The following is a 144179-nucleotide window of genomic DNA, read 5'->3' on the forward strand; positions in this document are numbered from 1 at the left end:
TAGGATTATAACATGTAGTAATCTAACTGCCCATTCTGGCCTATGGAGAACAGGTAGCCTTGCAATAGTGAAAAACGAAAATGGCTGTAATTCACTATTAGGACATGCTACAAACACCAGAGCATGTCCTACCTTATACTTACAATGCACCCTGCCCTTGGGCCTAGCATAGGGGTGTCTAATGTGAAGCAAAGGGAATGTTTAGGGACTGGCAAGTGGGTGAACTTGCCAAAACGACATGGCAGTCACAGACTGCACAGAGGCCTTGCAATGGCAGGCCTGAGACACACTTTACAAGCTGCTTCTGTGGGTGGCACAACCAGTGCTGCAAGCCCACCAACATCATTTGATTTACAAGTCCTGGGCACACATGGTGCACTGTACTAGGGTCTGACAAGTAAATCAAATAACCCAATCATGGAATCACTAATCAATACATCAATTTAACATAGGGAGCACTTGCACTGTGGCACTGAATAGCAGTGGCACAGTGCCCAAAGCATATAACCAGCAACAAAATATCAAAACAGAGGAGGCAATCGGTAACAAATGGAAGGGAGACTCACGCCAATTATGCCAGGTCTGACAGGTACAATACAGGGATAATGCAGGACTGGGCAGTGCATGTATGGTGAATGCATGTGCTGCGGGTACATGTGCCTATATACATGTGCCTATGAGTGGTACAATACATGGAAGATTTAGTGCTGTGCAGCGAGTGCATGTTAAATGCATGTGTTGAATGTGTGTTTGTCTATGAGCGATACAGTACATGAGGAATACAGTGCTGTGCAGTGTCTGTACGCTAAATGTATGATCTCAATGTATGCGTATGTATGAGTGGTACCAGACATGAAGGATGCAATGCTGTGCAGTTTGTGGAGATTGTATACATGCACTGGGTGTATGTGTGCCTGTGGATGGCACAATATATGGAGGGCCCTGGATTCCCTTTTAAGACCCATATTCGCACAGTGAAACATGGAGTAGAGGTAGAAAGATCTCCCCAGACAGATCTGTGAATTGCTCCATTCCTGTAAGCTGGATGGGACACATACTGGGGAGGGGAGAGCCAGACTTCCCCTGCACACTTCAAAGAAGGCTCTTTGATTCAGTGAGAGGTCACAAGGAAGGGCCATGGGCACATCTCAGGAAGGAGATTGGGCTGATAAGAAAATCATAAAGAGTAGGGCTGGGGCCTTTGGATAACCTTTTGATACACATATCACTGTGGCTGGCATCCAAGTGTGAACCCTAGTCACTCCCATGGCCTCTGTTCTGGGGCTATCATCTTTCAATCAATCAATCAATCAATCAGGTAATTTGTAAAGCGCACTACTTACCCGTGAGAGTCTAAAGGCGCTGAGGGGAGGGGGTGCTGCTACTGCTCGAAGAGCCAGGTCATGAGGAGCTTCCTGAATGTGAGCAGGTCCTGGGTCTGCCGCAGATGAGTGGGGAGGGTGTTCCAGGTCTTAGCGGCGAGGAAGGAGAAGGATCTGCCGCCAGAGGTTGTTTGTTGGATGCGGGTACGGCGGCGAGGGCCAGGCTGGAGGAGGGGAGCTGGCGGGCGGGGGTGTGGAAGTTGAGTCTGTTGTTCAGGTAGGCTGGCCCGGTGTTGTGGAGTGCTTTGTGAGCGTGGGTGAGGAGCTTGAAGGTGATCCTCTTGTTGACAGGGAGCCAGTGCAGGTCTCTTAGGTGGGAGGTGATGCGGCTGCGTTGAGGGATGTTGAGGATCAGGCAGGCGGAGGAGTTCTGGATGTGCTGCAGCCGTTGTAGGTGTTTGGTCAGGATTCATGCATAGAGTGCGTTGCCGTAGTCCAGCCTGCTGCTGACGAGGGCTTGGGTCATCGTTCTTCTGGTTTCGGTCGGTATCCATTTGTAGATCCTGCGAAGCATGCGGAGGGTGTTGTAGCAGGAGGAGGAGACGGCGTTGACCTGCTTCGACATGGAGAGGGAGGAGTCGAGGATAAATCCTAGGTTGCGTGCGTGGTCCGTGGGTGTCGGTGCTGTTCCTAGTGTGGTCGGCCACCAGGAGTCGTCCCAGGCAGAAGGGGTGGGGCCGAGGATGAGGACTTCCGTTTTGTCCGAGTTCAGTTTCAGTCGGCTGCTCCTCATCCACTCGGCGACGGCCTTCATTCCCTTGTGGAGGTTGGTTTTGGCGGTGTGTGGGTCCTTGGTGAGGGAGAGGAAGAGCTGGGTGTCGTCGGCGTAGGGGATGATGTTCAGGTCATGCTGTCAGGCCGCTTGTGCTAGGGGGGCCATGTAGATTTTGAACAGGGTCGAGCTGAGGGATGAGCCCTGGGGTACGCCGCAGATGATGTCAGTGGCTTCGGATCGGAAGGGTGGGAGGCAGACTCTCTGGGTTCAGTCCATGGCCTTTTTCTGGATTCCGGCTTCTTGGAGGCGTGTTCTTAGTGTCCAAAGGCAGACTGTGTCGAAGGCAGCTGACAGGTCCAGGAGAATGAGGGCTGAAGTTTCGCCGTTGTCTAGTTGGCGCCTGAAGTCGTCTGTGGTGGCGATGAGGGCTGTCTCTGTGCTGTGGTTTTGTCTGAATCCGGACTGGGATGGGTCTAAGATGTTGTTGTCCTCGAGGTGGCGGGTCAGCTGTATGTTGGCAATTTTCTCGATGACCTTCGCCGGGAAGGGGAGCAGGGAGATTGGTCGGAAGTTCTTGAAGTCTTTGGGGTCCGCCTTGGGTTTCTTGAGGAGGGCGTTAATTTCGGCGTTCTTCCAGCTTTAGGGGAATGTCGCTGTGTCGAAGGAGATGTTGATGACCTTCCGTAGTTGGGGTGCGATGGTTGCGCCTGCTTTATTGAAGACATGGTGCGGGCATGGGTCAGACAGAGATCCTGAGTGGATGGAGTTCATGACCTTGCGTGTCTCGTCGTCGTTGACGTGGGACCAGGAGGTCAGCTGGTTGGTGCAGGTGGCGTTCGTGGTGGGGTCTATCGTGGTCGGAGCGGACGGGGTGTTGAAACTGTTGTAGATGTCGGCGATCTTGCGATGGAAGAAGGTGGCCAGTGAGTCGCACAGATCTTGCGAGGGTGGGATGTCGTTGGTGATGGCGCTGGGGTTGGAGAGTTCCTTCACTATGTTGAAAAGCTCTTTGCTGTTGTGTGCGTTGTTATCCAGGCAGGCTTTGAAGGAAGATCTCTTGGCTGTTCTGATGAGGTGGTGATGTCTGCGGATGGCGTCCTTGTGGGCTGCGTGGCTGTCTGGTGTGTGGTCATGGAGCCATTTCTTCTCCAGCTTCCGGCATGTACGTTTGGAGGTCTGGAGTTCTTCTGTGAACCAGGCAGCTTTCTTGCTGGGGTGGTTGATGGAAGGTTTCTTGAGCGGGCGAGAGTGTTGGCGCAGTTGTAGATCCATTGTCTGCGGTTAAGGGCAGTGGCTTCTGGGTCGGTGGGGTCGGTGGGTGGGTTCTGGGCGAGGTGGAGGTCAGCTGGTCCTCGGTGACTTTGCTCCAGCAGCGGCGGGGCAGTTGTTGGGTGCGGTGGTGCGTGGTTGGTTTCTTGAAGGTGAAGTGGATGCAGCGGTGATCGGTCCAGTGGAGTTTGGTGGTGTTGCTGAATGCGATGTGGGTGCTTGTGGAGAAGATGGGGTCGAGCGTGTGGCCGGCGGTGTGGGTGGGTTCGGTGACGAGCTGTCTGAGGCCGAGGTTGGCGAGGTTGTCGATAAGGGTGGCGGAGTTGGCGTCGTCGTTGTTCTCGAGGTGGAAGTTCAGGTCCCCGAGGAGGATGTAGTCCATGGAGGCGAGTATGTGGGTGCTGCCGAGGTCGGTGATGGAGTCGCTGAACAGGGCCCATGGTCCGGGGGTCTGTAGACGAGTGTTCCTCTGAGGGTGTTGTTGGGGTCGGTGTGGATCCGGAAGTGGAGGTGTTCCGTGGAGTTGAGGGAGTCGTCTGCGAGAGTGTGGACCTGGAGGGTGGACTTGTGGATGATGGCTATTCCTCCTCCGACTCCGTTGGTGCGGTCTCTGCGGGAGATCTTGTAGCCATCTGGGATGGCTATGGCGATGTCAGGTGCTGAGGAGTCGTTCCACCAGGTCTCGGTCAGGAAGGCAATGTCTGAGGCGGAGGTGTCGAGCAGGGACCAGAGCTCGACGGCGTGTTTGCGTGCGGAGCGGGTGTTGCGGAGAATGCATCGAAGGTGGTTGGGTCCGGTCCTTGGAGGCTTGGTGGTTCTGTTGCAGGTGAAGTTGCAGGTGTGGCAGGAGAAGGGTCTGTGGGTGCGTTTCGGGGCGGCCTGGAAGCAGCGGTGGACTCAACCGGTGTTGAGAGAGTGAAGGGTGTTGGCGTCGTATCGGAGTCTGGCGTTGTGGAGGGCGCGAGGTCCAGGGGTCCTGGCGCTGGGCGTGGTCCTGGCGCAGACGGGCGCAGACGGGCTTGCCTTTGGTGGGCAATCGGCGTGTCCGCTGCGCGCGTCCGCTGCGCATCTGAGTGCCGGCCGCAATTTAAGGAGTGGAGGGAGGGAGGGCCAGCTGGGAGGCGGGAGCGGGGCGGCGAGGGGGCGTGGCCTCAGGGGCAGTGACGAAAAAAGGAGCAGGAAGAAGAGCGAAAAAAGGGGGTTGGGGGTTACTAGAGCGAAGAGGGCAGAAAATAAGTCACAGTAAATACAGAAAGAGGGGAAAATAAGTTACAAGAATCCAAAAATGCAGAAAAGCCAGAATACAGAAGCCAAGAATCAGGCTAAGCGCAGGGTCTGACCCGGGTCACGGAGGTGATCCGAGGCAGGCAGCGGGCGTGATCACCCGCAGCAAGGAGCAGGCACTTGGCAGTGGAGCTGTCCGGCAGCAGGAGGGATGACCTAAACTGCAAGCAGGGTCAGTGGTCACTCCTGTTGCTGGGCGGCGGCCGCCATTTAAGGAGTGGAGGGAGGGAGGGGCAGCTGAGTGGCAGGAGCGGGGCAGCGAGGGGGCGTGGCCTCAGGGACAGTGACGAAAAAATAGGAGCGGGAAGAAGAGCGGAAAAGGGGGGGTGGAGGGGTTACTAGAGCGAAGAGGGAAGAAAATAAGTCACAGAAAATACAGAAAGAGGGGAAAATAAGTTACAAGAATGCAAAAATGCAGAAGAGCCAGAATACAGAAGCCAAGAATCAGGCAGAGCGCAGGGTCTGACCAGAGTCACAGAGGTGATCCGAGGCAGGCAGCGGGCACGATCACGCGCAGCAAGGAGCAGGCACTTGGCAGTGGAGCTGTCCGGCAGCAGGGGGGTAACCTGACCTGCAAGCAGGGTCAGAGGTCACTCCTGTTGCCGGGCTGCGGCCGCTATTTAAGGAGTAGCGGGAGGGAGGGGCAGCTGGGAGGCGTGAGCGGGGCGGGGAGGGGGCGTGGCCTTAGGGCCAGTGACAAAAAAAAGGAGCGGGAAGAAGAGCGAAAAAGGGGGTTGGGGGAGTTACTAGAGCGAAGAGGGAAGAAAATAAGTCACAGAAAATACAAAAAGAGGGGAAAATAAGTTACAAGAATGCAAAAATGCAGAAGAGCCAGAATACAGAAGCCAAGAATCAGGCAGAGCGCAGGGTCTGACCCGGGTCACGGAGGTGATCCGAGGCAGGCAGCGGGCGCGATCACGTGAAGCAAGGAGCAGGCACTTGGCGGTGGAGCTGTCCGGCAGCAGGGGGGGTGACCTGACCTGCAAGCAGGGTCAGTGGTCACTCCTGTTGCCGGGCGGCGGCCGCCATTTAAGGAATGGAGGGAGGGAGGGGCAGCTGGGAGGCGGGAGTGGGGTGGCGAGGGGGCGTGGCCTCAGGGGCAGCGACGAAAAAAAGGAGTGGGAAGAAGAGCGAAAAAGGGGTGGTGGGGGGGCGGGTTACTAGAGCGAAGAGGAAAGAAAATAAGTCACAGAAAATACAGAAAGAGGGGAAAATAAGTTACAAGAATTCAAAAATGCAGAAGAGCCAGAATACAGAAGCCAAGAATCAGGCAGAGCGCAGGGTCTGACCCGGGTCACAGAGGTGATCCGAGGCAGGCCGCGGGCGCGATCACGCCCAGCAAGGAGCAGGCACATGGCGTTGGAGCTGTCCGGCAGCAGGGGTAATGACCAGACCTGCAAGCAGGTTCAGAGGTCACCTCGCAGTGACAGGTTGCTTTTAAGAGGAAGAAGAGGGCAGAGGAGTGGGCACTTCAAAAGAAGCTGACTCTTGACATAAACTTCAAAGATTCAGACTCTAAATCACATTTGGTGTCTGGAAATGGAATATAAGAAGGGGAGCTTGAGAACACAAAAATTGTCATCTGGCTGGAAGCATTATGGGCTGTGTGAGCAGGGGAAGATCTGCAAGACTTCTGCATGTGACCATGACTGGGGGCCAAGGCCTGCTAGTCTCTCTGCTCAGTGAGGGGACTTCACCCAGTGATCGCCTTCTCTGGAGCTTGGATGCCTGCCTGCTTGCCAAGACCAGTGTGCCCTAAGAGGAAAGAGGAGAGCATTGGAGGGAGCGAGGTTCAGTGGGGAATCCCATCCAGTGGATTTCTATTACAATGTGTGAGGAAACTGCTGATGCACGGATCGGCTTGTTGCCCTTAAGCCAGAGGAGGGCTCCTGTGAAGTGAGTTGTGGTGAACGTTATGCCGATCAGGCCAAAGCATATGTGCAACTGAGGATCGGCAACCCCACATACCAGAAGGGCTGCCGTGCAGATACCTGCTGTGTCACGAGCTGATTAGTGTCCGTCTACAGAAGGGATGAGTTGACTTCGTATGCCAGAGGATGTCACCAGACCTAGGCAGAAGTGTGTACTATCCCAGAGCATCACCGGAGTTAGCCTGCCATGGGAATCGCGCCCACATATCTACCCCCGGATGAGGGATCAGCATTTAGACTTTATCATCATCTTCTCTCATTGAGGGAGAGACTAAAAAGACTTGCCTGCAACAAGGAATTAAGGGGAACCTCAAGTTGCCGCAGGAGCGCAACCGCTTGTGAAGGAGATCAGGAATCTATGAGTGCAGCCTGCCTGGCCCACCAGCAAGGAACTCACCAAAATCAGCCACTCGGATGTTGGCAGAAGGGGGTGCACTAAGAACTCTAAACCCTCCAATCCTGCAGATGCGGGATAGACTGAATTCGGGTCAATCGACCTCAGGGGAACTTACTGGCTACATAGCACGTCAGTGCTGGAACACGTTTGACTTTAGAACAGAATCAGAGTGGTCTCTTGAGACTCACAGTACTAGTGGGGTAAACCCTGGATGTTGCAAGTAGTGAATGGGGAATAACCACGATCAATAAAGTAATGGGAAGTGTGACAGGGAGCCTCCAAGGAAACACTAGAACCTGACCTCAGGGGATTGTGTAGTTTGTTTTTGTTGGATTTTTCCTTTGTGTTGTTAGTAGTAGAAATAAAAAAACTTCTGTTTTTTCATTCAAGTGATTATGTGGATGGGCAATGATTTATTGTTACTGCTGTTCGCATTTTGAGTTGTAAACCTATATTCACTCACCTGTATCCACCTCCCCCCAGGGGAAGCCTTGGACTGCTCAGACCACACTATTCCCGAAAGCCAAGTGCTGAAGTGGTACTTTGCCCAGTTGCTTAGGTTTCATAGTAGATGGGGCCCTGGAACATCACAAGTAAAAGGGCTGAACTCCCACAGTTGGACCCAGTAACCCCTGCTTTCCCGAGGCCCTCTAAAAGGGGTTATGACATTCCTTTTATACTTTAGTATGAATATGCAGGCCTCACTCTAGTACCTTTCAAGTTATAGAAGTTCCTGAGCCCTCTCCAGCTGTTCTTTCTGAGGTAATATGCCATTTACCTCAAACACAAGTTTCCTTGATAAAATGCCTCAACCATTGTTTCTGTTCTGGAATCAGTCTTTACACCTCATTATGGAGAAGCACTGAAAGAAAAGTAGCTGGCAGGCTAAACAAATAAGCCCACTGGAGGTTCAGGCTGACAAAGTCTAAGTATTTAAAAGTAACTTTCCCTAAATCTTTATTGAAAATACAACTTCACTGCTAAATTGGAATTTTTAATAAAAATTAAAAATGCTGTTTGAATATTCTCTAACTTTTCTAAACCAAAGACAGCATAGCAATGATTTTATTCTGAATTTTTATTTTTTCATAGGACAGCTACAGCCCTTTAGAATGAACATAGCATTTAGGGGCTAATCACTGTAGGTACATTCCAGCACCAAATTCTTGCATGCATCACTTTTAAATGCCAGGTACCCTACCTTGTGATCTATAAGGCCTAATTCGAAGTGATTATATGATATTTAAAAGTAGGCTTATTTCCTGTCAAAAAGGGTTATTTTGACAGGTTTGCCTGCAGGTGTAAAAACTGCACGACTCGGGCCAAGGTAGACCTGAAGCTATGTTTCATTTGTCAGCCTAGTGGATAAGACAACATGAGCTGCAGTCCGCAAGTGAAATGTAACTTTTCCATGTCATTGGTGTATTTCTGCACCATGTACTATGGCTTTACTGGGAAATAAAGTATGCAAATTGGGGTTAGGTAATTTCCCCACATTTTAAGGATCAGCGAACATACACTGGGACCTCAACAGCAGTGCCTCAGTGTGTAGTGTTTAAGACCCAGCAATACTAGACAGCAAATCATAGGGCGACCGTGCAAAAACAGCCACTTTTTCACGGCAACATAATCTGGTAATTGGGCAACAGCTGCCCATTCCAAGAGTTTATCTGAGAAAGATATTAGGAATAAGGGTCTTAATCAGGGGTTAGCGTAACTCGCGTGATTTTCTGTAGTGTGATTACGTGAAATTACAGCTGAATTATGTGCTATTACGTGGAAATATAGTAGGAGAATAACCCAACATTTAGGGCCTTTTTCATAGCACAAAATGCACCCTTATGCTCAAAATGGACCCTCAGATGAATTTTGCGCCAACAAAATAGCCCTAAATGAAACAGAACATGAACAGCTCGCTAAATTTGTTTTTCCTGTGCTCATTTGGTAGGATTGTGGTGCCAAATTACTCATAATTTCACAAACAAGCTAAATCATGTAATTTTCATTAATTTCACATGAAGAGAGTAATGCAAAATTACCAAATTTATCCAGATTACTGGAGCGTAATTAACGTTTTACCCAGGCCTAGTCTTAAACTAGTGAGGTCCAATGAAACCAAAGGGGTACAGCTGTACACTGCAAATGAATGCTCTTCGGGCTGCAAACCTGATTTCAATGAGTGCTTTATCTGTTTGAGTAGGAGAGAGGCTACAAGATCTCTGACTTACATGACTAGAGAGTTGGCACAAGAGTCCTGGAGCGAGACAGAATCTTTATTATTAGCGAACTCATAACCATGAAGGATTCCAAGAGTCAATGGAAGACCAGCTGATGAGAGTGCTAGCTAGTGATGGGTGGTCTGTGAGAGGAGAGGAGGTTTGTTGGAAATGTGCAGTTTTAAATAGTCTCATTTTACTAATCCATTTGATCTTGTGAAAAAAAATATACTCAAACATTGTATAGTGTGAACCTAGCTAAAAAGCAATGGAGCTCTGTGGGAATAGGGAAGTACAAGCTGGAAAGGTTAGGTAGGGGAGGCTGAAGCTTATGATGTTCAAGGAGCAAGCAAGCAAGAGGAGGAGGGAAGCAGGATGGCAAACTTATTTTATGTTTCTTGTATGTTTGACTAGAAATTCAGCTTTTTCTCTTTTACATCCTGAGTTGGATGAAACCGTTTTTGCACATTTGTCATGGCACAAATTGGGTTGGCTGTGTCAAGTGTGCACAGAGGACTTGGTCTCAGTGATAAAGCAGATTTATAAGGGCTTATTTTTGATGCTTCAAACCCCCTTTCTGTTTCTGTTTGGGAACCATAAGCAGAGCTGACTTCTCCTTCCACTCCGAAGCTGCCCTTGGCTAAGGAAGGAGCTTTCACATTGTAAGGACCCGAATATCGTAATTGGTGTGCTCCTCTTCCTTTGTGCAGGCATTGTGATATCTCAAATTGGGGAACTAATCCATATGGTGGAGTCACATCCTTTTTTGAAAACGTGCATAAAAAAAAGACTTACATGCTGCTCCGCTCCAGCTGCAGCGGCGCCGCTTCTCTCTTTGCCGTCGGGCCAGAGGGAATGGGCCCTCAGGGCACAGGCTCCACACCCAATTCACATGCTGGTCTCACATAAGAGCAGCATAAGGACTGGTCTGTGCGGCCTCGTTTGCTGCTCAGATGGTGCATTGGAGCCTGTGCCTTTTCTCCAACCCTGTTGTGTAACACAGCAAAGTTGGAGAAACAAATGTACGCAAGTGTGTTTGGCTAGCCTAGGACGGCCGGCTAGCACACATGCGCACTTATGAGTGCCCAATACTCCTCCCTGCCTTGTCCCGGCCATGCCCTATAAGTATTGTATTGCGGGGCTCAGACAGTATAAATATGATAATAACATTGTATTATTATCATTTTCTTTATTGTCTGCTTGCACGGGCAGTGGGGCGATGCTCCTACGCCATTACGGAGGAGTCGTCCCTGTACTAAACTGTTGATGTTTGCACCCTAATGTAAATTTGTATCCTAATTTTATACTTGCAAGAAATTAGGTTATTAGTTTAGAGGGGCGAGAGCCCCACTGTAGTAATAACCAAAGTCCTGTCAGAGTGAATCACAAAAGTCATGAAATAAATCTGTGTTTAACCCTCTGGAAGCTTGGCATAAAAGCAGTCAGGATTAATTTATAGGCAATGTATTTAGAGGCAATGTACGCTTCTGCGACCCCTTCTGCAATATTGATAGTGCTGGCGCATATGTAGCGCCAGCGATATCATGAGAAGGCATTTCCATTGGAGCGTGGCTCCATGCAAGTGAGAGAATAATTTTGCCTCTGCGCCTGTGCAATAATAGGGGGGAACATCCTTTTCAACGCAACTTTTACCACGCAGAGCCTTTACGACGCAACTATTACAACGCATGTCATTACAACGCATAACGCTGGGGGGCGCTCTAGGATAGGCAATAGATTTAATTTACTATCCAACACCTTCCCTACTATCCACGGGGACTGGAGTTGGAATAGTAAATTAAACTATTCACTATCCAGCACCCCTTAACGCTATGCGTTGTAACAGCATGCGTTGTAAAAACTGCGATGTAAAGGCATGCGTGGTAAAAGCATGCGTTGCAATGTCATACATCCAATAATAGGGACATGGGCTCAGAGGCAAGCATACCCTTATGAGACACACTGAAAGTGAGCCACAAAAAAGTGTCACACTTTCAGTGCGTCTCCTAAAGGCAGCCTTCTGGAGGGGAGCAAATCTTTCTTTCTGCATCCTGCTCTTCTAAAATCCTATGTTATGTCTGCAATCAATATTGATTCATCCAGATGGGCAATTTAAAGCTCCAGAGAGTACCAGTTACTTGCTTAGGGTTTCTACTGGGATTTACATTCTTTTTCTTGAAATACCCTTCATGTTCAGCTTTTATATGTCCCCCTTCGTAGCCATACACATGGAGCGCACTATTAAAATCCATTAACATTGACATGACATTCAACTCTGGTAGTCAGTCACTCCCATCTATTGTTTAAAGTATTTCACAAGGTGCTACAATATTCATTGTGTATGGCACTATTATTTTGAAAGGAGCGTTGCAGGCTGTGTTGTCCAAGGGACAAGGTTAAGGAACCTAGGTTTTGTGAGTGTTTGCTCACTCGCAGTTTGAACCTTACCCCACTGAAAATCATTTAGAGTGCTTCCACATCACCAATTCTATTTTGCCTAACTCTGAAGTTAGGAAACTACATTATGGATACATTAAACTACCCCCACCCTATGTAATGAGGATATAGCAAGTCAGTGAAGAGTTCTGTGGTCAGATAGAGGAATGAGGCCGAAGGCCGAGAAACTTTGTAGGGTCATGGAACTCCAAGGCGACTTGCAATATCCTTATCATGTACAGTAGGGGATACTTTATTCCTTATAATACACAGCCACACCTTCACCTTTCCCACAAAAACCACTTAAATCTTTGGTGCAGAGTGCTTTCATATGAAAGAGAGAGCGTTTGTATACATGAAGAATAAAAATCTAATTTTTAGTGCTTAATTAAACCCATCTAAAAAGCTGTTAGATATTTGCTGCAAAAAGATATTACAATCGGTTTGAAAACGAGGTTACTCATAATGTGTAGATATACTCAGGCATTCTATTTTTTCTGTAATGACCTTAGTGTGCCAACAAAAAACATGTTCCTATAAATCGCTACTTTTTGCACATCACTGTTCCTGATCAAATATCAGAATAATGAAAAGCCAGTTTTCCTTTCCGCTGCTTTGTTTAAACTGCAACTGTAATGATAATCTGTGAACTGCCCGTCACATTGACTGCTGTCTGTGGCAGCAGGTATTACGAGATGACAACTGGACTGTTATGACACATTACCAGTGCTTAATTTGTGAAAGAAAGAGTGCCGGTTCTTGAAGGCCTGCTCAAAAGCTACTGGCCGGTGTAATTAAACATTGCACGCCAAATACCAAGGTCAGTATTCTTTAATCCTCTATCAGACATTCCCTGCACCTTTCTCTACCTTTTGTAGGCTACTGCTTTCTGTTTGTGATGGGTTTTCCCTCTTTGCTTCCTCTGTCTTTCCGATCTGCATGTTTTTCCTTCTCTTGTACTCAGTAAATACCCGATACGGAAAAATGAATGCAAAAATAAGTGCCAGTGACCCCGACTGGCAACGACTGGCTCAAATTAAGCACTGCTTATTATAGTTGAGCAGCTATGTAATTTTGTTGTTACTGATCGCAGCTGGGAATTTATACAGGGATTGCAGACTTCATGTATTATAATTATCTACCTACATTCAGGCTGGTACCTTAGTGGTTAGACTATGTTCCATTTAAATTTTACAAACCATTTAAAATGACTTGCGTGTCTCTAGTTTGTAAAAGCAAATCCTTAAATGGTCTTATTCTACACAAATTGTAGAAAGGGTGAACCTGATTAAGTTCTCTTAATGTCCTTACCCCATTTCGAGCTATTCTGATGTTGTTTGTACTCCTAGAAGTGACACATTGAAATCTAAAGAATTTCAGTGCACCACTTCTAGGACGCCATTGCATCAAAACCTTACGCCTGCCTCATGACAGATGCAAGGGTGACATAAGGATAGGCCTCCCCATGCATTGCTGGAGTTGTGTCATGCTTGCAACACACTCCAGCAATGCTGGACTTCTACAGTGACAGATACGTCAGGAATTCTGTCTTTCGTTGTGACATGAAGCGCCGTAAATTAATTACGGCACATCCATTGTGTCGCAAGGACGGCGCACTGAAAACTGTTGCATCGCTGTTTTGTCACAGCAATGCAACACTTTTCATAAATGAGGGCCTTAGAATATATTTTAAGGGGTTTGTAAAGAACATCAGGATCAAGACGTCCACTAATGACATATATTATCTTCTGCACTATTGACAGGCTGTGCCCAAGCATTTAAGAGGGAATGACCACCTTCTACAACCTGTGAGGGAGAAGTTGAAACAATATAATTGGCACATATCTCAGGCAACTCCAGAGCACAGAGTAGTTGCCACTGCCAGATGAAGTATATGATTATAGAAACACATGCTTAACAGGGCCCTCTTTTACCCATGAGACCACAAATGCTTTGCCAATAGGATCACACAATTCTGTCATCTAGTGATGCCACAATCCTGTCACAAAGAGCAGCAATGCAGTCTATGTTAGTTGTCATAACCTCCTCTTCAATAAGGCAACGCAGTGTCGGCCATTGTTGCAGAATCTCATCTTTAGTAAGGGCAATGAAATGTAAGTGATATCAAGAGGTCATCTCCAATAGGGCTATGAGGTATCTGCTAGTGATGCTAGAAGCTCATCCAATAAAGGGCAATGTACTCGCAGATACCTATGTGAGAAATTATTCACCAATAGGGGCAATGCAATCTTTCTTAGTGATGCCAAAAGCTCATCACTAATAAGGGTAATGAAGCTTTTGCAAGTATTGACAGAACCTCATCTGAAATCAGGGCAATGCAATGTTGATACAGGTGAAAGAAGCCCATCATCAATAGGGAAACACATTCTCTGCTTGTGATGTGAGAACACATATCCAGTAGGGAAAAAGTAGTCTAGTGATGTCAGGAGAGAATACCAGATGTTAAAAATGCATGATGTTTACAATGCCTGCATGTTCCATGGATATTTACGGTTCCCTGACAAAATATTGATGTGAAACATATAGGGCCCGATTCCGGTCTCGCATGGAAGGGCTCTTGACAGCATCCGTCAGCAGCGAGTCCGAGTCGCGTGTGCGATTTCCGACCGACTCTTCCCGCCGTACGAGCAATCAAGTTTGATGCGAATATCACCTTATGCTCTGAGCGACTGGTACCCATCAGCGAAAAAATATTGATGTTAAAAATATTGATTTATATATATACCGCCTTTTTCTTTTCTCTGTCCTCTACTAAGTGTATCCTGAGATAAGGACACTTTGTCAGTTGCAAACTGTGTATATATGATGAAATATGTAGTGATTTAATCATGCCATATCTCCGATCAATTAGACTTGTGCCTATACACGTACTGGTTTGGGTCTTCTCTACAATGTATACAGTATTATGTATCACTAGTATAAATGTGTAGTTGATCTATGAGATACCCATAAGGACAGAATTGAGTGAGGAAGAAATTGAGGGGCATATTAGCAAGAACCTCGTTAAAATTATCGCCGTCCTGCACATCTAACATGGGCTTCTATTAGAATTCTATAATGCATATTAGCAAGCCCATTATCGCCGTTTTAGCAGCAGTTTCCTGCCGCTAAAACGGCGATAATTTTAACGGGGTTCTTGCTAATATGCCCCTGAGTCTTTTCTCATGTTATGTTCTAACTTAGCCCGAGCGGGCAGCAATGTAACTGTGAGTATTCCCTCGCTGTGTTTTTAAATTTTTATAATTTAGTTTGAATAATCATTTTCGTTTCATTATTGTTGTGCTGATATAGTCTCTGCCTATACCAATGATAATTAGTTAATAAGAAAACGCACAGTCACTTCTGTTATGGTATATAGAAACTTATATGTCCATTAACCAGAATGGTTGCTGTAACAACCAACTCAAAGCCTCACTATATATTGTGAAAATCCATGGTGCCCTACGTAGTGATCAAGGCGGTTCGCCGCCGAAACGCGTCTAGGTCATTTGATGGACTAAAACTTTTTGTGTCATATCCCCACGGAGTCAGCGCCTGTTATTTGCAGGTGGCAGGATTGATAAATATATATATATATATATATATATATATATATATATATATATATATATATATTTATATATATTTCTATAATTATAGTAACTATTAAGTATATTGAATAACATTAATTAAGAAAATAAAGTGAATTTAATATACATTTTAACATATATAACAAATAAACTTCATTAAAGAAACCATGCATGCGCAATAATCAATATATATATATATATATATATATATATATATATATATATATATATATATATATATATATATATATATATAAATCCAGGGTTGCCTCAAAGCAATGAATTGCGCACTCAGGAATCCGTTTCAAAGGTGATTTTATTATTCACAGTTCACACGCTACGCGTTTCGACACAACTTGTGTCTTGGTCACACGTGGACCAAGACACAAGTTGTGTCGAAACGCGTAGCGTGTGAACTGTGAATAATAAAATCACCTTTGAAACGGATTCCTGAGTGCGCAATTCATTGCTTTGAGGCAACCCTGGATTTAATACTTGATTCGGCTCTTGTGGTCCGCCGAATTACTTGCGCCACCTGACATGGGAGGGAGGATCCCAGCAGGACCCTGCTTTGTTTCTTCATATATATATATATTTATATATATTTATATAATTATAATAACTATTAAATAAATTGAATAACAATAATTAAGAAAATAAAGTGAATTTAATATACATTTTAACATATATAACAAATAAACTTCATTAAAGAAACCATGCATACACAATAATCAATATATATATATATATATATATATATATATATATATATATATATATATATATGCATAACAATTAATAAACTATTAATTTTAATTTATTTTATCATTTTAAAATTATATAAAAATATAGACACATATATATTAAATATATACTGTTACTCATCCTCCTTGTAAATATGGCGTAATTTTTACTTAAGTGCGGATTTCGCAATTTTATTGCAGATCGTAAAATCACGATATGCTGGGGAGACTGAATAAACTATTTCTGAAAGAGGGGATTGAGTAAACAGAATAGTAGTTGCTATTAAGGATTGTCTTGAGTATATGTAGCGACTGTGTTGGATATATCTTTGTTTGAATACACTCAAGTATACTCATTTATGAAGGCATGCACAATTGCTCATTAACCTTCACGCCTACATGCTAAAGTTTAGCTCTGATTCCGCCTTTTGTGACTTAATACATGCTCCTGTAAATCATGTAGCATTTCTATTGTCTGAATTATTTTGCAGAGCTCCCTTGACTGCTTTATCTCCCATTTCATTTCCTTTAATACCTCTACAAGCTGGGATCCACACAAAGATGACTTTGTTGCCTTGACATATTACCATGTTATAGCCATCAATAATTCCCAAAGCCATTGCTGCACTGGTGATTGAAATTTCCAGGGTGATACCAAATGGCACATAAAAGATTTGAAAAAACTGACAGATTGTAAAGGTTGCACTTCAAAAATCTAATACAGCACCGCCAGGTCGTCAAATAACTCAGCAATTTAACACAATATGTAATCTTGCAATCTGACTCCTTTAATCCAAATATGTGAATGCCATGCTGCTGGGTGCTTCAGAACAGCGTTAAAATGCGACCTTCGCAATGTGTACTTATTCTCAGCAAGAACATTTAATTCAAATAAAATGTTTAGCTTATGACGTTTCTTTATCTCTGAAACTATCCTTTTTTCATTTCCTTGAAGAGCATGGCTAGATCAAATTTATGACTAGGATGATCAGATGTGCAAATTCCATGATGCAAAGGTGCCTGTCTGTTTTATGCAGGAAAAGATTTCTCGGGGATGCAGGGCAGCACATGCCGGGACCTCTCAACGCAAAAGTGCTTAAGCGTGTCACTTGTTCTAAAAGTTATTATAAGGCCATCAGCAGCAGTAGGTACTCGCTGCTTCACATCCATCGAAGCGAGAGCCTTGATCTTCATCCTTCCAACAATGTTTATGCTCCATCTTCCTTACCCTACCATTCACTTGTAAACAGCATACAATTAGAGTGATTTAGTCTATTTAGTCAGGCAGAAGGTCTGTTGCCAGAGAGTTAAATCTCTGTGCACTGCCACACTCGTGGTGAACAATTCACATATAGAAACATCAGTCAAGAAAGCACAAGATAGACGGCGCACAATACCAACACTCAATCCTTGTTAAGGGGTTAACAGGCTGCTTAATAGAACAGGTCTGTAAAATGTATTATGAAACCTCAGCAAGAGCTTTAAAAAACCTAAGCAACCTCACTAACACATTAAAACAAACAGAACACCCAACCCACCCCTGTAAGAAAACTTACACCCCAGGTGACCCTGTCCATCCCAACCTTGTACCTCAAATCCTGTACCGCTCTGAAATGTTTTCCACTGTCCAGTGTTACCCTTGCCCCTCCATCCCTTTGGTCTTTGGTCAATATCCCTGACCTCTCATTGCCCTGCCTTTCCGACCCCCTCCTATTCAACAAATGCCTTCTAGCCCATCAATAAGGAAAATCCACTGGTGTTTTCCTGCACCCCCTAAAGAACCATGAGTGCTATGCTCTAAAACTGAACCCCACAACCTTTCTCCTAATAGATCTGTAATTTTCAAACGTAAGCTCATGATGTAAAATTCGTTGCCCAAGGGAGACAAATGTACTATATCCGGCCTAAAAAGCGACCCATCTTCCTGCACACTGTCTACATGCCTCTCAGCTCCCTGTTTATCTTCTTCCTCTACTTCTCAATAGCCGCCTGATTCCTTACACCTCTCCAAAATCTCCTGGGCACTAATTTTGCCCATAGAATGTGTGTACCAGCCCACTTCGAATGAATCCTCTCTAAATTCATCTTCATGACTTTCAAAGAACCAATCCCCAATAAAGCAACCAAATCAATCTCCCCAAGAGGTAAAACTAACAAATCGGGACAAAAACCTCCTGACATTTTCTTAGAGTGTGTACCCAATAGCTCACCCCATCTCATCCCACTTTTTTCCAACCATCAAACCACTACTCGAGTTCTATCCAACCCAAGCTGCTGTCCAAAATGCCGTGACTCCGCCTGCTTTGTCACCCAACGCACCAAGGAATGACCCACAATCCACATAGTGGAAACACCGTTGCATGGCCCGGCAACATATTCCGCAAATGAAAAGACAACATTAACAACTTCCAATTAAAACAATGCATAAAAAACCCATAAAAGCTACTACAATATGTAATGCCTCAAACCAGGCCAGAATGAACATTACATTTAGTGCATTTAGACCTCCATTTGCCTATGTTCATTATCATGAACTCCGATAGACCTCTCTGTTTTGCCTCAGTAGCTATACAGGATCCGAAAAGAATGCATGCCATACTCTTTTGGGAGATACCCAACCCACCTAGAGCCAACCTCAGAATGGCTGAAAGCTTAGACCCATCTCATGGATGAAAACATGGCGTGCTTCGTTACTTAGAAAACAACAAAAGGAAAACCAAAATGCCATAGGACACACTGGTGAAGACTTTAGGGGGATAATGAGTGTGTTAACAACAGTTCTTTCATATCATTAGGCTGAATCCTTGCTCATATGGATTAAGTCAAAAGCCCATTTTATGTAGAAAAAGGCTCTTTATTGATTTTAGTAAAAGCATGAACAGCCGACACGTGTTTCGCCCCCTATGGCGATTCGCGCCAGGGCTTTTTCAAGGCTGTAAAAGATCAAAATTACATGTATGTATTTAATACAAGTTATCTGAAGACTGACCTTTGACCCCAATACCAGTGAATGAAGTGTTAAGGAGAAAGAAAAAGTGATTGGAATGAGGCAGAAGGACTGCAATTTCATTAGTCCATTACTTTCATGCAGAATGTGATATGCAGAAAGAAAGAAGGTGCTCTTTTAGAGATTTGTGATAGCACTTCTAAATTGAAGTTTCTGGCTGTTGATCAGTATAGGGAAGAGCCGTGATAACAAGCTTAGAGCATAAGAGAGGAGGTCAATACCAAAAAAGAAGAGACATTCACCTATGTGATTTTGATACTATAGTATTTTGAGGATTGTCTATAAGGCAAATGGGTGTAATTAAGTTTGCTATTAACCAGGTGAAATTCAGGAAATCAAGTAAGATAGAGCAAACCAATATGATTCCAAGTGATCAAATTCTCATGCCAGGAAAAGATAAAACAGAAAAGAAAAGAAAACTCGCAGGTGGTACTGCATACCTATTTACAATTCAGTTTGCTCATTGCAATTCTTCATCATTGTTTGTACTGTTTTCCAACAAAACATCCGGTTTTTCAAAGTATAGATCTGTTAATACAACATTTACATTTAAATAGAGTTTTATCCACTATATTCATGGGTTTGTATTCAAAAGCTTTTATAACAGAACCAAGTTCAATTTATACAATGTGAGCTATTGCTAAGTGGATTATTGTTTTATCTCTACGAAGATTAATAATAATAAAAACATTGTCTACATTGTAGCCTATTTACTATATTTAAGACAGATCAAATTAAGGGACAGAGCACAATGATGCTTGTAATTTGGTCAGTTTGAATTAGATTTCGGTGGCTTATGTCATCTTTGTTTTACACTTGAGAGTGTGGCATTTCAAAAAAAGGCGAGCACTGTTTTTTTAGACTAGTTCAATAAACATAGGTTAACAGTTGTGAATAGTCTTGGTTTCCTGACATGTAGGTCCCAGTATCTGGTCTCGGGAGAGTAAAAATGGCAGCAGAAATTGTTTGCTATCGGCGTGTTGCACAAATGCAGAAAGCAGGAAGGTCCGATATTTAGGCAGCGATACGGTCGCCCGGACACCGAGAAAGTCTTTCTAAGAGGAAGCCTGTCCATAAGAACCAGAGACTGCACTTACTTATGAGGGAAAATCCCTGAGTATCGTAGTCGGGGAGCCTGCAGGTCATTCCTTCCGCTTTCGCGTGTATGTTTTTGTGTGGTTGCGGTCTGCCTCTTTTGAACCGGAAGGAAAGAAGTGACCCGGAAAGCAAAGCCAATACGGTTTTACGGGAAAAGAATTGTTTACTTTATTTCTAGTAATTCGAATGGGCCGTGCAGGGTGTACGTTATAGGTTAAGCAGGCTCGATAGTTACTATTGTCTAGTCATATTGTTTTATTTATTTTCATTAGTGGTTCATCGATATTGTCTCCGGTTGACCTGGAGAAATATGACAGTATGGCATATTTAGTGTAGATCGACAACAGACTTATTCAGAAAGTTGGGTAGTGTTTTAAGTCTCCGCCATTTTTAGAACGGCGTTATTAAAGTTAGTTCAATATGTGAAAGTTTACAGTGGATAACACGGGTATTCGTGGGACAACGTATTATTACCGGGGTGGCAGTGGGAACAGTAACCATCGCTTCAATGTTATTGTCTTTTCGGGGGAAGTAAGCAAAGTTGCACCAAATAGTCTATAGCACTGCTGTGCAGGGCAAAGGTTCCCCGTATTCGGGTATACATATATGAACGCCAGTATCGGTATCAGTGTACATCAGATTTATGGATTGGGCAGTCCCATCACTTACTCTTTTATTGTACCTAGGATCAGTATATAACAAGGACATACGCAGGATTTTTAGCTAACATGTATTGGAAAGATGATATAATCATTTTAATGAGTCCAGTGCTTTCAATGTCTTTCAGTGGTTTTAAAGGGTATTTTGCTCATGATAGGATTCAATTCACAATCATAAAGTCCTTATATCAGAGTCCAGTTCACAGGCACAGTTTACTCCAGCCAATGGTGCCATTCGCGTTCTTGGTTTAGGCCCTTTTCAACTGTCTCCATCTCTATGATTAGTGAACTCTCTTCTCTTCGTAGGAGGCGGTCCAAATCACCACCACGTTTCGGAGTTTTTAATCTTTTTTTACCTGTAAAGGAAAATGTTAGGTGATGTCTGTGGTATTTCAAGAAATGTTCCACTAGGGATTGTCTGATGTCTGTTTTATGAATGTTCCGATAGTGTTCTTGAATACGAATTTTGAGAGGTCTCCTTGAGCTCCCAATATAATGTTGGCCACACGGACATGTTGCTGGGGGTCGCGTAACTAGTAAGCATGGAGGAGTCTCGTTCGTTATCGGAATTAACCAGACAAATCGCTCCACCAACTAAGAACGGCCATGCACCACCACCCACAGAATCGAGAAAGAGCTATCAATCTGTCAATCCTCTCCGCGTCCGGGCCGGGTGAGGTTTCCCGTGTCTTAGTTGGTGGAGCGATTTGTATGGTCCGTGTGGCCAACATTATATTGTTGTCCCACGAATACCCGTGTTATCCACTGTAAACTTTCACATATTGAACTAACTTTAATAACGCCGTTCTAAAAATGGCGGAGACTTAAAACACTACCCAACGTTCTGAATAAGTCCGTTGTCGATCTCCACTAAATACGCCATACTGTCATATTTCTCCAGGTCAACCGGAGACAATATCGATGAACCACTAATGAAAATAAATAAAACAATATGACTAGACAATAGTAACTATCGAGCCTGCTTAACCTATAACGTACACCCTGCACGGCCCATTCGAATTACTAGAAATAAAGTAAACAATTCTTTTCCCGTAAAACCGTATTGGCTTTGCTTTCCGGGTCACTTCTTTCCTTCCGGTTCAAAAGAGGCAGACCGCAACCACACAAAAACATACACGCGAAAGCGGAAGGAATGACCTGCAGGCTCCCCGACTACGATACTCAGGGATTTTCCCTCATAAGTAAGTGCATTCTCTGGTTCTTATGGACAGGCTTCCTCTTAGAAAGACTTTCTCGGTGTCCGGGCGACCGTATCGCTGCCTAAATATCGGACCTTCCTGCTTTCTGCATTTGTGCAACACGCCGATAGCAAACAATTTCTGCTGGCGTTTTTACTCTCCCAAGACCAGATACTGGGACCTACATGTCAGGAAACCAAGACTATTCACAACTGTTAACCTATGTTTATTGAACTAGTCTAAAAAAACAGTGCTCACCTTTTTTTGAAATGCCACACTCTCAAGTGCAAAACAAAGATGACATAAGCCACCGAAATCTAATTCAAACTGACCAAATTACAAGCATCATTGTGCTCTGTCCCTTAATTTGATCTGTCTTAAATATAGTAAATAGGCTACAATGTAGACAATGTTTTTATTATTATTAATCTTCGTAGAGATAAAACAATAATCCACTTAGCAATAGCTCACATTGTATAAATTGAATTTGGTTCTGTTATAAAAGCTTTTGAATACAAACCCATGAATATAGTGGATAAAACTCTATTTAAATGTAAATGTTGTATTAACAGATCTATACTTTGAAAAACCGGATGTTTTGTTGGAAAACAGTACAAACAATGATGAAGAATTGCAATGAGCAAACTGAATTGTAAATAGGTATGCAGTACCACCTGTGAGTTTTCTTTTCTTTTCTGTTTTATCTTTTCCTGGCATGAGAATTTGATCACTTGGAATCATATTGGTTTGCTCTATCTGACTTGATTTCCTGAATTTCACCTGGTTAATAGCAAACTTAATTACACCCATTTGCCTTATAGACAATCCTCAAAATACTATAGTATCAAAATCACATAGGTGAATGTCTCTTCTTTTTTGGTTGACCTCCTCTCTTATGCTCTAAGCTTGTTATCACGGCTCTTCCCTATACTGATCAACAGCCAGAAACTTCAATTTAGAAGTGCTATCACAAATCTCTAAAAGAGCACCTTCTTTCTTTCTGCATATCACATTCTGCATGAAAGTAATGGACTAATGAAATTGCAGTCCTTCTGCCTCATTCCAATCACTTTTTCTTTCTCCTTAATACTTCATTCACTGGTATTGGGGTCAAAGGTCAGTCTTCAGATAACTTGTATTAAATACATACATGTCATTTTGATCTTTTACAGCCTTGAAAAAGCCCTGGCGCGAATCGCCATAGGGGGCGAAACACGTGTCGGCTGTTCATGTTTTTACTAAAATCAATAAAGAGCCTTTTTCTACATAAAATGGACTTTTGACTTAATCCATATGAGCAAGGATTCAGCCTAATGATATGAAAGAACTGTTGTTAACACACTCATTATCCCCCTAAAGACCTTACTGTTTAAAACTCAAGAGGTCCAGAGTTTTTTTGAGTGTGCTTCTCTTATAAAAACTACGTGAAGACTGATATTGCCTTGGATTCTCCTTTGGACCACGCTTCCTTTCTAGACACACTGGTGAAGAGTTGATCTAACTTCCTGCCCTCCACCCAACTGCTCTTTTTTTGACTGAACCACCATATCTTAATTGCTTCCTTACATGCTATGACATTGGAACAAAGCAAACCCTCCCTGCCCCTTGTCCCCACCAATCCAGAAACCCAAAACGATGCAGCGAGTGCGAGGTAATTAGTTTTATTTATTTATTTGCTTACCTTACTCCTGCCGGTCATATATCCGACTCCAGTATCCCCCCACCCTGACCCTCCCCCGCCCCACCGTCCGCAGAACTCCCTCTGCGAGCCGCCACTGGAGTGTCCTCACATGTAGTGTTTGTAGTGTGACAGCTATCATCATATAGGAAGAAATAATGGCAGCAACAGCAGCAGTTTGCACTGTTGCTTTTACAGCTTCATCAGCCATGGAATTCTCTGTGATGTGTATTCCTTCATGCTGGTGACTCAAAGTGTGAATCACATGAGTCCATGGCAAGCATTCTTTTAGCTTGGGCACTTCTGACTCCAGTAGTTAAGATACTCATTCAAAGACTGGACACAATCATACAAATTACACACAATGAGTTTGGGGAACCCAGGATTCTGTATTCTCAAGTGTCAAAATTAGGGCTTTGAGTTGTGCAATCACCTAGTGACTACCTGTAGGTTTTTTCAGGGTGGAATTCTACCTTTAACATCGGTGCACGCTGCTGAGTACTGGTGTTTTGTCCCTACGGCCGGCTGTGTAGAACAGAACCATCAGTATAAATGATGTAATCATACTGATCAAGAGGCATGAATTAATTAGGCAAAGGGTATTCAAATCTGTATGCGTATGTTTCTAGTGTAGAGTCAAATAAGTAGTCTACATCTATTGCGGTGAGAGAGTTGGACCACTGTATCCATCTTGGTTATAATGCTTTTGCATTAGGAAAGCAGGCTTTTGTGACAGCCTTCAAGGCCAGCACTGGAGTCAAAGCAATTATTCATTTCCCCTGAGCCAATGCTCTCTCTCGCACCACAGCAGTCTATACCACTATCAGAATCTTTTCTGTCAGTGTAAAACACATTTCTGCATTGTTGTATTAATTTGATTTTTATGCAAATGGTACAGTGTCACCTTCATCAAATGTAATCTAAGTATACCGTGATGATCCAGCAATTATACGGATCACCAGGTTTGTTGTGTTTACTCATGTGTGTAAGTGTTTCGAAGCTAGCATGTCAGCTTGTACTGAACTTAACACCTGTGTGTATTTAGTTGTCCAGTGTGTACTTGAAAAGTCTGGATGAATCAAGTTGTAGAATGGTTCAACCCATTCTGTGTAATCTGGAATGTAAATTCTGCCAAAATTTAGGAATCCAAATATCGATTGAAGTTTCTTCAATGTGTTTGGTGGTTGTAAGAGCGCACACTTCTTTAAGAAGTGTGTTCCAAGGCTTTTACCTTCACTTGACAGCTCATACCCCAAGAATGGGACATTGAGGTGGGCCATTTTCAATTTCTTAAAATTAATTTTATAGCCCATGTGAGCAAATCCTAGAACTATATGATAAACTCACTCTTCTCAAGTGTGCAAACATTTCATCATCTGTCAAATATATGTAATCAATACAGGACAATGCCTCTTTGTCAAATTATTTTAGAAGTTCTGTGACCCATGTTGAGAACAACCTCTGGCTATTCTTATACCCTTGACAGAACTGTTTTTGAGAACCAAGTGCACTGAATACTGTCAAATACCTGCTTTCAGATGTTATCATTTGGCAGAAAAATTCATTTGGGATGTTTAATGTGGTTTTCTATTTTTTATGCACTATGTTGTACTCTAGTCACACGCTATGCGTGTTTTGAACAGTAAATGTACGTGATGCTGTGTTCAGATATCTGTAATCTAACACTAAACAATATGAATGGTCAGGTTTCTTTACTGGAAACAAAGGATTATTCAAAGGGGAGGTGCAACTTTCTATCTCACCTTCGTATTCAAGGTATGTGAGTATCTCTCTGACTTGTTTTTAGCTTACTTTTTAATGGGTATTGTCTTTACAGTTGTGGGGTCGAACTCACAGGTATCACGTGATAAAGAAATCCATCATCCCACCTCACATGTATGCAATATAAAGCAGGAGCTAGCACTAATGCCCACTCCTTGCCATATGAATGTTTTACTGGGTCTTGAACGAGATCGGAAGAGGCAGGTAAAATGACTGTTTCTCCTTCTGGGCAATCCATCACAAATTCAAGTGGCCAACCCTTATCAGCCAAGAGCATATTGTAGCCAATTGCCAAAATCCCCCAAAAGAGAACAATAATGTACCTTTGTAGGCCCACCTCCAATTGAAGGTGCATTTCATATAATCAATGTGGGATGCTCACTCTCATGTCCTGTGTTTCCATCTGGATATAGTCACTCAACGCTACTGTCACTAGACATTCCATCAGATTCTGGCAAACTATCATGAGGTCTGCCATGCTATCCAGCATGGTCAGAGCCTACTCCCTCTCAGAAGCTGTATCCTTGATATCCGCAGCATGCTAAACTTTTATGCCAGCCTTTTTCTTCTTTTTGAATTGAGGCTTTGACTGTTTATGCTTGTCTTCCATTTTTATCATGTTGTTAGAAGAGCGTTGTGAGTCCTTCTTTATTTTCATATACTCTGATCTGACCGTCCACTTATCTCCGAGCATTTTTCAGATAAATCTTGAAATTAATGAGAGGAATGTGTATCAGTATTGTGATACTGTTAGGCATCCTAACATTATCACAGTTACGCAAATTATAGCATTTTTCATTGGACTCCTGTTGAGGAGATCCACCCTGTGGTTTAATTATTTCTTTTATTTTCTTACTATACCACTTCTTCTTAGAAGATTCAGGCATTTGATTGATTTAACCTTTTCAGAATTACTCTTAATTTGTGGTTTGCTAGGTCTAGCTCCCAAATTATCTCTACAGGTTTCCTCAATAATTTTTGGTAATTCGCGCTCCTGGTCTCCCAGAGCCAAATTCATGAGTCACTGGCATTTGCTGCTTCCCCTTCAATCAATCAATCAATCATTTGCAAAGCGTCCTACATACCCTTGAGGGTCTCAAGGCACTGGGGTGGGGGGGTGCTACTGATTGAACAGCCAGGTCTTGAGTATCCTCCTGAAGGTCAGCAGGTCTTGGGTCTGTCGTAGGCTCAGTGGGAGGGTGTTCCATGTCTTGGCTGCGAGGTGGGAGAAGGATCTCCCACCGGTGGTTGTTCTTCAGATGCGCGGGATGGTGGCGAGTGAGAGGTCGGCGGAGCGTAGCTGGCAGTTGGGGATGTAGAAGGGGAGCCGTCTGTTGAGGCAGACTGGGCCAGTCTTGTGGAGTGCCTTCGTGTGCGTGGGTGAGGAGCTTGAAGGATATACTCTTGTTGATGGGGAGCCAGTGCAGGTTTCTCAGGTGGGGGGTGATGTGGCCGTGGCATGGTACATCGAGGATCAGTGGTGCCGAGGCGTTTTTGATGCGTTGTAGTCATTTGATGAGCTTAGTTGGGGCTCCCGTGTAGAGGGCGTTTCCGTAGTCGAGTCTGCTGCTGACAAGGGCCCGGGTGACTGTCTTTCTTGTATCTGTTGGGATCCATCTGTGGATCTTGCGGAGCATGCGGAGGGTGTTGAAGCAGGAAGAGGAGACGGCGTTGGCTTGCTTGGTCATTGAGAGCGTTGAGTCGAGGATGATTCCCAGGTTGCGTGCGTAGTCGGTGGGTGTCGGGGCTGCCCATAGTGCCGTCGGCCACCAGGAGTCGTCCCAGGCTGAAGGGTTGGAGCCGAGGATGAGGACCTCCGTCTTGTCCGAGTTCAGCTTCAGACGGCTGGTCTTCATCCAGTCGGCGATGGCCTTCATTCCTTTGTGGAGGTTGGCTTTGGCTGTGATGGGGTCCTTGGTGAGGAAGAGGATCGGCTGAGTGTTGTTGGTGTAGGAGATTATGTTGAGGTCATGCAGTCGGGCTACGTGTGTGAGCGGGGCCATGTAAATGTTAAACAGCGTCGGGCTGAGGGAGGATCCCTGGGGTACGCCGCAGATGATCTTGGAGGCATTGGAATGGAATGGGGGAGGTGGACGCTCTGGGTTCTGCCAGAGAGGAAGGAGGTGGTCTAATCCAGAGCCTTGTCTCGGATCCCTGCAGCGTGGAGGGGTGCGCGTAGTGTGCAGTGGCAGACGGTGTCAAAGGCGGCAGAGAGGTCTAGGAGGATGAGTGCTGCGGTCTTGCTGTTGTCCAGCAGGATCCTGATGTCGTCGGTGGCGGCGACGAGGGCAGTCTCGGTGCTGTGCTTGCTGCGGAACCCTGACTGGGAAGGTTCCAGGATTCTGTTTTCTTTGAGGTATTGAGTTAGCTGTCTGTTGACGGTTTTCTCGATGACCTTGGCCGGGAAGGGGAGCAGAGAGATGGGCCGGAAGTTCTTGAGGTCTCTTGGGTCTGCCTTAAGTTTTTTGAGTAGGGCGTTGTTCTCGGCGTGTTTCCAGATCTTTGGGAAGGTCGCGGTCTCGAGGGAGGGATTGATGACGTTGTGCAGGTGGGTTGCGATGGTGCTGCTTGCTCTGTTGAAGACGTGGTGCGGTAATGGGCCCAACGGAGAGCCGGAGTGGATTGAGTGCATGGTCTTTTTTTTTTTCTTTTTTTTTTGCAGAGTTTTATAAAGCGCGAACTAGACCCGAACCTAATCAGGTATCAGAGCGCTTTACATAGCACCAGTTACGTTACATGAGGACGGACACACATTCATTTTAGGCACGGGGAGATTAAGTGATTTGCCCAGAATCACAGGAGGTTTTTGGCGTCGTTACCGAGACTCGAACCCAGATCCCCAGGTCCGAGATCGAGCGCCCTAGCCGTTAGGCCAAATCCTCTCCCCCAAGAGGTCTTGATGGTGTCATCGATGCTCACGCTGGCCCAGGCTAGCAGGAGGTCTTGATCGATGGTGTACGGAGGGTCTGTTGAGTTGCTGTCTATTGGGGCTGTCTGGGTGTTGAAGCTGTCATGGATGTCTGCTATCTTGCGGTGGAAGAAGGTGGCGAGGGAGTCACACAGGGCTTGTGATGGCGGGATGTCGTTGATGTTGGAGCTGGGTTTGGAGAGTTCCTTCACAATGTTGAAGAGCTCCTTGCTATTGTGTGCGTTGTTGTCAAGGTGGTCTTTGAAGGAGGTCCACTTGGCCGCCCTGATGAGGTGGTGGTGGTTGCGGATGGCGTCCTTGTGTGCTGCGTGGCTGTCCGGAGTTTGTTCACTGTGCCATTTCTTCTCTAGTTTCCGGTAGGCTTGCTTGGAGGCTAGGAGTTCTGGGGTGAACCAGCTGGCCCTCTTGCTGGTGTCCCTGCGGGGGGTTTCTTCAGCGGGGCAAGGGTGTTGGCGCAGTCCTCAATCCAGCGTCTGAGGCTCTGGGCAGCGTCATCGGTGTTGGAGTGTGCAGTGGGTGGGCTGAGAGCGACGTTTGCGTGTAGTTGGTCTTCCGTGATTTTGCTCCAGCAGCGGCGGGGATCTGTTGGGTGCAGTGGTGTGTGGTGGGTTTCTGGAAGGCGAAGTGGATGCAGCGGTGGTCGGTCCAGAGGAGTTCGGTGGTGTGGCTGATGGAGACGTACGGGCCTGAGGAGAAGACTGGGTCGAGCGCGTGGCCGGCGGAGTGGGTGGGTGTTGTGACGAGTTGCTTCAGTCCGAGGTTGGCGAGATTATCAATCAGGGTTGTGAAGTTGTTGTCGTTTTTGTTCTCAAGGTGAAAGTTCAGGTCTCCGAGGAGGATGTAGTCGGTGGAGGTCAGGGCGTGCATGCTGATCAAGTCGGCGATGAAGTCGCTGAACTGGGGGTGGGGTCCGGGGGGTCGGTAGATGAGGGTGCCTCTGAGGGTGGAATTAGGGTCTGTGTGGATCTGGAAATGCATGTGGTGCTGAGCGCGTCGACGGTGCTAGTCGAGACCCTGATGCTGTTCTTGTGGATGATGGCGATTCCTCCTCTGACTCCGTTGGTGTGGTCTCTGAGGGTGATCTTGTAGTCGTCTGGGATGGCTATGGCGATGTTGGGTTACGAGGAGTCATTAAACCAGGTCTCTGTCAGGAAGGCAACGTCCGGGGATGTTGTGTCGAGGGGGTCCTAGGGCTCGACGGCATGCTTGCATACGGAGCGGGTGTTCAGTAGGATGCATCGGAGGTGGTTGGTGTCTTTCTTGGCGGGTGGTTTGTCGGCTCTGAGGCTGGTGTAGCTGCAGTTCCGGCAGGTGAAGGGGCAGTGTGTGTGTTTCGGGGCGGCCTTGAAGCAGGTGTGGCCCCGTCTGGAATTGAGAGCGTGCAGAGTGCTGTGTCGTAGTGGCGGCGGTCGCCGTGGCGGGTGCGGGGGCCAGGGGTCCTGGGGCTGGACACTGTCCAGGCACGGTTGGACGCAGACAGACTCACCTTAGGCTCGCCTTAGGCACGCCTTCTGCGCGCCAGCGGCTGGCATATATGGGGAGGTGGGAGGTAGGAGCAGCTGGGAGGCGGGAGGCGGGGACAGCGAATGGGCAGTGGGCAGTCAGGGGGCCGGGCCGCAGGGGAGGCAGCGGTGAGGGCGGTGAGGGACAATGAAGGTAACAGGAGGAAAACGGGGCACAAAAATCGAGGGGAAAACGAGTGACACAGAGGGCAGAAGGGCACAAAAAAATGAGTGGAATGGAGGGCACAAAAAACAAGGGAAAAACGAGTGGAAGGGGGCAGGAAGGCACAAAAACCGAGGGAAAAACGAGTGGAACAGAGGTCAGAAAGGCAAAAAAACTTGGGGAAAAACAAGTGGAACAGAGGGCAGAAAGGCACAAAAAAACTCGGGAAAAACGAGTGGAACAGAGGGCAGAAAGGCACAAAAAACGAGTGGAACAGAGGGCAGAAGGGCACAAAAACAAGGGAAAAACGAATGGAACAGAGGGCAGAAAGACACCAAAAATGAGGGGAAAACGAGTGGCACAGAGGGCAGAATGGCACAAAAAATGAGGGAAAAACGAATGGAACAGAGAGCAGAGAGTCACATAAAACGAGGGAAAAATAAGTGGAACAGAGGGCAGAACGGGCAGAGAGGCACGGGGCAGCGAGGGGAACAGAAGGGAAAACCTGGCAGAGACACGGGGGCAGCGAGGGGTACAGAAGGAAATACCGGGCTGAGAGAGCACGGGGACAGCGAGGGGAACAGAAGGAAGACAAAGGGGCACAGACCACGTACAGGCAGCGGGGGAAGACAGACAACAGCAGTCACAGACACAACAATGAAATACAGGCGATACAATAAAAGCAATAAAGCGGAAGATGAACAAACCTACGGCCTACCACTGGCCACCAGGGATGAGGGGCAGGTGGTAGCCGCGGGTGGTGGAGAGCCTTGAATGTCCTCAGCAGCTGCAGCTGGGGTAGTGAGGCACAGGCAATGCTGTGCAGGGAGGGAGCAACCTACCTGGTGGGGTCAAGGGTCGCTCTTTAATGTTACCTAAAATTACGGTGAATACTGTGACAAAAGTGCTGATCAATTTCACCCCAATACCAGGACAGGGGCTGCCCCATACTCATTTTGAATCTGTTTAGACACCTCTGGCAAAAGAACTAATGAGGGTGTATCATGTATTGTGGTATATACTCCAGCAAATACTGGGTCCCAAAGTGGTGCAGTCCTCTAACTGGGTACCCATGCCCAGTTATAGGACTAAGTAATATTGCAAGAATTCCATGCTTTTCCTGGGGACCCGTATGGGGAAACACTGCTTCAAGCTGACTTGTTTTTTGTGGAATCCAGAACAGAATTTCCTCTTGTCTGATGGGAACTTTACCCATAACTGCATTGATCATTTGTAGGCTTATGACTGTCATGTTTGCTATGTTTGGATGTCATGTGTAACTGACTACAATTGGCCACGTTCCTCCCTCAGTCCTAAGGGGACCTGGTCTAACTTTTTCTCTAGAGTGTGGCAGGGCGCCTTCAAACCAATGTTCATGTTCTTGGTAAGTTAATGGTATTTCTAAAGCTTCATAAGCTATATAGTTGTTTGGAATCTCAGTTGCAGTATGAATGTGAAACAGCCCTGATCGGTTGTTTGCTGCTGGGAATGGAACCCATGAATAGAATACCTCTGTCCTAAATGCTTTGTGAGCCTCAACCACAAAGGTAACCTCGTCACCTATGAGTGTAAGGTTGTGTTGGAGCAACTTCAAAGTAACTGCATGTCTGCAGTTTTCAGGTATGCTTAGGGCTGCTGGGTCAGCCATAAGAATATGTTGAATTCAGACACGGTTCAACTATGGGGAAATACTTTGAAAGGTTAAAGTTTGAACTACCTAGAGCTGATACCTAGGGTTTATCTACTCAACTGAGGAGGATTTTTTCCTAACACCAACGATGTCTCCTGTTAATAGGTGAGTAGCGGTCTTCGGGTATACAAAGGAAACCACTCTGGCGATGTGGCCTAATGGCTAGAGTGGTCAACCTTGGAGCTGGGGAACTGGCTTCGAGCCTCAGCAGGGACGCTCAACATCCTGTGGTTCTGGGCAAATCTCTGTATCTCCCTGTGCCTAACAAAAATGAATGTGTCCATCTGTAACACAACTGGTGCTCATTTAAAGTGCTCTGATACATTCGGGTCTAGTTCACGCTCTATAACTCTCCCCCCAAAAAATAAGAACCCAAGCTAGAACATTGGCTGCCCTATGCCATATGGCTTATACCTCCCCGGTAAAACTGTGCGTTTATTGGACAACATAGATGTCAGGTTTGTTTCAGACTGGTTCCGTGCACACCCTCAGGATATGTTGGCCTTTGGCCCTGCTAGCTCACAGTGCATCATCTGCACCTCTTACAGGGTAACAACTGTATGTTGTACCTCATAACATGACAACCCTGAATCCCCAAGGAAATCGTGGGAACAAATCAAGAACCCTTTTGTTTGGTTACTCTTCCATACCCAAAGAAAAACACAAGACATACTCAGCAATGCATTTTAATATTTATTGAAGAAATGTACTTCTTGTATAAATTTCACATGCTGTGTTGATCAGTAGAATGAAACAGATTAGCGTATTTGCATTACGAGAACAGTGAACAAAATGAAAAAGATTAACCATTGTGCTAGAGTAGTGAATATATGCTGTCATATACACACTGTGTTTTAAGGTACTCCTCCTAGCATTTCCTAACCTAGGTGCCTAGAGTGGGTGATCTGCCCAATCCCTGTTGGGTGGACTAACTCCCCATTACCTGTAGGTAAGTGCCATCAGGGTGCCTGTCTTGGTCGTAAGCTGGACATGCCTCTTCAAAGCGTTAAACATAAATAACTTGGCTCAAATGCCTTCATACAGCAACCTCTCAGTATCAATTAAATGCTCCTCTCTCTTTAACAAGGAAGCAATGCTGTGTATATAATAACAACACCCATGCTGCAATGCCGAAGCCTCAGCGAGGCTGTAATTGTTTAATCTATTGTGACAACTTTGTTGCCTACCAGACAACAATATGAAACAACATTTGTGAAAATGTACGTTATCCCTTATACAGAATGTTCAAGGTGTCGTGATAGTGTGCCTACAAAGTGGAATTGTAAGCAATGCAGTTTCAGAGAATATTATCCTGCACAGACACGTAAACAAATCTATGTCAAAAGTTACTGTGTAAAAAGAAGGCAACTTAGGAAAAAATGAGCATGTAAAATGATGGTGTTTCTAACCAGGCCTATCCTAACCATGTGCCACGTTTGTAGTACTGCAAAATGTACTGCAAAGTGTAAGCTTTGCCTATAATTATAAGTGCAGAGTTGTGTGGATGTTAGTAGTAAATGTGGGGGCGACACAGGAGCGTGGGAGGGGCAGACTCACTAATAAAGGGGATGAGATTAAGGAGGAGTAAGAGGACCATGGAGGAGTTTAGGGAGGGACATCACACACCCATACAAGAGTAAGCCAATTGCTTTATTCTGGGGTGAAGACATGTAACTTACACTTTTGTAGTAAGTTTGCATTTGGAGATTGTGATTACAGAAATTAGTAAACTTACTACTACGTGTAAACTTACTTAAAAGATAACTTACCTTTGTCAATCAGGCCCCTTATGTTTAATATGTTCGATTTTTGACTTTAAAGCATAATGATATTATTTATAGACATGTATTTAAGTGAATTCACTCACAGTGGTGTGCATAGCAAGGCTTTAATCACAACAGTAGGGTATTACACCGTCAATTTGACTTTATTTGAGATATTCTGTAATGAGTTATCGGTACAAGTGGTGTTGGGTAACAGTGCACAAATTCTGAACATGTTTTGTTTTGTTAAGACTGATGGTATTGCGGTAATTTAACTTGGAGTTGAAACGTTTTATCTGGGATGTATTGTAAGTAAATGAAATCCTAAGAATGAAGGAAGTTGAATAAACTGTGCATTGAATAGAAAGTATGGAGCATTTTCTTTGGATGCAGGAAAACATCCATCAAAACATGTATAAGGAACTTTATTTGAAAAACTGGATCAGATTCATATACGTGCTTGCAGGAATTAGACAGACTCCCCCAGTATTTTGTTACATTGGTGGTGAAGTGTAACTGATGATGACACTGGAACTAAAAGCACATAACGCTAAATCATTTTTTAAAATTAAGCTCTGATCCTCATCTTGAGGTAAACAAACATTATTTTTCTATAATATACGTGGTCATGTGTCCTTTCAAAATGCCCTTGACAAGTGTCCTTGGGCCAGATGTATCAAAGGGTTTTATCCATACGGTGTCTATGGGAAAATGTGTTTATACATATGCCCCCTAGATCTCATATAGATCAGTGTCACTTATTATCATGAACAAAAAAAAGCCTAGCGTAAATACCATATCAGCCAATGTCACATTTTAAGCAAATGTATTCATGAGATTTTGTAGGAATATAATGTAGCTCCTCACATGGAACAGCTGGTTACAGTGAGACTCAGTGAGGGGTTGCTCGCAGTCACAACAGGCAGGCTGGGCCTATATACTGCTGCCGGCGTGATCATTGTTTATCAACTCACTTAATCTGCATAATCTGATTATTTACTCTGTCAACATGCATACTATTCCAGATTTGGTCACCCATTCTTTCTTTAGAAAAACACAATCAAGAATGAATCAGGTGTGTGCAAAGCACAATATCTTTGGCAAAGAGGTGTCATTGCCTGTAAAACAGATTGTGACTGTACCTTCAGTGTGGTAAGATATGCTGTACACTTGTGGACAATGTATAAAAGGAATGTTGCTAAAAACAACAACAAAAAAATGTGTTGAAAAAAATGCCGGACTTCAAGGAATTCCATATGTGCATGAGGCATGACTTTGCATGGACGCTGATACAACAGAATGCCTGGGGTAGCATTATGCATCCTTGGCCTGAATGACATCACAGTAAATATGTCCTTTGACCATTAATCTTCTAGGAAGTGATGTCACATGATCTTAATCATGGTGACATCACAATGAATAATATTGCTGGAGTTCCATAATAACTGCATAATAACTATAACATCACAACACGGACAAATGTCTGTTTGAGATACCACCTGTATTATAGTAGTAGCATGATAAGCCAGAGAAACGGTACTTTGTTCTCTTTGTCTTTTATGAAAATATATGTGTTAATAGTCAGTCTAGGGCAGGGGTCTTCAAAATGTTGGATGCCGAGACCCCCCGTAAACATTTTCAGGTGTAAGGACCCCTCTTGACAAATATTTCCAAACCCATAGGCAGAATCTACATATTTATCAAACTCCAGCCCTGGTCCAGGCAGCACAAGTTTTGGTCCCAGAGCAGAAGTGGGCAAAAAGCCTGGATCCATGTCTCTGCCACTGCCACAGGTTAACAAACGGTTTCCTAAGCCTACATACTCAGTGCTTTAAATTGTTTACAACTCCAGCACATCCACTTGACCAAATTCTCACGAGTAGGAGTGCCGAGCTGCAATGGGACTTGTATATAGTGTTTTATAAATAAATTATTCTATTATAGAAATTGGCAAAAGTGAAAAACATTTTGGGGCAGATTTACAAGCCTGTTGCGCCACTTTTGCGTCACTTTTAACATGGGAAAAGTGATGCAAAAGTGGTGCACGGGGCTTGCAAATCTGCCCCTCCATGTACGAATGTTTTTTCTGTTCTTGGTAAATTTAATTTGTTGTTGAACTGTGACATTCTTAACTTCCTGGAGTTTTATTCACAGCTGCACTTGATAGAACTATTTAAATGTAAGGAATAGACAGAGTGGGGACCAAGGGGGTACTGGAACCTGAAAAAAAACTAAGCCTCAGTAACCAGTTTACAAAGACATGTAAGTATGCAAATGGTCTTTAACGACCTATCAAAAACTCGGGTATGGCGGACATAAGACTCCAGACACTGCCCAGCCGAATACACAACAGCTCGAGCTGCATTGCAGCAGCCCGGGCTGAGACACAGACAGGGAGGAGGGGGGCTGAAGCCCTTGTAGTTGTATGGGCCTGGGCAGAAGTGTGACTGGGAATGCTCGACCCCCTTTGTATCACTCCATGCCCCCATGGGGGTCGCGCCCCACAGCTGGAAGACCCCTGGTCTAGGGTATATTGCAATGAGAAATGTATTGATGAATCAAATGGGAGAAACACGAGTGGTTACGTCTAAATGTATTAATTGATATAGGAAAACTCAGTCTGTGGAAGAATCCATCTGGAAACAATGGATTGAGTTGCTCAAGGTTCTCCAGAGTTATGTTTTAATATTGGTTGTTTAGTCAATACCTTTTTTAGTATGTATAACAGAATTATAAAGACAATGGTCCTGCCTAAAGACTGCACCTACTGACTCTTTTTGATATCTATTGGATAACCATACAATAAACTAAGCACATACTCATGATAAAATCTAGATTGAACCTATTGTGCATAAAGCTGGAAGATCCAAAGAGTATCTAAAGAGAGAAAAGGTGTGGAAACAAACTTTGAAAGCTGTAAGTTAATGTCATATAACTTTGATTTAACATTATGCAGGAAGGATGCTAGATATGTTTATGTGCATTATCCAGATGAAAATAGTTTACCTTGTTGTTAGTTAAGAAAAAAAATAATAAAGTGAGAAGATGGATGTTAAAATTAAGAATGGGACAGATAACTAGTCAGATAAAATGGAGTCTTATAACATTAAAATTAAGGTACTTGCTAAGTGTCCATTGTGTAATAAGAAACCTTTATCCTTACAGCACCTTATCTTTATTTACATGATGTTGTACTTTGAAGGGGGAAACCTTGTTATTACCTATTATTGGGATGTTAAACACTTGTCAAATGTAATTGATGTTAGAATGCATAATGACATGCAAGAATATAACACTCTGTAAATAATTATGATCATTCTCTGGAACAATATTCCAGAAACTAAATGTTAAAATGGATATTGCATAAATATGAGGTATATATTCGGATACATATGTTTTACTTAATAGACTATTATTACATTTCAGAGTTAAAAAAAAATGCTTTTATATCTATTGTTTAGAAAAAAATTAGCTGCTAATGGAAATAATACATTTGTTTTTAAGAATTATGAAAGTGTGAAGGAATGGGAATGATTGTAAGTATTTTATTACTTTTTATGTTTGTTTTCCACTACTGAGATAATTCAAACCGTAAAAGAATAAACCCAAAACTTGATATCAAGAGTATATTGACTATGAACTATGTTATAGGTCGAAATGAACCCGTATTATTAATAATAGTAATGTATATAAATCAATTCTGATTTAAGATAATTTGAAAGGCACTATTACTCTAGTGAAGCTCAAAGATGAAGGTTTTATTTAAACATTACATTTTTCATGCACTTACAATAATGGAACATTTAACAGCTTGTTTAAAAATGTTAGATTTTTTAGTGAATGTTTTATTTATTAAGCAGAGTGAACATTGCACTGGTGATTTCTTTTTTTTTATATATATAATTTAATTAGTAATGTCCTATCCCGAGGGAAGCTACAGAAAGTAAACAGTGGTCATCAAGACTCTGTTTACCATCTGTTCTTGCAGTGACAGAATTCAATTTTTGAAAGTGGTGGACTGTAATCCTGCCTGTGATTTGTAGTGAGTAAAGTGACTAAGCCCACCCTCTTCTAGGGGGCTCTGGGAGCTTTCCCCCGAGGCCCAAGAAACCTGATGTTCCCCGAGAGTTTAGCACAGTTTTTCTAAATTATGCCATGGATGCCCTCCTTTATGCCACGGCCAGCATGTTGTCATGGTTGTTCCCCATGGATGCCCCTTTAAAACCACATGACATACAATATGCAAGCTCCAGAATTTTACCATTAGTGCCCTGCATATACAGTGGGAGATGCTTAGCTAAAAAAAAGTCCTTTAGTATCTTTGTACCAGCATTTTGCCATGGTTGCCCCTCTCCCATATGCCACAATCGCCCTCCTTTATGCCAAGAATAACCTTTAATGGCTAGCATTTTGCCCTGAGAGGCCGTGCCAAGAATTTCTTCTAATATGCCAGCATCAGCGGTTTTCCATGGATGCCCCTCTGCCAAGGTTTAGCTCAGTATGCTAGTGTCAGCATTTGCCTTGGGTGTTCCCAAATGCCAAATATAAGCTATTGTGTGCCCTAGTTTGCCCGTATTTTGTCACAAGGTACTGTATTGCTAAGAACTGACTTCAGTTTGCCAGCACCAGCATTTTACCATGGGCACCTCTTTATGGTACACATTATCTTATATATTTCAGGGCCAAAGGCAGACTCACAAGCATAATACCACACTCTCACTGACTTACATTCACTCATTAACTTATTCTCACTCACTTGCACTCACTCATTCATTCTAACTCACTCGCTTGTATTTACTCTAACTCTGACACACACTTGCACTCACTCTTACTCTCACTCATTCTCACTGGTCCTCGGTTACTCTGACTCACTCTCTTTGACTCTTACCGTCTCTTGTAATTTATCACTTACTCACACTTATTTGCACTCATTCTTACTTTAAGTAGCTCACTGTCATTTATGGTCACTCTTTCTGACTTACTCATTCACACTCACAGTTATGCAGGGATTTGCATTAAAACATGGGTTGTAGATTGGGAACTCCCCAGTAACACCCATGGTACAAGCCTTTATTTACAGGAGCACAAAGCAGCACAAAGTGCTGTTTGAACTACTTTGAGCCTACTACTTTTCAGTGTTAAAGCATTCTGCAGTGGAAAGCAGATAGTTTAACAAGACGTTATGCTACTTTGTGGGACTATGCACCAATGAAAAGTCTTAATAAATCTGCCTCTGAGTCTCACTCATTCTCACTCACTACCTGTCCCTAATTCTCACTCACTTTCATGAACACACACGTACACATGCTCACACTCACACAAACACACTGTCACCCTCATGCACTCAACATATATTTAAAATCATTTTATTTTATTCATCACAGCTGCCAGCGGAGGGTTCGTTCCAGATCACGGTGCTTCATTTTTATACACTAATTGTGAATAAAACATTATTGCTCAGAATTAGCAAAATAAATGTGAAGAAAAGGAGAGTGGGGCCTGACACTTCCAAGTGCAAGCTGCCTGTGTGGTCATGACACTCTTCAACACAGGGTTGCAAATGCAGTACCAGAGGGGGCAACCAGGAGTCAGAGCTTCGACCCTTGGCGACCCATAAATCATATCAATGGAGCTTTGAAACATGGCTTGCCCAGCAAATGTCACCACAGGGTCTAGATACATCACATCATTCATTTATAGTGCAACATGGGAGCACAACATAGGGGCATATTCACAAGGAGCTATCGCGGAATTAACTGCACTTTATCGCAGCCATATTCGTGATAAATTTACCCCACCATTCACAAGCTGGTGATAACAGCAGCGCCAGTTTACCAGCGATAGCAGCTGCAAAAAACATCGCCACAGAGGACCCCCGCAACTATCGCTAATGAGATGCAGAGTAGGTGTTCCCTTGACAAAAGCCGCAACAACACCACACCTCAACATTTACAACGACCAGACAGATCGGCGATGAGAACACAAAACACACAATAAGGTGCGTTAGCAGCAGGAATTTTACACCTGCTCTGACCTGGTGTAAAGTTGGATGGCAGCCTGCACCACAATAGGGAGTCCTGCCCAGTGGGTATTCGGAAGGGCAACAGATGCCATGGAGCAACTGAACATGCAGCATGGACACCCAAGAGGGCCACAACACCCACCCAGCACATCCCACCAGACCCCCACAGGGGCAGCTCAGACAATTCCAGCGGCCCCCTAGGAAACGCACCTGCCTCACAGGCACAACATCTGACAATGTCACTATCCACCACAGGCTGAATGGGACAACCACCCCACGCATCCTGGCCATTATCGCCTAAAAGGCCTACAGCACCAACACAGCGGACAACCAACATCCCACCTCACACCAAGCTGCTGGCCATGCCCCACCTGTTGGCCCTGGCACACTCCAAACAACACTCGCCAGAGTCAGCGAAGTCTCACAGCCAGCCACATCCAAGACCCCCACGCCTGTCCTGGACATCCCCATCTTCCTGGCACCCCAGTCACCAAACAACAAACACAATGTGCAGGAACCGCTGGAGACCAAGCAAGGACCACACGCCACAGCTGGATGCACGTACGTGTAGGGGGCAATCCACTGCAATGCACACGTCACAAGTTAACCACCAAGGTGCACAACAACATGCCCACCCACAAGACACGATAGAACAACTCACAATGGTAACCTGGGCAAGCCGTGAACATGAATAGTCTACGGCATGGCACCTTAGCCACACAACAGACGAACAATGAGAGAGTTGGCAACCAGGCATGTGTGAAGGATGCAATAGAACCATGATTGGGAGAGTACACAATGCCAAGAGTGGTGGTGAAGTACTGAACACACCCATATCCACAGCAACATACACCTCTGGTGAATGGAGTGCAGTGGACAGTGGATGCAACCATGTCACCCCTGCCAGTGGGGGTCCTTGCAAGAAGGTTGCCTGTTACGCCCCATCCATAAGCATGAGCAGAGTGGGTTGGGCTGGCGTACGCCAGGCCAGCGTAGGGGTGTGAATAAAAAGCACATAGTCCTGGGTGTAGTCCTCTTCCGGAAAGCCCAACATCTCTGCCGGGGCGGGGCTTCACTCCCAGCTACGAGGCCGATGCCGTCCTGATAAGCGGAGTTGCCTGAGATCCTGTCCGCCTGCCATTCCCCGGCCCACTGGACCACGAACCCATCAGGCCTGACCCTACGCAGCCAGGCCAAACTGATCAGCATCCGACACCGACGTGTGTCATGGAGGGTCCACCACATGCCAGTGTAAGCTCCAAGCTTACAGACCACCGCTGTCCCCCTGGCGCTGGCCCACATTACTCCTTTCTCGTTATCATATTCTACCAGCGTCCTCTGCGATCCAGTGGGTCCCATATGTGAGACTGTGTCCTAGTTCCTTAATGGCCCCAAATCCGGTAAGGCCAAGCCTTGAACAAATAACAAACTTACCAAATGCCAATACTGCTTCCTTATTTGCACTCTTTCTTCTGGCATGTCCTATTGAAAATACAACAACATGGACTGCAGACTCCTTTTTCTGTCAAAAATTAATCTTATCTTTTATTTAATTTTTTCAAACATATCAAATTTTAGTCATTACTTTTTTAATCCTAGTCTAACATCACACTCCTAAATTTCCCTCATAACACATCTTTTGCATTCATTCCATTTTCTATCATTCTGTTATGGTCCGAATCGCGCCTCACTGTGAAGCTGCCGGGGAATGAAACTACATTGCCCAGAATGCTTAGCGGCAGGAGGCGGGGTATATAGGCAACCACTTCCTAGGCCCGGTGTCGGATATCCTGAATCTTGACCCGGATGTTTCTTGTTCGATCAGGTTTCTGCTGAGGAGTCAGGCCATCCCGTTGTTCGTTGTCCATATCCTGGTACCCCGGAGGAGTTGCAGAGGCGTTCGGAGCGCTAACTGAGCAGGCGGTGAGGTAACCGCTACTCCGTGGAGCTTATTTCTTTGCAAGCAGTCAAGCGCATCATTCCCGTTTCCTCCGTTGGCGAGCCTCTTTCCTCGGCTCTTGCGGAGGGAAATTGTTACCTAAGTGTGCGCGAGGGGAGTATTCCGTTTCCGTTGGCGAGCCTTATTTCCTCGGCTCATGCGGAAACGGGGTTTGTCACTTCCCGGTTCCATTACCATATTCCGTTGGCGAGCCTTCTTTCTACGGCTATTGCGGAAGTGGTTCCTTGTTTGTTATCCTTTATAATTTATCAAATCCTCTGTTGGCGAGCCTTCTTTCCACGGCTATTGTAGAGGGTTTGCATCGTCCGTTTCCATATGGGGAATTGATCTTGGTGAGGTTAACCAGGCGCCCTCCTTCATCTCTCGGAGGTTTCTGGCAAGAGTCTCCATACGAAAAGGTACTCGTTTTCTTTACATTATTTGGGTGACGTAACCCCCAGCTTTCTTGGACAACTGTTAAGGCATTGTTCCTAGAACCCCACTTTGAGACTTGAAGGGAAGGAAAGAAAGGTAGGTGTGTTACCGTCCTAGACTTCCTTATTGCAGATGGTAGGGTTCATTGCGCATGTGTATTTACTTTTCGAATCATATTTTGTGTTGCAAAGGGGAGGATCCCGTTAGGCTGCCAAGGCCAGATCTCAGTAGAAGAGAGGTATCTTCTGAGTATAGCAGCCATTCCTTATTTTCAAGGTAGGGGGAGTATAAAACGACCTTACCTGATAGAGCAGATTATTCATACAAGAAACGTTTCCAACCTCTTGTTCTTTGTCTTACAGCTCTCCCTCCCCGCTGTCCCCTTCCTTCCCTTCCCGTTTTTTCCTTCAGCCCTCATCTGATCCTTCCTTAGCCCAAGGCTGTTATAGCACGCTGGGTTTGGATAGATCTGGAGGGGGCCTTTATATCTACACGCTGATCCCGAGGAAGAAGAAGATAACACATTCATTCATTCATATCCTATCTCCACACACCCTTCTCGTTCATTAATTTGCTGCACATCTCCCATACACCCTATATTTTAGTAAAACTATTTAATCCCTATCTCTATACAAAGCCATAGTTGACACTATAAACACAAAAATTCAAGTACTAACAATGAATCAAACTTTGTTTAAAAAGTCTTATGGCTAACAACATAAAGTAGTCTACCCGTTTCGAACTCTTGCCCTTTCTAGAGTTCTCTTCAGGACCACGCAGCTGAACCACAAAACACAAACAAAGCTTGGATTACCTCTTGGAACCCCACGGTCTCTTTTGGTCACAAGTAACTTCTTGTCTACTAAATCTCACCTTTTCTTATGCTTGCTTGGTTCAATCAAATTCTTTCAATAGAAGACCAATTACCTGAATTGAATAAGCATATAAGTCTTAGAAGATGTCCTTCTTGGCATGTCTGGAGAGTGCTCGTATAAATGTAGAACACAGACTTACATTAATTGTCCGAACTTCAGCCTGCTTGTCTCGTAGAAAGCGGAGTGTGGAAATCAGGCGTCTGTAAAAATCTTAAATATATATACAGGTCTGTTAGGAGTACGTTTACGTCCTGCTAATAGGATTGAGGTTAACTGCACATGTTTGAATACATTCCAAAACGTATTGTCAGAAAATGCTTACTTGGGCTGAAAATGATGCTACACACAGTACGAGGGTGAATAATTCTTTGTTTCTGTCAAATCAATGCTTGCCGAGAATTTGCCTACAATTCAAACAGGCGTATTATTCCATTGCATCCTTATAAATACAAAATCTACTTTGGGATTGTCCCAGTGTGTGCGATTCTTACCTCCTGTTTTCGTCAGACTTTTTGGCCGATGTTACATGGAACCGTGCGGACGTCTGCAGCCGCGGCGTTTATTCTTTCCCGTGGTTTGTGCCCGGGTGGTAAACTTGCCTCCGGCTTAGTGTGCTTAGATCGAATCTGTAGTGATACAAAATTGATTGTGACTCTCCCTCAGTGAAAATCCTGAGTTTGGCAAGAGCGGCATGTCCAATCTTTTACAATTACCTGGTTTATAGATCCTGTTCCTAGTCAACGCTCTTGGGATGCTGTTTTCCCGTACCTGCTCACTGCAAAGAGGCGTTTCTGAGGCGGTGCCTCGTCACGTATTTAACATGGCAGCCTGGGAGTTGTAGTTAATGAGCCCGTTTTACGATTATAGTGCCAAGAGCTTCAATACTTTTATGGAGTGTACAAAACACTTCTTTTGGTCTGTGACATTGTTTGATGTATACATCACGGATTTAGATTTTATCAGAAAATTATTCATCGTGATTTTTTGAGCAGCCATCTTAAATAAAATGTATTGATGTGTGTTTGCATGAACATATCTTGAAATTTTCAGATTAATGGACTCCCAGAGAAAGAGGGCGGTTTCATAAATGTTGGTGTTAGCCCTTCATTATTTTATTACCTCAGTTTTTTTTGGGGTGTAGTTGTCCGAGGGCGGAATGTAGTGTTTTATACCATTAAAACCAGTTATCAATGTGCCTATCTCTGGTGTTTAGTGAACATCAATCTTCTGTAGCTGTTCCATCTTGGACGTTCTCTATGCTCTGCGATTTCCTTTCTTCTTGTCCGTAGGCTCTTGTAGTAGTGGCCTATCATCCTAGTTTATAAATTCCTGAAATTTCATTGAGCCCATGTACCGCAGTATTATACTTGACAATCAGCATTGCCTCTCTCCTTGACAATTTTTCTTCGACATCTCCTCCCTTGCATCCTGTTCTACTTTGGAGATCACTGTCCACATTAGGTCATTTTCTGTATGGTTATTCAGTTTCCAATGATTAACTAATGGCGCTGTTTGAATGTTCCTTCTTATTTTGGATTTATGTTGTGTGATTCTTGTTCGTACTTCCTGACTGGTTTTTCCAATGTACAACATTTTGCAAGGACATCTAAAATCCATATATCACATTTCGTGACTTACAGTTTGTAAATGTCTCATGTCTCCAGTATATTGCATTATGTTCAAATAGAATCCCTTTCTCTGTATTTGTGCAGCAGATGCACGACCCACATCTGTGATGTCCTTGTACTGGTGGAAGCCCCACGAAAGATCTCACTGTGATTTGATTTCTGGGGGGTATTGCTGCCCTCAGAATCTGATTAGCGAGACTTTGATCCTTTTTAAAGGCAAATAGAGGTTGATTGTGTAGAGTTTCATTCAAATTTTTTACCAAGTGCCAATTCTGATTGACAACTTTTTTTAGGAGATTCGAATTTGGACAGAATGTTGACAGACATACCATTCTTTCTGGTTGATCTTTCTTCCTTTTTTCAAGAAGTACTTCCCTGGGTGTCCACCACGCACGTTTATTGACCTTTTTAGGAGGTTTTTTGGGTATTCTCTATCTTTCAGATTTTCGGTCATTTTCGCTGCGTGATACATATATTCATCTTTGAAATGGCAATTTCTTCTTATTCGAAGATACTGCCCAAAGGGCAGATTTTCTTTAAGATTTCTGGGGTAGTTACTTCGGAAATGCAGTGCCTTGTTGTGATCTGTTTGTTTCTTATAGAGAGTGGTCACTAGACCTCCTTCTGGCGGATATACCTCAATGTCTAGATATGCCATTCTTGTTTTTGAAAAATTGATAGTTAATTTGATGTCCTTAGTTCGATTATTCAACCATTCATTAAATTGTCTCAGTTTGTCTTCATTTTCAGACCATACCATGAAAACATCGTCGATGTAACAACTCCATGTTTCGATGTATTCAGAAAAGGGGTTATTCCGGTAGATAAATCTTTCCTCATATCTGGCCATAAACAAAACGGCTAGCTCTGGGGCAAAAGGGCACCCCATTGCCACTCCCCGTACTTGATAGTAATAGTCCCCATTAAAATTGAAGTCAGTTTCTTTTAGGGCGAATTTTGCCAGCTACATAATGAAATCTGTTGTAACTTGCATCGGTCTTTCTCGATTTTCGAGAAAAGACTCAATCACCTCTAGGCCTTCTTGTTGTGGGATCTGGGTATATAAAGATACCACATCTAGTGTAACTAAATAGTTTACATTCTCTTCAAAAGTTGGCGTGGTTACTTTATTGATGAAGTCTGTTGTGTCTCCTAAAAAAGATTTTACCTCTGACATGAATGGCTTCAGAAAAAAGTCAACAAACTTGGAAATTGGCTCCATGAGTGACTCACAGCCTGAAACAATAGGCTGGCCAGGCGGAGTTGTTTCACTTTTATGTATCTTTGGAAGTACATAAAATAGAGGGGTCCTCAGATTTTTGTTTTTTAGATATTCATATTCCTTTTTCCCAATTAAGCTTTGAGTGAACCCCTATTCCAAAATTACTTGGAGGGTATTTTTCAAATCTGAAGTTGGGTCTTTATTGATCTTACGGTAACATTCTGTGTCATCTAATTGTCTCATCACCTCAGAGGTGTAGTTCTCTCTGTCCCATATAACAATTGATCCCCCTTTATCTGCCTGTTTTATTATCACTGACGTGTCATTCCTCAGATTCTTCAGAGCTTCCATTTCCAGTTTTGATGTATTATATTAAGTCCAGCTACGTTTTTTCTACATTTCTGTTAGAGCCGAGAGGATCGTTTTTTCGAATGTTAAAACTTCCTTGTAGATGGTGGGCAGAAAGTTGATTTTTTTCGTAGTCCTGTAATCTCTGGTATTTGTGTCAAAAGATTGTCCGCAAAGAAGGTTTTTAATCTTATTTTGCGGCAAAATTCATTTGCCTCTGTTTTTAGTCTTACAAAATCTGTTTTTCTAGAAGGGACAAATGATAGTCCTTTATTCAATATACTCTCCTCTTCGAATGTTAGAACCTTTATGGACAAGTTATATATTGGTGATAGCGTAAATTTTTGTAGTTCTGGCAGTGGGTAGGCATTACCCATGGCTGTTGGTTGTATCTCAAGCGCCCTCGCGCTCTTTGTTGGCCTCTCCCTAAAAAAGGGACTTGTTGCTGCTGGAAATATCCTCTTCTATCTGTATTTCTCTGTATGTCTGCCTTTTCAGTACGGGAGTGGCAATGGGGTGTCCTTTTGCCCCAGAGCTAGCCTTTTTTTTCATGGCCAGATATGAGGAAAGATTTATCTACTGGAATAACCCCTTTTCTGAATACATCGAAACATGGAGTTGTTACATTGATGATGTTTTCATGGTATGGTCTGGAAATGAAGACAAACTGAAACAATTTCATGAATGGTTGAATAATCGAACTAAGGACATCAAATTCACTATCAATTATTCAAAAACAAGAATGGCATATCTAGACGTTGAAGTATATCCGGCAGGAGGCCTTGTGACCACTCTCTATTAGAAACAAACAGATCGCAACAAGGCACTGCATTTCCAAAGTAACCACCCCAGAAATCTTGAAGAAAATCTGCCCTTTGGGCAGCATCTTCGAATAAGAAGAAATTGCCATTTCAAAGATGAATATATGTATCACGCAACAAACCTGACCGAAAATCTGAAAGATAGAGGATACCCAAAAAAACTTGAAGAGAGGAAGAAAGATCAACCACAAAGAATGGTATGTGTGTCTACGTTCTGTCCAAATTCGAACGCCCTAAAAAAAGTTGTCAATCAGAGTTGGCACTTGGTAAAAAATTTGAATGAAACTCTACACAATCAACCTCTATTTACCTTTAAAAAGGATCAAAGTGTCGCTAATTAGATTGTGAGGGCAGCAATGCCCCCCAGAAATCAAATCACAGTGAGATCTTTTGTGGGTCTTCCACCAGTCAGCCGCGGCCCATGGAGGGAGTTACGGTGGGGCAGGGAGGCGGGGAGGGGGAGGGGCAGGGTGGAGGGTGCTAAAAACTGGCATATGGATGATTGCAGGTAAGTACACAATTTAATTAATAAAACGAATTTCGTAGCGCACTCTGCATCGCAAAATGCGATGCTGTGCTCGCTACGAATTTCGTTTTATTAATTAAATTGTGTACTTACCTGCTATTATCCATATGCTGGTTTTTAGCACCCTCCACCCTGACTCTCCCCCTCCCCGCCTCCCTGCCCCACCGTAACTCCCTCCACGGGCTGCGGCTGCCACCAGTACAAGGACATCACAGATGTGGGCCGTGCATCTGCTGCACAAATACAGAGAAAGGGATTCTATTTGAACATAATGCAATATACTGGAGACGTGAGACATTTACAAACTGTAAGTCACAAAATGTGATATATGGAATTAGATGTCCTTGCAAAATGTTGTACATTGGAAAAACCAGTCAGAAAGTACGAACAAGAATCACACAACATAAATCCAGAATAAGAAGTAACATTCAAACAGCGCCATTAGTTAATCATTGGAAACTGAATAACCATACAGAAAATTACCTAATGTGGACAGTGATCTCCAAAGTAGTGCAGGATGCAAGGGGAGGAGATGTCGAAGAAAAATTATAAAGTAGAGAGGCAATGCTGATTGTCAAGTATAATACTGCGGTACATGGGCTCAATGAAATTTCAGAAATGTATAAACTAGGATGATAGGCCACTACTACAAGAGCCTATGGACAGGAAGAAAGGAAATTGCAGAGCATAGAGAACGTCCAAGATGGAACAGCTACAGAAGGTTGATGTTCAATAAACACCAGAGATAGGCACATTGATAACTGCTTTTAATGGTATAAAAGACTACATTCCGCCCTCGGACAAATATACCCCAAACAAAACAGAGGAAATAAAATAAGGAAGGGCTAACACCAACATTTATGAAACCGCCCTCTTTCTCCGGGAGTCCATTAATCTGAAAATGTCAGGATATGTTCATGCAAACACATACCAATAAAGTTTATTTAAGATGGCTGCTCAAAAAATCAACATGAATAATTTGCTGATAAAATCCAAATCCGTGATTTACACATCAAACAATGTCACATACCAAAAGAAGTGTTTTGTACACTCCATAAAAGTATTGAAGCTCTTGGTACTATAATCGTAAAATGGGCTCATTAACTACAACTCCCTGGCTGCCATGTTAAATACATAACGAGGCAGCGCCTCAGAGACGCCTCATTGCAGTGAGCCGGCACGGGAAAACAGCATCCCGAGAACGTCGACTAGAAACTGGGGGGCATATTATCAAGGGGGTTTATCTCCGCTTTTTTGGCTTTAAAAGCCAAGAAAGCGGAGATAAAATTATCTCCCTATTACCAAGCTGTCGCTAACACCAGTTAGCGACAGCTAATAGGAGATAGCGACCATCTTGGGCCCCGCTTTGCATGTCAGTGATATTTATCACTAATGACATGCAAAGTGGGCGTGCCATGATGTTAGTGACTGGAAACAGTCGCTAACATCGCTATCTCCTATTACCAACTTTTGGAGATATTCGCGCTAAGCGCGAATATCTCCAAAAGCTAACACCTGCCCTGAGCAGTTCTTAGCCATGTTATCCAATGGGAGGTGGATAACATGGCTAAGAGCATTTGCTCGATAATGCATGAATATCGCTGACTTTTCAGCGATATTCATGCATTGCGGCCGTTTTTTATCGCATTTGCGATAAACCTTGCTAATAGCAAGGTTTATCTGCGATAAAAATCGCCGATTTGCGGCGATAATTTTTGTCTCTAAACAAGATAGAGACAAAAATTATCTCTGTTGGTTGGTAATATGCCCCTGGATCTTTAAACCAGGTAATTGTAAAAGATTGGACATACCGCTCTTGCCAAACTCAGGATTTCCACCAAGGGGAGAGTCACAATCGATTTTGTATCACTACAGATTCAATCTAAGCACACTAAGCCGGAAGCAAGTTTACCGCCCGGGTGCAAACCACGCGGAAGAATAAACGCCGCGGCTGCGGACGTCCACACGGTTCCATGTAACATCGGCCAAAACGTCTGACGAAAACAGGAGGTGAGAATCGCACACACTGGGATAATCCCAAAGTAGATTGTGTATTCATAAAGATGCAATGGAATAATACGCCTGTTTGAATTGTAGGTGAAAATGTCAGCAAGCATTGATTTGACAGAAACAAAGAATTATTCACCCTCGTACTGTGTGTAGCATCATTTTCAGCTAAAGTAAGCATTTTCTGACAATACATTTTGGAATTTATTCAAACATGTGCAGTTAACCTCAATCCTATTAGCAGGAAGTACTCCTAACAGACCTGCATATATATTTAGGATTTTTACAGACACCTGACGTCCACACTCCACTTTCTACGAGACAAGCAGGCAGAAGTTCGGAAAATTAATGTAAATCTGTGTTCTACATTTAGACCACTCTTCAGACATGCAAGGACATCTTCTAAGACGTATTTGCTTGTTCAATTCATGTACTTGGTCTGCTATTGTAAGATTTTGATGAACCAAGCAAGCATAAGAAAAGGTGAGATTTAGTAGACAAGAAGTTACTTGTGACCAAAAGATACCGTGGGGTTCCAAGAGGTAATCCAAGCTTTGTTTGTGTTTTGTGTTTTGTGTTTCAGCTGCGTGGTGCTGAAGAGAACTCTAGAAAGGGCAAGAGTTTGAAACGCGTCGACTACTTTATGTTGTTAGCCATAAGTCTTTTTAAACAAAGTTTGATTTATTGTAATACTTGAATTTTTGTTTCCATGGGGGTCGATTCCGATTCGTGAAAAAAACTGTCCGTACGATTTGTATCCGGAGCCCTCTCCGTACGAATCGTACCAGTCCGTCCGAGTTGCGAAGTACGATCCGTATTCTGTGAATCCGTCCGAATCGTCGCGATCCCTACGTATTGCAAGGCTGAAACCGTGAACCGTACGACTCGTACACATACCGTACGACTCGTACACATGCCGTACGACCCGACGAGTACGATCCGGGCCGGGGTATGAGGACTCGATTCGTACGGTCCACGTCAGGTAAGGGCGAGTCGTACGGAAAAGCACACAAACACATACACACCGTACGGTCCGTACCCCCCATAATCGAAGGGGTACGCACCGTACCCCTGCGATCATGGGGTATACGAGCCATACCCCCATTGTACGATCAGTGTACGAGCCGTACCCCATGTACGATCGGTGTAGGAGCCGTACACCCATCGTACAATGGGGTACGGCTCGTACACCGATCGTACAATGGGGGTACGGCTTGTACACCGATCGTACAATGGGGGTACGGCGCGTACACAGATCATACAATGGGGGTACGGCTCGTACACCCCATGATCGCAGGGGTACGGTACATACCCCTGCGATCATGGAGGGTACGCACCGTACCGGGGGGGCCGTTCCGTACCTGTTTCGGCGCGAACTCTGCTTTTACGGCTGTTTTCAGCTCCCGTAGAAAAAGGGTCGTACGGTGCGTAGCCGACACGTATCATACTTGCTGGGTCGTAAAAACCAGCCGCGAACCGTACAGATGTCGCGTACAACGGGTTCCGAGGGAGAATCGTACGGAGATTAGAGTCGTACGGTGTCTTGTACGACTCGTACGGAGTACGGCTCCTGGTACGAATCGTACTTCGTCGTACGTACGGGACGTTTACAGGTAAGATACGTATGGGGAAAAAATGCTCCATACGACGATTCGGAGCGCTTTTTACCGGATCGGAATCGACCCCATAGTGTCAACTACGGCTTTGTATAGAGATAGGGACTAAAATGTTTTACGAAAATATAGGGTGTATGGGAGGGATCACTGACATAATATCGACTGACAAAATATCGACCACCAAAAATATAGAGGAAAAAATATCTACAGACAAAATATCGAGTTTGTATGTATAAACAGGTAAGTACAAAAATATCGAGTACAGAATATTGTTTACAAAAATATAGTTCTAAAAAATATCGACTTTATTAAAAACAGTGTTAAATTAAATTAAAATTTTAAATAAATTACTAAAATATACTTAAAAATACTTACATTAAATTATAATATTTAAATATTTAATAAAAGTTATAAAAAAATGTAACAATCATATTTGTTAAAACATATATATATATTAACATAATATAATTAAATAATATCCAATATTATTAACGTAGAATAGCAAAATGTAAAAAATACTATTCCCACTCCAGTGGGTGCAACAGTGAGGAAAGCGTTGGATAGCGTAGGGGTAAAAAATACTATTACCACTCCAGTGGGTGCAACAGTAGGGAAAGCGTTGGATAGCGTAGGGGTTTAAATTACTATTCCCACTCCAAAGAGTGCAACAGTAGGGAAAGCGTTGGATAGCGTAGGGGTTTAAATTACTATTCCCACTCCAGTGGGTGCAACAGTAGCGAAAGCGTAGGATAGCGCAGGGGTTAAAATAACTATTCCCACTCCAAAGAGTGCAACAGTAGGGAAAGCGTTGGATAGCGTAGGGGTTTAAATTACTATTCCCACTCCAAAGAGTGCAGCAGTAGGGAAAGCATTGGATAGCGTAGAGGAAAAAATTACTATTCCCACTCCAGTGGGTGCAACAGTAGGGAAAGCGTTGGATAACGTAGGGGTTTAAATTACTATTCCCACTCCAAAGAGTGCAACAGTAGGGAAAGTGTTGGATAGCGTAGGGGTTTAAATTACTATTCCCACTCCAGTGGGTGCAACAGTAGGGAAAACGTTGGAGAGCGTAGGGGTTAAAATTACTATTCCCACTCCAGTGAGTGCAACAGTAGGGAAAGTGTTGGATAGCGTAGGGGTAAAAATTACTATTCCCACTCCAGTGAGTGCAACAGTAGGGAAAGTGTTGGATAGCGTAGTGGTAAAAATTACTATTCCCACTCCAGTGGGTGCAACAGTAGGGAAAGTGTTGGATAGCGTAGGGGTAAAAATTACTATTCCCACTCCAGTGGGTGCAACAGTAGGGAAAGCGTTGGATAGCGTAGGGGTAAAAATTACTATTCCCACTCAAAAGAGTGCAACAGTATGGAAAGCGTTGGACAGCGTAGGGGTAAAAATTACTATTCCCACTCCAGAGAGTGCAACAGTAGGGAAATTAAATACTTCATATATTATTTCAATAAATATAAATTAATATCGATCAAAAATTTATTAAAAGTAATTACGAATTTAATATAATATAATAATTAATCAATTAAAATTACAAATTAAATTTAAATATTACAATTATTTAACTATTAATACAAATTAATTACAAATTAACGATTAATAATTTAACATTTAAAAATTAATTTACAATAAATTCAAATTAAATACAATAAAATAAATTGATTTATTTAATTAATTATAAATACATTACTTCCCATCCTATTCCCCTATAAACCCACAACCCCCTACAAAAATAAATTATTAAATTGACATAATTAGCAATTATTCAATTAAATAAAATTAATTAGCAATTCTAATTTAATTAACTAGCCATAAAAAATTAATTAACAATTAATTCTACAACAATACCAATAAATATGTTTGCATATTTAATTAATTATAAATAAATTACTTCCCACCCAATTCCCTAAAAAACCCACAACCCGCTACAGAAAATAAATTAGAAAAATTAACATAATTAACAATTAATCAATTATTTTAAATTAATTGGCAATTAAAATGTAATTAATTACCAAATATAAATTAATTAACACATAATTAAAAATTAATAACAATAAATACATTTACATATTTAATTAATTATAATTAAATTACTTCCCACCCTATTCCCCTATAAACCCACAACCCGCGACAGAATTAAATAACGCAAAAATAAAAAAAAAATCATTAATTATTAATATTTATAACATAAATACACACTTTTCACACATATAATAACATAAAAAACACTATAAAAAATTCTATATTATTAAAAAATCGATAATTTTATTAACCTATATTATATACTTCGATATTTTAACTGTCTATATTTTTAACAGTCGATATTACTTTACTTACCTTAAAAACGATATTTTTGATGTCTATATTCTGTCCAGTCGATATTTTGTCCAGTCGATATTTAAAACTCAATATTATGTCCAGTCGATATTTTGGAGTCGATATTTTGACAGTTCACCGTATGGGAGATGTGCAGCAAATGAATGAAAGAGAAGGGTGTGTGGAGATAGGATATGAATGAATGATAGAAAACGGAATGATTGCAAAAGATGTGTTATGAGTGAAAATTAGGAGTGTGATGTTAGAATAGGATTAAAAAAGTAATGACTAAAATTTTATATGTTTTGAAAAAAATTAAATAAAAGATAAGACAGAAAAAGGAGTCTGCAATCCATGTTGTTGTATTTTCAATACGACTTGCCAGAAGAAAGAGTGCAAATAAGGAAGCAGTATTGGCATTTGGTAAGTTTGTTATCCCAAATCTGGGACAGCAGCCACAGCACCAAACTCCCTTCGATCCATGAGGCATACTTCCATTAGCGCATCTTGCGACACATCCTGCCACAAACCCTGTTCAATGCCATCCGGCGAGTCGTGCTGCCACAAACCCTGTCCAACGCCATCCAGCGAGCCGTGGATGAGGGACCAGGACAACCTTGCGACCAGTAGGTCTCACATCTGAACTACGCAGGCAGGTAGGGCCACCAACCTATGCCAGCGACACTCAGTGAACACCCTGTGCTGTCCGCTGCCTCCGGCCTACACTACTCTCGGCCTAGGTTAGTGCTCGAGTAGGCCACAGATTTGGAACTGTACATCGATAATGCAAAGGCAGATGCCACATCATTGCACACAAGGAGAGTCCTAAGAGGATGTCGCCTTGCTACTTGGTGTAGAGAAAAGGATAATTGTTACGGGGGTGTTCGTACACCACCAACAACTGCCCTGGTGTCACTAGTGCTGTGCATCGCAAGCCAAACATATGTGGCTGGAGGCCGCTGCTGACCGCTACCTACGGCCTACACTGCGATCCAATAGGTTACAGAGTCCTGAATTTGCAATGGCGGAGTCCATATCAGTGTACCGGCATCATCGCAGTCTGCATCCTCACTCAGCCCTGGTGCCACTAAGTCTGTTCCCCGACATTCATGGACACTCTCTGGTCGGACAGTGGTGGCGTCTGAGCCAATGGATCATGGGGCATTTTGAACCCCCATGTAGCTGATACGGACTTGGTGGTGGCAACAGGCTGTCGCATTCCACTCCTCCATTTGCTGCTTACTGATAAAATCAAACCTTCCGGTGTCTTGCCCTGGAGGACACCTTCCACTGTCCCACGAAACATACACCTCGGACAATGATGGTTACCCGCCCAGGTCGCATGGCCCATCTGACTGCACCAAAGTCCTCGTCCCGTGGCTGGGTGCCTGTGCCAGCTGTGGTGCATCCGGGGCCACTAACTCTGTGCTGGTCAGCCATAGGCTGGACCCTGAGTTGTGGGCCTTGGGCTCATCAACATCATGTGGCCTTGTGCTGTACACAGCTTCTGGGCCCACATGCATCCCTCCAGGGCTCACACACTAAAGCGAGTCCAACCCGGCTCGGATGAAGCATCACCGCAGGAGGCACATGCCACCACCGCAAGGACCACCTCCAAACGCCATTTGCAAGAGTTGAAGCAGTGGTCCAGACTGACTTCGTGGTTGCTGTCGTGGATTCCATCCTCGGCCTGTTTGCATGTTGGCTGTCCTCTGGACTTTATCCAGATCACCCCATGTTGCTCATCAGTTGGTTCTGTATTGCATGTGTTTTCTGTTTGCGTTGCACTAGTGTCCAATGTCCAAGTGGTTGCCAACACCAGACATTCTGTGCGGAATGGCTTACACTCACCCCACACACATCCAACACAGGAGTGACTGTACATGTGGCCCTGCCAATAAAGGGGCCGGGCACACGTGCCTGTAGCCAGTTCTACATGATCTCTGCGTGTGTCCCTGTGGTCTGGTAGTATGCATGTTGTCCCTGGGCCCTACGACTTTACATTGTGAGGTGTACCACGGATGCAGACATGTCACAGGAGGCAGCGGGTTAAGGCTTGGACATGTAGCTTTGTCGTCACGCACTCCATTTGTGAGGGGAGTGGCCATGGCCGTCATATGCACAGCCAACATGGGTGTGTGACTGCTAATAGCACTCCCCTAGCAGTGGTTCTGGGCTGTGCATGTGCATGTGTCTCTATGGTACTGTGGGTCTCCTTGGTGGGGTGTGGCTGGGCCCTGTAGGGTGATGGATCCCTATGTATGTGTCCTGGTTCGTATTCCATAGGTTCGATCCCCTCCAACACATGTTGGGCCACCTCCTTTTGGCGTGCTGACACATGCCATTGGGGTGCCATGTGTGGGTGGGTAAAGTGTTGTGAGCCAGCTGGGCCTGTGGGTGCTTCCTTCTGTGTGGTCTGTTGCAGGCTCGGCGGTCTCCTTTGAGTTGCTTGGCTGTCCGGGTCCTGGGGAGAGTTGCGTGGGATATCCATGGGCTGTTGTGGGGCATCGGTGTCGACAGTGTGGTGGCCCTCTCCGGCATCACTGATGCGTTTTGTTATATGCTCTGCTTCAGGTGTTGTGTGCCCTTCTGCGATATGAAGGGGAGGTGCCTGTTACCTTTGTGTTGGCATATATGTTGGCGCATTGTGCTAGTTTGCATGCAGAATTTATGGCAGTGTACATTGTGACTGATTGGAGGGTGCTGGATTCCTCTGCTTGTGGGTCAGTTGCTGGTAGTGTTCTGTCACTTCCATGACACTGGTCTTGTTTTCCTGCAGTCTGCACCCCATCTTCCTCTCCCTCTTATCCTTGGCCTTCCCAGACCCTGTTGTTCCTTGCTGGTAGTCTCTGGGGGTTGTGGGGTTCGAGTTGGGTTCTGCGCTGGGTGTATTTTTGCCAGGTTTTTATGGTGCATTGTCCCACCAGACGCATGGGATTTGCAGGCCTGTGGCCGTTTTTTGGTACTTTTTGTACCGCGGTTGGCCACATCGCATGTTTTTTTGCTTTCGCGTATTGCGTTTTTGCTGCGTGGCGTTGATTTTCACGCGGACATTTGCCACGTTGTCTGGTGTCTATCGCATGCTACCGGCTTGTTGTGAATTCCACGTTGTCACAGGGTTATTATACCACAATGGGCTGCGATGCAGGAAGTTGCGTTACGCTACTCTTGCGGTAGTTATCACACGTTCTTGTGAATATATCCCATAGTTTTTTTGTATAACGTTTGCACATTAGGATTAGAAAAATATGCCTAATGTTTCTCAGATAGAGTAACACGTCAGCAGATATAGATAAAACATAGAGAGCCTAAAACACTGAGGCCAATAACTCAGGGGTCCTGTTTCACTAACGTTTTTTTACTCTGCTAGGGCCCATTTGGGTGTGTGAATAAAACCATTTACTAGAATACATTGTACATGCCCATTTGCAGGATCATAACTCTTGTAATTTCACTCTCACAAGGAGTACATAGAAATGTCCAAAATACACCAGTATGGTGCATGTTCCACAAACTTACATTTAGGGATCGAGATGGGAGCACAGGCATTCTTGAAGGGCTGCCTTGCATATAGCATTGATCACTTGTGTTTTTTAACACGTGTTTTTATGTTTTTTAACAATTTGTAGATGGTTTTTCAACCTAGAAACACGTGTACAATTATTTCTGTGAAAAGCAGGAGTAAATGCCTTTCCAGGGTAGAGAATATGCTTTCAGGGGTAAGGGTTTTTTGCTCAGGGAGTAAATCGCCTACCTAATTAAAAGAAATCAGATATGTAAATTCATATTTTAGGATCATTTACCAATACAGAATTTTCCACCTGGTGGAAAATCCACGAGTACATTTTTCACATTATGTACTAGAAATCTACGACTGTTAAATAATATCCAGAAATACTCCTGGGATTCTTTGTGAATCTGTAAAAAAAAGATGGAATTACCCGAAAAGTAGGAGTCATTTTTCGGGAAAAGCCGTACAACTAGTTCACCAAGGACATTTCAAGCCAGGCCCCAGGTTCTGTGTTATCCTATTCTTTTAAAAGTTATAGTTAAAAAAAAAGTACAGCAAGGTTTCATATGTAATATGTCTTTTTCTTTTTACTTAAGAAGACACACATTGCTAAATTACAAAACGAAGGGTTATGACCTGACCATTGCGCATTATGCAGTCTTACTCCTAAATATTTAAATTCGGCAGTAAATGTCATTCTTCTCTTTATTATTAGAGATCTGAAGGTAATGAATTACCGGTGGGCTGAAAGTAGTCATGGATAATTCAAGTTACCACTGGATTGAATATCTAACCTGGAAATTAGCCTCTTCAACTTTTAAATTAAAATTTCACATACAATCAGATTGAAATAAAGCGTTCCTTTTACATAGCGACATGCTCCTCTATATATAGGTCCAACGTTTTGGGAAGCTGGTCAGTTTTTTTAAGGTTCACAGGGTACCGACTCTTCAAACTTTTTTGTGCCCCTGAGTGAAACGTGCATGAATGGCAGCATCTGTCCAGGCAAATCAAGGAGGATTTGCAGGGCTTTCCAGGCCCAGCGGATAGTGACTCTGATGGTATTTTAGATAAACAGTTTCAAGTGTGGGTTCTAGACTGCTAAAGGCTCCTATGGCGGTCCCGTGGGAGATGGCTTTGCTAGTGTGGTGAACACCCACTAAGTAATGATCCTCTGGCTGTGCATTTTCACAAACTTCGTCAGTGCATTTTCTCAAATTTCTTGCATTATTTATCCCGCACCTACTTCAAGTAGGTATTCGTGATGCAATGACTACAGAAAATCTATCCATTTGTTGCAGTGCTTAATTTGTAAATGAGTGAGTGCCGGTGCCCAAAGCTCTGCTCAGAAGTCCATGGCCAGTGTAATTAAATGTTGGACCACCTCAGTGGCCAGGATCTGAGGGGCATGAGGTGCATCACTTGTTTAATTTAAGAAAACCAGTTTGCATACTTTTTAGGAAGAGGCAACCCTTCCTGGACAGTTTATTGCAAGAGTTGAAATGCTTCAGCTAAAGTGTACGGCAGGGTATTTCCTGTGCTGTGAAACCAGGGGTGGGGCAGAGAGGTAAATAAGCCTTCTTGCCAGGTTGCCTGCTTGCCTGAAAGAAATGTAAATGTGCACAACTGGCTAATTGCAAATGTATAGGGTGCTTGGAAACCAGTACTGGCTTTAATTGAGGGAATCACTTAAAGCTACCTAATAATGAACAGAACCAAAATGTTACATTTAGGGCCCGATTACGATGTCGTTAGGAAAGGCCCTGGATGGGATTCGGTATTGCAGAATCCGATTAGGAATCCCTGTTCCCGAACGAATCATACAGATTTCCCAATAACCGATTACGATGCCTGGAAACTGTTCAAGCAGTCTGAATTGGTTTAGAAAGGCACCCAGATAGCTCGAGTCTTTCAGAGCCGATTTGCACAGCCCTATCGACTTGGTTTCCGTACGAGTGATTACGAAGACTGATTTGGACAGCCGTTCCGATTTGGTTTGCCCGAGATGAAACGGCTGCCAGAATCTGTCTTTGGGGCCTTGTCGCAGGCCCCCTTCGACTGGAGATGTATGAAAGTAGCCCATGGGGGTACCCAAGGGACCCTTCTTCCCAACCATGCACAATGTGGCATGCATCATGGGGTGCTCGCCACAGGGTACTAGGTTTTCTGGAACCACCTCCTTTTTTCAATGGGAGCCTGTGTTCTTGTTTGGAACAAAGGCTCCCATTTAGGTCATTGCGAGTCTGACCAAACGGCATTGGGAAGCACCGTAATCCGTCGTCCAGTACCCAATTAGTTTGGAAACTAGCCCAGAACCGATTCGTGTGGGACAGTAGTTTCCTAACAACGTAATCGGGCCCTTAGTATTTAGATCTGTGCTTCAAAACAAAGTGCCACAACACTGTTTTCTCCAGGCCATTTCATAAAGTAAAGTTGGCTGAAAATTTAAAAAATATATAATATTAAATAAAGCATTAGCTTGAATCATCATCTCTTTGCAACAAACTACAATCATTTATGTTTTTGAGCCATAATATAGCCCTTCATGAATTTGGACTGGAAACAGCATTGGCAAACTGGCCCAGATTGGTTATTTATTTCATCATGCATTTTCACCTCTGGCTTGAGCCATTGGATGCTGGTTTTTTAAGGTCAATGATCGAGTGCATAATTTGTAAAAAAAAAAAAAAAAGTAGCTGGCCCTTGCCAGTAAGGCACTGCAGCTTACATCACACATTGCCCTTGTAAGTGCTGCAAATGACAGTCCCAACACAAGTAATAACCATCACACTCCAAGCAGTGTGAGTACTAAGACAATTCCAGGTCCCAAATCTATGAGAATGGCTTGGGTAACAGGTATTGGCCATTATAAGGCATATTGAATTAACACACATCTGTTCTTGGGCTTGTCTCTAAATTAGACAAACAGCTACACTATGTGGTGGACTGTCATAAGTGCTGGTGTTGACAATTAAGTGCAGGTGCCAGGAACTGGAAGCTACCGGCTCAAATTAAGCACTGCAAAGGCCACTGTCTCTACCTCTGACTCCTGGGATTGTAGTCACAGGCACAAGGGGGAGTGGGTGAGAGAAAGAGTGAGACGATCTTTGCTCAGTTCCGTACTAGAATATAGAAGATAACCCTAATATTGAAGCTCCAAATTGTTCAAAACAGGGATGCATTTCATCAAACCGGTTATTTTCTTTATGTCTGGCTGACTTCCCTGAATGGATCACTATGCTCAACTAATATCTTCCTAAGTTTGTCTTTAAGCCAATTTCGATTTTTGAAGTGTCTTATGCCAGTCGGTCTCCAAAGACAGCTAGATGCTCTAGCATTTTATTCAGTAAACCCATAATTTAAGGAATAAAGGAAAGACAAAAACTGTGGTCATGGTGGGTTCTGGCCTGAAATCTCAAAACAGATGGTTTTATGAGGGGTCTAGATTAGAAGCGTTACAGGTGTATGACTACCTATGGACTACCTAGGGAAGCTTATATCGCATAATCTTTCCTGGTTTAAACATGTCAAGAAGCAGATTTCTAAGGCCTCCACAAATGGGTTCGGTCTGAAGGTCAGCAGTATTATATGCAGCATAAACCCACTCAATAGCTACAATGAACAATTATGCCAACATTGAGCCAAAACTTTGGAATTTGTTTTTAGGATTTAGGCAGTCATCCCCAATAGAAATGTTTAATTTAGAACTGGCATTAATAAGTGTCAAATACAGGGCAATTGGGCAAATCCTATAGTATGTGTACAGTCTCTTATCTAGTAGTAAAGATGTTATTAAAAAACTCATTTTTGAGGGGGCATTTATGCTGATTCTGAAAAGATTTTTACCTTTACTAAATAGTTCTGTTATTTCTCATCTAAACTGACATAAGAGATAAAATTCAGCAGCTTTCAAAGTGATTTAGCATATTGTAAGCAGATTTCAAGACTGCAATTGAACTGTCTGTTACTCATGGTGCAATATAATTGTATCTAAAAGCAAATTTAAGACCTCCGGTGAGGTCTATTTTTATGAAGTTCAAATTTGGCCAGCTATTACTTAGTGTTAGCCAATGGTCAAAAGTCAGAGGCGTCCAAGAACCACATAGTTTTTAATTTTGTGACACCATAATACAAGCTGTAGTTCATGTGTCATCACTGACACAATATTGAGGTAAACCACATTCTTTGAAACAAATATTGTGTCAAAAATATTGTTTACCAAAATATTGTGTCCCTATACTTATAATGATAAGTAGAAAAATATTGTAAAAAAATATTGTTGACACTAATATTGTCCATACATTTACACAAATATCAATTTTTCATATATAAATGAAGTTTAAAGTAGTAAATGTTAAATATTTTAACATAACAATGTAATGTAAATTTAAAAAAATCCACTAATATTTAATACATATATAATTATATAATTATATAAACATACAAACACATGTGTGTTTATATTATATGGCTCTGACCTGCAGGAGAGCAGAGCACACAGTAGGTCCCAGACAGGGATGGACCTTTGATATGTGTGTGACTACAAGGCCTCCCTCTCATTCCTCTGTTGGGAGCCGAAGCTCTGTTAATGCGGGGTAATTCCTCTTGAGAACAGCGGCAAGTATTAGACTTATTTAAAAAATATTCCCTTTTACTAACACACATGCAAGTTGCATGCTCACGTCACTCATGTCTTCGGGGGAAGTGACTTCATTGCATCCCACCCTGACGAAAGCCCAGGACCTTTTTTAGGCCACTAGGAATGGCTGAAACATGTTGGTGTTCTAGTCTACGGTCATAGGACCATTACATCCCATCCTTTAGCCCTAATATTTCTTTTCACCTTCCCTCCCACTCTGCGAATGAAGGATACTTTAGAAGTGGGGGAGGAATTTTATTTTTAAAGTTACGCCCCCATACACCAAGTCTTTACAAGTGCTCCCTGGAAATAGTTGAGCCCACCTTGACCTTTAGGAGTTGGGGTGAACCAATGTTGAAGCATGCCACTACTAGAGTGAGTAAGGGTTATATTAAGAAAAGGGTCTCTCTTCCTTCCCACCCACAAATGGGGTTTGGCAAATGACAGGCATGAAAACCCTTGGTGTTCCTTCCCCCTAAATGTTTCCTACAGGAACCCGTCTGGTTCCAGAAGGGATACTTGTTTGTTTTTGGTTGTGTATACAATAAGGGGGACGTATCCCTTCCAACCTCTTCAGTGAGGACCTCTCTACCCTCCCACAGCCCCATTCTGGGTTTCCATACTTACTTAAAAATGATTAGTTAATAAATAATCAGTTATTACTTAATTAGCTATTCCGACCCACTGCAAACCCAACAACCCGCTACAACACTATAAATTACTATTAGCTATTAAGTAAAAAAATTGAAATCACTTAAAATTACAAATTATATTCAAATAAATTAGTAACATTGATACAAACAATAACAAATAAAATAAATATGTAAATTCAAACACATTAAAATAGTTAAGCAATATTTTTTACAATTATATTATTGAAAACGATATCAACAAAAACAATGATATTAGTTACCTAAAAAACGATTTTCTCGACAATGATGTTTCTGCATCACAATATTTTTGTATCACAATATTCTTTCCCAAAAATTTCTGTCACCGGATATAAAAAAAACGTAATATTTTGTCACAAAACCGTTCCTGGGATTTGTTTTGGCCGTGAGTTAGAAGCTATATATATTGTTCCAATATGGACTGCACCAACGAACAAGGCAGAGGCATCACTTTCATCTTCTAGGTAACTTTCAGATGCACCATCACCAACGGCGACTCCACGTCCCTCATGGAACACCTCAACTTCCTACTACAAACTGATGCACAGACCACGATAAGAGGCACCCGCGCCTATAGACCCCTGGAATCCTGAGCAACATTCTGCGAAGCAATCCTCAACCTCATCGCCCCCTAGCAATCAACTCTCACCACTAGGTCCTACTCTGCGATCTCAATTTCCACATTGACGACCACACTGAAGCCAACTCCATCGCCCTCCTGGAGAACCAGAACAACATCGGCCTCACCCAATTGATCACCAAACCCACGTACAAAGCCGGACACACACTCAACCACATTTTCACCTCCAGTGACAGAATCAAATCCAGCCACAACACAGAACTCTACTGGCCTGACCACACCATCGTACACTTCACCATCACCGACACCAAGCACATCATCACCAGGCATCAGACCTCCTCCCACCACAGCTGGAGGAAGGTCACCAAAACTCAGTGGTCACAGGCCCTCACCACCTCCCAACATGAGGCCTCAACAGACCTTGACTAGTCCATCCAGAACTTTGCCGCCTGGATAACCAACAGTGCCAACAGAGTCGCCCCACTGAAACCTAAAATCCAACAAGATCTATAAACATGCCAGCTGGTATACACCAGAATTCCTGTCCACCAGGTGTAACTGCCACCAAGTGGAGAAACTATGGCGCACCACCTAGATTCCCACCGACAGAGCAGCTCACAAAACAGCCCTCAGCAACTATCAAACGCACATCAAAGAAGCCAACAAAGCAGCCATCACCATCTGCTTTCATTCCTCTGCCAACCACACAAAGGAACTCTTCAAATTAGTCAAAGAATTCTCTAACCCAACAGGCATAGAGAACACTATCCACCCATCCCAAGAACTCTGCGACACCCTCTCAGACTACTTCCACAGCAAGATAACCAACATCTACTACAATTTCAGTGTCTGACCCTTCACCCTCGACCCCCAACAACCTCAACCAACCAGCGAACATCAGCCAAACAATTACCACCTGGTCTCTGCTCAACACTCTGACCACCTCAGCCATCATGTCTTCCATCCACTCCAGGGAACCCACCAACCCCTGATCCCACCACCTCTACGACCTCACCACTAACCCATTCAGCATGCAACTCGGATGTATGACGTTACAACGCATGCTTTTACCACGCATGCTGTTACAACACAGTTTTTACAACGCATACCATTACAACGCATAGCGCTTTGGGGTGCTGGATAGTGAATAGTTTAATTTACTATTCCAACTCCAGTCCCCGTGGACACTAGGGAAGGTGTTGGATAGTAAATTAAATCTATTCCCTATCCTAGAGCGCCCCCAGCGCAATGCGTTGTAATGGTTTTCGTTGTAAAACCTGCGTTGTAATAGCACTGCGTGGTAAAAGTTGCGTTGTAAAGGATGTTTCCCATGCAACTCACCAGCATTCTCAACACCTCCATCTCCACAGCAACCTTCCTAGAAACATGCAGATGTCAGACCCCATCTAAAGTAAGCCTTCTCCTATCCTCAGCAATCTAAAAAAATTATTGTCTGATCTCCCTGCTCCCCTACCTGGCCAAAGTACTTGAGAAAGCCATAAACCAGCAGCTCAACAGATTCCTGGAACAAATCCATGACTACTGGATGCCTCACTATCAGGATTCTGTGCCAACGACAGCACTGAGACTGCTCTGATCACCGCCACAGATGACATCAGAACACTCCTCGACCATGGAGCAACTGTGGCCCTGATCCTCATTGACCTCTCCTTAGTGTTCTACACCGTCTCCCACAAAACCCTCATCAAGAGACTCTACAACATAGGCATACAGCAGGATGCCCTCAAGTGGATTGCATCTTTCCTTACAGGACGCATACAGAGCATCCGACTGCCTCCCTTCACCTCCTCACCCAAAGACATAATTTGCGGGGTTCCACAAGGATCATCTCTCAGCCCCACCTTATTCAACATCAACATGACCCCCCTCTCAGACATCATCAGATCCCATGGACTCAGCAGGCAAATTAGACAATTATGGATTTTATCATTTCCACGGGCTGATGCAAATGAATAAATACTCTAGCACCTGCTGTAAGATGTTCTTTTGAGCTTTGTTACTATAGAGATAGGCCAGTTACATACTTGGCATGTTTCAGTTTAAAACATTATTGACCTAAGCCTTGGGAGCTCCGAGGCACATTTTTATAAGTGACTTATTTTATATTTGACATAGGCTTCTGAACATGCCAAAACATCTTTTCTGACATGCGGCCTGCAGCTTGTCCTGCAGCAGTTCAGCTCTGCTATGTTTGTAAGTATCATATGTGTGTGAGATGCAACACAGAACTGTTGCATACATCTGACTTTTGAATTGTATGTGCATGATAAGGGGACTCGTCTTCTGCCTTCCTTGCTGCTCGCCCCCACTCACTGCAGCCTAAACTCACCTCGGTGGGACAGGGGTCCCGAGGTCTCCAGAACCAGCGCTCCGCCACCAGGTTGCTCCGCTAGGGGGACTACAAGCCCCAGAAGCCCCGGCTGCCCAGCTGCTGCTGCTTGTGAGGGGGAGGCGCCACCATCGCGCTATTTAGCGCTGCCTCTCCCCCCGCAGCGCGGGACTCGTCTTCTGCCTTTCTTTCTGCTCGCCCCCACTCACTGCAGCCTAAACTCACCTGGGTAGGACAGGGGTCTCGAGGTCTCCAGAACCAGCGCTCTGCCACCAGGTTGCTCTGCTAGGGGGACTACAAGCCCCAGAAGCCCCGGCTGCCCAGCTGCTGCTGCTTGTGAGGGGGAGGCACCACCATTGCGCTATTTAGCGCTGCCTCTCCCCCCGCAGCGCGGGACCCACGCGGGCGAAGGGCGGGCCCGTCCTAGCCCATCATAGCCCGGAGGAGGCTGGGCTGGAACATCTCTCTGACGTCTGCACCAAGAATACAGGCTCCTCTTAACCTACAGTGTGGCAAAGGTACTTTTACCCGCTATAGGGGAAGCTTCTGTGATTTATCATGTAATTGGAACTCTCCCACTGACTTTGCCTTGAATAGAACACAGTTGCGAATGACTAGGGGGGGGGGCGCTTGCTTTGCACTGTTTTAAGGGGGTTTGTTTTATCGAATAGCATATATGGGTAAAAGGAAACTCCTGGATCCTGTGGCACGAATGGGGGGTGGTGGTCAAAAGGAAAAAGGCTAGGAAAGCATCCAAAAATCCTTGTATCCTCTAGACCCTCGATAGAATTGAGACCCTAGTCAAAAATTGTGAGGGAATCCTGTCACAAGATCCTTTATTGCCCCCTGCCCCCACAAGCAACCTTATTACATGTAGCCCCCAAATTGCAAGCACCATTCGACCAACGATCGTACCATTGATGTTTAAAAACCCCCCAGCTAAACAAGTTGATACCAGGCCTGAGCCCACTTCTCCTATAACCATCCCTAATCATATTCCACTGGAGCCTATAGTGATTACTTGCACCAATCACTATTCTGTATTAGCTGATGCTATAGACACACTGGAAGAAACTGGGATGGAAGGAGCTACAAGAACTATTATGCCAGATGGGACTCTGGGGGGAACTACCAACATGGGGAATTGACATGAAGTTGTTCAATCTATTGCCGCCCTCAGAGCAGAATTGGGCGAGATAAGGCTGTTAATGTTAGAATTAATAAGTGTTGGCAAGAATCCACCCAGTTACCCCTTACCTACGGGCACTGGTAACAGAGTCCGTAGAGAAATGTCCCGGGATCAAAAACAGCTAGCTTCTAATAGTAAAAAAGTTGAGTCAAATTTAGATAGTAATCACAAACAGCTAAGTGGACAGGTGGACCGCAACACAAAGAAATCAACACAGCAGCTCTTAGCCAAGAACCTTCACCATCCTTCAAGTCATAGTCCTGTTCCTCACCTAGTACATACCAACCCTGGCCTTGATCAACAATCCTTATTCCCACATAACACTCGAAATAGGCCCGAGACCAGCCACCCAAGAGTCTATATGGTCAACGTCCCTAAAATTTGTTCTCGAGAAGATGAGGGTTCGCTGATCAACAAGGCGACACACTGGATTCGCCACGTAAGGGGGTGCCGGTCTTTAATTAGGGAGGACATAATAAGGGCCCAAAGAAGAAGCTCAGGGGACAATTATACAGATATCATAGAGTTGACAGTTACCAACCATGTCCTTGCTAATGGCCTATTATCACTTGACTTTAGAACCTTCCCCCAGTTCGATCTGCTATACAGTTCAGACGGTTTCCTACTATGGAAACCATTAGGACATCTACTCCTGTTTATGCTCCAGTTATCGTGGGTTACTCCTCACTTGATGCAAACAATTGACTACCTACTAGCCCTAATTCTGCTAGCATTTCAGGTGAAGGCTTTAACACAAATATAATACCTTTCAACCTGATTGACCAACTAAAAGACAAATCCATGCAATTTAATAAGATCAACCTAGATGATCTGGCTGGAGAAGGGGCTCTCTCCCCCCCTCTATTGGTCCCTAGCAGTAGTGTAATCTCTCTAATGGCGATCCCAGTAGATCTTAAAATAATCTCATGGAACATTGCTGGTCTTCTAAACAAACTTTCATTACCAGACTGGAATAGTTTCATAGATGGTTATGATTTATGTATTTTTCAAGAGACATGGAGTGTTCTGCCATTATACAAATCTGGTTACTCGTGTTTCTTCATACCTGCAACTACTGTAGGGCGTGGCCGCCCGTCAGGGGGGCTCATGGTCTGGGTTAACATAGCTCTTAACTGCAGGGTTACCCATCACCCTTGTCCCATTCCGGATCTTATGAGAATAACCTTGAGGGGGGCTATCGGAGGTATGACCATTGAACTATTCTGTCAGGGTTCGAACTGTGCCTACCTAGTATTAGTACGTATGCCTAGACTACATCTTCCAGAAGGCCATCCTTCTGGGAGGAATGCGGAAGTGCATTTAACACGTGAGACGCGGTGGAGCATCGTACGTGATTCTTGTCGTTTTGGCAGTTCTAGGGAGAGAGGCGGACGACCTGTTCCCGCGGAGTTGCCGGTGTGTTTCTGGACCACGGCTGCGGTCAGTAATCTTTTGCACGTATTGGAAGACAGCGGCCGCTGTCTTCATTATCCCTGGAGGTTACCTTGCGTTCCATTCGGCTGAACGGGAACATGCCTGGTAATTCCACAGTAATTCCGGCGAGTACGGAGACGTCAGATTTGCCCCCTCCTTCTTTGCCGAGTTCTGTTTTCTTTGTAGGGAGAGTCAGGAGATGCTGGATTTGCCCCCTCCTTTCTTTTTCCCTGCGGAACCCGAGACGGTGCTGGCTGACAGGTAAGGAGACGCCGGATCTCCCCCTCCTTCCCGGCTGGTATCGTTTGTTGGCCTTGTTCGTTAAAACCTCTCGGCTGAGAGGTTTTCTTCTTTCTTGCTACTGCATTCCCGGCTGGGTATGGTGGGGCAACTTTTCTAAAAACTCCTGTTGGAGATCAAAGTATTCATTGAAGATCTGTTGATATTTAAGCAGATACTTTGGGGATCATTACTATCGTTTTCTTAGCCTATGTTGTTTTCAGCATCTGAACCAAAGTGATAGCGTCTAGTATCATTCCGCGAGATATCTTCGGTTGGTGCTATCCTCTATTGATTGGTTCTTGGAGTTCTCGCTACCATCTGGGATGATGCTGCCACATGCTTTCTTTTAACAACTCGGGGTGGATAAAGAACGGTATGTATGTATTGTATGGGGCTGAGTGTTAGCACACATAGGGGGAGCACTAGATTCATAACTGTTTTTTGCATCATAGGTGAGTCCTACCTGTGGTTACACAACCTCCTTCGACATCTAGAGATACCCCTTCCGAGCCTAGGGAGGTTGGAGCGGTTAGGTCTCCTTTATCCAGGGCAGAGAGGGAAAGTCGCAGAACTCAAGGTCTCTGCATGAATTGCGAAAAAAAGGACACTATGTGAAAGATTGTACCCTTAAGCCCAAGAGACCAAAACCTTTCTACGCCAGTAAAATGTAGCACTCACTGTGGTAGAACCTACCTATAGCCCCAGGTATTGAAGTAGCAGGTGAGGGTCCTGGTGGGACGGAATGGAGTTTGCCATCTTTGCCGGCCATCGATTCCACAAGCCCCGTGGCACACCTAGTTTTGTCTATGCTGCTGAGAACTAGAGGCCAGCAGTTCCCGGTACAGAGCATGATTGATTCCGGGGCCACCGGAAACTTTATAGATGACGGGTTGGTTCGTCGACTAGGACTAGTAAAAGTAGCCAGTGACAAACCCGAAATGGTATTGGCAGTGGATGGTACCCCGCTCAAATCAGGTCCCATAACAGAACATACTGAAGCGGTGGATTTGATCCTCTCCGGATATCCACAAGATCATGTAGAATCCATAGTTCTGAGCATTATCGAGGCCCCACAATACGAGGTCATTTTGGGGATGCCATGGTTGGGGCATCACAATCCCACCATGGATTGGGGGCTCAAGACCATTACTTTTCTCTCCGACGTATGCAAGAACAGCTGCATGAAAGACACCGATTCCCCTACCTTAGCTTTAGCCCACATACTTCAGGTAGCCACGGCCGCTGAAAAAAACATAGAGTTGCCCTCAGAGTATGAGGAATACAGGGAAGTGTTTAGCAAAATCAAGGCAGACACCCTACCGCCCCATCGCGAATATGACTGTCGCGTTGATTTGATTGAAGGTGCTGTAGTACCATCCTGTAGAGTATATGCTCTATCCGAGCCAGAGACACGATATTTACAGGAGTACCTGGAGCATTTTAGTTCTATAGGTTTCATTTGCCCTTCACGATCCCCAGCGGCCTCCCCTCTTTTTTTTACAGCAAAAGCTAAAGGGGATCTCAGAACTTGCATTGACTACAGGCTTTTGAATAAGAACACTGTGAGAAACAGATACCATCTTCCGCTCATCCCCGTCTTGCTGGATCAAGTCATGGAGGCCAACATTTACACCTGGTTGGACCTTCGAGGGGCCAATCACTTAGTAAGGATTTGTGAGGGCGATGAGTGGAAGACGGCATTCAAAACCAGGTATGGGTTGTTTGAATATCTGGTTATGCCGTTCGGGCTGTGTAATGCCCCCGCGGCTTTCCAATATTTTCTCAACGACGTTCTGAAAGACTATGTAGACCAGTTTGTCGTTGTTTACATCGACAACATTCTGCTCTATTCGGTGTCTAGGGCCCAGCAGGTGAGTCATGTCATACTCATCCTCCGAAGGCTACTAGACAACAGCCTTTACTGCAAACTCAGTAAATGTGAGTTTAGCGTTTCATAGGTAGAATTCCTGGGAGTTATATTGAGTCCCTGAGGGTTCCGAATGGCGGAGAGGAAGGTAGAGGCAGTACAGCACTGGCCTGTGCCTACATCAGTGAGAGATGTGCAATGTTTCATGGGGTTCTCAAACTATTATCGGAGATTTATCTCACAGTTCTCGCAGATGGCCTCTCCAGTGACTAGGTTGTTAAGGAAAGGAGCGCCGTTTGTATGGACCGACAAGGCCATGGGGGCGTTTGAACAACTGAAAAGGGCATTCAGTACAGCTCCCATTCTGAGACATCCTCAACTGGATTTACCGTTCGTGGTAGAAGCGGATTCTTCTGATCAGGCGGCAGGGGCAGTTTTGTCCCAGAGAAACAGACATACAGGACAATTACATCCAGTGGCCTTTTTGTCTAAAAAGTTGAGTCCAGCCGAAATCAACTACACTGTGGCAGAAAAAGAATTGTTGGCCATTAAAAGAGCGTTTCAAGAGTGGAGGCAATATCTTTTGGGGGCTCAACATCCCATAACGGTCTACTCCGATCATAGGAACTTACAGTTCATGAAGACCGCACGTCATCTCTCCCATCGACAAATGCAGTGGATGTTGTTCTTCGCAGAATATAACTTTGTTATTACTTTCCGCCCTGGGGCGGATAACCGAAAGGCTGATTCGCTTTCCAGACAAGGAGAAAACAATACTCCTCAACGGGAGTTGCAAAGGGCGATCATTCCTCCTGAAAAGGTTCTGTGGGCAGTTACCGTGAAACATTTCCTGGATCAAGTGTCCCAGCACAAGACTCCGGCACAATGGCAGCTATGGGCAGGACGGAACCGGTTCCGGACCCTTAAGCACGGGATACCCTTGTATGAAGGAAAACTATACATACCCACACATCCAATACGTCAGAAGGCCTTTAATTGGTGTCACGATGCAGTGCTGGCAGGGCATCCAGGAAACAAAAAACACTGCATCTAATGAAACGCCACTTCAGGTGGGAAGGAATGGCAAAGGATGTGGAGTTGTGTATCAGCCAATGTGATACATGTGCCCGTGCCAAAGGAACGCAGACCAAGAGCCGGGGAAAACTCATGCCTCTACCCACGCCATCACAGCCATGGCACACGATCAGTCTTGACTACATCGTAGGCTTACCGTCTGATCAGGGATGCAATGCGATCCTGGTGGTAGTAGATAGCTTAACCAAAATGGGACACTTCATTCCTTCAAATGAAATTTGGATAGATGCACTGCGAGTTGAGAAATTATTTTTTGATCAGGGTATTGCTGTTTGAGTGGTTTTAAGGTGCTCCGCCAGGTGACGTCGAGTGCCCAACGGCGTCAATAAGTACACATTGAAAAAGTGAAACTAGAGGGTCTCTAGTTTCATCCCTTAGCAGGCACACATTTGATTGTCTTGTGAAGAAAAGACTTCCAATCAATAAGTTTCTTTGAGTGTCTTTATTTTTCACTTCATTTTTAACTTGGGTGTTCCAAGATTTGTAGTATTATGTATTCAGGTACATAATGTGCTATTTTCACTTAGGCAATGTCTGTACAACGTGTAATATGCATTTCGGGCATTAACATCATGCGCCTTCGTCAGGGAATAGACACTATGAAACAATAAAATAATCAACTATTAGTGTGACTCCTAACAGTATCATTGAGTATTGGCAACAGTGCAAACAAAACAATGTGCTTAACCGAAAAAGTGACTCATAATTTATACTATGCATTTAAATGTGAACTGTCATCAATAGTTGGTAATGTAGAACAGTAAACGTGATGATATACGCGTAAGGACAATTAAATGGAAACGGGTGATAAATGATAAGGTGCCGTGTCACTTACATGCCTGTCATGAAGGGTAAATCAGTTCTGTAAAGAAATGATAAACAAACGTGGTCAAAGCGTGCTGCTAGAATGAGAGGGTGTAATGCTCCAGGTTCGGGGCTAACAAGTATCAGTAACTCACCTGAAAGTTGGTAAAAGGGTGTTGCAGTTGGTTTGTTCGTCTTCAAAAAACGCCGGTACAGGGGATACTGCCCGCGTTTGGATATTTTAAAAGTGACTGATCACGTGACGTGTCACGTGAGAAACACTGAAGAAAGACTATGCAGTTCCGTCATAACGTCGGGGAAAATGTGAACCGAGATGTGAAATGGAAAATCCATAAATTAAATGGTGAAATAATTCAAAGTGTGGAGTGAATAAAAATGCTATTTAAACCAGATCTGGTAACCGTAAAAAAATAGATAAATACATTTTTTAGTATTAATGCGAGTATCAATCTGTGATCGAACTGGGATAGTGTGGAAAGAAATGGTCTGAAGCTAACGTGTTGGCTAATGTGAGGGCTGTGGAAACTGGATAGAGATGTGGAGATTAAGTGCTGATGTGGTGGAATAGTGTCAAGATGGGTGATAAACACATACAGTATTCACAAGTTACAGTACGCGGAGCAAAACTTCAAAGGTAACATGACAGTTCGGTTCTTTCATTAAGACCCAACGGTTTTTGGGTCGACAACTTATGGATCCAAAAGTTCTCTCTTCTTAAGAGGTATTTATTGTTATCTATACCCTCCATTTTTTGAACAGTTTCCAGGACGATGTATTTGATTTGTGAAACATTGTGGTTTTCTTCAACATAATGTGAGGATAGTGCTGACTTCAAATTTTTAAGTCGGATGTTCGACTTGTGTTCCGTGAGACGCACTTTGATGCGTCGTTCTGTCTTTCCGACGTACATTTTGCCACAGGGACATTTTATCCCGTAAATTAGATTGCTGGTATCGCAGGTGGCGTTTACTCGTAGTTTTATTGCGTTTCCTTTCATCGGGTGATGAATAGTATTCCCTTTAATTATGCTATTGCAATTTCCGCAATTGAGACAAGGTTTGGTTCCAAGAAATGTTGCAGGCTTCGTGGATTTGTATTGTAAAATTTCTCCCAAGTTCTTCGCCCTTGTAAACGCAAATAGGGGTGGTTGCCTGAAAGATTGTTTGAAATCAGGTTCAATGTTTAGAATAGACCAATGTCTTAAAATGGCTTGTTTGTATTTATTGCTGGCAGTTGAATATTTTGAAACAACCACTGTCCGTGTTTGCTCAGGTTTTATTTTGGGAGTTAAGAGCTCCTGCCTGTCCAGGTGGACAATTCTTGCTTTAGTTTCATCAACTAGTGTTTGTGGATAACCTCTATTGATGAACTTATTGGACACTTCATTCAGGCTTGCATTGAGGGTTGCAACATCTGAGGTGATTCTTTTTACTCTGGCCATCTGTGAGAATGGCAGATTCCTTATCAAGTTGGGTTCATGGAAACTCGAGTGTAAGAGCATATTGTTTCTATCAGTCGGTTTGACATAGAGTTCAGTTGTGAAGCCATGTTGGGTTAATGATATTTTCACATCCCAAAAATTCACTGAGATGTCTGATATATTCCAGGTTAGTTGAATTCGTGGATCGATTTCGTTGAATTTCATGAGTTCTGTGCGTAGTGATTCCTCTGAGTTGTTCCAAATCATGAAATAATCATCGATATATCGAATTATCAATCTCAGATTATTGGTCCAGGCTGTTTTTGTCAAAATGTGTTGATTTTCATACCACTGCATGAAGATATTCGCATACACGGGTGCGGCCGAATTGCCCATTGCCATCCCGGTAAGTTGTTGGTACCATTTATCTTTGACTTTGAAATAGCTGTGGTGTAAGATGAAACACATCAATTCCATTAGGAATACCTGTATGTCTTGGTCCAGTTCAGTATTTACAAGGGCTGATTCCATAGCTTCAATCCCCATGTTGTGGGGAATGCTCGTGTATAGGCTGCATACGTCGGCTGTACATAAGATCACTTTTTCATCTGGATTGAATGGTTGTTGTTGTATTTTTAATAGAAATTGTGAGGTGTCCTTGATATAGGTTTGCATGGCTTGCACTGATGGTTGTAGATATTTGTCAATCAGCTGTCCGATCGGTTCATGTAGGCTGCCTCGTGTAGAGACAATGGGCCTCATTGGTGGGTCCCTGATGTTTTTATGAATTTTCGGCACCATTCGCAGTGATGGGCTTCTCGGATTAGAAGTTGTTAGAAAGTTTTTTGTTCTTTCAGTGATGACCGCGTTTGTTTATCATTTCTTTACAGAACTGATTTACCCTTCATGACAGGCATGTAAGTGACACGGCACCTTATCATTTATCACCCGTTTGCATTTAATTGTCCTTACGCGTATATCATCACGTTTACTGTTCTACATTACCAACTATTGATGACAGTTCACATTTAAATGCATAGTATAAATTATGAGTCACTGTTTCGGTTAAGCACATTGTTTTGTTTGCACTGTTGCCAATACTCAATGATACTGTTAGGAGTCACACTAATAGTTGATTATTTTATTGTTTCATAGTGTCTATTCCCTGACGAAGGGCATGATGTTAATGCCCGAAATGCATTGGACACGTTGTAAAGACATTGCCTAAGTGAAAATAGCACATTATGTACCTGAATACATAATACTACAAATCTTGGAACACCCAAGTTAAAAATGAAGTGAAAAATAAAGACACTCAAAGAAACTTATTGATTGGAAGTCTTTTCTTCACAAGACACTTCATTCCTTGTCATAATTTACCTTTTGCAAGCCAGACCGCCCAGCTATTGTTGACTCATGTGGTAAAGTTGCATGGTATACCAAGAGTCATCGTGTCCGACGGAGGACCTCAGTTTGTGGCACGGTTCTGGCACATGTGGTGTAAAGCCCTCCGTGTGGAAGATGCCTTATCCACCAGCTTCCACCCTCAGACGGATGGCCAGACCGAGAGACTTAATCAGAACCTCAAGAAGTATCTGAGATGGTATGCTGAGGAGGCCAAGCTTTCCTGGGTATCACTGTTATGGTTGGCTGAACTGTCATACAATAATGCCTGGCACAGCTCGATAAGGGACAAACCGTTCAGAGCAAATACCGGCTTTCATGATAACACTTTGCCATTGGTGATACCCAGCGATGTACAAAATCATCCTACGGTTGCAGCTCATGTGAAAACCCTACTAGAAACCCACCAACAGATAAAGAAATCATTGGATAAAGCCAAGACCTCCTACAAGAAATGGGCGGACATACGCCGGCAGGATGGTCCTCAGTATCAGGTTGGTGACAAAGTATGGCTTTCTAGTAGGAACATTCATTTCCGTTACCGCAGTATTTCCACCCTTGATACATTGGCCCGTATGCTATTCTTCGTCAAATAAACCCCATAGCCTACAAACTTAAACTGCCTGTGTCCTTGAGAATACATCCGGTGTTCTACTGCTGTTTGCTGAAGCCGGCTAGGGGTGCCACTCGGAAAGCGGTGCCTCCAGTGTTGAGGGATGGTCAACTGGAATCTGAGGTGCGGCGGATCCTGGGTTCTAAATACTGTCAAGGAAAGTTGTGGTGTCTGATCTCCTGGAAGGGGTACCATTCTGAGGATGATTCGTGGGAACCTTGCTCCGAGGTGCATGCCCCTCGGGAGATCCGTCTGTTCTATTCCCGCCACCCGGGAAAACTGGGTGCTAGGAGGCACTTTGGGGGAGGGCGTACTGTCAGCGTTCAAACTGTGCCTACCTAGTATTAGTACGTATGCCTGGACTACATCTCCCAGAAGACCATCCTTCTGGGAGGAATGCGGAAGTGCATTTAACACATGAGACGCAGTGGAGGGTCGCACATGATTCTTGTCGTTTTGGCAGTTCTAGGTAGAGAGGCAGACGCCCTGTTCCCGCGGAGTTGCCGGTGTGTTTCTGGACCGCAGCTGCGGTCAGTAATCTTTTGCACGTATCGGAAGACAGCGGCCGCTGTCTTCAATATCCCTGGAGATTACCTTGCGTTCCATTTGGCTGAACGGGAACGTCCCTGGTAATTCCACAGTATTTCCGGCGAGTACGGAGACGCCGGATTTGCTCCCTCCTTCTTTGCCGAGTTCTGTTTTCTTTGTAGGGAGGGTCAGGAGACGCTGGATTTGCCCCCTCCTTTCTTTTTCCATGCGGAACCCAAGACGGTGCTGGCTGACAGGTAAGGAGATGCCGGATTTACCCCTCTTTCCCGGCTGGTATCGTTTGTTGGCCTTGTTCGTTAAAACCTCTCGGCTGAGAGGTTTTCTTCTTTCTTGCTACTGCATTCCTGGCTGGGTATGGCGGGGCAACTTTTCTAAAAACTCCTGTTGGAGATCAAAGTATTCATTGAAGATCTGTTGATATTTAAGCAGATACTATCGTTTTCTTAACCTATGTTGTTTTTAGCATCTGAACCAAAGTGATAGCTTCTAGTATCATTCCTTGAGATATCTTCGGTTGGTGCTATCCTCTATTGATTGGTTCTTGGAGTTCTCGCTACCATCTGGGATGATGCTGCCACATCCTTTCTTTTAACAACTAGGGGTGGATAAAGAACGGTATGTATGTATTGTATGGGGCTGAGTGTGAGCACACATAGGGGGAGCACTAGATGCATAACTGTTTTTTGCATCATAGGTGAGTCCTACCTCTGGGGAGAGAATGTATATTGTCGCAGGGAAAGGAAGAGAGGTTCAGGTTCCAGTATTTGGATTACAGGTACAGAACCGCGTCCAGTGAGAATTATATGAGAGTAGTCAGGAAATGGCATGAGTTAATGTTTGGTTTCTTCAGTGCTCTGTATACTATAGTGTTACCAGAGTGCGGGGAAATCTGGAGGTGGATCCCTTTAAGAATCTTCCTGATCCTGAGGAGACTGTTGACAGTGTCATATTCAATATTTATGCTAGGGGCACAAGAGGAGCTAAATCCCAAATCATTTCCACACTATCTAATGAACTCCTCTCCTGTCCCGCCAGTGCCCACGTCATGGTGGCTGGTGACTTGAATTGTACATTCGAGCCACTGACCTCTGACGATCCCATAGGAATGGAAGATGAGGACGCCAGATGGGGTATACCACCATTGTCATTACCACCGGTCAAGAAATGGTCACCTTTGGTTATTCAATTAAACACTCTAGCATTAGAATTTGGACTAAGGGCTGTCAACGGACGCACCACTTCGGACACCATAGGAGCGAACAAATTTAATAGAATTTCATCCCCTTCCAGAATCGACTATATATTAGTCGACAAAAGACTCTGGAGACAGGTGGTTGATATGATCACTGTCCCGTCAACTGATAGTGATCACAATCCACTTTCCCTCTCTATGACAGACGTATGACCCAGTGAGGCATGCAGCTCTAATATTAGCCCCTTAATGACAACTAAAGAGGTCTTACCATCAAATTGCAAGCGATTCCTCAAATGGCCAAAAATTGCTATCAATGAGAGGAAAATGCTGGCCCTTGGGGAAATCTTGAGTGCTCAGACCCCCAAACTGTTCAAAGCGTCCACAAAAAAGGAAGGGGCCCCAGCTGTCGGGGATGTTTATGTCAACACTACAGACCAGTTGAGCTCCCTTTTCCTGGAATCTTCTCCTTCTAATAGGAAACCTATGGCTCGCAAATTATCAGAAGTATGGTACAATGGTGAGTGTAGACAGAAAAAGTCATCTCTGATATCCGCACTTAAGAACCACAACACTAGCGAGGTTCAACGGGCTGGAAAGGATTACAGATGTGCTATGGCCGAGGCCAAGAGGGCATGGGAGCAATCCTATTGGGCAGACTTGAAGGCGGCTAGCCTGTCAAAAAATGGCAACTTGTTTTGGAGCCTGGTCAGGAGAACTAATAGTCGGGACCCTGACCAGATCCCAAACCATATTACCAATCAGGAGTGGTATGATCATTTAAAAAAAATTATATGAGGGAGCCGCTGACTTGGAGTATCAATAGACCATTAGCTGCCCACCCCTTATAGTTCCCCCCGAACCATTTCAGCCAATTGTGGCGAGAGAGGTAGAGACAGCCATAGGAAAGATCGTCCCAGCGAAGGCCCCGGGCCAAGATGGCCTACCAGGCGACCTTTACCGAGCAAACTCTAAAGAATGGGCCATATATTTTGCCCTGCTGATCAATGCCCTCTTGGAGGGGGCCCCTGTCCCTGCTTTGTGGAAGGGGGCGGAGGTAATCCCCATCTATAAGAAGGGTCCCAGGGGAGACCACGCCAACTACCGCCCCATCAGCCTTATAGATGCTGGCCAGAAGGTGGTTGGCCGGGTCTTACTGGGGAGGATTCCCTCCTGGGCCGGGGAGAACAACATTCTTTCGGATTATCAGGCAGGGTTCAGGGCCTGCACAGACACGATCGATCAGGCCTTTAGGCTGGCCCTCCTATACTGGAAAGTGGTGACCATTGGAAAGGGCAGTCTTTACCTCGCTTTTATCGATCTAAAGACTGCCTTTGACCTGGTCCCCCGAGACCGCCTATGGCTGGTCCTACAGGAGATGGGGATCCCCTCGGCCATCCTGAATCTTTTGGTTCGTATGCACGAGGGCAACTATGCCTGAGTTAGGTGGGGTATGCAGGACCAGAAAACTGAGAAAATCCCAGTAGAGAGAGGAGTACGCCAGGGTTGTGTTATGGCCCCAACCCTCTTTTCTCTTTTTGTGAACGGGGTGATCTCTTATCTATTAGAAATAAATGCAGATGTCCCAGTCCTGGCCGCCTTACTTTTCGCGGATGACTCCTTACTAATCTCCAAAACACCTGCTGGTCTGCAAAAATTGCTAAATAGGTTTTATTCTTTCTGTAGCTTGAGGGGCCTGGCAATTAATACCTCGAAGACCAAGTTCCTGTTTTTTAACCCCAGTTGGCAGGTCAAGACCACTCTCACACTCGACGGGGTGCCCTTAGAGCGCGTCGAAACATTTGATTACTTGGGTATCAGAATCTCAGATAAATTGACCTGGAAACCACATATCGACAAAATGGCCCTGAACCATAAGTGGGTTGTGGGTGCCATAGGTAGAGAGCATCGCTCATCAAGATCCAGGCCAATTGCCCCAGCCCTCGTGATTTACGCAGCCAAGGCCGCAGGCTCGGCACTATATGGAGCTGAGCTTTGGGGCTTTGAAAAAATCGATGACATGGTAAAGGCTGAAAACAAGTTCTTTAGAGAGTTGGTCTCATTACCACAGGGAACCCCAAACAAGCCACTATTGAGCGATTTGAGACGCTGCTTATTGAAAGATCTCGCCACTCTACGCCCTCTTCTCTATTGGGCTCGTCTGTGGCGTACACCCGAGTTATCCAAATACGCCGACGGCCAAAGAGAAGTGATGCATCTTGAGGGATCCCACAAGATTGGATGGCTCTCAAACATTAAAAAGTTCCTCATAGCATTGGGCCTCGGAGAAGCCTGGGATTCAGGGTCCCCGTTGAATAAGATAGCCGTCAAAAGTGCCTACTGGGCTTGGGTTGACAGTCAGGAGACTAGAAACCATGGCCTACGTAAGCTGACTGATGAATTTATCTTGCATAAGCAGGCCACAAGCCTAGAACCCTACCTAGATTTTATTCAGAAACCCAGAGACAGGGCTATCTACATCCAGTTCAGATTGGGCACACTCACAGTTTGTGAACACACCAGTAGCTGGAAACCTCCCTACCAGACACACCCGCTTTGCCCACACTGCGATGGAGTGGTCGAAAGTATCCAGCACCTTGTCTTTGCATGTGCTGCTTATACTAAGCCAAGGAAAAAATGGTTGAATTCTGTTTGTTGTCAACTAGGAACAAGGAATCACCATGAATCGCTGAGAATTCTACGATCAAACACTAATACCACTCTGGTCTGCGGTGTGGCGAAATTTCTTAGTTGGGCATGGGCGATTAGATTGAAGAATTTTGTATTACTCTTTGTCTCAAAGCTGAGTTAGTTTCATCTATTTTTAAAAAAAGTGTATTGTGTGCCCTTTCCCTGATGAATTGTTATACATTGTCTGTATAATTAAGTATGTGAGACATGGAGAAGGGAAAAGGAAAAGCTGTTTTACTTTGATGTGTTTTTTTAATCTCCCTTTATTATGGTATCCGTGTCCTAAATTTTTTTAATTTTTTTATATTTGGACCCTTTTTTTATAAAATGTTAAAAGCTTTTATGATATACTCATATCGAAATAAAGCTTTGATGATGATAATGATAAGGGCACAATTTCTATGACACACAGCCTTATGTAACAGCCAAATAAGGAAATTGGTGTTAGTCAATTGCTCATAATCGTTTAGGGGGTCAGAGCACACAAACTGGGAGGTATTCAGTAGCCCCCTCAAAACTCTAAGGTGCACATATACCAGTAAATCGCTCCTCAAAAAATAAAAAAATAACCTATTAGAGGTGTACTGCTACACGTGTCTTTAGGCCATATCTTGCAGAAGAGAACTGGAGGCAAGGGGACTGAGAAATATGCATTCCCTTGTGCTATTAGGTGGGTGTGGTGAAAGGGATATACACAACAGCTGGGTAATATTTTAAAGAAAGATAAAGTGTTTATTTTTTATATTAATAGACAAATGTTTTGGTCTAGAGTATTCCACACAACTCTCTTTCTCGCTTGAACTTTCTTCCGTCTCAACAGTAGGGAGAAAAACCAGGTAAATATTACAGTGATAAAACTAGAATATTCTCCTTTTCTTTCTTCTTTGAATATATTTCTCTACTTTCTATATTATTTGTTTAACAACATTCTTATCTGCTTCTTGTTTTCTGGTCTTTCTCTAACTGCTGTTTTTGGGTTCTGTTTCGAAAGCGTGTTTCTTCAGCTTTACAGAGGACATGCGGCGGATCTATTCAGTAGGCTGCAACCACAGCAGAAATCAACATATCACTTATACCAATCAGAAAACATACAAAATAAGGAATAATTCACTGTTACCATCCCATTTTTGTTCCAGCAAGGTCCCTTCCCTCTTCCAACAATTCTGACTCGTTTTCCGTGTCAGGCTTTGCTGATCTCATCAAATTATTGAAGCCCACTTTATAAATAGATGGATTGATTCTTGTAAGGTTTTTAAAAGTGGAGCCCCTTACACATTCCTGTCTATTTCTGGTATCTGGAAGATGGGATTTTTAATTGGACTGTACCATTCAAATTGGTATTTGCCATATCACTTTGTATTTTATGCTTTACAACCATAGAAACGAGCACAGAGGTAGGCCATCATTGCCTAGCTAAAACAAATGACTTATGTAAAAAGAAAATGTGAGGATCTGGGTGTACTATATGATGTGAATGTGTGGCATTATTATGGAGTTCACACACAGATACCATCCTGTGTCCAGTCAGTATTGTTTGCTTAACCTTAGCTCAGCGGTCTTCACACTTTTTGATGTCGAGACCCCCTTGTCAAACCTTTTTAGGCATAGGGACCCCTTGTGACGACATTTTCTTGAAACCTTTTCTCATCATCAACATCTATCGACAACCATAAATGCCCCTGTTAGATCTACCATCTTTTGGCATGTTTCCCATGTTTATTTCCTTTCTGACCTCCTAGTTTTGACTCTGTTTTTGCTGGTCCAGTGTCTCTGCGCACTTTCTCACTGCTGTTCAGTGTTAAAGTGCAAGTGCTCCTATTGAAAATTGTGTTATGAATTGGTGTTCCCATGAAACGCATGTTTGACTTACTAGTAAGTTCCTAGTAAAGTGCACTTAGGGTGCCAGGGCCTGTAAATCAAATGCTGCTGTGGTTTTGCAGTACTGATTGCGCCACTCACCCATGTAGCCCTGAAAAGAGTTATCAGACCTGCCACTGCAGAGTCTGTGTGTGGTTATTAACTGCCATGTCGACCTGGCAAGTCCACTTGCCAGGCCCTAATGTTCCTCACTTTTCTTACATGTAAGTCACCCCAAGGTAGGCTCAAGATACTCCTGTGGACAGGTTGCCATGTATATTAAAGGTAGGACATGTACTGGTGTGCTTGACATGTCCTGGTAGTGAATTTCAGTGTGTTTCATTTTTCGCTAGGGAAAAGGCTATCTGTCCTATAGGATAGAATGGGAGATTACTTATAACATCTTCTAAGCATATCTTACTACTGGGACAAGATAGAGAAATGGGGTTTAGTATGCCTAAACTCAGAATATAAAAATGCATCTTTTAGTTAAGATAATTTTTATGTTCTGTGTTTGAAAATACCACATTTAGAAAGTAGGTATTTTCTTGCTTAGCCATCCTGTGGGCCTCTGCTAGGTTGTGAATTGACTGTCTGGCTTTGGAGTGACAGGGGCTGGGGACGTGCATTTTCATCAGACAGCCACTGGGGGGTCAAGGTGTGTCCTGCCTTTTCTGGATGAGTCAGGGTTGGGCTGAATAGACTTGGGCTGTATTTAGAGTAGTGGGAGGAGATTTCCTTGCACCTGAATGGGTCTGGTCTTCCTTGGACAATGCTGTCTCTACCTTTGGCCAGAAAGCTGGACCAGAGAGGATGGAACTGGTTTGGGCTGGGCGCAGGCACTCTCTGCCCACAAGCACAAAGAGAAACGGAGATTAAATATTGGGGTCCAGACCCCAGAACTTTAGAACTCGCTGAAATCAAGGAACCTGACAAGAAGAAGAGCTGGAAGAACTGCCAAGAGTACTGCAACTTTGCTGTGTTGTTGCTTTGTTCGTTTGGCCTGCAGTTGCTGCTTCTGCCTTGGGCAGTGAAAGGGCTGGACTGAACTTTCTTTACTTGTTAATGAGTATCTCTAAGGGCTTGAAGTAGAGCTTGCCTCCTGTTCTGAAGTCTTAGGGACCGCAAAGACTTCACCGACCTCTGGGTACCGCCTCTGGAACTGTGGTTTCAGTTGCCCCAGAGGGGGGAAAGCAACCGCCTCCATCACTGACCCCGTCACTGGGTCCCTGTCCTGAAGCCACTGCAGAGGGCACCGCTGCATCTCGCACCACAACCCCGGTCTCACTGATGACAGCTGCCAAGCTGCTGCTTGTGCCGTGACCTGTGGGCACCGGACTCCGCACCGCCTTGCTTCACTTTGCCACCCTGGTCTCACCGACGCAGTTGCTGACTTCGACAACCGTGACCGCACCGTGGCTTGGGGGCACTGCTCATTTGCTCATTTATGAGGAATTGGCGTAGGGCACAACTTCAAGTCTTCTTGCGGCGCTGCCCTATTCCAGTGTGAAAGGGCAGGGATGCACCATATTTATCAAATACGGGGTATTCCAGTCCTTTTCCCTTTACAAATTGCTGCCTGGCACCAACATAGGCAGAATTGCTTTTGTACGGGAAGAGGCACCTTCCTTCACCAAAACAATCTTGAGGGGCGATTTCATATTTTTATGTGAGCTGCAGAATGCAGCACACATGGAAAGAGGAGAAATGAAAACAATTCTCCTCATTACACCTCCAGTAGGGATGCGTCCGTTTGTGGAGCTTCCCCAAGTTTATGTGATTTTGTAAATATATGGCAGCATCAAAATCTATGGGCTTGGCATGGGAACGCCATGCAAAGCCCAAGGAACACCTCCTTGATGCAGAGAAAGGCAACACAGTGACTTGTGCTACTATGTCTTACTCCATATCTATGAGGCAATACAAAGCCATGCAGGGTGACTTCGCACTGCTTCATAGGTATGGTTGAGATGCTTGCGCCACATGAGCATTAAAAAAAGTGATGCTCTGGCAATGCAAGCCTCTCATAAATAGTCCCAAAATATTCTGTATGTTTTTTAGGTCTTCCATCTGCAGGTATCTACATATAAAATAATGGGTATGACCCGTAAATAGGAGTGTTATGCTTTCACAGCATATTTATCTGAAGCCATGTTGTCGCAGGGATCCTGCTCTCACACAGAGCTGTGCATAGAGACTTGGAACCTCAGTGAATTAGGGTGTGCCAAAACTCACCTTAGTACCCAAAATCCCCTACCAGACTAGCAATCAGTGTCTCATTGGTTCTTACAAACTCCCAATGTTTAGACAACCCAGAACATGGACTTAGAACACCTCAGGTAACGTGGAACACATGAACATTCTTTCGTTATACTATCATACCAGTCCAAAACAAGAAGTGAATGAAGACACGTGCAAGTTTGAAATGTTTATTTCTAATGCAGTGTTCTCAAGCGCAGTATCTTAGCTAATACAAGCAAACATATTATAAACAACAAGGTTATCAGCATAGTTACTAGTCCATAAAATACAAAGGGAGAAAGCATGTTAAAATGCTAAAGGGAAGAAGGCTAAATAGCACCTAAATCTTACCCTCCCTTGCTAGTATATTATATTATATCTAAAAAAGGTCTCTTTGGGTTTTAGAAGGGCGGCCCCATACCTCTGATCCTAGTGGAAAGGGATCACATCATCTTCCACCAGCTCTCTGCATGCGAATATTAATCAAGTGTGTTTGCATGCTCTGCAAAGTGCAATATTAAACGTGCCTAATGCCAGAGTTGGCCGCAGCTGCATATGTGTTATGTCTAGAACGTGCACAGATCAGACCTCACAACAACCACTGTGTTGAAATAACAAGCAAAGCTGATACAATAGCAAAACATATTATTCTCGTGTGAAGCAAAATATTCTACTAGGCTCAAAGCTCTAATAACAATATGTGCCGTGTGCAGAAGCAAAAAGGTAAAATGGCGTTTAAACTTCTAATAAGCTCATGCTAACTTAACACAGTGTGAAGGCAAAGCATATCTATATGACACCCTCCCTTGATCCTAGCACGGATAAGATAAGATAAGATAAGATAAAGGGCAAAGTTCTGGAATGCAGAGTTCAAGAACGACAGTCAGTTCAAATTTGCGCAAATGAAAAAATTAAAAAATGTGTCTTTCAAGATTCCTATAGTCAAGCATATTTAGTCATAGGCCGTAGCAAAGTCAACAGACCTGGGGCAGAGAAAGTTTTCATATGCTAGAAAAAATAATAATAATTAAAAAAAAATGTTCAATGTCCAATAAATGACGATGACACACCTCATCCCAAAATGGAATATGCAAAATATGCAGCAACATCTTCCAATAGGAAGTCACTGTTCCCATCCGAAAACAGTTCAGCCATCCAATTCAATAGCGAGAAAGAACATACATGTTCTTCAATTACCGGATCCTCTAGCACCATCAGAGGACAACTTGGTGGGTTCTCAATGAAGCTTTGTGCCAAGAAATCCTGCGCTGCTGCGAATACATTCCAATGACCCAGTATTCCATGCATCGCTGCAAAGGCCATAATCCATCCGTCAGAACAAAGCAATTCATGAGCAACTAAAGGGCTCATAAGCTGTTGCGAAACAGTGCCAGACGTGACAGCTTGTCTCGAAACACAGGACGTGCATCCATTTTGAATAAAACAAAACAGCAAAAGAACACCTGCAGCCAGAGCCAGTAAATTGGGAAATCAACCAAATAGGCTGGAAAGGATAGAATGAAAGAAAGCAGGAAAGAACCCAAATATAGTTTGAAATAAAGTCACAAGGCCGCTGCTAACCATCTTAAAAAAGTGCACCAGCCCCGTTGTGCAGGATGCATTAAAGATTGTGTGAATTAATTCACCGAAATGCAAGGGCAAGTCAGTATTTAATAAAGCATGCACCTCTGTGCGGGTGTTAGCCACGTGAAGGACGAATGTCTCGCGAGCAGATGTGAGGGCAACTTCTTTCTGGGACAATAGAGCTCTTATGCGACTCATCTTGTTGAACTCTGCTTTCAAGGTCGGAATCATGGGCCAGATGGAAACATCAAGCTTCCCATGCGGGGGTGGATACATTACTTCTTACAGCAAACCACACGCTCACTGACGGTAACGACATAAGCAATACCTTTTATTAACCCACAACAATCTTCATTGTTTAATAGTAAATAACTCCCATTTGCCAGTAATGCGAATGTTGGAACGATCGCAGGCACGGGGGCACCTTTCAAAATACAGGCTAAATTTGGCTCGTTCTGATTACAGGAGCCGTGTAATTGGATATGTCTACACATTAATGAGTGATCCGGTGTTTTAGTGCATTCTTCACCATTCAAATAAACTTCCTTGCCCTCCCTAAGGCATCCATTTGTAAAAGGAATCGACCAGGCTTCATGGAGATAAGAACTACCAAGAGGCTCCTATCTACCATTGGCAAAGTACTTCATACAGCTTTTGAACTCGAACAGGGGAAACGGGAGAGTTATCAATGTGTGGATAAGCCATGTTGCATTATTGGACTCTGCCACAGAAAACGGTAAAGACTCCAACCTCTCAATGTGTAGCATGGAAAAAGAGGCATCCTTCATTGGAAGTAAACGCTGCTTGTCAGTCAAATTAAACAGGGCAAACAAGGAAGAGGTATTCATGTAATGCCATGGCACTTTTCCTGCCTTAAGTGTCTGCAGGGTCCAAGCAAACTACATAATAGAACGCAATTGATTTTGACCATAGTACAACACAGACACTTCATCTTGCACAATATCAACAACAGATGACACAATATTATCCAACGTGTAAATACGGGAAGAAAGCATGTTAATGCTATTATCTACAACTGCTAGCACTTTTTCTAAATTAGCTTGATCTATAGCCCTAAGGGGGGTAGCCACCTCAATCTGGGATGTTTTCCAGAATTCGTTATAAACAGCATATATCCACCTTTTAGATCTACCTTTAATCGGGCCTTTTATGAAATCATTCAGATCAACAACGTCGGTCAGTTTAGACAAATGCTGTTTAACTGACGCCAAGGTAGAATGTTTGAGCCAATTCTGACATTATTTGCCTACAGAATAGGTAGTCACAGAATGGTCACCTTCAAAACGGGGATCCACCCTGACCTGTGTAACGCCTTGAGCTAAACCCAGAAAACGAGTCAGCACTTCTGTGCCAGAGCAACCAGCCATTGGGATCCAAACTGGATATGTTAAAAGAAGAATTTAGCAACAGAGTTTGCAACTCTCTGATCGAAGATTTTGTAGTATTACCCCAACCTGAATATTCTTCTAAGTCAGGGAAAGAAGGAGCATTTAATTTTTTAGCAGTAGCCAATCCAAAGCACGTCGTCTACGAAATTGTAGAATTCAAAAACAACATATGATTCGGGATGAGACATGCACGGTGCAAAGCCTCAGAGCCTTGCACTTGCCAACTTTTAGAACCCCAAACAGATTTAAGGTCAACTGTTTCCTTCCACAACTCGAAGCCTCCATAAGCTAACTGGTCCAGAAAGGACTTCGAGTACAATAATTTAGTATTGGTAAGTCTAACTTAGGATGTGGACTTTTCGGTCATTTTAAAATAAAATGCATTGGGATTTGACTGATTAAAATCTGCAAAATAAGTGAACCTTTTAAAAAAGGAAGCAGAACTGCCTTGTATAGGAGCTGGAAAATGCTCCCATTGTGTATAATTTACAGTGTTCCTCCTGGTATTAGTTTTATGCAGGTAGTGATTTGCAAAATGTTGGTAACAATATAAATCACCGTAATTAGCAGATTTTAAATACAAATCTTCAGCATCAAAGGCAGCATAATATTTCAAATCAGAAAACAGCGCTTCTACGGCCTGAACATCCCAATCATCAGAACGTATATTTTGTTTAACTACATCCCCATGTTAACTCTAAGCACATTAGGGACATTTATAATCTCAGTGGGGCCATGGATTTGAAATTTAACAGCATCCCATACAATCCCATCTAGGACAGGCCAAGCAGTGATGTTAACAAAAGCCAAGTCTCTCTTCAATCTGTGTGATGAGGAATGGGGTGCCAATGTTCCATTGCTATGTCGAATGCATGTTCTCTCCTCGACATAGTGTCCATTGACGAGACGGAAAAAATAAAACACAAAACCAATTGACATAAAAAGGTAAATCGAAAAAAGCACCATCCAAATATAGGTCCAAGGGGGAATTAATAAATGTTTTTTAAACAGTCTTACATAAACAGTAATCCTTGAAGGCTTTCTTGATGTGTGTGAAACAGTGTCAAATGAAAATATGGATTCTGTGGCTAAGCGAGTATGTAAATCAGGCATCGATAAGTCAGTTGGATAAGTGTAGTCAGTTTCATCAAGTTGAGTACCAGGCAGTGTACTCAATAAAGGACTAGAAATGGCAGGCATCTCAAGGGCAACATCAGGCACAGGATTTGAAGCCGGGGCCAAAACAGAATTTCTCACAATCGAAGGACATGAGACCCCAGGTGTCATACTAAGAAGAATCGGCCACTCTGTGTATCTTGACATTGTCAATGGAGATATACCTGTTTTCCTTACGACCTGGAAGTGGTGGTAAAATGACTGTTCTTGTGCCCTTCACACCAAGCACTGGAACTGGAGCTCAATAAGAGGGACCAAATTCTTTCTTGTTTTCGATCTTCTTCCGAACCAGTTCTCCAACTTGGGGTAGCCAGCCAACTACCGGGATCTGCAACGCATCATCCGAGGTGGAGAGCAAATGTTCCTTTGCAAGACTGACTCTCGTCTTTTGTAGATTCTGTAAAACATTGCAATGTTCATCTATGTCAAAGGAGGCAGCAACAGACTCCGAGTCTAGACCACCAAGGTCCGGTACAAACATCTTGATACCAAAGAGCATTTTGTATGGGGTCCGCCCACCCAGAGACCTTCTAGGGAGATTATTTAGAGCACGCTGCACGCTATTGAGGTGGGCCAGCCAGTTCCTGCCAGTGCCTATAACTCTAGCTGTCAAAGACTGCTTTAAATCTCGGTTCATCTGTTCCACAACACTATTACCCTCAGGTCTGTACGGAGACGAAAACTTGACTTGGACCCCCAACAAAGTCATGGCATCCTTATACGCCTTAGAGGCGAAAGCCGGACCCTGATCCGAATGGAAGGTACCAAAGGCAAAAATCCCTACAAAGACACGCAAGTCTCTTATGACAGTTCGTGAATCAGCGCTGCGGTGAGGCCACACCCAGACAAAGCATGTGCATGAATCAACTGCTACTAAGATGTACTTATACGCAGTATCAGAAGAAGAAGGACCACAGTGATCTAAGTAAACACAGCCTAGTGGTTTATTAGATATGTACAACTGTGTCTGGGGCGGACATGCAGCAGTTGAAGGCTTAATCTGCTGGCAAATGTCACATTGAAGGACATAATCACGCGTCTGTTTATACAGTTCCTGCCACCAGAAACGCTCCCCTCTCGGAGCTGCAAGTACAAAAGGTGGGGGCCAGTCAGCCTCCGCTAACAAAATGTCCTAGGTAGTCGTAAGATTTTCCCCAAATACCCCTTTTATGGTACGTTGTATGTCACCTTCAACAAAAAGGACTATTTCATAAAGTCTATCAGGGGGAGCTACTCTAGTGTCAGCTGTCTCCACAAGAACATATCGGTTAGTCGCTATCACCTTCAGTAGTGGACGCAGGGTCTCTCGCACTATGGTAATCTCCGCCGCGCTGTCCAGCAAGGTCAGAGTACATGTCTGATTCCGAAGCTGCGTTCTCACTATCTGTGGCTTATCACGCTGTTAAAGCGGCAACTTTCTTTTTCTGAAACTGGGGTCTTTTCGGTGTTGAATCGTCCTGCTTGCCTTTACTGTCTTTCGGGCGGGGCTAGTCGTGTCCCTGCTGGCCACCCCGACCTCTGCCGCCTCCTCCACCACCGGTCGATGAGGCCGATGATTCCTGAAAAGAACGAGGAGAGCGTTGTTCAAAAACCTGAAAACGATCAAGTGATTTTATCGTCGCGCGATGCGCACGTCATAAATACGTTCTGTAGGTGCAGGCACTGGAGATGCAGGACGAGACTCCTGTTTCTGCTGTTGTTGTTTACCCTGTTTTTGTTATTTTTTCGGCCAATTTTGCTTCTTAGCCTTGGGCTGTTCGTCAGTCTCTGACTTCTGCCCTTGAGGTTGTTTTTTCTCTTTTGTTGAGAAAGGCTTGAGTCCCAAACTATTCTGGCCTACTGTCTTATAAGCCACCACAATAATTCTCGGTAACTGTCGGGGTTTGTCGACATCGGGTACAGCCGGCTAAGCATTAGACACTTGAAAGTTCACCGCATCTCCCTTGACATTCGCAAGTACAAGATTGGAAACTACGTCAAAACGGCCGCATAGGCGCATACCCAATTCAACCGCTGCCTCGGGTCTGTGCTCATCTTGAACGCGCTTAAGGACTGTTGGAAGGACAGTCATTGACGGTGTGCCGAAGCACCTCGTATACACTGCCGCAAAGATCTTACCCCAAGACTCACAGTCACCAGCTTCCGGGACCAAGTCATTTGGCATGCCAATTGTCAGAATACTTTGTCTTTCACCAGGAGTCGTGTTAGGAAATACTGCTTCCAGCTGGTCAAACTTCTCGGCAAGCAAGAAAGGCAAATCATCATTAATCTGGGGGCGCTTGCTCATTACTGCGTTCACCATCACAGGGCTGAGCTTCATTCTGCCCTGTCCGCCTGGAAGCGCCGCAACTCCTGGGGCCCCGCCCAGGAGATAGCGGGTAATGTACTGCACTAACGACCTAATCACGCTAATCGCGACTACATGTAGTCATCTTAAATCTGCAAGGGGGCACGCCCCTTGTTGAGGATGCGGTGTAAATCCAGCCAAAACAGGCGCCTGGAATGGAAAAGGACCTAACCTCGGAGTTAACAAAAAGTGGGGTAGGATGCCATTAAACCAAACTCGGTGCTGCCAATCATTAATAGGAACTTCCTGTGTCCTATAGGGAATATATTCCTGTGGCATGGCAGTGGGAGTGTACGTGTCGAATACATTAGTATTTGCATTCACAGCCGGGAAGGTCACCCATGAGTACAAAATTTCGTATGGGTAAGCTACTTCCCCACTCATCACCATGATCACAGCCATGCCATCCACAGGGACATCATAAGTCTGGAAATGATTGTGAACCGCAATCGACTATGCTGCGGAATATCAACGGCATTAGCCATAGGGACACAGTAAGAAAGTGGTACAATAAAAACTACGAAGCACAACTAGGTAGTAATTCAAAAGGAAACCGTTTGAAAAGATTCAAGCTTGAAAAGACATATAGGTAGGTTTGTCCGACACCACCGTCTTCCGGAAACAATAGTGAAGGGAGTTAAGGACTGATAGAAGCACTACTCAAGTGTCATGTAATAAGACCACCAACGGTTGGGGACCATGTCGCAGGGATCCTGCTCTCACACAGAACTGTGCATAGAGACTTGGAACCTCAGTGAATTAGGGTGTGCCAAAACTCACCTTAGTACCCAAAATCCCCTACCAGACTAGCAATCAGTGTCTCATTGGTTCTTACAAACTCCCAATGTTTAGACAACCCAGAACATGGACTTAGAACACCTCAGGTAACGTGGAACACATGAACACTCTTTTGTTATACTATCATACCAGTCCAAATCGAGGAGTGAATGAAGACACGTGCAAGTTTGAAATGGTTATTTCTAATGCAGTGTTCTCAAGCACAGTATCTTAGCTAATACAAGCAAACATATTATAAACAACAAGGTTATCAGCATAGTTACTAGTCCATAAAATACAAAGGGAGAAAGCATGTTAAAATGCTAAAGGGAAGAAGGCTGAATAGCACCTAAATCTTACCCTCCCTTGCTAGTATATTATATTATATATCTAAAGAAGGTCTCTTTGGGTTTTAGAAGGGTGGCCCCATACCTCTGATCCTAGTGGAAAGGGATCACATCATCTTCCACCAGCTCTCTGCATGCGAATATTCATCAAGTGTGTTTGCATGCTCTGCGCAGTGCAATATTAAACGCGCCTAAAGCCAGAGTTGGCCGCAGCTGCATATGTGTTATGTCTAGAACGTGCGCAGATCAGACCTCACAACAACTACTGTGTTGAAATAACCTTGAAGGCCTCGACACTCACTGTTCAGACATAGCTTACCAAGCAAAGCTGATACAATAGCAAAACATATTATTCTTGTGTGAAGCAAAATATTCTATTAGGCTCAAAGCTCTAATAACAATATGTGCCATGTGCAGAAGCAGCAGAAAGGTAAAATGGCGTTTAAACTTCTAAGAAGCTCATGCTAACTAAACACAGTGTGAAGGCAAAGCATATCTATATGACAATGTAATGAAACATTCTTGGTGCAAAAAGTAGTACCCGTCTAAACTAGCATTCAAACGAATGAAAGGTCAAGCTTGCCATGCTTTAGTTTTGAAACAAAGAATGACATCCTCAGGCATTCCACAAGCAAAGGACGCCAATAGAATGAGTAGTAACTAGTAAAACAAGCATTAAAAATGCAATAGGTGCCGCCTTTAATTAAGTTAACGCCATTTGCTTTGCTAAACAATACTATTAGCAAGGCAAATGGCTTTAACTTAATAAAAAGGCGAGACCTATTGCATTTTCAATGCTTGTTTATACTAGCATTACACACAGGGTACGATAGAATGCTGGAAAACGTGCAAATAGTTTTACAATAAAATGGTGCTTTTAAAATGTAGGTTTTAATAATACCAGAGTGTATGTAATGCAGTTTTCTTTTTTTACATAACTGTACCTTCAACACCTCTTTAGGGATACTAAGGGCTGTGTAAATGCAGTTAAAATTAAAAGCAAGAACTTCCCAGCCCAGTTGTTAACTCTTGGCACTTCCAATCAAAGAACACATATCTTTGTCTTCACAAAGAGCCAGAACTGCTCCCAAGCATCCTTTTAACTTGCAGATTAACTGAAAAGGCACATTTGCCTTTCATTCAGGCAAGCAGCTGATAATGATCTCAAGCTGGGGAATCTGCGACACCCTTCCCAGGACTCCACAACCCCCCTGGGGGTCGCGCTCCACAGTTTGAAGACCTCTGCCTTAGCTCAAACTTGAGTAACTGTGGCTGTGAGTAGTAACGATTGGCAAGGGAACTTAGGGGCCTATTTATTGGAATGTCATACAGTGCAGTGCAGAAAGTCACCTTGCTGCAGTGTGTGACAGGGAAAGGGTAGGAATGTATCATATTTAGGGCATTACAGTGCATTCCTGCCTTTTCCCCTGTGCTAGCGCCCTTTTGGAAGCCTAGTGCCAACACACCCTTGCACCATGGTGCAAGGGTGTCTGAGTTGCATAAAGCATTGTTTTTGGGCAGGAAGGGACACCTTCCTCCACAAAAACAATCCTGAGAGTCAGATTCCTCTTTCTTTGTGTGCTGCACACATGGAAAGAGGACGTAACAATGAGAAATGAAAATATTTCTTCTTGTTATGCCTCACCTGAGACTGCACTTAGGGCTAGTGTGATTGGCACTGTGCCTGCGGCTGCTGACACGGGTAAAACTTGATTTTCCACCTTCTCCCGCAGCTGTGACTCCAAGGATCAGTCGGCTGATCCCCTGGAACCAACTCCAGGGTTACAGGAGCTGTGCGAGTTCAAATGAACAAGTTGGTAGTCACCACAGATGTTTTGTCACTACCAGTGGAAGGGAACGACAAGAGACATATCAGAGGTAGCCAAAACTTGTGTCTGTCAGACCCGAGAGTGCTATCAGAGTCCAAATTCATTGCATCTAAGGGACACTGGCCCCCTCCAAAGGATTTGCATCCAATTTCTGTGCAGAGACCAGTAGTGTAGTATTGGCTGTTTCACTACTGCAACGTAGATGACTTCAAGGGACCCCGTTTCATGTCACCTCACGTCACCAGTGGACCAACGAAGCACCACAGAGACAACCCTATCAACCGAACCACAACCAGAGCATCCTTTTGAGCATATTTGCATGCATTCCTCAGCATAAGGACCACGCCATTGAAGTCTATGGCAGTCATCCTGTAAAATGTGAATTTTTTTCAAAAACACTTTGGTGGCCAGAAAGGTGTCCAAAGTATCCGTTTTGGCCCCCTCGACCTTTTCTCTTCCAGATTTGTTCACCCAACCTGAGCAGAAGTACTCACACTAGCTCTTTCAAATTTTTGAAAAGTTTACAAACTTTTTATTGACCAACGCTTGTTTGCAGTTGCATTTAAATGTGGTAAAAGCTTCTAAAATCCATATCTGTTGAATCCTTTCATGGATTATAATAATCAAGGTCTCTAAAAATTCATAAAAATACGTTCTATTTTTTAAAATTGTTGTTGAGTCTCTTTATTGGTGTGCGATGTTCTTATTCTGTTGTTTGGTGCTGTTAAATCTTTTACACTATGTTGCTTATTTATGAGCTGGTTTGTGTCACTCTTGCACCATGCAACGTGGTGCAAGAGCAACACAAACCTTACATGTAATGTATGAACCCAAACAAGGCCACTTTGCATGGCCATGAGTGGCTCCATAAATCTGGAGTAAGACAGTGCAGCGCAAATCGGTGCGTTGTCTTACTCTGCCCTGGGAAGGCATTGCATCGGTGTTCCCATGCTACTCCCATGGTTTTTGACGCATTCCCAGATTTACCAGAACTGGAAATCTGCGATTGCCCCAAAAAGATACGACTTACCAGACTGTCGTAACAAGGATAAATATCTTTATTTCTCCTCGTTACTTCTTTCTGTGTGTGCTTCATTCTGCAGCATGCAGAGACATTTGCCTCTTAGGATTGTGTTGAAAGTGCCCCTTCCTGCAAAAAAACAATCCTGCATGCAACACAGACGACCTTGCACCCGGATGCAAGGGTGCCTGCTTGGCACTCAGCAGCCAAAACGGAGCCAACGCAGGGGAAACCGCAGGGATGTGCCACATTGCCACAAGCATTTCCACCTTTTCCCTCTGACGCTGTAAGCTTACGGACCAAAGATCACTTGCTTTGGATCAAACTGGTGCTCATCTATCAGGCATTTTGGACTAAATCAACAGGTAAAAATCAAAACATAAACAACCTCTTTTGGAAACAGTAATTGGTGTTGCAAAACCTACTTCACTAATTCTTGTGCATAAAGCGGTTTTGCTATGCAAACATATTGCACCGTAGACAGATCCACGTAAACTCTTCCCTTGGAGGGTAGAACACATAGCAACGGAGTTTTGTCTCTACAAAGGCCTGTCTGAATGTAAAGACTGTATCATAGGTAGCTTTCTGCACTGCTCTCTAGCACCTCTATTGTTCTATTTTTTTCAGCCGATTGATCTTTTGTTATGCTTTTAACCTTGGGTTTCTTCTATAAAACATTGACAATGATGCATACCGACCTTACTGATGCATGTTCAGTTCTTCCCATCCTCCACCTCAGCACATACTACTGTTGGCTGCATATGCGTAGGTGAATGTATCATCTTGTGTTTGCTTCCCAGTGTGTGCTCTTGCTTGAAGACAAACATCTGCATGCTGACAGATGGGTCAACCTCCTCTTATCACTGCATATTCTGCACATTGATGAGGGTTCTATTTTTGTCTAGTGTTATTTTCATGTAGATATGGTTTACAGACCCGCTGGTTACTTTATTAAAACTCCGCACCCGAGCGCAATTAATACTTGTGGATAAGCAAAAGAAAGTGTAACGACGATTTCGAGGACACCAAACCAAAAGATCCATCGCAAAGAACATTAAAAAGAGACTATTACACGGCATAGTGCAGAAATGCGGCAAAAGGTCCACTGATATATATCTCATATATATTATGAACTATAGAATGCTACCTAAATTCGCCTCGAGTATGCGTTTGAATTTTAATAGGTATAAGCAGTCTGGCAAGTAATGCCCAGATAGCCAGAGTTTTCTTCCTTTTCTCAACAATTTTCATTAATTTTTATTAGTTTTACAATGACAAATGACGTGCATCAAAGGTACAAGGTACTGAATAATAAGGAGCACGGAGGACCAACTTCGTGCTTAATAATCCCTCAACAAAAAGCATTCAGAGAGGTGCATTAACAATACAAGGGGGGGGGGGCGAGTCCTGGTACAGGAGTGCTTCCACAAGGGGGCATGATATTAAATCAAACCATGGCAACTTGGTAAAAATAACACGGGAAGGGCAGGAGGACATGGGAAGCCTCAGGGGTCGAGTGCGGTTGAGGTGGGGGGAGGGGGCCAAATTGACGACAATCATTGGCAGCCTATTATGGGTTCAGGGCATCACCGGGGGGGGATCAGAGAATCCTTGCAGGGGGTTGTCAACAGGGACTCGAAATATCTGAGGTAGGGCAAGGGGCCGTCTCCCTTTATGTTGGTGAATGTGAGGGATTGATGTAAGGGTGGGGAAGCACGTTTCCCTCGTGGAATTATGTAGAGGGGGTGTAAGGTTCCTCCTTTCCATCTGCAGAATCTGGGATAGCATCTGTCCCATACATGTCCCTGGACATCGAGGAAGGCGCCTTGCATCCTCCCTGTGTAGGGCAGTTACCTCAAGACACACAGTTGATGGACGCAATGCAGAACAAATCAAAACATTCACCCTAAGTCAAGAGATCTGGGTTAAATCCATCATTCTTTTGCTCACCATGCCACCCCAGTTTAGACCAGGCCATATGCAAATCAATCTTGAGCCTGTGCCTCATGGGAACAGTCCAGCCCGAACTGCCAAGCCAGGTCCTCCCTAGACCGGAAACAAACAACCTAGAACTGGTTTCGGGTTATACCCCTCATCAGCCAGGATAGCTTGAATCCAGTGGTATAGTGAGCCTGAGACCGACGTCTGGGCATACCCAGCACACTTAGGGTGAGAAAGAAAAAGACACACAGTTGATGGGCATACCCAGCACACTTAGGGTGAGAAAGAAAAAGACACACAGTTGATGGACGGAATACATAATTCTTTTGCTCACCATGCCACCCCAGTTTAGACCAGGCCATATGCAAATGAGCCTTGACCCTGTGCCTTATGGGAACAGCCCAGCCCGAACTGCCAAGCCAGGTCCTCCCTAGACCGGAAACAAGCAACCTAGAACTGGTTTTGGGGTATACCCCTCATCAGCCAGGATAGCTTGAATCCAGTGGTACAGTGAGCCTGGGACCCACGTCTGGGCATACCCAGCACACTTAGGGTGAGAAAGAAAAAGCCACACAGTGGATGGGCATACCCAGCACACTTAGGGTGAGAAAGAAAAAGACACACAGTTGATGGACGGAATACATAATTCTTTTGCTCACCATGCCACTCCAGTTTAGACCAGGCCATATGCAAATGAGCCTTGACCCTGTGCCTCATGGGAACAGCCCAGCCCGAACTGCCAAGCCAGGTCCTCCCTAGACCGGAAACAAGCATCCTAGAACTGGTTTTGGGGTTATACCCCTCATCAGTCATGATAGCTTGAATCCAGTGGTACAGTGAGCCTGAGACCCACGTCTGGGCATACCCAGCACACTTAGGGCGAGGAAGAAAAAGACACACAGTTGATGGACGGAATGCAGAACAATTCAGAACATTCACCCCAGTCAAGAGATCTGGGTTAAATCCATCATTCTTTGGCGCACCATTCTGCCCCAGTTTAGGACCTGGCAATATGAAAATCAGTCTTGACCCTGTGCCTCATGGGAACTGTCCAGCCCGACCTGCCAAGCCAGGTCCTCCCTGGACTGGAAACAAGCATCCTAGGACTGGTTTCGGGGTTTCATCCATCAACAGCCAGGATAGCTTGAATCCAGTGGCACAGTGAGCCTGGGACCCACGTCTGGGCATACCCGGCCCACTTTAGGTGAGAAAACAGAAGACACACAGTTAATGGACCGAATGCAGAACAAATCAAAACATTCATCCCCAGTCAAGAGATTTGGGTTAAATCCATCATTCTTTTGCTCACCATGCCACCCCAGTTCACACCTGGCCATATGCAAATCATTCTTGACCCTGTGCCTCATGGGAACAGTCCAGCCTAAACTGCCAAGCCAGGTCCTCCTGGACCGGAAACAAGCATTACCTCTACACCAGCCCAGTGCACCATCCAGGTTTTTCTTTCGTGTGAAATATTATCTTCATAAAAATTGTTCTGCCAGAAATTCCTCCTCTATTATTAATATTTTTGCCGGCTCACTATGAGTCACTTATTTACTGTTTTGAGACTGTATAATGACCAGCAGCGCTGGTTCAGTGCGATCCAACCGTCTGTTTTGTTGCATTTGCACTTTCCAAAGCACATACATATAACGCCGGAAATTCTCAGAGCTAATACAGGAGGTGTAGATAGCAAAGCTCAGAAACGAGAGAGGCAGTCACTTGAGAAGGACAAGCCCAACATTTATGGAAAGAGATGATGCTGAGGAGAGCCAGATGCCTTGTTTGTCTTTAAGAGAAAAAAAAGCCATGTTGATAAAGCAAACTTAAGTAACTACCTAAAATGATTCAAGCCCCCCTCTGCACAGCCATAAATAGGAATATGCTGTTAAGTTAATTATCCATTTGGTTTCAATCTTATTCCATCACTGTCTTAATATTCATCACACACTTGATTAACAATTATTTTTTGTTTCATTATTTTCTGTTTCTAGACATAGGAACATGATTTTCTCACCTAAAATAATGGGTTCCCGAGATCCAATAATTCATTTGAGCACCATCCATAGGGTTTTACCTACTTCCTATGCATTTTGGACAGACATTGGGCTGTCATTGCGGGGACTAATCACATCTTGTATTCATATGGTAAGCAAAATCTAGAGATAACAATATAAAGCTGCAGTTATCACTTTTATTTATATAACGGGCATTAGAGCAGAGGATATGGAGAGAACATAAAAAATAATGGGTCTATCAAACCTTTGCCATTCGTAAAGTAGATGACTGTGCTTGGGCATGTGCACACCATTCCAAATAAATTTTTCCACTTGTGAGTGATGTGGCATTCTCAGATCAGTGGAATTTTGAACATGGGTCCAATATAAAGACTTTTGAAAGAGAAGTTCTATGTTGCTTTTATTGCAAATGTCTAAATAGTAAACAAATAGGGAACTAACCTGGTGTCCATCTTGGTTGTCAGTGTATCATTATAAGTAGCTTAGGGGCCATGTAGAGGCCATAGCCCTACATATAAAATCAGTGAGTGACATATTAGTCATAACAGTCAGAAAAATGTGGCAGCAAAAGTGTTCCCAATAATTTGGGCATCCCAAAATTGACCTCATTTAGTTCTCCCTCAGTTTACTGGATCAGAGACGGCGTTGAACTTCAGTTTCACAAGCCAAGGTGTCTAAGTGTTAAGACATCTCCCTAAATATCAAATTAGTAGAATAAAAATAGTTCAATAAGTAATGGGGCAACCAGTAATCGAATTCTAGACCAAGGAAAAGTTAAAGGGTTTTATTTAAAAAATTCAAAATATGCCATATAGTCAATGCCATGAAGCCTCTCAGATGCAAAGTTTTATACAGAGTATGCAAAATCAGAAACTATTCTAAGTCCCAAATGAGCAGCAAAATCATAAGAAAATCAGGCAGCATCCCTAGCAGCAAAGGAAAGCTCAGGAACATCTCTGGCTCACCCCCAAAACAAGGGGTTCTTGTACACAGTTCTTGCATAGGGGATTAGTAATACTGCTAAATCATTGTGATGTGAGCAAAAGTATAATGTATTTAGCAAATCAGAACACAAGAATATTACAAGTCATTACCTTAACTCATAAGCACCATTCAAATTCTTTAAAAAATATTTAACACCCTCTATTCTAATATGATCCGGAGATGTTCGAACATATATGAAACATTTAATAATATGACTTTCTCTCAGTGAGTAGACCTAGTGAAGAAATGAATGAGATAGTTACAATCTTACATCTACACTAAAAAAAGTTAATTGTGAGCAAAATACTACAGCAATGGAAATAAACTAATATGACTTTAGACTGTGTGCTGTGAAGCCTTCGGGGGGAGGATGTATGCAGGGGGGGGAAACAGGAGTGAGCAACAGAGATGGTATCCATTTTGTCTAAAATGGCGTTTTACAGAGAAATATGCCACAACTAAACACATTAATAAACACAATTCTACACATACAGACAGAAGTTTTGTTTCAATTGCACTTACGTTAATGCAGTCTATGTACGTAAAATCAAGTGGAAAGAGGCAAAATACTTTTCATTATTAATGCACAAAATATAAACCTGAAAATACTTTTTCACAATTTCCCCTTCTGAATATTTTATAGACACGAAAACAAGTAATAACACTTTATGAATCAGGAATTCATTCTGTCTGCATCACTTTTTGCTTCTTTCAGGAATTCACCTCCACCATCTTCAACTGATTGTAGACACAATCCTTGATATTCTCCGATTTGTAATTTTCAGATCATTTCCTCTTTTATGGTGTCTTCTTATTTTTATACACAGACGTTTTAATCAGACACTCAAACTTTTAGTAAGATAGACAGAATAATTGTACAAATCTTTCTAATTATTACAGGGGTTAGTATAATAAGTAAGGTCGTCTCCCAAATTGTTGATCCTTTTACCATCCTTGCTAAAACCCTTCCCTATTTCACTAACCTAGGAACCTATTGCTTTCCATAAGCAATGCTCTTATAAAGGTTGAAGTTCAGAAGGGATATTAGTCCATTTTGTGATATATGCATGAGTAATAGGAATAAAAGTGCAGCATCTCTTAACCTTTAGTACTTTGCAAACACTGTATTCCTTTGCAAGATGGCTATCTAATGCTAAGCAGATCTGCATCAGCATAGTTCCAATAGCAATTATTCTGAATTAATTTGAGTTAGTGCTGCAGCTGTTCTTCAGGCAAGTCTATCCACCAATATAAATAAAGGCCTAATTGTCGACACTTCGGGCTGGCTAGCTAAAGGTGTTGATGCCATAATATCTTTCACTGCATATCTTTTCAACCAGTCCTACACTATGTCTCCTTTGTGCCACAAAGTGTGAATACAATTGAAATCCCTGAAGAATTCCTGTTCGACGAAACATGTTGGCTACGACCAGACATAAGAATAGGATTTTATAGGACTATAAATAAAGAAAGTGTTTTCAATAATAAAGATGATGGAGTCTGTGAATTATGTGACATATTGATGTTGACACTTGAGGTTTGATGTATGAATTGATATAAGTAGTGAAAGCAGTAATGCTGAGTCAACTGGTTTGTTAACTGTTGTTCTGTGTAGAAGACTAAGAGGGTTGACCTTTCTGACTCGTTACCACTTTTAACCCTACCAACTTTAGGGATATGTACTAAGTTTTGCTGGCTCGAACTCTTTCTGTAAATCACTTAATAGCATTATTAGCTTCTTTATTATCCAGGGTAGGAAAGTTCTCCTTTAATACATTGAAATCCGATAAACAAGGAGACAAAAATTCATTATTATGAAATATACTAACAAACACTCTGCAAGGTAGGCCATGAGAGATGGGAAACTGCACATATGTAACACCCTCACCTGCAGAAGAGGGAAAATAAGTGCAAATAAAACAATTTGCAACCTCCAAAAAAATCTAAAAATTCTGTATCATTTTAATGTAAATGTTATCTTGAAATTCACTAACTAAACTTTCCCTATGTATCAGTGAGTTATGTTTCACTCTATTATGTACTGTAGTTAATTCAAGTCTTGTGGCGATGTATCCCACCGGAGATGGTAAGCACCACAACAGGCCAACTAAGAATATTAATATTATTAATAAAACAACTAAACTATTAATTATACAGTATTTGCTGTATTCAATTTTCTATTAAGACTTAAAATAATTCTGAGGATTATAATTAATTGTATATGTCGCAAGACCATTGTGGGTCTATTATGCTGTACTATTCTTTTGTGAATTTTCTTTTCTTCGAATTTTTCAAAAAAGAAATACAACCCCAAAGAAATTATTCTGAGGCTCTCAAATTTTAAAAACTAACTACATTTTCTTTACAATTCACAGGTTTCTTGTTTTCTTTATTTTTATTCAAAGCAGTAATCAAGACTAAACATCATAAAATATTTTTTTCTAAGCTTTTTTTCAATTCATGCTCACAGTAAAAAATTTTTGTTCATTTATTTCAACAGGAAATTTCATTTTAATATGATCTTTACAGTCTTTTGAAACTTTCTCAAGGTGGTTCTTCTTCTCCTTCAGATTCACTTCCAAGTTCATTTTCAAAGGTTTATTGGTAACAGTTTATTGTACTGCAATCTCTGACTCTGGTTTTTCTTTTTCCTCTCACACTGTAGCTAGATATACCCATTCATGTGATGCATGCTTTCTATTTGTTTTTCTTTTTCCTGCTGGTTATTTAGCAACAGGTGATTCATTTTTACTATTTTCTGGATCTAGTGCATTTACTTCTGAACTTTCATTGATTGGATTCAGTCTCCCTTGTTTCTCTTGTTGACAATGATTTCTTTTCCGGGTTCTTTTTAATGATTTATTTTCCTCTGTTCTTTCTTTTTCACCTGCTTCTCCACTCACTGATGGGCTTGAACCCTGATCACCCTAGACTGCAAGATTCAATGTGAACTACTTTTTTCCTCCGGGGGGTTCCTGTACATTGAATATTCATTGTTTGGATCAAGTACTGTTTCTTCTTTCTACCACGTGTGCCTTTGCCATTTAAACAGATCTGTATTTATTCTAATACCCACTTTGAAACTGGACAACAGCACCACTGGTAAAGGTACCAGGATCTTCATCAGAACTTTCCCTTCCACTATTCTAGACTTTTATGACATAATTTCCTACACCAGTTTTAAAATGTTTACCCTCCTCTGGATCCACAGCACAAACTTGAGCTTGACCTGGAGAATCAGTGGTTGTTTTTACAGCTTCTTCATCTACCACCTTCACTCTTTTCATGGGAGCACCATTGATCCACAGCGGGATTCCACAACAATTTACTGCAGTGTTTGTCATCAAGATCACCTGATAGGGTTCAAGCCAGGTAGTTCATCCTCATGTGTTTTTGAACCACTAGGGTTCAATTCATGGCACAGCATTTCTTTCATTGCTTCTGTCACTATGTTTACTTGTTGATAGACAGATTTCACCATCTCAGCCAAGGGAGTATAAGCCAATCTCATTGCTCTGTCCATGATCACTTCATGGTGTGATAGATCAGTCTTTTTATCTGGGGTACATTTGATGATCATAAAAACAAGAGGTAGAGTATCCAGCCACTTTAAACCAGTAGAAGCACTAGCTTTGGCCAGTTTTGTTCTTGTGAATTCCATTCATCCTTTCAACCACTCCAGAAGATTAAGGACAATAGCTACAATGGAACCTCTGATCAATTTGTAAGGTAGTACAAATTATCTGCAATATTTCATTTTTTAAATGTGAGTCACGATGTGTCTCAATAGAAGTTGGCAAGATGACGGGTGGAATTAACTCCTATAGCAGAAGTTTAACAACTGTAAGCCTATCTGATCTCGGGGTCAGATAAACCTCAACCCATTTCGTAAACCATCAGAAAATGACCAAGATATATATCAGACCAATACAAACTGGCATCTCCACAAAGTCGGCTTGGGGTCTTGTAAATGGGCCTTCTGATTTGCGAATATGAGTTATCACAGTTAATGTCTGGTACTGCAGAATGACTGGGAGACGTGAGTGTGTGGTAAACTACGCTTCCCTGCAGCCTCAGGGATTAACAGGAAGAGGCTCCCGTGTTTGGCAGTTAATGGAGGGGAGGATTTAAGCCCCTCCCATCCTTCGACCTGGTGCTTGTCAATCCGACTTCCTGGGATTTGCCTCCTGTTTCCAGCAACACAGTTGTTAGCCACTCTTGAGCTACCATGGTGTCTCGGGTGTCCATCTCATGCTGTTTCTTTGAGCACATCTTTCCAGCCTCGACCGCCTGTGAAGTTTTTCCTCCGTCAAGGCTCAGCGGTTTGGAGCCGCATTTCAAACTGCAAGCGCAACACTTTCTACCACCGGCTCCTGCATTTCAGCCAGTACCAGTTGTCCTCTCTCCAGCAATCCCTCTGTGAAGGAACAGGAAGCTCTCATCTGCTGGAGCACAGCTAAGTGGTAGGAGCGTTAGTGGCGCTCCTAGTTTTTTCCATTTCTTTTGACTTTTCGCTTTATACCGGTATAACTTTTGCATCGGAGTTTATACCTTTTTTTGTTCTTAGGTTGTATCTCTTGGAAGAGTGCACTGGTTACTGGACTTTGGTTTTCCTATTGTACACGATCTGTTATCTTCTGCTTTTTGCTTATTAGTGGTAAACCACCTCCAAGTTCATGAAGGAAACCGGATATTTCGTTCACAGTGTTATGGTTGCACAGGGATATGAGTATGCTTGAACAGAAGGGTAGGCATTGTGCATGGTATTACAGGCATATGGGATGCCTCCATTATCCTTGTCTCCTCTCTTGCACACAGGTTATTCTCACTGAGTCCGATGTTACCCTGAAATCCTGTTGGTCTGAACTATGCCAGAGATTCTCCCTACCCAAGCATCTATGAATCCTTGCAGCCTTTGTTATTTTCTCCCATTCCCCTTTTCCCCGGTGTGCTTCACATCAGGGTAGTGATTTCTACATGAGCTCCTTCTGTGACAGCGTAGAGGGGAATTGAGGACCTCGTGGCTTCCCATCATCCCCACTGGGCAACTCAGAAGGTCAGTGGCATTTCAGTCTGACACATCCAACAGTTTGGAACATAGAGTCTTGCCCTAAATGCGATTGTCCATGAAAATACCTTGCAATAGGATATAACAGCATCTGGGAGGAGATATTTGTTTTCAGAAGTAACATACAAATCCCAATGATTTATCTTGTAACATCAATCGTTCCCATCTCCTTTTTTCCTCTTCTGTAGCTTCCTCTTGAAGTTTTTTCAACTTGCTTAGAGAAGTTTGACTTGAACTCAATAAGAAACAATTCAGATTTTCTGCATTTTGTTTAGTATTTATTCATGAGTCATCATTGTCAGTTCCATTTTCAAGTGCACAATATCTTCCATAATTATTCTCAAGAGTAATCAGATCTTTTCCGGCCTTATGGGCAGCACTCTTGACTACAGCAATCTCCTATGGCTGCTGCATTGCTTTCAACAAATAAAGTATGCAGAGACGGTTCTTTATGGGAGCTCCAGAGGATGTCATCAAGCCTCCCTGTGACCACAGTTGACCAAAACCATGCACCATACCAAAACCATACTGGCTCTCTGTATAGATTAGGATGCTTCACGAATTTCGGAAATGGAACGTACCTCGTAGGCGGCCTTTAATGCTCCATGTTGGTCTCTCAAACAAGAAACATCATCAAATAAAGTTGGATCAGCCATTACCAGGGGAGTTTCTTTAATATCTGATCATGGTGTAGTACAGACTTTGGTAACTGCAATGCTGTCATGTTCACTCTCACCATCTTTATACTCCGTTTCATCAGGGTCCCTTTCTTCACAATCCTCATCTGGAATATGAGCAAGCATTGTTGAAATAAGTGAATTGCATCTCTTGCACGTATGACTTGCTTGTTAGACTGACATCCATGGCATGGTACTCCCCCAAAAGTTTGCCTCACCACTCCTGCTTTGTTGAATGTTTTTTGCTGGCGCTAGAACTCTGTGCACTTTACCACTGCTAACCAGTGCAAAAGTACTTGTGCCTTTTCCCAAAAACACAGTACAATCAGCCAACATCTGATTGCCACATTTGATTTACTTATAAGTCTCTAGTGTATGATACTACATGTACCTAAGGCCTGTAAATTAAATGCTACTAGAATGCCTGCAGCATTCATTGTGCCACCCACTAAACTAACCCTTTAAAATGTGTATCAGGCCTGCCATTGCGATCTGGCAAAATCAACCTTCTACCAGGCCTAAGCCTTCTTTTTTAATACTTATAAGTCACCTCAAAAGTAGACCCTAAAAGCTCCCAGGCAGGGTGCATGATGTTTAAAAAGTAGGAACCGTAAGTTACAGTTTTAGATGGCCTGGTGGTGAAAAAACCCTTAAGTCTCTTTTTACTGCTTTAAGGCTTATCACTTCCATTAGCTAACACTGGAATACCTCATAACATTTATTAGGTGCTAACTTTATATTGGGAGTAGATAGAGGTATTCTGTCTGAACTCAAATGAATTGTAATTTAAATTATTTTTAATGGTAAAATTGGGGGTTAAGTCACAATTCTGAAAATGCCACCTTTAAAAAGTTTGTGTTTTCTTGTCCCTAACCATTTGTGTCTTTTGCCAGTCTCCTTGGTCACATGACTGTGAATGGCTCTGCTGGGGACTGCATATTCCTCCCAGACAGTAATACAAATGGGACTAGGTGTGGGTAGGATGGACCATCCCACCAGGATAGCTGTGGATGGGGCTGTGCCCTACCCCACTTGCACTTCAAAGGACTTCCTCCCAGCACATGCAAATAAACCTGATACCATCCAACTGTCAATTCAGACAGTTTGGGGCTTTGACAGGGGAAGGGGAAGAACTTTTCACAAACAGATATGGGGGTAGGAGGGGAAATCTCCACACAGAAAGGCTCCAGTGCCACTCTTCAAAACACTCCTGGATCTGTGTAAGTTCACGAATAAGGGCTGCATGCTGCCTGAGGACTGTATTGTTGCCTGAGAAGGGAGACTGGATCTGCTTAGCCTCATCCAAACATAACCCAGAGTAACTCCTAGCGTCAATTGTCTTACTTCCTGCGTATGCTACAGGGACATAACCATCCCCAGAGGCCTCCCTGCCACTGTCTAGTTGATCTGCTGTGCCTTCACCTGCTTGGACCTGCAACTGGATGTGCGTGAGCCCTGCTACTGGTCTCTGCCTGAAGTGAGTCCTGATTCTTAAGAGGCCCCCAGGCCCTGGACACTCAGCTGGCATCATAGTGTACTCCTTCCTGCCTATCTATGGGCTTCATCAAATCTGAGGCAGAACGATGTGGCTCATCTTAGGGCCTCGCATTGCAGCCATCAGAACCGATGTAGTACGAATCAATGCAATGCAGGACCTTGCATTGCAGCCCTTGCAGCTCAACACAATGTCAATGAAGGGCTGTGCCTTGCAGCACTGTGCAGCTCTTGATCGAAACTCATGCAAAGTGATGGAAAGCCTTGCATCAAGTACATAAGGTCCAACTTTCAGTGGTACTAACCTGGTCTCTGTATCTGGACCGCACTCCATTGCGGTGAGAGTAAACTTGTGAGTTTGTGCCAGACTAGCATGACCCGATAACCATAGATAGCATGTTGGGCTTTTAGGTGCTATTTTCAATATTCAATATCTCCAGTTCTACTGATTGGATTTCTGTAGTTCTGGCATCATTTTATTTACAAACAACGTATCCCATTTTTTTCTAAAGTGGGTTGGGATTTTTCTTGTGATGTGTGTTCACATTATGACTTTTTTGTGTGGTGTAGACATGCTTTACACATTGCCTCTAAGTTAAGCCTGATTGCACTGGTACACCCTGACAAGGACTGTGGTTGTTGCCTAAGTGGGGCTTCCTCCCCACTCCATCAGTAACCTAATTTCTAACATTGTTCATATCTGGTTAATTGACTGTCAAGTGCTGTATTCTTATGCACTTTAACATAATCTCGAATTAATGTTTAACATATACAATTAAAGTATAGCCCATCACTATTCCTTCACTTTGTTTAATAGCCACATGAACAGCTGCAACCCATTTCAAACAACCAGAAAGACTTGCAGCTACTAGATCAAACACAGGTGAAAGGTAGGCTACTGGTCTCATAATCCCACCATATCTCTGGGTACTTGCTGTCCCTTTTTTCCATCTCTCTCTGTATTTCTTCAAAATACTCCATTCCCTTGTCTTCTCAATACATCTCTAAGGTGATTATTAATCCAATTTACTAATTTCATCATGAGTTAAATCAATTTTGCAATTCTTTCCCACATTCTTAATTTTACTGATGTCAACCTCACACTCATCAACTAATCCCTCTAATATATCATTTGTTTTATTTGCACATCTGGCTGCTTCTCTAATCAAGTACATCATTTCATCAACATCATATAACAATAGTCTCTTTAATGGGCCTGGATGGAGTTAGTGGAGTTCTGCTGTGTGGAACTCATGAAAAGTTACCAAAAACATCAGCCGCGCTATGCTGAGTTCCGCAAGCACCAGAGTGCATTAGGTCATGCCATTTGCATCGATTTTTGGCGCCTGGTGTTTGTCCTGTGCTGGAAAATCAGGGAAACTGCACCATGGGCAGCACAAGAGGGCATCGCTTCTTTCTGCCACTTGAGTAGATGTTCTACTCAAAAGGCAGCTTCCTCAACGCTAATGGAAGGTTTCTCAATGCGAGCGGTTACGGCCATTGTGACTGCCTGCGTTGAGAAATCTCACAAGATGTCATAGATGTGGTGCGCTGTGCGCTGATGATAGACATATGTTTTTTGAATGCCCTCTGTTAAAGGATTACTGGTCCGCAGTGGAAAAGGCTATAAATGAAATTCTTTGTGGCAACATAAAAATAAGCTTATTAATAATGATGTTGGGAGTAGAAGAGAAGCCGATTTCGCCCCCTACTAGGGATAAGCAGGACCTGCTCTTTTATCTGGTTCTCTTGCTATGCGAGAAATTTGTAAAAAATGGATAGAAGCTGTTCCACCCCTAGGGAAAGACTGGTTCCAGGAAGCAAAAAGAACTTGTAAAAAAGATACAGGTTTAGAGACTAATACGCATTCTAAGATCTGGGAAGCTTTTCTGAATTGGAATGGCACAATAAGAACCTAATTGTATTAGTCCTAAGATTACACCTGCGTGGAACTTGCAACCAGGTTACTAAATGGGCTCGTATGCAAGACTATAGAGATATCGCAAAAAAGCCTGGGGAGGTACAGAACGGCTGGCAGGTTGCACTTTGCATACAATGGTGGTATGAGGACAAAAAAAAACAGGGAGGTGGTCTGGAGTAATGATATCCTCGCTCGCACTCACCAACTTACCGTTGAGCTGAGTTTTTCAGAACTCCAGGTGCTACTTAGATCTGCGAGCAGAGCAGAATTTCACACCCAGGCCTACTCTTTATATCAATTGTCCCTTGTGAAATTGCTCTAAATTAAATTTTTATAAGTCCAACCTTAATAGTACTCTCTTTTGGAGTCTCTTCAACCACAACTGTAGTAAGAGGTGGATCTATTTGAATTTGAGAAACATCTGAGGTATTTCTGCTACTACTCAGCAATGCTATCATTGCAGTTTCAGGTGGGGCTCTTGCTATCATTCTCACAACCACAGCTGTTCATGGACTCTGTATTTGTACTGCTGTTCTATCTCCTGCTACACTCATATCTGATCCTCCACCAGGACCAGCACCAGTTCCTTGTCAGTATATGGAGGAATTCCGTAATTCAAAAGGTCATTTAAAATTTTATCCTCCTTACTTGTATCATAATTCTATTTTGTTTCCTAATTGTCTTTCTTTTTAGCATCTGTTTCTTCAATTATTGCAGGAAAAACCCTCACACCTCCCATCGTATCCTCCCTCAAACATTTCTCTTGTGGATCCCATTTGTGGATAAATTAGCCCTTCACTGGCTTTATCATTTTCTTCCTTTCCTTCTCTGTGGCAATCTGATCCCACTTGTTTAATGCCTTAAAGTGTGTGGGTCTAGGTAACGTCCTTTCATTCACTGTATGCCTCAAGAAATCAAGCTTTCTAATGATAAAGGTCCCAGGATGCTTGTTTCCGGTCCAGGGAAGACATGGTTTGGCAGTTCGGGCTGGACTGTTCCCATGAGGCACAGGGTCAGACTGATTTGCATATGGCCATGTCTGAACTGGGGTGGCGGAGTGAGCTAAAGAATGGTGATGGATTAAACCCAGATCAGTTGACTGGGTGTGAGTGTTTGATTAATTCAGATGCTCCGTCCATCACCACCCCCTTTTGTACTGCTTTTGGCCACCATAAGTGTGTCAGGGTATGCTCAGACGTGAGTCCCTTGCTCACTTTGCCACTGGATTCAAGCAAGCTGGGCTGATGACGGCTGGAATGCCAGAAACCGGTCCCCGGAAGCTTGTTTCCGGTCCAGGGAAGACATGGCTTGGCAGTTCGGGCTGGACTGTTCCCATGAGGCACAGAGTCAGACTGATTTGTATATAGCCATGTCTGAACTGGGGTGGCAGAGTGGGCTAAAGAACGGTGATGGATTAAACCCAGATCTTTTGACTGGGTGTGAGTGTTTGATTGATTCAGATGCTCCGTTCATCACCACCCTTTTTTGTACCGCTTTTGGCCACCATAAGTGTGGCAGGGTATGCTCAGACGTGAGTCCCTTGCTCACTTTGCCACTGGATTCAAGCAAGCCGGGCTGAAGACGGCTGGAATGTCAGAAACCGGTCCCCGAAAGCTTGTTTCCGGTCCAGGGAAGACATGGCTTGGCAGTGCGGGCTGGACTGTTCCCATGAGGCACAGGGTCAGACTGATTTGCATATAGCCATGTCTGAACTGGGGTGGCAGAGTGGGCTAAAGAACGGTGATGGATTAAACCCAGATCTTTTGACTGGGTGTGAGTGTTTGATTGATTGAGATGCTCCATCCATCACCACCCCCTTTTGTACCACTTTTGGCCGCTATAAGTGTGGCAGGGTATGCTCAGACGTGAGTCACTTGCTCACTTTGCCACTGGATTCAAGCAAGCCGGGCTGAAGACGGCTGGAATGCCAGAAACCGGTCTCAGGATGCTTGTTTCAGGTCCAGGGAAGACATGGCTTGGCAGTTCGGGCAGGACTGTTCCCATGAGGCACAGTGTCAGACTGCTTTGCATATAGCCATGTCTGAACTGGGATGGCAGAGTGGGCTAAAGAACGGTGATGGATTAAACCCAGATATTTTGACTGGGTGTGAGTGTTTGATTGATTCAGATGCTCCGTCCATCACCACCCCCTTTTGTACTTCAGTAATTAAAGGCAAGCTGACCATACAAAATCCAGGAAGGGACTGACTTTGTGGTCCTACTGGGTTGTCCCTGACATTCATATGGAATGCACTGCTACTCTACTAACATCATGAGAAGATCGAATCTTTTGGCTGCCCTTCTCAATAGAGCATGAAAGCAGGTTACTGTTGCCTAGTGGTGAGTCATTCTTTTGGAATGCTGTAATCCTCACATTCATGCCCATAGGATTTTTGCTCTTCTTTCTGCAGCTCGCCTATATCTTGCATTTCAGATAACCTGTCAGAATCTGATGTAGTCTGTTCACCCCGGTCTCTAGGCAGACCCTCCAGAATTTCACGATTTCGCGGTTTGCCACAAAATCAGCACTTTTGTAAAAATGCAGCGATTTTTACAAAAATGGCCGCGAAATCAGCGTTTTTGTAAAACTGCCGCAATTTTTACAAAAGTGCCTGCAAAATCACTTCTGTGAGGGGGAGGCAGAATCTGATCTACTGCCCGGTTCATTATAGTGAACCAGAAAGTATGAAGTGTGGATACAGGATAAGTACAGGTGTCAAGGGCTGCACTTGCCAGTGGAGGAGGCCTAGTCAGCTGGTCTGGCAAAGTGCAGGTCCAGCCTCCCAGGCTGATCAGGTTCACAGCAGCAATATACAGGTATTGCCCCCTGGGCAGATCAGGTTCTGAGCTTCAAGGTGCAGTAGTAGCTGCACATCACGGCTACAGTGGACAATAGATATGGAGACAGTAGGATGAAACAGTCTTTGGGGCAGTTCTCATGTAGGATCCACAGAAAAAGACCAGTGGGCCGCCTCAAGATGCTGGTCACTCATAGCTTTACTCACTGAAGTTATCCACTAACTCTGTGGTGCAAAACACTGGGAACACACCGGACACTCTCCACCTGCAAGGCTAGGCACACTCGTTCCCTCTCATAGCATGTAGGGATTCTTATAGGCACGAAGCAGACCTTTAGTTCTTCCTGCAGTAAGTGCAGACTTTAGATGGTATCCTAACCTCAGGGACGCAGGTCGTCAAGAAATCACCAACACTGGTTACACAGCACCTCTTAAGGGACTTACAACATGGGACTGGAACATAGTGGGTGGCATCTGAATCAATTTGGGGCAGTTTTCTTTCAAGTGTGTTTCACAGGCAAAACTGCAGGTAGAGTCTTTGTGCAGGGGACGTTTTTTTCCCTGGAAAAGGCATGGTTTGCAATGCATCTTGGGATCCTCAGTCAAACAGCACCGAGGCAGAGCCAGGGGCTTGATGTAGGTACAGGAGCGAACTTTGCCTGCAATAACTGTAAGAAACTGAGGAAGTGTGCCCTCCTTTGTCCACGCGTAACAAACCCAGCTCAATCCCAGTCTGATTGATGCTGCAAAACTGCTGATAGGATCAATTGTCAATTGCAAAGTGTAAGCCGATCATTCTTACTTTCGTTAGCGCTTTTTTAAAATATAGCAAATTGTTCTCATTGTTTTTAAAATATTTGTTCACTGATTTTAAGAGTTAACAAATACTGTGTTTTTATAAATACTGTGCTTTTACTCACCGCCGCCATTTAAATCTTTCTGGTGTGCCGTGTCCCCTGATCACCCCCTCTGCAGCCGAGTAGGCGCTGCTGAGGCCCCCGCCATCTTGGGTGAGGGCAGGAGCAGGGCGAGCAGACGAGTGCTCGCCCCTCCCACCCTCCCGCCCTCACCAATACAAAAAGCCCTATCACGCACTCCCCCTTTGACTGCTAATGTGTGTGGAGTGTTGTGTGAAGCGTCCTGAGGCGGAAAGCCGGGACCTGTAAGCCGATCATTCTTACTTTCGTTAGCGCTTTTTTAAAATATAGCAAATTGTTCTCATTGTTTTTAAAATATTTGTTCACTGATTTTAAGAGTTAACAAATACTGTGTTTTAATAAATACTGTGCGTTTACTCACCGCCGCCATTTAAATCTTCCTGGTGTGCCGTGTCCCCTGATCACCCCCTCTGCAGCCGTGTAGGCGCTGCTGGGGCCCCCGCCATCTTGGGTGAGGGCAGGAGCAGGGCGAGCAGACGAGTGCTCGGCTCCTCCCACCCTCCCACCCTCGCCAATACAAAAAGCCCTATCAGGCACTCCCCCTTTGACTGCTAATGTGTGTGGAGTGTGGTGTGAAGCGTCCTGAGGCAGAAAGCCAGGACCTGTAAGCCGATCATTCTTACTTTCGTTAGCGCTTTTTAAAAATATAGCAAATTGTTCTCATTGTTTTTAAAATATTTGTTCACTCATTTTAAGAGTTAACAAATACTGTGTTTTTATAAATACTGTGCTTTTACTCACCGCCGACATTTAAATCTTCCTGGTGTGCCGTGTCCCCTGATCACCCCCTCTGCAGCCGAGTAGGCGCTGCTGGGGCCCCCGCCATCTTGGGTGAGGGCAGGAGCAGGGCGAGCAGACGAGTGCTCGGCCCCTCCCTCCCTCCCGCCCTCGACAACACAAAATGGAGCCTCCACCCCGGAAGCGCAGCGGACGGGCGCAGCGGGCGCGCCGAAGGCGTGCCAAAGGCAAGCCCGTCTGCGCCCATCCGCGAAAGTCCGGGACCAGGGGCCACAACCCCTGTCCTACCTACCAGCCACCCACGACCATTGAGCACAGGCGTCATTACATACTCAGGCAGCGAACTAAGAAAGTACAACACCTCAGGCGCATCGCACCAAGCGTCATGTGCACAACTGGGACCCCTGAATACTATGGGGCCAGTTAGCTGTCGGAACTGCAACTGGGTGAGTGACCCCTGGCACTGCCCTATTAACTCTACTACCTCCGACCTGGTCTTAAGATGTATCCATCTAAACGCAAGGTCCCTCCCCAAACATGCAATTGAAATCTGGGATATTTTGGAAAATGATCAACTAGACCTAGCCTTTATCACGGAGACGTGGCTTGACAATCATAGTACCCCGGACATCGCTACGGCCCTCCCAGATAACTATAAAATTCTCAACTTGAATAGGGAGAAAAAAAAGGGAGGTGGGGTAGCAATGTTGTTTAAAGACTCCCTCATCTGCAGACAGGAGGCGATTATTCAGGCCAGCAGCCATGAAGCCATGGCATTTTCAGTATCTACCAACACCACCATTTTATTCAGTGGTGCTATCATTTACAACCCGCCTGGTTGCACCTCTGATTTCAATGCTCAACTTCTGGCACAAGTTATGCCAATCTGCCTTCATAGCAAAAATATACTGCTCCTAGGGGACTTTAATATTCACTACGACGACAGTAAATACCCCCTCAACAAACAGCTAACTGAGAATATGGAGATCCTGCAGTTGTCACAGAGAATTAAACAACCAACACATAGGGCCGGGCATACCCTTGACTTGATGTTCTCCAATATAAACCCCATCTCCATTAAAGGGATAAAACCATTACTGTGGACGGACCACTCTATGGTCGAGTTCAATATTCACCTACCTGCTAAAAACTCCAGGCCCTCCTATCAAGCAGCAACCCAGAGGAGAAGTTATACTAACTTTTAGGTTGAAGCTTTTCAGCAACACTTTGTCCATTCCTCTACAGAAAAAATAAGTGTTGACGAAGCAACAGACAGACTTCAGAACCACATCACGATGGCTTTTGAGCACTGCTCACAGCGTCGCCGCGATGCCAAACCCAGGCGTACCATGTCAGAAAATTGGTACGGGCAAGAACTAAAGACGTTAAAAAGGAAATGTACAATGCTCGAACGCAAATGGATGTTAACAAGAACTCAAGAGACTAGGATGGCATACAAGAAAGAACTTTCACAATATACCAAAGCCATTAGGAAGGCAAAAAAGGACTATTTTTCTCGTAGAATTATAGAAAATAAAGACTCCTCCAAAGAGCTTTTTAAAATAGTAAAAGAGCTATACAGTCCTACCAGTCTCTCATCCAATCTGACTCCCTCACAAGTAGGATGCGACAAAATGAATAACTTTTTTTGTGAAAAAATAGACAAAATTTACTCATCATTTTCCAACCCCAAATCGAGCAGCCCGGTGGACCACGAGCCATCCACCTCCCAAGCTTGCTGTTCTAGCTTTGGCCCATTCTCTGAAGAGGAAGTGGGCAAAGCTATGCTTGAAATCAAATCTGGCTCCCCTCTGGACCCATGCCCCCACCATATTTTTCGGCAACTCATCCCATTAATCTGCCCAGCAGTGACTCAAGTAGTAAATCACTCGCTAGAAGCTGCCGAATTCCCAACCAGCTGGAAGAATGCCACAGTCACCCCCCCCCTTCTAAAAAATGCAGGTCTAGATGTCAACAACCCGGCCAACTACAGACCCATATCTCAACTTCCCTATCTGTCGAAAGTCCTAGAAAAACTGGTCAACAGGCAACTGGCCAGTTTTCTTGAAACAAATAACCTGCTGGATATCTCACAAACGGGTTTTAGGGCCAACAACAGCACGGAAACAACACTCCTGGCCGTGCTGGATAACATCACAATGCATGTAGATCAGGGGGAAAACAGTTGCCCTAATACTATTGGATCTCTCGGCGGCATTCGACACCGTCCCACATAATCTGCTCCTAGAAACTTTAGCATCTAAGGGCATTAGGGACAGAGCACTGGGATGGCTGCGATCCTTCCTATCGGATAGAACGCAATCAGTACACATGGGCAAGTTTTCATCCCCACGCCGGAACATCAAATACGGGGTCCCATAGGGGGCCTCGCTAAGTCCAACATTGTTCAACGTATTTGTGTCTTCCCTGGCTGCAAGAGGCAGAAAGTGGGGTGTCGAAATCTGTTCTTATGCCGACGACACTCAACTAACTGTAATCTTGGATGAGAGGAACAACCCCAAAGATAGGCTACTAAACTGTCTCTCTGAATTGGCTGAATGGATGCACAAGCACTGCCTTAAACTAAACGCAGACAAATCAGAGATACTGCTGTTCGGAGGTCACACTCAATTATGGAACAACAGCTGGTGGCCAGAAGCCCTGGGTACTCCACCAGCTCCGACACCAACAGCAAGGAATCTTGGAATAACAATCGACACCTCTCTATCCATGAAAACCCACGTAGCTACCATATGCGGCAAAGGCTTTGCAATACTAAAAATGCTTAAAAGAGTCTTTCCCTGGATTCCCATAGAGTGCAGAAAGATCCTGGTCCAGTCTCTCCTGATGAGTAGGCTGGACTACGGAAACTCCCTGTTCGTAGGCATGGCAGATTATCTCTTCACCAAGCTCCAAATGGTGCAGAACGCAGCGGCCAAGGCCATCTGCATGAAAAGAAAATTTGACTCAGCCAAGAGCTGTTTACGTGACCTTCATTGGTTGCCAATGAAGCAAAGAGCAACTTTTAAAATGATGTGTATAACACACGGAGCGCTGCACAATACAGGCCCACTCATTTTTAGAAACAGGATTCAGTTCTATGCTCCCACCAGGAACCTCCGCTCTCAATTCTTGGCACGTGCCAGAACCCGTCGGGTAAAGAGAGCCAGGATGGGTGAGCGAGCCTTCTCCTACATTGCTGCATCCAAGTGGAACGAACTGCCTGTGGCCCTCCGACTCACAGAATGCCACTTGGCATTTAGGAAACATCTGAAAACTTTCCTCTTCCCCTATCCAGATTAAATCCAACTCGCGCCATGCCAACTGTCCACGCACTTTAGCAATTACAGCGCCGTGATATCCTACTCGGATGATTGTTAGCGCTTTATAAGAAAAATAAATAAATAAATAAAAAAACAAAGCACGACTACTCACCCGTTAGGGTCTCAAGTTGCTGACTGGGTGGAGTGAATCTGTGGTACAGTCGAAGAGCAAGATCTTGAGATCCTTTGTGAATTGAGGCAGAGACGGTGATTGACTGGGATGTAGAGTCAGGGAGTTCCAAGCCCTTGCAGCAAGGTAGCAGAAGGATGTTCCTCCAGCTGTGGTCTTGTGGACCCATGGGATGGGTACAGGGCCAGTTGGGCAGAGTGGAAATGCCTGGTGGGTGTGTGGAAGGGGAGACAGTGGTTAAGGAGCATTTACCTGTGAACTGCTTCCTCTGTTCAATATCCCAGGTTGCCTATTCAAAGTAGAATACTCTGCTAAAACAGTTTCCATTGATTTAAGGCTGAAAATGAATGATTATGAGTAAAATAAAGGGCTGCGAAAATGCCGCTAAATTTCAATATTTGTGCCGCTAAATTTGCTAATCCATGCCGCTATATCCTGGGGTCTGAAGAAGGAATGTCTTAATGGAGGACTAAACTGTACTAAGCAAATTCTAGGGGGATGAATGCTGCCAGCATGATTAACAGCAGCCACTAGCTGTATAGAAAAATGTGCGTGTCTGTTCTTATAGGATGTAAGAGTGTTGTACAGAATGGTAAAAGACCTGGCAGCAATCTTGGAGAGGAATGTATACTTGTATAGAAATTATATGTGTAAATGTATCCAATCTATTCCCTGGTAGCCCATTTGCCTTTTATGTTATATTTATGTTAATGGATTTATAGAGCTCATGGCTGCCCCAGCAAAGGGGCATCCCAGTGCTGGTTCCAGATCAGATTGCAGAAGAGTGATAGGACTGGGGATTAGGCGTGGTATACCTGAATAAACCTGTGTGAATCATGCCAGATCTAGACTGAAACTCACAGCTTTCCCCACTCTTCTGCTCATGCACAGGACATTCGATGGGGCTGAAAATACTGCAGCAAGGGACATTCACCCTGTTGACTTGACAAGGCAACTGTATGCAATATCTATTGCAGGGCTAGCAAATTCTTTCTGTATTAAGAACTACTAATGTTCAATGCTACTAATATTATTAGCGTTGTAATAGTAAGCACATCATGCAAGATTACAATAGTGGCCACCCTCAAGCAAGATTACCGACAGTGATCACCTCAGTGCATCAGGGAGGGTTGCCAGCAGTTATGTAAAACGCTTTTTTCATTTTGGAATGCCTCTAAATGAGTAATACATGACAGCCGTAGCTGAAATGTCCCTGCCACCAAGGCAATATTATTAGTGTGGTTTGCCACTCCTATGTTAGGAGTTTATAACTTCTATGTTAGCTTCAATTATATTTTGGAAATACATTTTTCTCAAAACGTCAGCTTATAAGTTCTGAAAATACACACATTTTCATCACTAATTTTTGAGATGCATATATTCATTTAACCAAACAAAAGATTATAACTTAATAGGTTGGGCTGTACACATGAAAACTACTTCAAGGTAGCTGGAGAGCTACAAGTATCTTCTGGGCTACTTGTTGAAGAAGCCTGATTTATTTTGACCAATTCTATAATAAATAGATATGGGGGCGATACCCTCCCACTGTTTGCTGTTGGTTGTTTGGTGTGTTATTCCACCTCCTATGGAGTGCTTGCTCTGTAATGCACTGTAATGCACAGGGTACAATTTTATGTCTCAGAGTACACAGAGTCATCTCACATAAATTCTTTATCTCATAGAAGCATTATATGCATACATAATCATGTTTTATTTGTTTTTTCGCAGCAGGGTCCGTTAGAAAATATTTTACTAAAGACTCAAAATGCAAACCTAACCTATTGGATTTGCCAACGTTTCTTGTACGGGCTTGCAATTTTACAATTTCAAAATACTATTCTGTTAAGTTGGTGGTACACATCTTTTTATGCCAGTTTCCTGTTCCCATTGTGGACAGCCTTGTTTATTTTTATTAACACTTTTTTTGATTCCGATGGCATGGTTATACCTATGTATTTTTTCTTTTCTCATTCTTGCAGTTTATGAATAAAAAAAACATTTCAATGTATTCGTTTCTTTCTTCAGTTCCAAAGGGCACATTCTCTTTCTCGTGGTTTTTGTTTGATCTGATTGGTTTCTTCCTTAAATGGCACGTTTTTAATTACATTCCATTTATGTAGCCTACAAATAATATATGATTCCGCTCTTAAATCTTGGTTATAACAATTTTAGATATTTTAAGTTAAAGAAAGTGGAACATGTTATTTGGTAACTGAGCGAAAAAGATATCCTAAAAAGATAGCAGGGGCAACTTATTGTGCAAGCTGATAGTAAATTTAGGGTTTCCATGCAGGAGGATAAAAAGGCTTCTGTCCAAACTCATAAATCATGTTGTAAGTAGCTAAACACTGTGGACCTCCGATCGGCAGTCCCGACATCGCGGTTACAATGTGACCGCACATGGTGTGGTTGCATACTCCCATTTCTCTATGGGAGCTTGTGCTGTGGCAGTAAACTGGCCGTGTCACAAGCTCTCATGGAGAAATGGGAGATTCTGTTAATCCCTGCATGGTGTGGCAGGCATCCCAACTGGAGGCCATTGAAAAATTAAGGCCCTGCTAGGGCCCCCAAAGTCGCTTTCTGACTTTCAATGTCGGAAAGCCCGACATGGAAAGCCCGTTGGAAACCGACATCTTAATCCAGACGCTGGAAACGCCGACCTCAGGGATTACGTTGGGACCTCCGACTGGCTGACGAGCTCCTTGAGCCTGACGGAATCCTGCCGTAATGACCAGCAAGTTTCAATTCCAACCACCTACATTGATATTAGGCAGTCGGAATTTAAACCAGAGATGTCGGTCAGAAAGCCTCCGACCTGCTGTTGCAGGCTTTCTGACCGACATCATAATTGACCCCATAGTGTACTCCTAGTTATGGACAAAATTTCCGACTGGTTATTTCATTCTCAAGTCACAGAACCTCCAGCGGTATACAAGTGAATTATAAGATTTGTGAAATATTATCAAATAAATAAAGGAGTGTGATTCAGATATATTCGTGGCGTTCAATTCTTTTTTAGTATTCATGCATATGCAAAGTCTCTGCATTGTGCAGATTCCACATAGAAAAGCAAAATAATTACATTTTTAGAACTACGTTTACATTTGCTGATTCTCTTCATGGTAAATAGTTCTTAGGTATCAGTTTTGACAACGGAGCCATCACACAGACTTATTGCTTACAGTATGCTTAGAATGGGCTTTGCGATCGACCCTTTAAAAGACTGACTTTCTGTGACCAGCCTCTTCAGGCATTTGGTCAAAGACTTTGTCAATGACATCTTGGCTCAGCCCAGTGGAGAATTTGTCTTTCACTTAGGGCCTGATTATGATGTCGGTGGGATAGCCACCGAGAGGTCCTCAGTGTCGGTCCCTCCGACATCCAGCAGAGCGGTCTGACCACCGGATTATGGTGCAGGTGTTCAGACAGCAGGGGTCAGAGGGACAGACGGATGCTTCTGACAGGCTCAAGGGGGCATCGGTCAGATCATAGTCCCTACAATGAAGGCGGTGCCTGCGCAGGCACCGCCGTAGGGATTACAATGTCCCTTCCTGACAGCCTTTCCGTGGTGGTCTGACTGCCATGGAAAGGTTGTCGGAAAAGGACTTTGGGGACCTGTAGCAGGGTCTCCGCTATGTAGCACCTGTTTTCCCCCCACAAACACCGGTGCCTGGCACACAAGGCCTGACTATTTGAAAAAAGCTCTTTACCGTTGCACCATGCATAGCATTTTAAGTACCTTTCCAGTGCAAGCGCATCCTAATTGGGCTGTCAGGACCGCCGACTCCTTGTGGGAATGTCTCATGCTGGAAAAGATGGCGGTTGGACTCTCATCCGACTGCCACCGTAATAAGGTCTTCGTGTTTTTAGCTGTCACAGTGGAAACAGTATTTTATAAAACAACCCTTTTTCTAGCATTTTTCAAAAGTAAATAGCGTTCAGTATCATATTACATACTGGCTAATACATATTCAGCAACATTTCACTTTTTGGGCCACCAAAGATACATTCCTATTTAATTTTAGCTAGGCAGGACGTTAGACTAGGATATAAGAATAATCACATTAAATGGAAATGGTGTTAAGTTGCGTGACAGTACTCTGGTACCCAAATTAATTTGATCTCTAGAAAAAGTGCCATATCTGATAATCTCTCTGAAGAATGGTTCTACGTTGATGTTTGTATGTTATATAAATAATAATATTTTATCATTATACATTGATAGGAACATTTGCTTGGTTGACAAAGTCAAGGTTCTTTCAACGTATAATACATATATTTATATCATGACCCTGGGCACCAGAGATAGAGAAGAAGGATCTCCCTGGGGACTAGAGTTGAGTGCTGTCCACCACTTGACCTGGTAAACTGCCTAAAAAGCATGAGCACATTGAACCAAAATTCATTGTAAAGTCTAACTGGAATTAATGCATATTCACATGATTGCTTTGCATGACTCATGTGTTTTTGGTTGTCAATATGCTGTTAAGAAGAAGCACACAAATATTGTCAGGGTAGGAAACTACAGGAAAAAGTTGGTTGAATAGGTATGTTAATCCTGGTTTAGAGAATGTGGGCTCTTGAAATGTAGCACAAACTTGAAAGACAGGCAGGAACAGTAGGACCCTTGAAGGATGTGAGAAAAAGAGGTTGTCTGCTCCAGCCGCCCTGGGACATTCACACGCCCAACCGGGTGTTGACTGGTGGAAAAAAGATTCTAAACGCAAGGAAATCTTTGCCTAGGAGTGCATAATACCTCCCCAAGCTATGAGATCATATAACTGAGGGAACCCTACCCCAAATTTTGTTTTCCTCCCTAGATTCCTCCACAGGATGAGCAGTGCGCACAAGGTTGGCAGACTCCTTTCCTTGTTAACTGTATGTGAACTTTCAACAGGAGTGATGGGGGCTGGAAGAGAAAATCATAGCAAGCACAATCCCCCACCAAAATGAACTCCTGCCCATACTATGTATCAATGTGATATGGTCAATACATAGTAGCTGGATGGGTTAGAAGCTCAAGTACAAAGGCAAAAGAGGAGGACTACATCCTCAATTCTTGGTTCGCTATGTGCTCCTACAATTGTGTTGTTCACTCTAAAGACTTGGACAGCACTTAAAAATATACCAGGCACCCATTAAATAACTTAACTAAAAAAGGGGAACAAACCCACCAAAAAAGAGTGACGGGAGAAAAGCCTATGAGTGCCACAATGCCACAAAAAACCAATACATAAGTAAATACTCAAATGAATTTAATAAAGTGAAATGAAAACACAAGGGTGCTCAAACAATTACACTCACGATTAATACATTAAAAAAACATATATGAAATCAAAAAACAATGGCAGAGACTAATAAACAAATCACAATAGACACAATACACAGTCGAAGAATAATGTGATCTCTGATTTGTGCCATGTACAATGCTTGAACAGGACAAATTAGCTTCAAGAGCAAAAGCGACCACTTGATTGACTTTCTTAACGGTCTTTCTAAACGTAGAATGGTTCTTCACCTATTGTACCAAATAGTTTCCAACAGGGGGACCTGGCGATTTCCAAAAGTACCGCAAATTGGCGAACCTCCAAATTAGATTTTACAAGAAAATTCAATGGCTCAGTGAATGTGGAGCACGATCATCAAAAAATTGTATGAACACACCCAGGATGCAGAAAATGTCATAAATTCAAAGGCGTATGTTCCGCGATTGCGTGTTGCACCAAAGATGCCAGTTACTTAAGCACCCATTAAAGGCACTACAGGCAGGAAAGCTTAGGCCTCAGTGGGTCACATAGTCAATGAGCCAGGGAAAAGGGGATGTGTGAAAGTAAAAAAGGAAACCCTATCTGCGAAACCCTGACCTATTTGGGTCAAAGATGTTCAATGGGTATAATATTCATATTCAGTAGGATCGCTGGCATTATGCTACTCCCATCATGAAAACACTGAACAAAAATGACCCCAGAGATTATAATGAGAATTTGAGATCAGTTAGGAGGTGCCTGAGTTGTATAGACCAAGCTACAAGGAGATATCTGCTGATAGCAAATACAATATGCCTGGAGGGATCCATTGTGAAGATCCTATCAATACCCAGGGTGAGGCACAGGTGGATCCATTTGCGATGGGGGCACAGATAAAGTGGACAAAAGAACACAAAGTGTTCAGTATCCTCACACTTGGAGCCACACAATTTGAAATCAGATGCCAAAAAGTGTTCCAGCGACCAGTTACTGGTAAAAGCCCCCAAAGGCAAAATGTAAAAAAAAAAATTGCCATTGGCGGGGTGATTTCGTCAAGATAACCCTCAAATTGAGGGGCAGGTTTCCAGTTCAGAAACAAGAGTGACTAGGAGCAAAGATTAGTTAAATGGTGCCACTTGTCCACTATGTAGTTCCAGTAAGCTGTCTTCAAGATGGTCTTAGAATTAAAGGTGATTCTTTTGGGGAGATGTAAAAGGACTGCAGACCCAGTTTTGCAAGCCAGTCCTTGAGATGACTGAACCACATAATCTTGTTGACTATATCTAGGCTCTCAATTCCATTCCTTCTGAGCAAATCCGATTCTTGATTGTACCAGAGTGTGATCAATATCAAAGTTAATAGGGAGAGTGAGAGCAGACTGGGGGAGTTAGAGCAAGGATTTGAGGAACTTGAGCTCTCCTTTGATTTTAGTGAGCTGGAATCTGATTGTCCCCATATCTCAGAACCATAAAGCGCAGTCATTTGAGTTTTGGCCAGCCGAGGTGCGGGGAATAATCAGGCTGCTTTTAAAAATCTGGGGCACCCAGTAAAGGGAGCTAGTGATCCTGACCCCAAGATATTCAAAGGTTGGGACTGGCTGGAAGGAGGTAGGCCAAGAGTAAGCTGGTACCACAAGTTTCTATGGGGTCTAAAGGCCATGAGCTTAGTGTTCTGTGAGTTAATTTCCAGACTTCTTGATGCGACAAAATCCTCAAACTTGTTTAAAAGGAGTTGGAGCCTGGATGGGGTTCTTGAGAGGAGAAGGGTGTAATCCACAAAGAGGAGCACAGAGATCTTAGTTCCATTAAAGGAAAATAAAGTGAGTGCCTGTATACACCCCTGGCCCACTCCCCTACTAATGGGGATGGGATCGGTCAGCTTCCCCTCGAGACGCCACCGTACCCTCGGCAAGTTAACCTGGTGGAGTCTGATGAGGATGTTAAGATATCAGGGGGAACTCCCAGATCACTGAGAACCTCCCAAAGGGAACATCAGGGGACCAGATCGAACACTGCCTGAGGTCAACAAATGCCACGTACAGATGGCTGTTGGAAAGGATAGTATATTTCCATACCATAAAAAATGAAGAACCTAATCTAGGGTACTAATCTTGCACCGAAATCCAGCTTGAAAGGGAGATAGGATTTTTACTTCCTCCAACCACTCTTGAAGTTTGACAAAGAGGTGGGAGAAAAAGATTTTTTGAAGGTTTGTTAGGAGGCTTAAAGACCTATAGTTTCTTAGTTCACTTCTGTCTCCCTTTTAAAATACAGGGATAGTAGCCACCTCAGCCTAAGCTGGGGGAAGGTCAGCACTTTTAAGTATTTCATTTGATACAGCATTGATATAAGGAGCCCGAATATCGACCTCAGATTTAAATAGGGTGCCTGGGATTGCATCAGGGCCAGGAGCCTTTCCTCATTGTAAGTTGTTAATTGCCTGTTCTGTATCTATCAGAGAAAACTATAGATATTTAAAAGCCAACAATTCGACCTGATTAGAGACAGAAGGGGAGTGGTTGTTAAAAGGGTCAGCGTATAAAATTGAGTTGGTGTAGGAAATTGGTTGACTGGTTGAGTGGGTGAAAACCAACTCAATCAGCAATCACAATTCCTATTAGGGTGCAACACAAGCAAACCCCAAATTAACCTGAGCTTAACCCTCTGGTACCTTGGCACAAAACATACAGGCTTAATTTAGAGGCAATGGGTAAAGTATTTATGCAGCAATTCAAACAGTAATAAAGTGAGAACACAACACAAGAGACATCACACACCAATTTAGAAAAATGGTGTAAAATGAAATAAATATGTTGACACCAAAATTGCAAAACTCCAATCAGTAGAACCGTTGATATGCAAGTTTAAATATTTAAATGAAAATGGGGCCTAGGAGCACAATGCACTAAGGGCCAGATGTAGGTCGCCAATTACCGGTCGGTAACGGCCGATTTCGGCCGTTACCGACCGGAATTTGGGATTTGGCATGTAGGGGGCATTTTATTTACGGAATCGGTATATTTACCGATTCGGTAAATTTACAGAATGGGTAAAATACCGAATTGGTAAATTTACCGATTCTGTAAATCAAGATGTAGGTGGCACTGTAATCAGTGCCACAGGCCCTTACCAAATCTTTATTTACCATGGAATAATATTCCATGGTAAATAACGAATTCCAGCGTACATGCACATCTGTGCATGTACACCTGTGCCATGTGGCACACAGACATGCCCTAAGTGCATGTATGTGTGTCACGTGGCACACAAGCCAGAAACAGCGGTGCAACAGGGTGTCAAAGTGACACCCTGTCCCCCTTGTAAAATCAGTAATTTTACTGATTCGGTAATTACCGATTCGGTATTTGCTATTGAATCCCATGGGCTTCAAGGCCCATAGGAATCAATGGTAATTACCGAATATTACCGATTCGGTATTTTTACCGAATTTTTTACCTACATATCAATTATCGAATTGTAAATACCGAATCGGTAAAATTCTGTATTTACTATTCGGTCATTTGGTATTACCTACATCAGGGCCCATGTGTGGTTATCTGGTTACGCTGGACAAAGTAACAAGTTCAGGCCGACTGCAATGGAGCACTGGGTGGATACAGGGACTAAGTTAGGCTCGTTAAACTGAGTACCTTAAATCTTGGTTTATAGAGTTTTGCAAGATTTCCATGACGATGTATCATGCAGCAGCCCTGTGTCGTTGTTGAGGATTCTCTTAGTAAGGGGTTTGGAATATCAAGTCCTGCACACAGGATGCGTTGCGCAACGGCTGTTCTGTGGAAGCTGTGGGCAAGTTCCTGCATCAGGGATGCATTACCCGCCATTGGTTCTGCCCACAGGACAACAGCTGGGCTGGCAGAGCACCTTCATTCCAACTTCCAAGGGTCCAGCACCATAGTGGCACCACGCGGTGAGTAGGACCCACAGCAGACAGAGTCTAGGTGCTGGGTCAAAGCTGGATGGAACCTTTTCTGTACCTCAGACTCTGGTCAGGAAGCCTGTCAACTAGCCATTGAAGTCACTCTGGTGGTCCTGGGTTCAAGATGCAGGTTCATCCTTTTCTACACTCAAGCAGAAGGGCAGCATGTTAGCATGTCAGCAGAGCAGCAGAGCAGCAGAGTAGCAGTACTTCTTGCAGAGCAAGACAGCAGTTCTTCACAAGTTCAGAGGTGTGCTGAAGAGTTGGGTCTGAGGAGCCACTATTTATACCTGGTGCCCACTTTGAGGTAGGGGACGGTTCTGGAGGTTACCACCCACAAAGGTGTTTGGAATTTCCTGCCTCCCTGCCCTTGCCCCAGCTGGGGACACAAAAGGCTAGTGTCAAAAACCCTTTGTGAGTGTGCTGAAGAAAAGCCTTAGTGATGTGCATCGGTGCTAGGTGACAGTTACTCACCCTCATTAAGTCAGAGATTGCCCATCTGGCCAACACCTATTCCCTCATTGTTTCACTGTCTAGGAGCCATACACAATGACCAACTGCTAGCTACACCCAGTCTTGTGACCTAGGATACAGGCTGGAGGCACACAATGTTTGAGACAATGAAAAAAATGCCAGCTTTCTAAAAGTTGCATTTTCTGAATTGTGACTTCAATCTGACTTCACAAATTAAAGAGTGTTTTAAATTACAATTCTTTAGCTGCCAAACTCGAGCTTCCTACCTGCTCTCACTTGAAAGTTGTCACTTATTAAATGTAATAAGTCAACCCAATGTTATACTATGAGAAAGGCAGGCCCTGCAGTAGTGTAAAATTAGATTTTTTCTCTACCAGGACATGTAAAAGGTAAAAGTATTAAAAAGGAAAGTTTAGGCCTGTCAAATGATTTTGTTTGCCTGGTCAACATGGCATTTCAAAACTGCACACAGGCTGCAATGGCAGGCCTGAGACATGTTTAAAAGAGCTACTTAAATGGATATCACAATCAGTGCTGTAGGCACACTATTAAAATGAACAAATGATAGACAGAATGCTGAAAAAATCAAACATCCATCCCCAGTCAGAGATCTGGGTTTACACAGCCATATGCAAATTAGTCTTGACCCTGCTCTCCATGGGAAAAGTCCAGACCGAACTGCCAGGCCAGGTCCTCCCTGAACCATAAATAAGCATCCCGGGATCGTTTTCAAGGTATCACTCCTCATGAGCCAGGCTAGCTTGAAACCAGTGGCAAAATGAGCACAGGACCCACGTTTGGGAATACCCTTCCCACATAGGGTGACAAAAGCAAAAAGAACAAATGATGTCTGTAATGCAGAACAAGTCAAACAATCACCACTAGTAGAGCCCTGGTTATGTGCATTACCACTTTACTAGGGACTTACAAGTAAAATTTAGTGCGTCAGCTGGGTGTAACCGAATTTCTACATGTTTAAAGGAGTGATCATCACATACTCTTTAGTTGTTGTTAGAAATGGTACAGATTCCTAAGGCCAACAAAAACAAGATCAGAAAAAATAAAAGAGTAAGGTAAAATGTTTAGGGGAAGACCACCCTAGAGCTGGTCCAATAGTTGGTATACAAGCCAGGTGAAGGTTGTTCCTCTTGCACTTTTTGTGAACACAGGAGTTTCGATGGTGGGTAATTTTCTGGATAAGAGAAAAAATGCGAACTGATTTGAATTTGATAATGGATAAGTGTCTCAAAGTTCCCTGAGAAATGTTTTAGGGATAATACTTTAAAGCCCAAAGCCCTATTCGGAACGTCTGCATCATAGTCATACTTTTCTGTGGACAGCCGAAAATAGATAAGCATATAATAATGCTCCGCATAATAATAATACGTAATCAACACTTTATGGAAAACTTGTCATCATGGAGAAGCGTACTGCAAATAGTATCCGATCCTAAATCTTATGTTTCCGCAAAAAAATAACTCTTCAGTAGCATTAGAGGCTATCCTTAGCCTTGTTACTCTACCAGAAGTAGTGTAGTAGTTTAATCACAATTATTTCATTGTTTGGATGTGGACATGTTTAACTCTTCATCCCGAGAGGTTGGGACATGTATAGAATAGGATGGAGGAGAATTGCTCCTGAACCCCACTACTTTTTGGAGGTGGCCTGACATTACGGACAGATTTCACAAAGGATTCATCAAACATATGGGGTTACAACTTTTGTCTGTAGTTTTGTCCAAACTTGGTTTAACATCTGTACACTTACTTTGTAAAAAAGCCTATTTCTTCCTGCATGTTTCTCCATAAATTGTGTAACATGATTAGGTGCTAACTTATTTTTATTATCAAACTTATGTTAGAAATGCATGGTGCTTTCAGGAGTCTGACAATTATTATACACAGGTTTTATGAATGGTTAAGCCAACAAATTGTCCCTGAAACTTTATTTCCACTATTGTTTTCTAAATAATGTTGTCCCAGCTTCTTCTCCTTCTGATCAATTCCTTTGTAAATAACGTGTGCCCTATTAGCTTTCCGTCTGCACAATGATTTGTAAACAATTTTGCCCAAACCTTGTTTTTTCTGCATGTAACTTTTCTAGACTTATTAGGTACTCTAATGAAATTAAACTTACGTGGTTGGCTTCTATGTTCTATTTGTAGTAGACTGGGTTTGCTTAGTAGACTTGTGATAGTGTGAGTTGAATAAAACATAAAATAGGTCAAATGATTGCTCTGCATGAAATGCATTCTGATCTTCCATTCCAAGGAATTTGGCTGATTCAGTAGTCTTGCTTGCCGTCTACCTGTAGCAACTCTGCACCCACTCGCTAAGGAATGTAAGTACCTGTAATAGAAAATAAACTTCTCATGGTATGTTGGCCGCAAGGGAAGTCCAAAGTAGGAATCAGACCCCGCCACAACCTGTCTATCGCAAGGGTCACAAGCAGGTCCAGGATGAGCGATCCGCAGGGAGGGACTGCACTCACTTGTTCAACGTGTGCACAAGGTGTTAGTATTCTGCAACTCCAGGTATGCAGTGATTCACAGCCCTAAATTGTCGGGTCCCGCCACACCCCAAATAGAGGAGAGCACGAGCTGGCCAATAAAGGATGGTCCATCGTCTCAGGTACGATTGAGGCTGCAATGATGTGCATTATTCCTCATGTATGTAGTAAACAGAAATGTGATCCTAGGTTTGCTTGGGGCGGAGTGCCAAAATGAAAAGGGTAGTGCAAAGTGTGGGTTATTAATGGAGTCCGTCTGCAGTATTTATAGGGTAGGCTCAAGCAGATCTCTAGCACTCATCCAGTGCCAAGGATTGTAGGTGCTATCAGGAGGAGTTCCCTTCCTCCTGGTACTCAGGGAATTACATCACAAGCAGAGTGGAGCGTGGCCCTCGTCAACAGAACAATCAATGGTGCTATTACAAACAATGGGTTGACCCAAAATTAAGGATAAGGACCTGGGTAGCTTATGATACAGACAAACAGTGGTCCAATCAGAGGAAACTAAAAGGAAATGGGGAGCTGACTATATCAATATCTCCTTACAATGTATGCAACATAACATGCGAGGGACAAAGCAGCAAAACCAAAATAAATCAAATACATTTAAGGCACATACACATATATTCTCACTTCGCAAGATTTTTAGTTCAAATTCTAGTAAACATAGTAACTATACAATTTATTCAGAAACAATTTTTGTTGAGAAATTGAACTCTTAGCTCCAGAGAAAATTAGATGATAGAGTGGGTGCTCGGAGAAGGTGCTCATGAGAATTAAGAGTGAAAAAGGAAAAGGGGAGAGTTTATGGACCCATTTCATCAATTAGGTTTCTTCATCTAAAAGCCTGTCCAATGTGTAGATTCATGTATAGCATTTATTCCTTATAGGGATGTCAGAGTTGAAAGGTAACAATTGGCACCATGCGGATTGTCAAATTAATTCAGGCTTAGTTATAGGGTGTCGACGTTTTGACCTGGCACGAAGGAAGGGTCACGTGTGCTAGCTCACCGCCAGTCTCCAGGCGGATCTTCAGGCCACGCAGAGCGCAACAGGAGTGGTCAGCAATAGCATGCCAGGGCCCTAAGATGTCAGCGAGGGCGGGCGTGAATGCCCTTTAGGGCCCCCGCAGGCCCTCGTGACAAGAAGTGGCAGCCAGCGAAACGTCTCGCACCCAAGATGGCAGCTGCGGCAGAGGTCAATGCCGGGCGCAGAATCTGGACTTGCCGAGCCGCATTGGTCAGGCACAGCCAGCACGCCACATACTGGAGCAGCCCCGGCAGGCGTTAGTTGTCAGGATCGGGTGCTGATGTGGCAATGACCCTGGAACCTCCCGAGATCTTGTGGGAGTAGTGGCGGAGCCGGAGCCCTATCACACGCCCTCTATGCAATGCCACCAGGGCTTCCCACCTGGCCAATAAAAGCTTTGTGTGACTGCGGCAAGTCCAGGAGAGAGGTAGGAGAGGTGAAGGGGAAGGATGCCCCTGGGAAGTGTGGATAATTCAAAGGAGTATCTCCTCCAACAGGTGGAGCCTCAACAGAGTGTCTTGCTAGCCGCTAGGACATGTGAAACGTAAGTAGATATGTACAATTTATTTTATACAATATACACTGCCATATGAGCCTTTAGGGCCAACCTTAGGTGTGACATACACAAAGTAAAAAGGAAGTTTTGGGCCTAGCAAAATGTTTGCTTTACCAGGTCGAAATGGCAGGTTAAAATGGCCCACACAGGCTGCAGTGGAAAGCCTGAGAAATGTTTTACAGCATCACTTTTAGTGTGTGGCACAACGAGTGCTGCTGCCCACTAGTAAAAGGTAGGTACTGGTAATGTCATTTCTAAGGGACATACAGGTAAATGAAATGTGCTAATTTGGTTTAGCCCAATTTTACCATGTTTGTAGGAGAGAGCACAAGCAGTTGGTTAGCAGTGGTAAAGTGTGCAGAGTCCTAAAGCCAACAAAAATGAAACCGCAAACAGGAGGGCTGTGGGCAAACAGTTTAGGGAAATACCACACCAAGGATGTCTGGTCTAACAGGGAGCTAGTAGAAAGAAGCACAGGGCTAAGAACCAAAGCAGAGTATAGAGTAAAGGAGATAACATGTCAGAGAAAAGGTAGGGATCAAGAGGGTAAGTTCAGCTGTCGCCAGTCAGGAAGTGTCTTTGGAAAAGAAGACTTTAGCTTAGATGTGAAGGTGGTCAAAGAGATGCTGGTAAGAAGACTCAGGGACAGAGAATGTCAAATTATTTGACACTGCCGGAAAACGATTGTGGCATGCATGATAAATTCACTTTAGAAGAGTGGTGGTTTTGAAATAACTGTTTGTATTCTGAAAATTCATCTCAGGCCACCAGAAAGTCCCAGCTATGCTGCTTGAAATTGAGGAGAAGAGGTGTGTAAAATCTTTTCTGTGAAACAGATCATCTTGTAGAGGGCTCTTCTCTCCATTGGAAGCCATTGTTAATAATACTTGTGATAAGTGTTGATCTTTTTTATTTACAGCAATGAGGTATGCCGCTGAATGTAACACTGCTTTCAATGGGTGAGGTACGCTTTGGGAAGTCCAGACGGAAGAGAGATCCCGTAGTCAATCCTTGACCGAACTAGAGATTAAAAAAGAGACATGAGGTGATCTTATTACCTGTTCTCCTCCGCAGAATCCTGTCTCTGCACTGCATTTCGGTAGATTTACACTGTGTGGAAGTGGAGGTTGTGGCACCTGACTTTGCTGAGTAACTACCTGCTGCTGTGGCGATGGCTGTTGAATTACCTCATTCTGCACCTACGGATTCAATGATGTATTTTCGGGATTAACCTTTGGTGGGTACTTACACTCTTTCTTTCAATGCCCTATTCTACCGCAATTATGACAAGGAAACTTTTTCTTAAGCTCATCCAGATTTCCCATTTCGTTTCGTTTCGTTTTATTGAAATTTCCCTTCATTTTTCCTTGACTCCCTTCTGCTATTTTATTTTTCATTGAGCTACTTGATGTTCAGTTACTTTCAATTGTGCCCACATAGCTTTCTCTTTAAGCTTTCTTTGTTTAACCTCAATCTCATCACTGCAGTATTTCGTGTGTCTCAAAACCTCATCTATTGAACATGACTGCCATCCCATCAAATTATGCTTAATCATATGTCCTATTTCTGGTCTTAATCCAAACACAAAACGATACACAAAAGGACTCGTATCTTTTTCATTCAACTCCTCATATCCACTGTACTGTTTACACACTAACAACAGTCTCTCATAGAATGCATGTACCAATTCTTTTGGTAGCAATTCTTTTGGTTCTTGCAATGTCCTGTCAATCTTTACCCAATTTGTCTCTTTTGGTGGAATTTTATTTTTCAGAAACACTATCACTTGTTCATACTTTCGCATTACTTCAGGTCCAGGAGCACCTGTTACTTTATCTCATGGATATTCCATTTTTGGCCAAACCATTGTAATTTTGCACTCGGACCATAGATCTGCTGGTACTACTATGTCAAAGAAACCATCTAAATCCTCCCATAGTACCTTTGAAACTTTAACAAATCAATCCACCTGTTGATACCATTCCACTGGCTTCTCTCTCAGTCTGGGGAAATCATTTGTGAACGACAATATATCCTGTCTAGTCCAAGGAACATGTACATACCCTCCTCCCGGTATTTCTCTCTTAAGGAATTCATTTGCTACAGGTTCTTTTTCTCTTACTGTGAATGCTAATGTTGATTTATCACTGCCTTCTTCCTTTTTCTTTGTCCATTTCACTTTCCACTTATCAACATCTCCGCATCTTCTCAGCAATACAATTAGCTCTTTTTTTTGGGTTATTCTTCCAGCAGTATTCATGTTTTCAATGTATTTTTCTGTAAAATCTACTCTGTAAGGTTTCTGTAACGTTTTATGCTTTACAAAATCTACATTTAGCTCACTTGCCAATCCTTCTAATCGATCACGCATAGTTTTCGCTTTCCAAGAAATGCTTATACACATAAACATTAATTCATCATCTTGATATGCTTTTAACCTATCTGTTCCAATTGTTCCAATTATTAATTCTTCAATGTCGATTTTTAGTGTAGCCACATCTAATACTTTAGGCTCATGATCTTTTAAAGTATTAATCCAATCACTTAATTCCTGTTCTGTCGGTCCTACTGGGGTTTGTGACAAATCTATTTTCTCTATACTTTTCGCAGGAGTCACAGAATCAGATTCCGCACCAGTTGAAAACTTATATGGAAGACTTCGGTTAAAAGTCAAGTCAGGTGGTGTCATATGGCTAGTACGCCTAACCTCAGACAAATCTGGATAAACCTTTTTTCTTACTTTTTGCAAACTTTGATTCAAAGGAATTGTTAAGGACTGTACTTTTATTTTCTGATTTTCAAACACTGGAATCACAGGACCTATTGTTACTGGAACAGTTACAGCTTCTATATTTTTAGTGAGTTCCTGAGCATACCCTGCCACACTTATGGCGGCCAAAGCGGTACAAAATGAGACAGATCTTTTGACTGGGTGTGAGTGTTTGATTGGTTCAGATGCTCTGTCCATCACCACCTCCTTTTGTACCTCTTTGGCCGCCATAAGTGTGGCAGGGTATGCTCAGACGTGAGTCCCTTGCTTACTTTGCCACTGGATTCAAGCAAGCCGGGCTGAAGACGGCTGTAATGCCAGAAACCGGTCCTCGGAAGCTTGTTTCCGGTCCAGGGAAGGCATGGCTTGGCAGTTCGGGCTGGACTGTTCCCATGAGGCACAGGGTCAGACTGATTTGCATATGGCCATGTCTGAACTGGGGTGGCAGAGTGGGCTAAAGAACGGTGATGGATTAAACCCAGATCTTTTGACTGGGTGTGAGTGTTTGATTGGTTCAGATGCTCCGTCCATCACCACCTCCTTTTGTACCTAATTCATTTCAGTTAAGCGCTGTCGATCTACTTAAATTAAATGCAGCAAGCTCACAAAAAAATCCCATACTGCCAATTCACTTTAATTCTGCCAGATATTTTAAGTTTTATTTAATGTATTGGAATAAATTATTATTTTATTGTTTTATGTTTTTGTATGTTGTCTTTAAATGAAATAAAACATATTTAGCCTTTTAAAGTATTCGGAATTTCTTATTTATTTTAGTCTATGTGTACATTTGTTTATAGTTGTGTTTTTTAATGTAAAATATAGTTGATAGAAAAATTACATTTGATTTCTTTCAGGTTTTATTGTATTCTCAAATATTGAATTATAATTTTATTTTTGTGTATTTAATTTCAGGTAAAGGTATTTAATTTGTAATTTTGTTTTAGGTAGTTTAATTTGGCATGGGTATAGTAAACCCAACCCCTTTAAAGTTCAATACTTTCCCGAGTGTGTCTTAGTTTGGAGGAGGAATAGCAAATCTGCCCTACTGTATACACATTTTCCAAGATGGTCAAGTTTGAAGTGGGGATAATGCATCCGAACCCCCACCAAGTCCAAAACATTCTACAATGTGGTTATGTTTGGAGAAGAAATAGTAAATGCCAGCTCCACAAAGACAAAGCCTTTCCCCAATGTGGCTAACGTTGATTGGGAATAGTAAATCTGAGCACCCCTTTGTTCAACACTTTTCCCATTGTGGCTAGGTTAGGAGAGGAAATAGTAAATCTGAGCGCCCTAAACTCAGCAATTTTCCAAATTGTGGCTTAGTTTGAAGTCAAAACTTTCCACAATGTAGCTAAGGGCTGTATTATGACTTTGGTGGGCTCAGAACAGGGCTTCCATGCTGCCACCCTGCTCCGAGACCACCAAACCCATTAAAGAAAGCCAGCCTGAGTAGAATTTATTTTTACTTTGGTGGGCAGTTCTTTGGGGGTCCCACAGCAGTACTTTTGAAAAAGGCATTGCAGTTGGAGCATCATAGGCAGTTCCTGCAAAGCATGGACTGTTAAATCCATGCCCTTCAGGAATTGGGGGTGCATGCACATATGGGGCACACCATGCGGCCAGTGTATGCACCCAATGGCCCAGAGGCAACGGGGGCCCAGTAGTGCCCCCGGTGTTTCCTCACCGCCATGAAAAGTGTGGCACTGAGGAAACCCTTAACATGCCTATTAGTGGCCTCAGACCACTGCGCCACAACCAGGGATTGTGGCAGCAGCAGTCCTGTAGCGGTCCAAGAATCACAGTCCTAATGCAGCGTCCAGGCTGTCGGTCCACGGACCGGCATCTCGGCTTCGCCGGTCCATTGGACTGCCAAACTTTTAATAAGGGTCTAAGGTGTCGATTAGGATGGCGGACGGATCTGCGTCTGTCCGCCATCCCCGAGGTGGAGGGACCGACTTAGGGGCAGCGGCGGTCCCTCCGTTGCAATTAGGATGTGACCGCCACCCTGGCGGTCACATCCCGTATATATTACATTACGGCGGGTGCTGCTTTAAGCAGCACCCGCCGCAATGTAAAGTATGCATGTTTACCTTTGGCATGCCCAACTTGGCAGGCACCGCGTGGTGCCTGCCACCTTGTGCATGCCAAAGCAGGGGGGTCCATAGGTACCCCCATGTGCACTCCTCACCCCCAACACCCTGGGGGCTCGCAACGGGCCCCCAAAAACAAAAGACCAAATGCTTTTCCACGGCGGAAAAGCCGCAGTGGAAAAGCATGTTTCCGCCTGCATCGTGATATGGCTGGCGGTGTCTTGCAGACACCGTCACCAGATTTGCGTACACCAACCGCAGATCAGCGGTGGACGGACTTGCCGTCCGCCACTGATCTCAAAGCCATCAATCTGGCGGTGGGTGTTTGCTATGACCGCAGCGGTGAATCTGCATCCTCCGGGCCGGCGGTGGCTTCCCCTTAAGTTTGTAGTTTGAATATTAAATGTGACCTCTGCATAGTCCAGCACTGTCTCTAATGTGGTCAAGATTAGAGTGGGAACATTAAATCTGACCTCCATCAAGTGCCACCGTTTGCTAATATTTTAAATTTTGTAGGTTGTATACTTATAGCAATTTTTGGTAGGGAATATTTTTTACTTTACTTATATAGTTTTTTTGATTAATTATAATGTTTTTAATTATTTAGCTTTAAACATTTAAACGACATATATACAATGTGTAATTAAACTGCGATATTTGTAAATACTTACACCAACATATATTTTTATTTACAAATTAATAGTATTTAGTGCAGAAAATTAATATTTTATATGTAATAATTTTATTGTACTTACATGTTTACATTATTACACAACTAAATTAAACATTGTCTACAGAATTCTTTTTAAATGAAAGTCATTTTTCACATTATTTTTGTTTTCTATAAAAATTGTTATTTTAAAGTGAACTGTAAAATTCATATAATTAGTTGTTCTGTATTTTCATGCTTTGGTTTACCTTTTATAAATTATTATATACAAGAAAATACATTTTTAACATACTTAGCATGTTTTTCATGAATTTACAAACATTGATGCTTAATAATAATTTATTTTGTCCATTGTTTCCTACGGGATGGATGTCTTTTTTTGGTTCTGTTTTTGTCTTTTGTTACAGTTTGCTTGATTTTGTATTTTGTCTTCCTCATTGTGGACTTTGCAGGTACAGCAATTAAGAGTAATTTGCATTTACTTTCTAAGGAGTTTGTCTTTGGTAGGAGGTGTTTATAATTTGTTTAGCTAGTGCATATTAGTTCATGTTATTTTACTATGTTGTTTTAATATTGTAATCTGTATCAGTAATTTTAGGTGCTTTGGTAGACTTTATTGTAATTTCTATGTGTTTTGTAAGTGTTTTATATTAATGTTTGACTGTTTTTAATGTTTTATGTCTGTGCTGTGTTTTATATGTGGGTTATACATATTGTTTGAATAGGTTTAAATGTTTTTGCTGAACAGGTTTGGGACACTGGAAAATAGTTTGGAATTGGATGTGTTGTTTTTCCCATTTGTCTGATTTTTCAGTTTTCCAGCTGCAGTTACTCATTTGTTTTACATTTGTCTCTGGTCTTGGACGGATTTGTTGAAATAATGAAGTACAATTCAGTGTTTTTTTTAGTGCTTCATTTTTATTTATTTTTGGCTATATTTTTCATGGATTCTTTTTTAACATTGACTTTTTGGGTTGTGAATTCATTTAAAAGGACGTCAGCAACAAAACTCTTATTGTAATTTGAATTTATATATTTATAATATTGTGTGATAAATGTTAATTTTTATGTTATTTATGTTTTGTTACTGTGTATTACTGTGTTTTAACATTATGTTAGGACATGTGTATTGTTGATAGAGAAGTTCTTGTTATTTAAATTAATTAAAGTTCTTTTGGTTTGAATATTTACTTATTTATAAATATTTAGTATTGCAATTTTTATTTGCCAATCTGAACTATTATCTATTGCATAATAATCTGACTTTTCAGATAGATATTTTAAATATATAATAATATTGTTTTAAATATTTAAAAATATCTGTTTTCAGTTATTTGTGAAGTTTTTTTGATAGCCAATTCTTATTGAATTATTTCCATAAAACACGAACAACGGTACAGTCAAACGTACCCTTTCACAGACTGCCCACCCAATGCACGTACATAGGATCATCATTCATATAAGCCCAAACCATGAAAGTCTCACCATTCGTCCTTAATCTTTGCATGCTTCTGTGGACATCCTCAGGCCCTGTATTTGGGAAGTTTTAAATTGTGCTCTTGCTTTGTGTGGTGGTTTGAAAGTAGGTTTTTTGCTATTGAATGTAGATATATTAGGCCTTTGTTGTTACTGGATACACAGAAAGGAGCTATAGAGGGAACAACACCAAGCGCGCCTCCACTCAAAATATAATTAGAAACGGTGGTTCTATTTGATTTGGTCTAAACAGGGTATGTTCTTTTTAATCATGAGTGCGGGCATTAATAATTAAAGACATTTTCTCATTGCCACGCGCAACTTATTTTTTACCTTTTTTTGTGAGGAAAAATGTTCTCCTCCCTCTACAGGGACCGAGGGGGGTTGTTGAAATGTGTGCCCCACATAACATAGTTAAATAGAAAAATACACACACACAACATTCTTCTGAACTTTTTACGGTGTTGGTTTCTCACTATACATAGGAAAGTTGCCCATGATGATAAAGCAAGCGAATTGTGACACTCTTCTACTTTGTTATTGTCTAATTTGTCTTTGCTTCTTGAGAAATGATGCTGATGCAAACATTCCACCATGGAATGTGATATTTGGTTTGGTGTTTGTGTCCTGATCAGTGCACGTGATCAACCAAAGTAATTTTTTTAAATCCTATATTGGGACTAGTTTTGTTTCATTGTTTTGTCTATATGGGAATTTAACTATGTCATAATGTCTTCTTACTTCTATTCTAGGAATGTGTGCTAAAGCTTTTACTTTTTTGATCTCATGTGTGAATTCTAGGATAGTTGCTTATTCTCTAAGCAACTATCCTAGCACCCTGAATTGAAGTGTGTGTGGTTATGTTTTGAGTATAGTGAAAAACATTGAGCTATCAAACTCTATGACGATTTTCGTATGGGTATAATTGTTAGCTGTTTTTTGTGTTATCATTTAATTGTAACTTGTACTTTGTTTGTATGTAACAATGCAGCGACCAATGGGATGTTTGAATTTTGGTACTACTGACCATGTATTGAGCATACATTAGTGGCTGGTGTTTTGTTTACATGAGTGTTTAAATGTGTGTCTGTTTCCAATGATCTGAGAACATCGGTATGTTCTGAAGTCCAATGTTTGTCTGAAAAATATGGCTGAATTAAGTCGTACAACAGTTTGACCCACTGTGCATAATCTGCTAGTTATGTTCTACCAAAATTGAGAAAGTGATTTTAGCTTTTTTGAATGTGTTTGGTGGCTGGTGAAGAGCACACTTTGTCATTTGATCATTTATATTCTAAAAATAGGATGCTAAGAAAGGTAATCTTAGATTTGTTTTTTAATTAATTAGTAGCCATGTTGAGCAACCCCCAAAAATTATGTAATCCACTCTGGCCAAGTGTGTGTTTAAATCATCATCTGTACGGTAAATGTCATCAACGTATGACAACCTTTCTGGATCCATTTCTCGTCAAATTGATGTTACTATGCCAGCAAACAGACCTGGACTGTTCTTATACCCTTGTGAGAGTCAACCAAATTTTCTTTTTGACCCTAAAGTGGTAAACACTATTACATCTCTGCTTTTGAAAGAAAAACATTGGCAATGTCCACTGTAGTCCTTTTTTCAAACAATGTTGTTAATCAAAGCTGTGCTGTGTGAATTTTGTATTGCAGAGGTGCATGTATGACTGATTAGATGTCAATAGTCTAAGACTAAATGATAGGAATGATCTGGTTTGGCTAGAGAAAAAAGAGGAATATTCATAGGAGAGATACAATGCTCAATCACATCTTGATATTTTAATTGTGTTAGAACTTCCCTAACATGTTGTCTAGCTTCATACTTTATAGGGTATTCTAGTTGAACTTGCGGGCTGGACTGAATGGGTATTATATGATAAGGTGATTCCTTCTTTTAGCCAGCTTGGTTGTGATATAATGCAGGGGCTTGTGCAAGAGCCCATTCTGTGGCATATGCTTCTGTTACTTCCTCTGGAACAAGAACCGTATAGTAATATTACCTCTTCCTGTTGGTAATATTAGCTCCTCCTCTTGTGGGACTTTTCTAACAAACTCAGATGGCCAATCTACCTCAGCCAAGAGAATATCATAAACATTTGTAAATTCTGCAAGAATATTACTTTGTTAGTACGTGGTATGTCACACTCGATTTGGATGTCCAAATCAGAAAGTCTGTCTCCGTGTTTTCTGTTTAAATTTTTTGGTATTTTCATCCCAGCGTTTTTTTTTTTTTAGAAAACTTGGGTGTCTGTTTGGTCGTTTCTGAATCAGATTTAAGCCTAACTGTAGCCATGGTGGTGATGTGGGCACCACTGCACCAGCGGTCCAACCGCCCTCTTACCAGTGATCCCTGGCAGTGTTGCGGTAGTCTTGAGGCTACCATTTATTTTTTTATTTTTGTTGCAGAGTTTTATATAGCGCGAAATAGACCCGAACTGAATCAGGTATCAGAGCGCTTTTACATAGCACCAGTTACGTTACATGAGGACACGCATTCATTTTAGGCACTGGGAGATTAAGTGATTTGCCCAGAATCACAGGAGGTTTTTAGCGTCGTTACCGAGACTCGAACCCAGATCCCCAGGTCCGAGGTCGAGCGCCCTAGCCGTTAGGCCAACCCCTCTTCTTGCTGCTGCACTGCCAAGCATATTATTAGTTTCCTCTCCATCACGGTTTTCACTGTGGTGCGCTTGCCATTGAAAACTGTGGCAGAGAGGAAACAAAGGGGCCCCTACAGGGCCCCCTGTTGCCTCAGGGTCATGGGGTGCATGCAGGGGGCACATGTTATGGCCCCCTGTGTGCATGCACCCCAGTTCTTGTATGGCATGGGCTGCACTAGTCCATGCCATGCAGGAACTGCCTTTGACTCTCCAATCGAGGTGCCTTTTTGTTCGGCACCGCCTAGGAATCGCTCGCCAGAGACTAAAAATGTCATGATCTTACAGGCGGTATCAGTACAGCTTTGGTTATCTTGGAGCGGGGCGGCAGCATGGATGCCCTGCACCAAGACAGCCAAATGTCTTCATTAGGCCCTCAGTTTTAAGTTGTGTCTTACCAGGCCTGGTGTACAGATTATCATGACCTATAGAAGCATAGAATTCAGAAATAATTTTTGGTAGCTAGCATTCCTGATTTGATAAGGAATAGTTGCGAGCTGCTGGTGTATCATCAATACTGCTGCCTCGCCCTTTAATGTTACTTAAATTCATTGAGGATACTGTGCCAAGGTTTTCAATTAATTTAATATCCAAGCCCAGGTCAGGGGCCGCCCCGTATGCATTTTGAATTTGCTTTGGCACATTAAGCAAAACAGCAATTGATGGGGTGCTGTGTGTTATGGTATATATATGGCAGCGAAAACAGTACCCCATGTAGTGCAATCTTCAATTGGTGGAACCATATGTGTGATGTGATGTGATGGGTTTTTTATAAAGCGCAGATTGGACTCCAAGGAGCATCTTTGCGCTGTAGAAGAGTCCCTGCGTAAAGACTATTATAGTAGTCGATGCGGGAGGTAATGAGGGCTACAGCGACCGTTTTCCTTGCGGAGATGGGAATGAGGTCGAAGAATTTCCTGAGCCCTTTAATAATTCCGAAACAGGTCCCTGCTACGGCAATGGCTTGTTGTTTGAAGCTCAGGGAGGGGTCAAATATAATCCCTAGATTACGGACTGAGGAAGCAGTACTGGGGGGAGCAATGGCATCCTCAGGCCACCAGGATGTAGGGTTAAAGGTGTTTCCTTTGCCGAAGGATAGAATTTCGGTTTTCTCAGTATTGCACTTAAGATGATTTAGATGCATCCATTTAAACGTGGCAGTAAGGCAATTTTGGAGCTTTGTCTCGGCTTCACGGGTGTCATTTTCTAGCACCAGAATAAGCTGCGTGTCGTCAGGGTATGCAATGGTATCTATGCCAAAGGAAGAGATGAGGGTGATAAGTGGAGCCATATATAGATTGAAAAGTGTAGGGCTCCTACGACTCCGGAGCCTACTAACTTTTCTTCTGACCTATACTGTCCTAGGACCACCACTTGTCTTCTATTTGCAAGGAAACTTTTACCATACCAAGTGGAGTACACTTAGGGGCCAATTACGATGCGGTTCAGAAGACTCTAACTAATGGTCGGAGCCTTCCGAGCCACATCGTAATGGGTTCCTCGGTTTCCTTTCCGACAGCTGCATTATGATGCTGGTGGTTGAAAGTAAACTGGCCAGTCATTCCGTCTGGCTTCTGATGAGCTCCAGGAGCCCGTCAGAAGCTGGCCAGTAATCTGAAGTGCGGGCCTTTCCACCCTTGACCGGTTTCCAGCATGGTTTCCATGCCGGCCCGTGCGATATGAAAACCATGTCGGAAAGCGTGTTTGGGAGCCCCCAGCAGGGCCCCATTGGGTGGGCGGCCTCTAGTTGATCTGCCTGCCACGGGGTGCAGGGATGAACCACACCTCCCATTTCCCTATGGGAACATGATTTACAGCCAGTTTACAGTCGTACTGCATGCTCCCATAGGGAAATGCAGGAATGCGACCGAACAGTGTTCGGTTGAATCCTAATTAGGGTGTCAGGACCGCCGACCGGGTGTCGGTCGGTCCGAGGACCAAGTTGATGTCCGGACATCAAAATCGACCCCATAGTGAGAATTCTACATTTTTCTGGTGTCCCATATAAGGAAACACTGCTTCAAGCTAGTTTGTTTTTTGTGATATCCAAAATGGAATTTCCTCCCATTTGGTGAGTGCTTTACCCATAATGGTGTTAATAGTAACTGGGCTAATTGCAGGCAAAGCTAATTGTCACAGCCCAGCTTGAGCAAATGGGGCAGCTGTTAATGTACACGTAACATACTGCATTAGACTTTGGTACAGTCTAACTAATTGATTATATAAAACACACACTTTGCTAATATTCAGTGCTGCTGTATTTGGAAATGGTGTGTAGCCAGCTAAGACTTGCCTTGGGTGCCTTGGACCCAAGTTTGATGTTCCTGGTATGTACGTGGTATTTCTAAATATTCATAAGGTCTAAATGCAGGCTGAGCTGCTGCTTCAGTGTTATGTATGAAATGTCCCTGTTTGAGCACTGACTGCGGGGAAGGTTACCAAGGAATAGTGAACTTCTTATTTGAAAGCATTGCATGCCCCAACTGGGAACCAGCCTGTACAACGCAGTCCAAACCACGAATGTGTCTTTACAATGCATTCCTTTCCCAAGCAAGCCTTTACAATGACTTGACTTAAAGAAAGCAATGTTAGGCTGATGTTGGACTTTAAGTCCCACACTTTCCCTACTGTTGCACAGACTGGAGTTGCAAGAGTAAATTATACTATTCCATAGTCCAGCACTTTCCCTAAGACAAATAGTTGAAATGACTTGCGTGGTAAAGCAATGGCATTGTAAAGACGCATTTGTGGTTGTGACCCCGTTGTTAAGGCAGGCTTGGTAAATGTCTGCAGGGTTCCAACATACAACTGCCTCAAACATGCAGGTAACTTCTCCACCTGTATTAACAAGCTGTATCAACAAGCCCATGTAAAGTTAAGTGTGCCGTTACTGCCTTCCTACAAAATACAGGAATGTTGACTAATAGTGCCATTTTTAATTAATGGACTAAAGTTAAATGATCCTTTTAAATGTTCAAGCTTGAAGAATCTATAGACAAAAATAGTTGCTTCCTATCAAGCTGAGGAGGATAGATCCTTTTCATCACGGACATCTTCATGTAGAGGTGAAAGCAGCCTAGGGCATAAATGAGAAAACTACTCAGGAGAACCATTAAATAAGTCCTTGACCTAAAACATTGGTGGTGCCATGTTATACAATTCCTAAAAATATAGCAAGACTGTGTATTAGGCCCACACATGATTCAAGAAATAGGGACTCAGTCTACATATATTATCAGTGAGTGTTGGTGGGTTTTGGCTACCTCACAGTAGTACATCGAACCCATAAATCAAATAGGGTAACTGATGTTGTTGGAAACTTTGAACATGACACCCTGATTCCCAAAGAATCTGTGGAAACACATCCCAAGCCTTTGTTTGTTACTCTTGCACATCCAAGGGAAACACAAGAAAGATATGACAATGCATTTTCAAACATTTATTGAAATTAGTATATTCATGCATAAAAAGCGTGAGCTGCGATGATCAGAAAGATAAGGCATGTTACTGTAATCAGCACTGTTAGAATGGTAAATAGAATGAACAATTTAACCATGTTAATTGTTGCTAATGTTTGTGTTAGAAATTGGGTTTCTGGTTGGCAAAGGTATACAACCTGTTCAAGAATAAGCCACAATCCTAGTCGGGGTAAGATAGATGCACACTAAAAGATAACTTGTGCTCACCCTCTGGTAGCTTTGCACAGAGCGGTCTGGTTTATCTAAAGAGGCAATGTGTAAAGTATGAGTGCAGAACACACACACAGTAACACAATGAATACACCACAAAAAGACTCCACACATGTTTATAAAAATAGATTATTATATTTTAAACTAAACAAGACCAAAATGTTAAAATCCATTGTACAAAATTTGAGATATTGAATTTTAAAAGAAAAATGCAATAGAGTGCTTTGAAGAAAGTAGTACTAAGAATCACACTTCGTGCCGACAGCGATGGAGCTCTGGCGGCTACATGAGTCCTAATAAACAAAGTACCTTTCCTGGTTGCAAACAGAGAGATGCAGTGATCTTCTCAAGGCAGTGAAGGCGATGTGTCAGTTCCGAAGAGGGGTGCTGGATTCGAGAGGCATCGAAAGATGTGCCAGATTCTGCAATGCAGTCAAGGGGATGCATCTATCTCACCAAGCTGCAGCGGTGGTGATCTCCTGTCTGATGCGTCGATCTTTGGAAGCAAAGCGCTGGTTTCAGTGCGATACACCGAGTTAACTCCTGCAACTAGGTCAATGCGCCGGTCCTATTGAACATAAACAGGAGATGCGTCAGAATCCATGTTGCAGGAATCTAGGCCACTTTCAGTGAGCCAGGCACTAGAGCAGGGGTAGAGACTTTGATTTCCCTGAGTCTCAACCAACAGAAGGCAAGACAACAAGCCCTTGAAGATCCCTTGGAGTGAAGGCAGAGTACATCTCTACTTCAGCAGAGTCAGCTGGCAGCAGGACAGCACAAGAGAAAAGTAGGCCTTCCAAGTCTACATTCCAAAGATGAGTCCTTTAAGCAGCACAGCAGTCCTTCTGACAGAGGTTCAGTTCAATATCCAGAAGTGTCTGATTTTAGAGGGCCAGAGACCCGGTACTTATACCAAAATGT

At 43.4% G+C, this 144179-nt stretch overlaps 1 pseudogene; it reads right to left on the bottom strand.

Moving 5' to 3' along the window:
* Positions 1–9604: 9604 nt before the first annotated feature.
* On the bottom strand, positions 9605–68622 carry LOC144828228 (uncharacterized; annotated as a pseudogene).
* Positions 68623–144179: the final 75557 nt, after the last annotated feature.

This window comes from Lissotriton helveticus, chromosome 4_1 (genome assembly GCF_964261635.1).
Source record: "Lissotriton helveticus chromosome 4_1, aLisHel1.1, whole genome shotgun sequence".
Lineage (NCBI taxonomy): Eukaryota > Metazoa > Chordata > Amphibia > Caudata > Salamandridae > Lissotriton > Lissotriton helveticus.